The sequence below is a fragment of the Chiloscyllium plagiosum genome, chromosome 21 (genome assembly GCF_004010195.1).
Source record: "Chiloscyllium plagiosum isolate BGI_BamShark_2017 chromosome 21, ASM401019v2, whole genome shotgun sequence".
NCBI classification, from domain to species: Eukaryota; Metazoa; Chordata; class Chondrichthyes; order Orectolobiformes; family Hemiscylliidae; genus Chiloscyllium; species Chiloscyllium plagiosum.
This window is the reverse complement of record NC_057730.1, coordinates 16,116,324-16,218,067: the sequence shown is the minus strand read 5'-3', so window position 1 is coordinate 16,218,067 and position 101,744 is coordinate 16,116,324. Positions and strand designations below refer to the sequence as shown.

Here is a 101,744-nt window from a genome sequence, read left to right as displayed (position 1 = left end):
CACACACACACACACACACACACACTGGTCTGGGTACATGTCAAGTGCCATCTCAGGGTAATCCAGGAAAATCTACCCAGTGTGGTGGTCCCAGCTATAGGAGTCAATTCCTCACATTAACAGGTTCATATTCATCAGTTGCAATAAACCAAAACAAACTGAGCAACAGCAGAGGGAGATGGTTTGGATCTGAAAGCCCTATTGACGAACTAGTACAGGCACGGTTGTTTCCATCTTGTACAATTCTCTGCTTCATTTTCAGTGTTGTTCCCACTGATGAGAGCTGATTTGGGAAAAGCCTCACAAGACAATTCCAATTTTTCTAATTATTTTAGTCAGGCTGCCAGAATTGCTGCGACCATTCTCTCCAACTACCTTCTGGGAATTTTTATCTTCATTTTGCAAGTGGCTCAAATCCCACTTTCGAGAAGCATAGGGAGCAGTTCAAAAGCTGGAATCCAGAATTAGAAGCCGCCATCTGTAAAATGATGCTAAAGGTTGTCGAATTTTCATGTAAGTCTAACTAATGTCCTCCAAGGAAGGAAGTCCACCATCGTCACTAATTTCCATGTGACTCCAATCCCACACTGATCTGGAGAGACTGGATTGGTCAGGCCTATGTTTACCTGAGCTTAACAGAATATTCACAGAATCCTATTAAATCTTAACTGGACTAGACAGGGTAAACACAGGAGGGAGGTTCCTGATGACCGAGGAGTCCATACCCAGGGGTCACAGTATACACCAGCAAGATGTGCCATTATGTTGCAGCTGGACAGTACATTGGTGAGGCCAGTTTTGGAATATTGCATGCAATTCTGGTCTCCTTCCTATGGAAGGATGCTGCAAAACTTGAATGGGTCCAGAAAGGACTTGCAAGGGTGATGCCAGGGTTGGAGGGTTTGAGCATTGGGAGAGGCTTGATAGGGTGAGGCTATTTTCCCCGGAGCATCATAGGCTGAGGGGTGACCTTATAGAGGTTTATAAGATCATGAGGGGCATAGATAGGGTAAAGAGACAAGGTCTTTTCCCTGGGGTGGGGTGGGGAGTGCAGAACTAGAGGGCATAAGATTAGGATGAGAGGGGAAGGATAACTAAGGGACAACTTTTTCATGCAGAGGGTGGTGCGTGTATGGAATAAGCTGCCAGAGGAAGTGATGGAGGCTAGCACAATTACAGCATTTAAAAGGCATACGAATAGGAAGGGTTTAGAGGGATATGGGCCAAGTGCTGGCAAATGGGACTAGGTTAGATTAGGATATCTGGTTGGCATAGACAAGTTGGACCGAAGGGTCTGTTTCCGTGCTGTATATCTCTCTGACTTTATTTGGACTGAGATGAGAATTGTCATCACCTAAAGAGTGCAGAGCCAGTGGAATTCTCTGCCACAGAAAGCAGTTGAGGCCAAACTGTTTTCAAGAAGGTGATAGAATTCATTCTTAGGGCGAGAGGAGAAAGTTGGAACAGGGGACTGAGTTGGACAATCAGCCGTGATCACATTGAATGGTGGAGTAGGCTCGTAGGGCTGAATGGCCTACTCCTGCTCCTATTTCTATGTTTCAATGGTTGAGCGTTAACGTCCCCTGGAATGGATGGTGAGCCACTCTGTTGGGTTGAATCATTACAAGTGGACACAGCAGGAAGGCTTCATTATGAAGGTACAGCATGACCTTGTCAGGATAATGCAGGACGAAAGAGAAATGTCAAGGTAACACCTACACCCACAGAATGTATTAAAAAAGCATGGCTCATGAAGCCATTTTTCACCTTTACGAATTGCATGTCTCTCACTGATGCTTAATAGTTTTACTCCATAATACATGCATTGTGGCTAATCTTAGCTGCTGGCTCACTCTCAACTGAAGCAGCAATAGTCTGTGATATTTTTGACAAAAGTGTTACATCTTAAACTGGAATTGGATTTATGAGTGAGTGTGTGTGTGTATGTGACAGACTATGCTCCAGCACTTGTTGAATTACTTAGAAAGAAGCTGAGTAATGTTCAAATTGCAGGCCTAAAATTATTCTCAAAATGAACAAGCCCTGATTTTATTACCTTTCATTTTAATTGGTTACATTTTTCTCTCATGACTGGATCATTTAGTAAGTTTGTCAGGATCCCTGTATGCTGCTCTTGAATTCAGTCATTTTCCAATTCATGTTTGAGGAGACTTTCAACGAAAAAGTACTTTTCCTACACTGTAGAATCCCATTGAATCTACACAGACCCTCTGAAGAACAGCCCACTCAGACTCATCCCCTACCCTCTCAGCCTGCATTTCCCATGGCTAACCCACCTAGCCTGCACATCCCTGAACACTATGGGCAAGTTAGCATGGCCAATCCATCCTGACCTGCACATCTTTGGGCTGTGGGAGGAAACCAGAGCACCTGGAGGAAACTCACACAGACACGGGGAGAATGTGCAAACTTTACACACAGTCCCCTGAGAGTGGAATCAAACCTGGGTCCCTGGCACTGTGAGGCAGCAGTGCTAACAACCGAGCCACGGTGCCACCATTAAAAATATAAATAGATATTCTTTCAATCCTGTTTTTTACAACATGAGGATAGGAACAACCCATCATTTCATTCTCTGAGTTACAAATGCTGACATGATTCCTCCTATTGGTGTGCATCACTCAATCTTCATTCATTGGATATTCATTCCTTTGACTCTGGCTTGGAGCATGAGGAGGTTTGTGTGAAGAACAGATTTACTTTCTTCAGGGACACAGGGCGATGGTTGGGGATACATGAGGGAACGGAGGGAGGGTAATCCTCCATACGATGACATGGCCGAAGAAGTGGAGGCTAAGTGGCAAGGCACATATAGCAAGTAATTCAGTCACGGGAAGTCAATGTGAATTCAGGTCACAGTGAACTAATTAAAGGAGATAAGTCTTTTTTTTAATGGGACCCTTGTTATATGCAGGGCCCATTATCTCAAGCCTGTGTTTATAAGTGAGATTGCATTAGTTCAGAGATGGTGCTGTTTGTGTTGGTTTCACTCCAGCAATATTGTGCGTAAAGCCATCGAATCACAGGGTCATAGAGATCTCAAGCACAGAGAAAGGCCTTTTAGTTCATTGTGTCTGTGTGGCTCAAAAACGACGACTTAATCATTCTAATCCCTCTTTCCAGCATTTGGCTGACAGCCTTCTATGCTTTGGCATCGCAAGTCCTGTCTAAGTATTCTTCAATGTTATCAGGGTTTCTGCCTCACCCACACTTACAGGCAGCCCATCCCAGATTCCCACTATCCTCTGGCTAAAAATGTTTATCCTCACATCTCCTCTACACCTCTTTCCCCTTACCTTAAACCTATCTCGCCTGGTCATTGATCCGTCCATCATAGGGAATAGTTTCTTCCTATCTACCCTACTTATGCTCCTCATAATTTTATTCATCACAATCACGTTCCCTCTCAATCTCCGCTACTCTAAGGAAAATAACCCCAGTCTATCCAATCTCTCTTCATAACTGAAACTCTCCAGCCCAGGCAGCATTCTAGGAAATCTCCTTTGCACCCTTTCCCATTATTATCGCTTCCCTCCTATAATGTGGATTCCAGAACTGCACATGATACTCCAACAGTGGCCTAACCAATGGCTATATGCATCTTTGTCAATCTGCTCCAAAATGAACGAACAGAGTAAAATCAACCAAATAATTAAAATCCTGCCTTTACATTATTTTAAAGGGCTGAGTTTGTAGTGTGGGAATGGGGAAGCAAACTTACATAATGCGAGGTTTGGAATCTATCTTAATCTGCCTATAGTCTACCTTATAGCTCTGTTATAATAGAAAAGTGGGGACCCATGTTAAGACACAGCTTGGAGCATTCAGCAAGCTAGGCATGGAGTGGGGGAGTGTTAGGGGATAAGGTTTTCAAAGGACAGATGGGAGGAGTGGAAGGCAGTTCAGGGGCTTGAATGTTGAGGAGGAACTGGGTCAATGGGCTGTTGGGGTTGGGGTGGGGAGCAGAAGTGGGGTGGAGGGGAGATGCAGGTGGAAGAGATCTGGCAAACTATGAAGGCAGGCAGCTCCCACCTGTTCTGGCAGGCCGAGGAATGATCCATAATGCCGTTTTGTGCCAAGATAGGGTTTTGGGAATGAGGTTGGGAAGGGGTTTCGGTGAGAGGGGAAAAGAACAGAGCAGAGGGCACTGCAGCTTGATTAGGAGGAACTGGAGGAGTTTTGCTGTCTGATTAATGGGTATCTAGATAAGTGGAAGGAGACGTGATGGACTAACTCCAAGGAAGCAAAGCATATTAGGGAATCTTGGGGAACTGGGAACGAAACTGGGAGACAAAGTCATTAGTCCTCAGAATGAGAGCCAGGTTGAGACAGAGGGAAAGCAGTATTTCTATAAAGAAGGTAAACAGCTGCCATTTAATGAGTGTAAGTGAAGTTGGAAGGGGAGATGAGAAGGAGATAGCACGAGTATGCATACACATGGCATCAGTGAGGCTGAAAATATATTGCATTTTCTGCAGTTTGTGCAGTCTGTAACTAGAATGAGATTGGCTCAGTTGGCATCATTAAGCTATAACGGCACGGTGGCACAGTGGTTAGCACTGCTGCCTCGCAGCGCCAGAGACCCGGGTTCAATTCCCGCCTCAGGCGACTGACTGTGTGGAGTTTGCACGTTCTCCCCGTGTCTGCGTGGGTTTCCTCCGGGCACTCCGGTTTCCTCCCAAAATCCAAAGATGTGCATGTCAGGTGAATTGGCTATGCTAAATTGCCCGTAGTGTTAGGTAAGGGGCAAATGTAGGGGTATGGGTGGGTTGCGCTTCGGCGGGTCGCGCTTCGGCAGGTCGGTGTGGACTTGTTAGGCCGAAGGGCCTGTTTCCACACTGTAATGTAATCTAATAACGTTCTCCAGGGCTTATGTACAACAATCAAGGTTAGCAATTGCATGGAGTACTGTGGCAGTGTTGCACATTGAGGTAAGGTGTCATCTTCCATGTGAGACATTGAATCAAGGTCCCACCTACTTGGATGGGTCAAAAAGATCTCATGGCCCTATTTCAAACCCTACCCACCCAACAAAGGACCCATTCACTCCTACTCTATTTTCCAACTACTACCACTGACTTGTGGAACAACCCCAGTCAGAACCAACACTGGCACTTGCCACTTGTAAACTTGGACATTGGAACTTTTCTTAATGTACTTTAGGAAGAGTATCCATGAGAACAAAGAACAGGCACTGGCCAATTTTTTAGTTTATTGTATAAATGATGCTGTTCGAGCAATGGGACAGCTTTAAAAGATCTAGTCAAAAATTAAAATACATTTTTAATATCTATAATTTGCTCTACTCTGCAGTCATGAATGAGGTCAGGTACCTCTGTAATGTATAACCGTTAATACTGGAAGCTGTATAGTTATGAATACCAACTTTTTCAACTGGCTGAGATATATTATCAAAAATTCTGATTGTTGAATAAATTTCATGTGAAGTTAGCCTCAGAAAAATGTTTACATTGTTAATGAATAGTAACAAAGTCAATCATTTTCAAATTGGAAAGATGGTTAATTCACATAAATGCCTAGTTATTTAAATGACAATTTGGGATGTGTTTTGCAGCACTTGATGGCATCACGAAGAGTTTATGGAATAAATCAGAATCCAGAAACACTGGGTGTTTTTCTTTTTCAACAATGTATACTAGTTTCTTAAAAAAACTACCTTGTATAGTGTTGGTTCATCAATTGGACCTTAGCAAAGAGTTTAGTAAAATCATAAACAATTGTATAGCAGAGGATGTGATTTGCAATATTTTACAATATTCTCAAATGCAGAATGTATATGACTGAGATCTTAATGCAATATTATCTAAATTTTAAACTCGAACAAACTCCATAGCTGGACTTGCGTTTAGCTGCTCTCAATGTCGTCCAGCATTTACAATCAATTCAGCTGACCTTCACCAGATATAACTATGACAACTAGACCTATCTACCCACATGGACAGAGTACATTAACTAGAATTTCTGTCCCCTCTGATTTTGACCAATAAAAGACGTGTGGTGATACGATGGCAAAATTAACTTAAGCTTCATTGGTAATATACTTCCTGTCGGCGTGTCTGGTGTAAGTACGAGGTGTTCAGTGGTTGCAATTCAACGGGTATGGACAAAAAAAAAAAAACTTTGCTTCAACTCTCCTTCAACATTGTAAGATCATAAGACATAGGAACAGAAATAACCCATCAAGCCTGTTCTTCCATTCACTGAGATCATGGCTGATCTGATTAATCCCCAACTCCACTTTCCTGTTTTTCCCCACAATTTTTGATTGCCTTACTGATTAAAAATCCATCTCAGCCTTCAATGCACTGAATGACCCTGCCTGTACAGCCCTCTGTGATAAAGAATACACAGATTCACTATGATCTGAGAGAAGAAATTACCCATTTCTGTCTTAAATGTGTGACCCCTTAATCTGAAATCGTTCCCTCTGGTCAGAGACTCACCCACAAGGGGAAACAACCCTTGACTGCTACACTGACTCACATTTTCCTATGTTAGACTAATATGAACAAAAGAAGACTGAAAATTCACTTTCAGTGGTGAATAAGGTGGTGAATAGCTGTCAAGAAGGAAGTGGTAATGGTGCAGTGTCTTTTCTGGGTTCACAGGAAGATGTTTGATACCAATGTGACTGCTGCTTGTAGCTGAGTAGCTATCTGATACTTGCTGTTCAGGGTCACAAGTGAAAAGGCAAGTTTTAAGTAACAGAGACAGGGCAATGCTGAAGGGGCATTGAGATATCCCCCTGCAGGGATTTTTCTATCTTGTTTCATCGTTTAACACATATGGAAATGTAACTGTACAAATGGAGGTCCAGTGTGTGCACCTGCCACAGACTCAGTCTCGTACCTAGCTGCAGCTGGAACACAATGTGAGGTCATGTGAGAGTTGAGTTTTACCCAGAGCAGAATCAGCAAAGCACAACCGACAAACCCTGGGGGAGTTTGCGCACGTGAAACCACAGTAAGTGCAAAGGGAGGCAGTGCTCGAAGGAACTAAACTCAGTATCAAGGGTAAGTATTGAGGTAAGATTCTAAGATAAATAAATAAAACAATTACAGAGGAATCTTGATTAACCGGCATTCGATTATCTGAATATTGGATTATCTGGCAAGATCGCAAGGTCCCGATTCTCAGCTAAACTATGTTAATCGGCGTTTGATTATCCGGAATTCGATTAACCGAACCAAATACTCCCCCGCCCATGTCCTTTGGATAATTGAGATTCCTCTGTAAAATACATTTTGTAAGGTTGAAGATTGCAGGTAAATAAAAAGTTTTATTCACTCTATATTTGAGTTTTTAACCAGAAAGGAAAGAGGGTGGGATAATTGATGAATAGCTAGTGAGGTCTTGTATGGAAGAGGCCATTTGTCCCATCCAGTCTGCACCCAACTGTCCAAAGAGGGTTCCACCCTACCAGGCTGAACCAATGGCTGGCAGTCAGATAAGGGGCCAAATAGTCTCCTTCTGTGTTACTTTTGGATTTTAAGGAAGAGCAGGCCATTGCCCTTGAGCCTGATAGTTACACACAATTCCAACCGTCCTGTCATTGATCTCAGCACGGCCTTCGGGAAACTAGAACCACATGGATTTCTGAGTTAGAATAACAATCTGAAATGGACATGATCCCAACTGTGTTCCAAGCCAGACTACGGAGGTAAAACATGAAAGAGGTACAATTAAAAAAAGGAAGCCAACATCCGTAATTCATGTGCACTGACACATCTTTACTGAGAATTTATTGTACACCAGCACAAGGTTACTGATCATCACAATAACAGAACATTGTTCTTTAAGAACAAGTAAACAAAGATGTAAATACAATAGATTCACTTTTAAATTTTTTATACTTTTTTTCCATACACTCATTTTGTACATTATTTTAACACAGTATAAACATCACTGTTACTGTACCATACTTTATGACTGTGATCTTCAGTGAAGAGGGATTTACCACAAAGTGCACTGGTCTGCCTCATTGGAATCTCTTTCAGGTTTTAATTATTTACCTCTTTCTCATGAATGAAACAACCCATTTGGTTACATTTCTTCTTAAACAAAAAGACTAAGTTATGTTTTCTTACACTGAATTCCCAGTCGGAATATTCATTGTGGAGTTTCAATGGACTTTCAATTGATTGGGTAGTGCAACACCAAAATTGCGACTTCAGCTTAATCATTTCGAAATGGAAACCCCTATTTCTGAGGAAACAATTAAAATTAAGAAGAAAATACAAGAGTGGTCCAATACAAGTCAAACCACAAAGTTGTTTGTGACAATATGACCATTTTGTATATCATCGCTACGGTGCAGGGACATAAAACAAAAGATGACAAAGGTTTTACCTGTCCATAGGCAATCACGTATATAAAATATCGACAAATGCATGAGTTTGGCAACTAGTCATTTGTGGCCTTCATCAGCCAGCTACACAAGTAACAGAAAGTTCAGAAAATGCAATACAAAAACACACTGCACCTATAAAAGCACAACTCTACAAGCAAGAGGTCATCAAGGGTTTTAAAAACAAAAGTTTTGGAATTAACTAATAAATACTTGCTCACCCATCTCGCCAAAGACAAGACTCTATCCTTGAGATAACAGACAGTGGAATTTGACCAACAAGAATCAATTCACTATAACAAATGCTTTCATGTCAATGTTCACTCAAAGACAATTCTTGGTGCACTTTTTTTTGGCACTATGGTAAACTGCATACAGAAACTTAATGGCCAACTGATGAAACTTTAAGTAGCTATCAAGAACTTTCACTTATAGAGCACTTAAATGTTCAGAGGTGCTTTGCAGAGTAGAACAGGGGAAAAAAGCATTGGGCTGTAAGAGTAAAGAAATGGAAGTGACTCAAGGCATCCAGGAGCTCAATTTTGAGAGGTGTCATCCTAAAGTGACAAACTGGAGGATTTTAGAGAGCGTTTCAAAGTTTAGACAGCTGTCACTGACACTGCAGCAGGGGAAAGGTGAAAGTGCACAGAATGTCAGAACTGAAAATAGCAATGGAAGACGTTACAGGGACACAGTGAAATTAGATTGTCAGGCAGATATTTGAAAACAAGAAATTTGAATTCAATGCATATGCGGACGGTGGGGAGGGGGGAAGCTCAATTCACCTTCACAGTGAATCAACTTAACAGTGACTCAGTGAATCTCCCCGAACATGATCCAATCATGTTCATTCTCAAGCAAACCAACTTCAGGATGCCAAATGGCGTGTCAGTTGTTGCTGCTGGAGTGCACTAGGAAATGATGGTGTAAGTGAGTTACATCGGTACCACTGCTGCATCATAATTTCCTGGGACATTTGCAATAACCTACATGCAAAATAGCGAGAATGGCCTTGTCGTGTTATTGCTGGATTGTTAATCCAGGTAACGTTCCAGGCACCCGTGTTCAAATCCTGGCATGGTGGAACTTGAATTCAATAAAAACAAATCTGGAATTAAAGAGTCTAATGATGACCATGAATCCATTGTTGATTGTTGGAAAAACCCATCTGGTTCACTAATGCCCTTTGAAACTGCCATCCTTACCTGGTCTGGGCCTATATGTGACTCTATACCCACAGCAATGTGGTTGACTTTTAAATGCCCTCTAGACAACCAGGGATGGACAATGAATGCTGGATTGGCCAGTAAAGTCCTCACCCTTTTATGATTTTTTTAAAAAGTGACTATTGTAAGGTCCAGTCCCAGTTAAATCAGTGGTGACTGCACTTTTTCTGGCATTGTAACCACTTGAGATGAAAGAAAATTGTGCAGATGAATGCATTCAAATACCTAATTTCAAAGTAATTGATTCAAGTTAATCATAATCCCTGTTCTTCCATGATTTTTGAAAAGAATTCTTAGCTAAAACCCAGTTGGGTTGCCACAGGGATAACCTGAGAAGCACTGATGGTACACAGGAGGAAAAGGGATAAGATGAACTGTCACATATAGATATTTCTGTCCTGTTCAGCTAATATTCCTCTGGAGCAGGTGGGAGCTGAATCCGGAACACCTGGCTCAGAGGTAGGGGACACTACCACTGCATCACAAGAGCCCTTTAAGCTCTGACATATAGGCAAGAGTACTGCAGCTCATCCTGCTCCGCACACAAACATAACTTCATTATTAAAAAAAAACAAACATGGTCTTGACATCAATGGTCTGCAGCACTCCCTTTGTGGAACCTGGTCAAGGCATAGAAGGGATTGTGAAACTTGCTCTGCTCAGATTCTGACCATTTTTGAGAGCAGTCCTTCAAATGGAATGAAGGCCCTTATCTGCTTATGGTGAGGAACTCTAGTTGACATGGCTGTCTGACTATAATCCCATCCAGTGTGGCATTGGAAGTACAGATGGGCTTCAGATGTCACTGAAATATGGGACATAATTCCACACTTTGGACCACTTTTGCCCTCCCATCCCCGAAAAGGGTGAGAGATGCCTAAGTTTGCCACAGTCTGTTTAAAGAGAGACTCTTATTTTGGTCGTTGCTAGTTTCAATGTCTAGATAAGTAAGTTAAAACAAAACTGTGACTTAGAATCGTACTGAAAACTATAGCTGAGTGCCTCCTTGACGTCATTTTCTGTAAGTGATTAAGTGCTCAGATTTAAGATTCAGACATCTGTGAGTCAGATCATGCCCAATATTTAATTCATGCAGATGAGGTAAGTCATTGACTGCTTTCCTTCTGAGGTCCCCGAATTGTCATTACACTCTCTGTAGTATCTCTAAATCAAATTCCAGGGGATTTCAGAATTAAGCTCATAGTAGGATTACTGTGACAACAAACACCATAATTGACAGTCTCATCGACAAACAGCGATATCTACCCAATCAGCTGCTTGTCACATGTGTGAACAAAATAGACCCAAAAGTAAAATCCCACACATATTTGTGCGAGATAATGAAATTAAAGGATAACTACTGTGGCATGATAATAACTACTATTCATCTGAAATCTCACTGTGATGTTAATATGCTACTTTGTTTAAAATAAAACCTTCCAAATTGTTACTGGCACTTTCCAGCTGCAGTCTAAAAATAGTCTCAGAGAGAAGTAGGTTCTATATTGGTTTCTTTGCAAACTTTCCCCCACTTCACAGTCGCTAACATTCTATTTCAATAATCATACTATTTTTGGAGACACCTGTCTCAGAACTCAAAAAATGAATTGCAGTTTCAAGTAACTGCTCTTAGATTCCCTACAGTGTGGAAACAGGCCCTTCAGCCCAACAAGTCCACACCGATCCTCCGAAGAGTAACCCACCCAGACTCATTCCCCTCCATTTACCCCTGACTAATGCACCTAACCTACACATCCCTGAACACTGTGGGCAATTTAGCATGGCCAATCCACCTAGACTGCACATCTTTGGACTGTGGGAGGAAATCAGAGCACCCGTAGGAAACCCACACATACGGTCACCCGAGGTTGGGATCGAACCTGGGCCCCTGGCACGGTGAGGCAGCAGTGTTAACCACTGAGCCACCATGCCTGGTTACTTCAGTCAGGCAGAACTGTGCTCCCACTGAAACGTAAATGGGATTACAGCTAAAGTGTTACATCTTTTCAAATGGGCAACATTAGGAGAGCGGAAGATAGAGATGGAAGGTTTAGCACAGTGGAAGCAGCAACTAGAAACCATGGGTTGATCATTTATTGCAAACTCAATCCACAACATTGCTTTTGTAAAAGATTTTGTCTCTAGGACTTGCCACGTAGGCGCATAGATTCAGATTGGGTCAGGAAACCTGATTGCACAATTACAATAAGGTATAAACACAGTTAAAATATATTCATGTTGAAATTGATAAATATGTGGAATACCTTATCCAGGATGAAAACGGAAGCAAAGGGCAGTAGAAGGCACTGGACAAACATTTCGCATATAACTTTATTCACTCTATTTCCAAGAGTATGGAAATCTGATCTTTGGGAAGGAGAGAAAACTCTCTTCCCTATCCCTTAATCCAAACAAGTGACTAATATGAAAGGGTAAGTCTTAAAGAATTTTTATGCTATTTATGGATTTGGTATGTGTAATGCAAGGCTCTACAAATTCATTTGAATATAGTTGAAGTCAGGTTGAAATCTCCTAGAATATTGCCTAAGATTGCTTTTTAAAAAGAAATTCCCTGTACTTTATTTGCCTTCAGGTCTTGTATTACAGGTGGTGCATTGACTTGCTGTTTCTGATGGGTAGGAGCCATTATGATGAATGTATCAACAACCACAGAAGCCAATGCAGGCAAACCCTGTCCTTAATAATATTTCTGGAAAAAGAATCAAGTTTTAACCACGAGTCATGATTTTCATTACCCTTTACAAAACATTTATACGATCAAAGACTGTTTACTAAGTCTGGCTTTGCTAAAAAAAGGAAAATAAATTGTTTATCAACAAAACAAAGTAGCTGTTTGGCAGTAAAGGAGGCAGGGATTCTGACAGGTACTCTGCAAGCTGGCTAAAAAGGGCTAGGACTGGAAAGCTCCGAGTACAGCTCAGGTTGACAAAGGAACTGGGTGCTTTCTGACAAGTGGACAAGCTATGAATTAGGGTGCGATTGGGTCCATTGAAAAAGAACTGTGGAAATTTACACCATCAGGAATGCTATGTTCTAAAAAAAAAAGGTGGTTTGTAGAAATGTGCCTTACAGCTGATAATCATGCTTGTGACATTCTAAAGTGAAACCTGGTGTATAGTTTCCCTAACCTTTTCTATGTGAGGTACAAAATGCTGTGTAACTGAGAAGCAAATAGTGTTGCATTATTGCAGGGAGTGGGGATGATGCAATTGCTTATGGTTATGCTAAAACATATCTTGTCATATCAGCTGGAGTAAAATTTACCTTCTTATTTAAAGTATAATTTGCCGATGAATTCAAGTGTAATTTGCGTCAGTTCTGAATCATGAACATGTAAAAGCTACAAATGAGTGAAATCTTGTTGTTAATTTCCAGCAGGAATTGCTGGAAAAGCTCAGCAGGTCTGACAGCGTCTGTGGAGAAAAACCAGAGTTAACGTTTCGGACCGAGTGACCTCTTTCTGATTTACAGCATCCGCAGTTCGTTATTTGAGAATTTCTTCAGTTTGGGGTCGGCTGTCATTTGGTCAATTTCTACATTTTGGTTTATGGCTCCCTCACCACAGGGATCATCACAAAATCAAAATTGCACTTTGTTGTTGTTGTTATTGTTGTTGTTCTGGCGTTATTTTGTTATACAAAGCTTTCATGCTGGTGAAAAGGCGCAAGTTCAATTTGTAAGTCGAGACTTACCTGACTGGCAGTATATACACACACATCCCAAAAGGATGACTTGTACATAATTACATTCGGATGTTCCTAGTCAGAAGGGTTCAAGCACATGATGCCATGACTTCTGAATAATTTGGGCGCAGTCGAGGAGGTCTTTAAGACCCTGTCCCTTGGTATGCAGTGAGTTTAACCCTCTGGTTATCCACAAGTTACTCTAAATTTGCTTATGCCCAATTCCATAAAGTAACCTACAATAAGAATGAGATTACTATACAAAAGACACATAATAAACCCTAGATTATACAGCGAGGGGCACTAAGCTTTACTAAAGTCACAACCAATACCACTTTTGAGTAATATGATGTTCATTCGTATCATCAGACATCTGCATTCACGGGTATAAAAGAGTATTTGAAAATATTCCCAATGGTATCGACTGAAACGCTCAGCTGACCTTTTTCAAAGTTCTTCTATTCGTGTTTATATGTTTGTCACCAATGCAATTAAATGGAAGCAGGAACACATTAAATTCACATCCCCACTTAGCTCTGAAGATTAACAAGTTAAAGCTGTATACAGTTACACACAACTAGATAATCTGGTACATGATGTGGAACAGTTAATCATGAGCTCACAGGTACGTCAAATAAATTGAGGAAGGTTTCTAAGAACACTAAATAGATGCTTTGATGTTGGAAGAGGGTGCCTTTCCAACTTGCATACTACAGTTAACACAGGAATGACAATACCACTAATATAGTGAGTACACTGCACTATTAGCTAAAAGAAAGGTTACCTTACACCAGTTTAGCACATGAAAAGCCTAATGATCTTTAACAGCACTTTAGCACTCTTGCAGCTAACCAACCAGTGAACAACACTGCACCACAGATAAAATATCTGTACTCCAGCATCCCTTTTTCATTGGCCCACATAGCTTTCAGTTTAAGTATTATATCTCCAATGCACCTTAATAAAATCCTTCAAGACTATTGAAACATTTTATTTAATCTATGAGAAAATCGCCCACAATCTCTGGCCAAAGAAGTTGAGCTCTCGTCACACACCTTGAACAAAGAGCTTGGAGGAGACACAGAGGCAATGAGATCACATCAGATCAGATGTTTGATAGGCTGGATTAGAAAACTATCTAGGCCAATGTAAGGGACACTGTGCTTTTAAACTTCAAGCAGGACCTTCAGCCTTTAATATGGGGGCATCTGGTATCCCGAGGAGACAGTATCCAGGTTTTCAGCAAAGGGTGGGCTCTGAAAGGTGTCCGCATTCTCAGTTCCGGTGCTGTACGGAGGATGGCCAGTGTCCAACTGATCTTGGGAGAAGAGGGATGAGTCAGCCCCCAGGCGGTACCTCTGCCATGCCTTCAGGGTTAGGCCAGCCTTTAATGAGATTAATTAAAATAAAGACTAAGAAATGCTTGTTAGTGCCCTATAACTAGGACTCAGTAGGTGTAACATTGTAGCATCATGTAGTTAATAAGAAGGGGATGATCCTGTTAGTCAAATCAAGTTGCAGTACATTGTTATTCCACAGGGACTGATTATGTGGAGATTATAGTGTTTGCTAATTCCTTCATGGTTTTGTTTTGGTGCTTTGCATCTGCAAGTAACAATTGTTTGGAAAAATGAATTTGCAATCACAGGCAACAAAGTATAGCCATCACACGACATCAATGCAACAATCCTAATGAAGTTTGCATGACTTTTTAAGCTAAAGTGCAAGAGTTGACCACTTACTTTCATCAACTGTCCTGAAATTTGGTTTCTACACACTGGAAATTGTTGACTATTAACTATTATATTTACATTTCAATTTCATTGATTTATTATTGTGTCAGTGCTTGGCCAACTTTGATTGAAGACATTGATTGCACAATCTAGGGGTGCATGACATGGAACTCAAGATAATTGGATAAGATGTTAAGTATCAATGTCTTAAAGGAAAAGTCAATCAGATCATTGTAATTTCTTTTTACAGACACTAAGTTGAAGGTTAGGTCATTGGTGCACTGAAAATAAATCAATGAGGAGATGGATTGAATAACGCAAAACACAAGGGGATTTTAGTTCTGTTCATGTGTGGAAACTCTTATCATACCTTCTATCTGACCAAGACAAACCATTAATACCACATTCAAATGTCAAATTTACATAAATATGCTTTATGAGCTCAAAAATTGAATTTTCAAATGATCACAATTTTTAAATCATGTTGATATGAAAAGCAATTCAATTGTACAGCAGTGAAATTGTCACAGGAATTCATTTTTAAATATTGCTTATTTTTCAGAGAAAACAATATCAGAATAAGACATTTATTGGGATGCTTGTCATTCTATCAAATCTAGAAGTCACATGACACCTGGTTATAGTCTAACAGGTTTATTTAAAATCACAAGCTTTGTCAGGTGACCAGACCAAGGAGCAGCACTCCAAAAGCTTGTGATTTCAAATAAACCTGTTGGCGTCATGTGATTTCTGACTTTGTCCACCCCAGTCCAACACCAGCACCTCCACAGCATAGCTGGAAAACATAGGGCAGATCAATACTAATGGGGGAAAGGACATGGAGAAATTACTAGATTAAAATAATATACATATGATTTTGTGTCCACAACTAAGCCACCCTGTCCAGTTGACCCTGAATTCTCCTCATCAAACCCTGCAAACTTGTGCCAGAGTTGGGAAAGGTGTTGAGCAGCACTCTGACAAAGATGTTCTCTCCAAATCGTGTCTTTCAGCCTGTCATCCTCAATGTGGCCAATACAATCCTTGGGTATGTCACGCTCAAGGACAGACCCTCCAAAAGTGGGAGCGCATTGAGGAGACAGTGATTCCTGGAGTTCACAACACGGACTCTGGACATCATAAAGTTTCACAGCATCAGGTTGAACATGGATGAAGAATGCTCCTGCTGATTACCATCCACTTTCCCTGCCCTTGGCCAGTTAGGACTGAGGTGAGGAGGAATTGCTTCACTTATCAACCAGTGCCTGAACTTTGAGACGGTCTTGCTGCATCTGAACATGCTTCAGTATCTGAGGAGTCATGAATGGTGCTGAACATCAAACAAAAACATCTGTAAACATACCCAGTTCTGACTGTATATAGACAACATTCAGGCCTGGGTTGATAAATGGTAAATAAATGTTTTTATCATACAAGTACCAAACGATGACCATCTTCAACGAGTGACAGTTTGAACACCTTCTCTTGATATTTAACACCAAATCTCCCACAATCAACATCCTAAGGTTTATTATTGACTAGAAAATGAACTGGATCAGCCATATATATATATATATATATATATAAAAATAATGACAAGAGCTGTTCAGAGGCTGAAAACTCTCTGGTAAGTAACTCACCTCCTGACTCCTCAAAAACTGTCCACTACGTGTGAGGCACACTTCAGGAGTGTGATGAGATAATTGGAGAAAGTGAGGCCTGCAGGTGCTGGAGATCAGAGTTGAGAGTGTGGTGCTGGAAAAGCACAGTAGGTCAGGCAGCATCTGAGGAGCAGGAGAATCGATGTTTCAGGCATAAGCCCTTCATCAGGAATCCTGATCAGGTTCCATTCCTGATGAAGGGCTTATGCCCGGAACATAGATTCTCCTGATCCTAGGATGCTGCCTGACCTGCTGTGTTTTTCCAGCACTACACTCTCAACTGTGACGAGATATTGTCCACTTTCCGAGTGAGTACTCGGATAACCAATTTCTTGATTGGCAGTCTATTGGTGATATTATGCATTCACCCCCTCCACTGCTGGTAACACTGTGGCTGCAGTGTGTAATATAAACAAGATGTGCTGGAGCTGACTGTCAGAGCACATATGATGGCATCTCCCAAGCCTGTGACCTCTATCACTTGGAAACACAAGGGCAGCAACCGCATTAAAACAGCACCAACCCCTTGCAGCGGTTCTGATTGGGAAATATGTGACCATTCATTCACTGTTGCTGGGTCATAATCTGGAACTTCAGCCCAACACTGTACAGACTGCAAGAGTTCAAGAGGATTGGCCAGCATCACTTTGTCAATGTAACTAGTGATGGGCAATGCTGGCTTAGCCAGTGACAAACATACCCTGTGGACAACAGTTTCTGATAAAAAGCTGCCAAACCTAAACTAAGCCATTCCAGTTTCATGCTTAAACTATTTAAAAGAAACTGATGAAGATTTGAAACCAATCGGGGAAATGACATGTAGAAATTACTAGATTAAAAACATACAATTCTGTGTCCCTGACAAAGAGACCCTGTCCGAATTCCCCTGGCCAAACTTGTTTCAAAATTGGGGGCATAGTGGCACAGTGGTTAGCACTGCTGTCTCACAGTGCCAGAGGCCCGGGTTCAATTCCCACCTCAGGCAACTGTCTGTGTGGAGTTTGCACATTCTCCCTGTGTCTGCGTGGGTTTCCTCCGAGTGCTCCGGTTTCCTCCCACAGTCCAAAGATGTGCAGGTTAAGTGAATTGGCCATGCTAAATTACCCGTAGTGTTAGGTGAAGGGGTAAATGTAGGGGAATGGGTCTGGGTGGATTGCTTTTCAGAGGGTCGGTGTGGACTCGTTGGGCCGAAGGGCCTGTTTCCACACTGTAAGAAATCTAATCTAATCAAATCATATCAGGCGGACAGGTTGAGCTTTGGCAAAGTGCTAAAAATAAAAATGATTATTCAATTATTTCCGATTCCAGCATAAGGTAATAAGCTCATCCCAAATGGATAATTTATAGCACTTGAATCTTTATTACATGTGATTTAATTACAATCATCCATTGTGAATGACATTCATAGAATCCCTGCAGTGTGGAAACAGGGCATTTGGCCCAAAGGGTCCACACCGACCCTCCAAAGAGTATCCCACCCAGGACCATTCCCCTACTCTTTTGCATTTTCCCCTGACTAATGCAACTAACCCACACATCCTTGTGACACCATGGGCAACTTCCCAGGGTGGGAAAAGCCTGCACATCTTTGGATTGTGGGAGGAAACCCGTGCAGACATGGGGAGAATGTACAAACTCCACACAGACAGTCGCCCGAGACTGGAACCAAACCCAGGTCCCCAGCACTGTGAGGCAGTAGTGCTAACCACTGAGCCACCATGCTCCCAATTCTTCCAATATTGTGGGAGTTATTAACACAGAACTATGAAAATAAAGACAAGCCCCTTGTTTTCTTTTCCTTCTCACAGGTAAATTCCAAAATCATTTAGAGGAAGTCTGATGTGGCTAAGTTGGTGTTTCAGCTCACAAGAAATGAGGTCAGCCCAATTGTAGAATGTGTTAAAAAACAAGCTTTCGAGACAATTAAAATTAAGCGTCTGGGTTAGGCAGGATATCAGGCACTGAGCAGCTCATTACCTGGTCTCATTAGAGCACTGAATGAAGTAAGTTGTTATTAATATTTTAAAGATTATTATCTCATGTGTTAATGCCATTAAAATGATCTGCTGTAAGGGACAGAGAGTCATCAGTTTTGTAAAGATGGGTCTACACTTGTGCAGATGGTGGTACAAGCCTTTCAACATCTTCCACAAATCCTACATTTTTAAATTTGTCGAAGGCAAAGAGAGTCAGGTAACCCTGAAAATGAAATGTAATGCAATAATAGGTATCAATTCCAAATAACAGAAACATATAGATATTACGCACGCTCATGCATTTGTTGTGACTCTATTTTGATCTTAAGTTCCAACTTTTTTTTAACTTCTCAAAATGCGCATAAATTGCAGATTCTGTAAAATGACTCTGCGTTGAAGAAAAATGACATGAAATAAGCCAGCTGTTTAAGGGCTGAATCTTATTTGATTCTTTTTTTTTTGTACAACAAGACCACAAACCCCAGGAACCCCATCCAGGAGAAAGATATAAATAGAAAGCAGGAGACAACAGCTTCACTTCACTTGGAGGTTGCCACTGATGATGTTACCTAGCTAGGTAATGAAATGTTTGGATATCAAACCTACAGCTCAGCGAGCAAACCTACACCCTAAACTGTAAAATGTGGGATGAGAAGTAGGCCATTCAGCCCATTCATTCCGCACCATCACTCAATGAGATCATAGCTGATCTGGTAATCTTCAATTTCACTTGCCTGCTTTTCCCCTACAATCCTTGATTCCTTCCCAATTAAAAATCCGTCCAACTCAGCCTTAGATATACTAATGAACCAGTCTTGACAGCTGTCTGGAGGAAAGAATGCCCAGATTCATTACCCTCTGGGAGAAGAAGTTCCTCCTCACCCCTGTCCTAACTTGGTGACCCCCTTGCTCTGAGATTCTATCCTCTGGTCCTAGATTCTCACACAAGGTCAAACAACCTCTCTGCATCTACCCCTTTACGTTCTCGAAGAATCACAAATGTTTTAATGAGGTTGGCGCTCATTCTTCAAAACCAATTCAGGCACAAATACTCAATCATTCAAAAGAAAAGACCTCCATAACCCAGGATCAATCAACTGAACCTTCTGTGGATTGTGTACAAATGGCAATAAATCTTTCCTGAGATAAGGGGACCAAAACGGTTTATAGTTTCCCAGCTGAGGCCTGATTAGTGACTTGCTCAGCTTTAGCAAGACTTCCCTATTTTTAGGCTCCATTCCCTTTGAAATAAAGGCCAACATTCCATTTGCTTATCCTACCAGCTGGAGGCTAATTTTTAATGAATCATGCAGAAGGACCCCAAAATCCCTCAAGGTTACAGCTTTGTGTACTCTTTCTTCATTTAAATAATGTTCAACTCCTCTATTCTTCCTGCCAAAATGCAAAACCTTATATTTTCCCACGTTATACTAATGATAGTTTTAGGATAAGGGGTAACAGACTTAAAATTGAGATGAAGAGAAATTACTTTTCTCAAAGGGTAATTCACTATCCCAAAATGCATTGGGTGCTGGGCCATGGAGTGAATGACAGAGGCAGGCAGATATTTAATTAGCAACGTGTCAAAGGTGGTACAGTGGGGTTGAGGCCAAGATGGGATTGGCCATGATCATATAGAATGTCAGAGCAGGCTGAAGGGGTTGAATTGCCAACTCCTGCTCCCAGTTCTTCTTGATAGCGCTGTTAAGGCGACATATGGTGTGTTAGGTTTCATTTGTAGAGGGACTGAGTTCCGGAGCCGCAATATCATGCTGCAACTATACAAAATGCTAGAGCGGCCACACTTGGAATATTGTGTATAGTCCTGGTTGCCATATTGCGGGAAGGATGTGGAAGCATTGGAAAAAGTGCAGAGGAGATTTACCAGGATGTTGCCTGGTCTGGAGGGAATGTCTTATGAGGAAAAGCTGAGGGACTTGCGTCTGTTCTCATTGGAAAGAAGAAGGCTAAGGGGGGATTTGATAGAGACATACAAGATGATCAGAGGATTAGATAGGGTAGACAGTAAAAGTCTTTTTCCTAGGATGATGACGTCAGCTTGTACAAGGGGACATAACTACAAATCGAGGGGTGATAGATTTAAGACAGATGTCAGAGGTAGGTTCTTTACACAAAGAGTGGTAAGGGTGTGGAATGCCCTACCTACTAATGTAGTCAACTCAGCTACATTAGGGAGATTTAAGCAATCCTTAGATAAGCACATGGATGATTTTGGGACAGTGTAGGGGGACGAGCTGAGAATAGTTCACAGGTCAGCGCAACATCGAGGGCCAAAGGGCTTGTTCTGTGCTGTATTGTTCCATGTTCTTTACCATACAGAGTGTCGTACTATCCAACTCTCAGTCGCTTTTCCTGTGAGCACTTCAAAACCAACGTTTAACAAATTTTGAGAGACGACTGCAGAACTTAAGGGGCATAAAAGTCAGAGTACAATAAGGAACGAGCATGTGGATTCCCTGCCACGTTTTGACAGGATAGGCAGGAGCACAGTTTTACCTTCAGATGGTGAGTGGACTCAGAATACACGGGACCGGGAATACTTGGCAGGACTTACCCAGGACAAAATGGAAAAGAAGGAGAAGGCGATGGCAGCTCGGGCAGCGTCAGCACCTTGGTTAAGGGGAAGGTCTTCCAAAGAAGTGATCTGCCATTGGTTTTCCAAAAAACAGAAGCCTACAAACCACAAGAACGTCCACAGTCCTGAAATAGAATTTAAAGAAGAGAAAGATTAATGAGGAACTGAATAATTTGCATGAGCACTTTTGGCTTTTGCTGTTGGCACAGTTTGATGGGTGTTGGGCCTGCCTTGCCGAGTGCCGCCACAGAAGTGTTATTGACTGATGTGCAGTCACAGGGCATACATGTCAGTGTCACTGCAGCTCAGTGCTGTCATTTCCATCTCTGTGAGAGAAGCTTGCGGACTCCAGTCCTGATTCAAGATAAAACATATTATAATCTATCCCTTATGTATTAATCAGTAGAGCAAGGGGAGACAGTGATGCAGTGGTATTGTCAATCACCTGACTGGTCTGGTTTAAACATGACTACCGAACCACAGCAGTGTGGTCATCTCCAAACTGCCCTCAGAAATGGGCAAACTCAGTTTAAAGGCAATCAAATGTTGCCCTTGGCAACAATGCCCTCCTCCCACGAAAGAATAAATAAAAGCTGCTGCATTCCTTTTCGTACCAGACTCTCTCAGCAAGCTATTCATTAATTTGTCCAATGCTCAGTTTCTGCTTATTCCATTCATAATCTGTCAAATATTTTTCTTAATGAGCAAGTACCTTTCTCTGATATCCAAAACCACACTCCCAAACTCTCCTCAATCTGGTTCTTTTTGTCTCAGAATTAGGATCGGTAGTGGTTCTATTGGTGAGTTTTGAGAAGATTTGTAGCTCAGGTTGAGGTTCTGGATGTAAGTTTGCTCACTGGAAGGTTCGTTTTCAGACATTTCGCCACCATACTAAGTAACGTCTTCAGTGAGCTTCCAAATGAAGCACTGGTGGTGTAGCCCACTTTCAATTTATATGCTTGAGTTTCCTAGGATTGGTGATGTCATTTCCTGTGGTGATGTCAATTCCTATGGCAATGTCATTTCCTGTTCTTTTTCTCAGTGGGTGGTAAATGGGATCCAAGTCAATGTGTTTGTTGATAGAGTTCCAGTTGGAATGCCATGCTTCTAGGAATTGGCGTGCGTGTCTCTTTTTGGCTTGTCCTAGGATGGATGTGTTTTCCCAGTCGAAGTGGTGTCCTTCCTCATCCATACGTAAGGATACTAGTGAGAGTGGGTCACGTCGTTTTGTGGCTAGTTGATGTTTATGTATCCTGGTAGCTAGTGTTCTGCCTGTTTGTCCAATGTCCTACATTGGTCTATGATTATGGTGATTGCTTTCTGGAGTCAGTGGATGGAAGGCTGGACTGTGTGATGGGGATTTCTAAAGTTCCTAAAAATTGACAAACTGCGATCATCTTAAGCATTTGTCAAAATGTGAAAAGCAAATCTTTTCCCCATTAGGGATCACCACTGCACGCTTAAAATCCAGGAATTACTTGCCAATATTTATAGCAGTGATACATTCATGAGGCGTTCTTGTGTCGAACCTGACTGACTAAATACAGTACAAGTATGTTGTTAGAACAAGGACAAAGACAAACTGTAATTATAAGCCTACTCACAGATACATGTTTTAGAATAAACAGTGAATTATTTTAACAACAGTTATGCTCAAAATAAAAACAACAAGCTCATGTTAAACGGTGGCATGATTGGATCTTAACTGCCTACACTAACAGAATGGTTATTGTCATAGAAGTGAGAGTTTTATATTGCATAGATTGAAATGTGGCTATGTATGGAACAAACGTTTTTTATCAGCTCTTAGGAAGCAAGATTTCTACTCCACATACATAGAGTCATACAGCACAGAAACAAACACGACAAACATAATTCCAAACCAAATGTGTCCCAACTGCCTGCTCCTGACCCAGATCTCTCCAAACCATCGAATGAAGGAGCAGCGCTCCGAAAGCTAATGCTTCCAATTAAACCTGTTGGACTATAACCTGGTGTTGTGCAATGTTTAACTTTGTACACCCCAGTCCAACACTGGCATCTCTAAATCATTTCCTATTCACGTACTTCACAATATTTAAAAAAAACATTTGGTAATTGTGGCCAAATCCACCACTTCCCCAGGAATTTCATTCCACATGCGAATCACCATCTGTGCAAATAAATGTCTTCTTTAAATCTCTCCCCTTAAAAATGTCAGAGTCCTGAAATCCTCCATGCTAGGGAAAAGACAACTACCATTAACACTAGGATTTTGCAGGGTTGACTGGGTAATTACCATGGGTCGGGAGTCACATGTAGGCCAGACCCGGTAGGACTCGCTGAAGAACGTCCCTCATCCACACACACACCATGAAACAGGATCACAGCTTAAGAGAAGCAAGGAATTCAAAACTTGGCTGAGGCAGTTATTTTGGGGCAAGATTAACATAATAATCGTAGAATAAAACCAGATGGTATGCCAATGTCCTCAAAGAAAGAAATCTGCCATCCTTAGCTGATCTGGTCTACATGTGACTCCAGATCCACAATAATTGTCCAATCAACACTGCAAAATCCTCTTCATTAACATCTGGGAAATGGTGTCAAAATCAGGAGACCTGTTCAGATGAATCGAGCAACTACCTGACAGAGCTACACTCACCAAATCCTACCTTACAATGTTCCCGACACCTCCATTACCATTCTTGGATGTATTGTTGATGCGAGGTGCCCGTGTTGATCTGGGTGGACAAAGTTAAAAACAAAATCGCACAACACCAGGTTTATTTAGAAGTACTAGCTTTCAGAGCACTGCTCCTTCATCAGCTAACTGTGGAGCAGCAGTTCTGGGATTTACATATTAATGAACTGAAACCTGCAACCCATTCTGAAAGATGAATGACTTAACAGCAATCTCAGTTTGTTCAATATATCATTTCAATTGCTTGACACTGTGATGTTTTGTTTTCAATTCTGTGTCTTATGATCCTGCCCCCACTAGTTACCTGAAGGAGCAGAGCTCTGAAAGCTAGTACTTCCAAATAAACCTGTTGGACTATAACTCTGTGCTGTGAGATTTTTAACTGAATATTTCCAGTTCCACTTGCAAGACAGACCTGCCAGAGGTGATGGAACTGACCAGAGGCAACGACCCTGTGAGTCCTCAATTTTGATTCCACAAAAGATGAATTCTTATGGTAACAGGTCAGCCTTGCATATGTTTATGATCCAGCCTCATCCCTGCTCCGTAGGGAAGAGGACAGATTCACTACATTCTGAAAAAAGAAATTCCTCTTCATCTGATAAATAGACAAAGTCTTTTCCCTGGGGTGGGGGAGTCCAGAACTAGAGGGCATAGGTTTAGGGTGAGAAGGGAAAGAGACCTAAGACCTTTTTCACGCAGAGGGTGGTACGTGTTTGGAATAATCTGCGAGAGGAAGTGGTGGAGGCTGATACAATTCCAACATTTAAAAGGCATCTGGATGGATATATAAATAGGAAGGAGTTGGAGCGATATGGACCAGGTGCTGGCAGGTGGGACCAGTTTGGGTTGGGATATCCGGTCTGCATGGACGAGTTGGACTGAAGGGTCTGTTTCCGTGCTGTACATCTCAATGATTCTGTGACTCTGCCTTAGATGAGCCACCCCTTACTTTGAAATTATGCCCTCTGGTCATAGACTTTACCACAAGGAGAATCTATTTTTTCACATCTATACTTAAGAATCTTAAATATTTCAATAAGGTGACCTCTCACTCTTATAAACTCCAGTGAGTCCAGGTCCAAATGCCTTAACATCTCCTCTTGAGAAAATCCTTCCATATCTTGAATCGTTCTTCTCTAGACTGCCTCCAATGCCGGTATATCCCCCCCACTTCCAAACTGTTCAGAGTATTCTAGGTGTGTTCTGCCGAGTGCCTTTTATAGTTTAGGCAAGGCTTGACAGTGTTTTTAATACTCCAGTTCCTTTTAAAATAAAAGGTCAATACTCCATTTGCATTGCCCATTACCAACTGAACTTGAATATTAGCTATTTGTGATTCATGAACAAGGATTCCCAAGTTCCTCAGTACTACAGCTTTCTGCAGGCTTCCTCCAGAAATTCTCGAATCACTGTTCAGGGATGTTAGTTATTGCACACCTCTAGAGCAGGTGCAACTTGAGCCTAAATCTTCTGACCTGACATTAGCACTGCAACACAAGAGCCCCATGCAGTCTTTCTCCAGCCAAACCATCTTCAGCTACTCCACCTATCAGCTTCCTTTCATCCTCAGGTCAGAAGTGGGGATATTTGCCATTGGTTGCACCAATGTTCAGCACTATTCGAGGCTACTTCTAGAGCAGTCCTTGCTTGCATGCAGAAAGGCAAGATCCAGACTGAGGCTGATAAGTGACAAGTAAATGTGCACCATACAAGTGCCAGGCAATGACCAACTCGAACAAGAGAGAATCTAACCATCTCCTCTTGATCTTCAATGGCACCACCATTGCTGTATCTTCCCATTATCAACATCCTGGTAACATAACTGGATAAATCATGTAAATATAAGAACAAAAGCAAATCTACTGTGAGGAAATCACATTCAACTTCAAAGTCTGTCCATCATTGAGCAGGCATTAGTCAGGACTGAATATTCTCTACTGGGTGCATTAACACTCTAGAAGCTCAACAATATCCAGGAGAAAGCACCAACTTGATCAGCACTCCATTGAAGATCTTCAGCATTCACTCTCTCCATCACCGTTAAACACTGGCTGCAGTGCCTAACAAGGTACACAGCAAGTAACTCAACACAGCTCCTTAGGAGGCACCTTCCAATCACATGACTTTCAGCACCTCGAAGGCCAAGGGCAGCAGATACATGGGAGCACCACCACTGGCAAGGTCCCCTGCAAGACATTCACCATCTTGACTTGGAAATATATCACTGTCCCTTCACTGTCATTGAGCCAAAATCCCGGAACTCCCTTGCAAAGGGTATTGTGGGTGTACCCATACCACATGGACTGAGACGACTTGAGAAACAGGCACCGGCATCTCAAGGACAAGTACTGGTGGGCAATACATACAGCCTTTCCAGCAAAGTTCAAAATTATGAATGAATTTTTAAATAGTGAATGAGTTATCATAACTATTTTGACTGGTTATGGGCAAATGAAACATCTTACTCCATTTGTTCCAGTTACATTCACCACATATAAAGAGGTTCAGCACTGTGACGGTTCTGATCATTGAAGAACAATCTAGAAGCCCAGATGAATATTTCAGTAAGACACACATTCAAATCCTCCCCTTTAAGTCTGCACTGGTCAAAAACAGCCCTCTATTTTAGTCCAATTTTCCAGCACTTGGCCCATAACCACGTATACCCTGGCATTGCAAGGACACATTTAAATGTCATTTCTGCCTCTACCACCCTTACAGGCAGTGAGTTCCAGATTCCCATCACTCCCTGGGTGAAAATGCTTTTCCTCACATCCCCTCTATACCTTCTTCCTCTTACCCTAAATCTCATCCCCTGGTCATCAATCTCTCCATCAAGGGGAAATGTTTCTTTTTCCACCCTGTCTATGCCCCACATCTCAATCATAGCCCCACCCCTCAGTTTTCTCCGCTCTAAGGAAAACAACCCGTCTCTCCAATTCCGCTTCATCATAGAAACTCTCCAGCCAGGCAACAGCCTGGTAAATCTCCTCTGCTTCCTGAAGGCCGCAAGACCAGGAAGGGATGCAGCAGACATTCAGAAACTAGCATTTCGAGGAGATTAATATTGACTCATTACAGTAAGGTGGAAGCTTTGTGGCACAGTTGGTAATGTCCCTGCCTCTCAGGCAGAAGTTCAGGATTCAAAGTTCACTCTCTGACTTGATGGCCAAGAAAGGGGTGTTAATAATGTAGCCAAAAAGGTCAGATATCAACTTGTGAATCCTTACTATGCACATCAATGGTAAGAGATCCAGGTCCACCGTATCAAACCATGACAGAACATTGTCAAGAATAACTGTGGAAAAACACCCTTTCATGGCATGGTACATGAAGAGAGAGTAATCTGGAAATGTTGCAATCCAGGGTATTGGAACAACAGGGGCTCTAAGAAACCGTGGGGGATTATGAAGAAACAATTGCAGTGATGTAATCTTCTATCAAAGTACTGTTATGGTCTGCCTGCGGTGAGGAAATATTCTTGTTTATTTGGTTTCCAGTCCTGTAGAATCCTGCTGTCTGAAGCTCCCCTTGCTGTTGAACATTTTGCCACTGGTCTCAGTATCAGTTGGAGCTTAGAGTAGAGCGGCAGTCTATGTGGGTTGAGTGGGAGACGTCACAGCCAGGAAATGTCAGGAGCAGCTGAGCACACAGTAGTGCCTAACTCTATCGACCTCACTGTGGCTCAGACACCTTTTGGTCTCAATGTGAACATGTAACATTTCCTGTGATTACCTGCAGTGAGAGACTTCCAGAGCTCACTCATCTCCCTGGAAAGGGGAGGAAAGGCTCTGATCAGATTGTAAAGACATTGCTGCGCAGAGGGATTAGTGTAGATAGCGAGTACGCAGCACTTACTAACATAAATCATAACACGACCATCAAAGTCTAAGTTCAATTTGTGCCACCATTAGCACAAATTCCCATGCCAACCCCAAGCAGCATACCCAAAAGAGGAACTGTGCCCATCTGCCTCCTTTAAAAAGGAGAAAATAGTATAAAAAAAATCCTTGAGCAGACTTGGACCTCAGACAAGTCCTATTCACATAGTCTGGCTAGAATCATAGCGTCATACAGCATGGAGACAGACGCTTCAGCCCAACTCATCCAAGTTTCACAAACTAAGCTAGTCCCACTTGCCTGTGTTTGGCCCATACCCCTTTAAACCTTTCCTGTTCTTGAATCTATCCAAATGTCTTTTGACTGTTGTAACTGTACCTGCATCTGCCACTTCCTCTGGCAGTTCATTCCACATATCAACTAGCCTCTGCGTGAAAAAGTTTCCCTCATATCCCTTTTAAATCTTTCTCCTCTCACCTTAAAAATATGCCCCTTAGTTTTGAACTCGCCTATCCTAGGGAATTTATCTTTGCTATTGACCTTATCTATACCCCTCATGATTTTATAAACCTCTACCAGGTCACCCCTCAACATCCTATCCTCCAGAGAAAAAAGTTCCAGCCTATCCAGCCTCGTTTATAACCCAAACCCTCCAGACCCAGCAACATCTTGGTAAATCCTTTCTGAACCCTTTTCAATGTAATAATATCCTTCCTATAGCAGGCAAACAGAACCGTACACAGTACTCCAGAAGAGGTCTTGCCAACGTCCTGTACAACCGCAACATGATGTCACAACAGAGGTCTGAGCAATGAAGACAAGTGTGCTAAACACCTTCTTAACCACCCTGTCTACCAGTCACTCAACTTTCAAAGAACCACGTACCTGAATCCCTCGGTCTCTTTTCGACAACATTACCCAGTGCTCTATCATTAATTGTATAAGTCCTGCCCTTGTTTATTTTACCAAACTACAGTACCTTACATTTATCCAAATTAAACTCCATCTGCAACACTTCAGCCCATTCACCCAATTGATTAAAATCTCTTTGTAATCTTCTATAACTTTCTTCATGGTCAACTACACCACCAATTTTGGTGTAATCGGCAAACTTACTAACACAATGCCTCCAAAATTCTCTTCCAAATAGTTTATATAAATGACAAAGAACAGTGAACCCAGCACCGATCTCTGCAGAACACCGCTGGTCACAGGGCACCAAGCTGAAAACCAATCCTCCACCACCACCCTCTGTCCCCTACCATGATTCCAGCTTTGTGTCCAATTGGCAAGCTCTCCTTGAATCTCATGAGATCTAACTTTATTAATTAGTCTATCATGTGGAACCTTGCCAAAGACTCAACTAAATTCTGTGTACAGAATGCCTACTGTTCTGCCCTCATCAATCTTTTTGGTTATGTCTTCAGAAAGCTCAATCAAATTTTTTAGACATGATTTCCCATGCACAAAGCCATGCTGACGAACCTGTTCAAATGCACGTAAAGCCTATCTCTCAGAATCCCCTCCAACAACTTATGAAGTGGTGGAGGCTGGTACAAGTGCAACATTTAAATGGCATCTGGATGGGTATATGAATAGGAAGGGTTTGGAGGGGTATGGGCCGGGTGCTGGCAAGCGGGACGAGATTAGGTTGGGATATCTAGTCAGCATAAATGAGTTGGACCGAAGGGTCTGATTCCATGCTGCACATCTCTATGACTCTAAATACCGAGGAAAGACATTTGTTTAGTATTGCTCCCATCTTCTGAGGTTCAATACGTTGACAACCTCACTGATCCTTAAAGAACCCTGTTCTCTCCCTGATTGCTCTTTTGCTGTTAATGGACTTGTAGAATCTCTTTGGACTATCCTTAGCCTTGGCAGATAAGGTTCTCTCATTCTCAGTGTCTTTGGTTTTGAGTCTTACAGGAGCTCAGGAGAGGAAAATGGAAGGTTCTTGCTCAAGGACAGGACTTATTGGAAACTGTCAGTGTGATCTTGTTACTGTGCAGTCTTCAGATCAAGACATAATATAGATTAGATTAATTGAGAACAATCCAAGCTCCTGACAGTCAGAATCATTCAGCACTCTGAGCATATGAACTCGGAGCAGGGATTAGCAATTCAGCCCCCGGAGTCCACACCGCCATTTAATACGATTATGGCCGATCTCATCTCAGCCTCAACTCCACTTTCCTTCCCTCCATAACCCTTCAACCCATTACGAGTTAAAACTGCGACTCTCTCCACCTTAAATTTACCAATGTCCCAGCATCCACTGCACTCCGGAATAGTGAATGCCACAGATTGACAACACTGTGAGAGAAGTAATGTCTCTTCATCTCTGTTTTAAATCTTCAACCCCCTATCCTAAAACCAGAACCTCGCATTCTAGACTGCTCCACTACAAAGAAACACCGTCTCTATGTCTACTCCGTCAGTCCCCTTTCATGTCTATGTATGTCCATATGATCTCCTCTCAGCCCTCTAAACAGTTCTATGCCAAGTGTTGCAGGTCAAAATGATTTGAGACTTCAGAAAGCAGGAATAGGCAGCTGGATTGAGAATGTATCAGTGTTCATTGGCTAACATTAACAGAAACTCTTAGCATATTTGTTAAGCATTGACGTTCTGCTAATTCCATTCTTTTTCAGCATAATTCAGGGGTGGTGTGGTGGCTCAGTGGCTAGCACTGCTGCCTCATAGCATCAGGAACCCGGGTTCGATTCCCTCAGCTGACTGTCTATGTGGAGTTTGCACATTCTCCCCGTGTCTGCGTGGGTTTCCTCCAGGTGCTCCGGTTTCCTTCCACAATCCAAAGATGTGCAGGTTAGCTGAATTGGCTATTCTAAAGTGCCCATAGTGCTCAGGGATGTGTTGGTTAGGTGCAGGGGTAAATGGAGAATAGGGCAGGGGAATGGGTCTGGGTGGGATACTCTTTGGAGAGTCGGTGTGGACTTGTTGGGCTGAAGGGCCTGTTTCCACACTGCAGGGATTCTATAATTCTAATTCATAGTGATCTATTGAAGGAATCAGCTTCCTAATTTAAATTGGTGGAGTCTTATAGCCTGATGGGTGGGGGGGGGGGGGGGGGGGGGTAATTGTGTAGGTGACCCAATGCCTGATGGAAAGTCACAAACCCAAACTTACTCTCCATGGCTGCGTTGTTATTTTAATGGCCATTAGGCTGGCAAAATCTGGCGAAGGCAATGTGAGACCATATTTGGAAGAGAGGGGTGCAGGAAACATGCAAGAACATCTGTTGGGCACAGGGTGTACTCCCGTACAACGCCCCACCCCCAAACCCCTCTGGCCTCCCCACAGCTTGAAACAAGGCCACCAGGATAACAGCAATCCAATTTTACAGGCACGCAATCTTCCCAAGGCTTTTAACCGAACAAAATGACCCCACTGGAGAGTGGTAAACCACCCTGAGGCACATAGGGAGATGATGTTAAATGGCAAAAAGGCTTGGTTACAGAGCTGGGCTTGAAGGAGTGTCTTAAAGAGGGAAAGAAGATGAGAAAATGAGACAGAGAGGTGTAGGGAGGGCATTTCAGAGCTTGATACACAGGCTGAAGCACCATCAATTTAAACTGGCACAGTTGGCTGGTAAACAGGCATAATAACTGATTTAAACAACTGAGAGTTCCTAGTGTGATGTTGAGATCTTAAAACCCTCTGTCTATATATTGCAATGGATTTGCTGTGTGTGGCAAATATATTGTGATGAACGATGAACGTAGTTTGCTCAGTTGCATGTAGCAACATAAGAACAAGAAGCAACAGAGGCCACTTGGCCCTTTAAGACTGTACTGTCAGTCATTCAATAAGGTCATGATTATAGTTTCTATTCTACATTCCTGATTATCCCCGATAATCTTTCATTCTCTTGGTAATCAAGAATCTATTTAGCTCTGCCTCAAAGATATTCAAAGATTCTGCATCCAAAGCATTTGAGGAAGAAAATTCCAAAGACTCTCACTCCTCAAAATTTAAATGTTTCCTCATCTCTGCTTCAAATGGGTACCCCTTATTTTTAAACTATGACCCCCTAGGCCTAGATTCTCCCAGAAGAGGAAACATCCTTTCCACATGCACCGGGTCAAGTCCCCTCAGGATATTATATAGTTCAATTAAATCACCACTGAGTCTTGTAAACTCCAGAAGATACAGGCCTAGCCTTTCCTCACAAGGCAACCAGCTTACTCCAGGTATTAATTAGGCAAATCTTCTCTGAAGTGCAGCAATCATGATAAACGCAATGAGGATGTCCCCAATGACCAGGGACTAGGGGGTCACAGTCGAAGGATACAGGATGGGCTCTTTAGGACCGAGATGAGGAGAAATTTCTTCACCTAGAGTGTGGTGGGTCTGTGGAATTCACTGCCACAGAAAGCAGTTGAGACCAAAACATCGAATGTTTTCAAGAAGCAATTAGATATAGTTCTTAGGATTAGGAGGTATAGGGAGAAAGGCACGGGTAAGAGCATATGGAGTTGGGTGATCAGCCAGGATCATACTGAATGGTGGTGCAGCCAAAGGGCTGAAAGTCCTATTCCTGTTTCCTCTCTTCTATGTTTCTATCAAAATGGCATGAGCCGACTAGAGTTTTGATTGGGATGGGGTGGGGGATTACACCCCAGATTTTTATCTCAGATATTGACCGCATTCCTGACATTTCAAACAGTTTCTCGCTTTTGTTTACCATTCCCACCTCTGCAGCTTTTATTGGGAATTATGAGTTACCTCAATTAGGACCAAGAAAATCTGGAGATTCCCCAGACAGCTGGCTTTGACACCAATGTCGTTTAAAGCCAGAAAGGGACTGGTTCAGTCAAGCTCTGAAAGCTCTGGCGCTGATTCAGCTGGGAAGCAGTGCAGTGGCTACAAGTTTTGGCCAAGCCCAATAGAATAGGACAGGTCACAGTCCGTTACCCCATGAAGGGAGCTCCAAACTTTTCTAGCATTGTACTGAACTTTTATGACTATTTGATCAGACTCTATTCCATCTGAAACTCTTTTCACCACTTCGAATTGCTGCTAGAACAATGAATGGCTTATTAATTATCATACTTTTATTACACTGTAATTTGTACACCACCTTGCCGACTGTCCTGATGTCAGGAATTATTGTGCTGTCTTGTCTGTTTTGCACTTTATGCCACCCTGCGTATGATTGTGGAGTTTGTGCTGTCCATGTAGCACATCAGTCATAGAGTCATAGTCATAGTCATAGTCATAGAGACGTACAGCATGGAAACAGACCCTTCGGTCCAACACGTCCATGCCGACCAGATATGCCAACCCAATCTAGTCCCACCTGCCAGCACCTGGCCCATATCCCTCCAAATCCTGCCTATTCATATACACATCCAAATGCCTTTTAAATGTTGCAATTGTACCAGCCTCCACCACTTCCTCTGGCAGCACATTCCATGCACGTACCACCCTCTGCGTGAAAATGTTGCCCCTTAGGTCCCTTTTATATCTTTCCCCTCTCACCCTAAACCTATGCCCTCTAGTTCTGGACTCTCCGACCCCAGGGAAAAGACTTTGTCTATTTACCCTATCCAGGCGCCTCACAATTTTGTAAACCTCTATAAGGTCACCCCCTCAGCCTCTGCTACTCCAGGGAAAACAGACCCAGCCTGTTCAGCCTCTCCCTTTAGCTCAAATCCTCCAACCTTGGCAACATCCTTGTAAATCTTTTCTGAACCCTTTCAAGTTTCACAACATCTTTCCAATAGGAAGGAGACCAGAATTGCACGCAATATTCCAACAGTGGCCTAACCAATATCCTGTACAGCCGCAACATGACCTCCCAACTCCTGTACTCAATACGAAAGCATACCAAATGCCTTCTTCACTATCCTATCTACCTGCAATTCCACTTTCAAGGAGCCATGCAATCCAAGGTCTTTTTGTTCAGCAACACTCTCTAGGACTTTACCATTAAGTGTATAAGTCCTGCTAAGATTTGCTTTCCCAAATTAAACTCCATCTGCCACTTCTCAGCCCATTGGCCCATCTGGTCAAGATCCTGTTGAAATCTGTGGTAACCTTCTTTGCTGTCCACTACCCCTCCAATTTTGGTGTCATCTGCAAACTTACTAACTGTACCTCTTATGCTCAGATCCAAATCATTTAAGTAAATGACAAAAAGTAGAGGACCCAGCACTGATCCTTGTTGCACTCCACTGGTCACAGGCCTCCAGTCTGAAAAACAACCCTCCACCACCACCCTCTGTCTTCTACCTTTGAGCCAGTTTGAGATCTATTTTGCTAACCAGTCTCCCATGGGGAACCTTGTCAAATGCCTTACTGAAGTGCATACAGATCACATCTACCGCTTTGCCCTCATCAATCCTCTTTGTTACTTCTCCAAAAAACTCAATTAAGTTTGAGAGACACGATTTCCCATGCACAAAGCCATGTTGACTATCCCCAATCAGTCCTTGCCTTTCCAAATACATGTACATTCTGTCCCTCAGGATTCCCTCCAACAACTTGCCCACCACCGACGTCAGGCTCATTGGTCTATAGTTCCCTGGCTTGTCCTTACCACCCTTCTTAAACAGTACCACCACATTAGCCAAACTCCAGTCTTCCGGCACCTCACCTGTGACTATCGATGATACAAATATCTCAGCAAGAGGCCCAGCAATCACTTCTCCAGCTTCTCACATAGTTCTAGGGTCCTGAGGATTTATCCACCTTTATGCATTTCAAGACATCCAGCACTTCCACCTATGTAATATGGACATTTTGCAAGGTGACACCTATATCTTCAGTCTATATCTTCCATATCCTTTTCCACAGTAAATACTGATGCAAAATACTCATTTAATATCTCCCTCATTTTCTGCGGCTCCACACAAAGGCCATCTTGCTGATCTTTGAGGGGCCCTATTCTCTCCCTAGTTACCCTTTTGTCCTTAATGTGTTTGTAAAAACCCTTTGGATTCTCCTTAATTCTATTTGCCAAAGCTATCTCATGTCTCCTTTTTGCCCTCCTGATTTCCCTCTTAAGTATACTCCTACTTCCTTTATATTCTAAGGATTCATTCGATCTATCCTGTCTATACCTTACATATGCTTCCTTCTTTTTCTTAACCAAACCCTCAATTTCTTTAGTCATCCTGCATTCCCTATACCTATCAGCCTTTCCTTTCATCCTAATAGGAATATACTTTCTCTGGATTCTCATTATCTCATTTCTGAAGGCTTCCCATTTTCCAGCCATCCCTTTACCTGCGAACATCTGCCCCCAATCAGCTTTTGAAAGTTCTTGCCTAATACAGTCAAAAAATTTCTTGCCTTTCTCCAATTTAGAACTTCTGCTTTTAGATCTGGTCTAACCTTTTCCATCACTATTTTAAATCTATTAGAATTATGGTCACTGGCACCAAAGTGCTCCCCCATTGACACCTCAGTCACCTGCCCTGCCTTATTTCCCAATAGTAGGTCAAATCTTGCACCTTCTCTAGTAGGTACATCCACATACTGAATCAGAAAGTTGTCTTGTACACATTTAACAACTTCCTCTTCATCTAAACCCTTAACACTATGGCAATCCCAGTCTATGTTTGGAAAGTTAAAATCCCTTATCACAACCACCCCATTATTCTTACAGACAGCTGAGATCTCCTTACAAGTTTGTTTCTCAATTTCCCTCTGACTATTAGGGGGTCTATAATACAATCCCAATAAGGTGATCATCCTTTTATTATTTCTCAGTTCCACCCAAATAACTTCCCTGGATGTATTTCCGGGAATATCCTCTCTCAGCACAGGCGTAATGCTATCCCTTATCAAAAACACCACTCCCCCTCCTGTCTTGCCTCCCTTTCTATCCTTCCTGTAGCATTTGTATCCTGGAACATTAAGCTGCCAATCCTTGAGCCATGTTTCTGTTATTGCTATGATATCCCAGTCCCATGTTCCCCCTGAGTTCATCTGCCTTCCCTGTTAGACCCCTTGCATTGAAATAAATGCAGTTTAATTTATTAGTCCTACCTTGTCCCTACCTGCCCTGACTGTTTGAATCACTTCTGTTCTCAACTGTACCAGTCTCTTTCCTCACTATCTCCCTGGGTTCACCCCCCACCTTACTAGGTTTAAATCCTCCCGAGCAGCTCTAGCAAATCTCCCTGCCGGTATAGGAGTCCCCTTCCAATTTAGGTGCAATCCGTCCTTCTTGTACAGATCACTTCTACCACAAAAGAGATTCCAATGATCCAAAAATGTGACTCCTTCTCCCATACACCAGCTCCTCATTCATTTGCTGTATCTTCCTATTCCTGCCCTCACTAGCTCATAGCACCGGGAGTAATCCGGATACTACTCCTCTTGAGGACCTCCTTTTAAATTCCTCCCTAACTGTCTGTAATCTCCTTTCAGAATCTCAACCCCTTTTCCCTCCTCTATCATTGGTTCCAAAGTGGACAATGACCTCTTGCTGGCCCCTCTCTCCCATGAGAACATTCTGCACCCACTCTGAGACATCCTTGATCCTGGCACCAGGGAAGCAACACACCATTCTGATTTTTCACTGCTGGCCACAGAAACATCTGTCTGTACCTCAGACTAGAGAACCCCCTAACACAATTGACCTCTTGGAACCCGACGTACCCCTCGTTGCATGAGAGCCAGTCTCAATACTAGAAACTTGGTTATTTGTGCTATGTTCCCCTGAGAATCCATCACCCCCTACATTTTCCAAAACAGCATACCTGTTTGAAATGGGTATATCCACAAAAGACTCCAGCACTAGCTGCCTAACTCTCTTACCTTTCCTGGAGTTAACCCATCTATGTGACTGTATCTGAGACTTGCCCCCCCTTCCTCCTGGAGGAATGTTGTCTTGTTTTTAACTGTATCAGTTGTATATGGTAGAAATGACAAATAAAGCACCTCTTGACTTGACACTTGGAAGCCAGAGTCCAGAAGGTCAAAAGACAGGTTGCAGTCTGGATTATTAGGCCCCTGTTGGGTTAGAATTAGATATAAATGAATGATAAGCACAAGTCACTTGTTAGACCTCAGCTGGAGTGTAGTGTACAAATGCGGGCACCATACTACAGGAGAGCTTTTTTAATGGATTTTTTTATAGAATCCCTACAGTGTGGAAACAGGCTCTTCGGCCCCACAAGTCCACACTGACCCTTCCAAAGAGTAACCCACTCAGACCCATTCCCCTACATTTTACCTCTGACTAACGCACCTCAGCTGAACACTATAGGGCAATTTAGCTTGGCCAATCCACCCGAACCCCTGCACATCTTCAGACTGTGGGAGGAAACCTGCGCAGACACGGGGAGAAGATGCAAACTCCACACAGACAGTTGCCCGAGGCTGGAATCAAACCCGGGTCCCTGGCGCTGTGAGGCAGCAGTCCTAACCACTGAGCCACTGCGCCGCCCCTGAATTGTGCTGCCCCAAGTCACTTGTAAACCTCACCTCAGCTGGAGTGTTGTATACAATTGCGGGCACCATATTATAGGAGAGATGCGAATGTATTGGAGAAAGTGCAGAGGTGCTGTACAAGAATACTCCCAGCAATGAGAAACCTCGATGATGTGGATAGATTCAAGCAGTTGGGGCTGTTCTCCGTGGAGAGCGGAAGACTGACAGGTGATCTGATCGAGGTTTTCAATACCAATGAGCAGGCTGGGCAGAAAGGGAGAAACAAATGCTGCTCACAAAAGGAAAAAGAACACGAGGGCATTGAGTTAAAGTGATGTGCAATTGAAGCAAGGGTGTCATGAGAAAATACTTTTTCACACAGCGAGTAGTTGGATGGAGATGGTATGCGCAGGGTTACGGGAGGGAAAGGCAGTAGATCGACACTAGGGAACAGACCTTGAGCAGATACAATGGGCTGAATGGCCTCCTTCTATGTTGTAACAATTCCGTGATTCTGTGAACCTTAACACAGGGTGGGCTGCAAGCCATCCCTCTGAAGGTTCTGCAGTCAGGTCAATCTCTTAAGGAGGCCTCCTGGTGCCCTGTACATGGGACTCCCTTACCTCTCAGCTTGGAGGTGGTGTATCTCCATTGTGAAGGGCAGTCCCTCTCACTTACCCTCCATTGCACACGACTGCCCCTTTCCAACTGGAAGAGCTCTCAATGCTAACCACTGAGCCATCATGCCACCGTTGTCATTGAAAAGGTAAAGATTCTGGAGGGCTAGACAGGGTAGACACTGAGGGATGATGTCCACCCAGCAGATGGTAGACCTGCCCTCTGGGGGAAAATCACAAGGGGTTTCCCCACCCAGGACACTTGTCTCACCTTCCAACGCCCTCAGGGAAGATCAGGCCCCGTGTTTCCACAAGGGGCCTGAAGGTGGCTGTTGGGTCACAGCCAGTGAAAGGGATTGGGGTGGGGTATGTATCCAGGAAGCTTAACTCAGAGAAGCAGGCCCTGACAACCTGGCTACAGTACCAGCGGAAGGTCACGGCTCGCAAGCTTGTGGTCAAGGTTGGTGACTGTATCTCTGTGTGAAATCACTGCACCACCAACCAGTACCATGTCCCACTCATTGCTCAATGTACCACACACTCTTCCCTGAATGATCAGGACTTAGTCCAACAATGAAGTGCTCTACCTCTGCACACTTAGCAATGCTGTTAGCCTCACATCCACATGGCAGAGTTTCCACATCCTTCCAGATATTCAACAGGCACATCCTCCAAACTTCCTGCGACACTCCCAGACATTCCTTCTCTCACTCTCTCACTCTCTCTCAGCATTACACAACCTCAGATAACAGCATCAAATCAGTGGAGGGTAATCATAACTGAGCTCAAGCCAGGACAGTTTCCTCTTTGTCTTGGGACCAGCACTACCTGGGACTGTTACATGTGACACCCACTGAGACATTCAGCAAAGAAAAAGCAGAAACTCCAGGGACTAAAATCCAACAAATTCCCATGAGCTGACTGCTTATGCTCTCGGGATATAAAGTGATAGTTGCAGAGACAGGGGCATCACAGGCGTTGATTCTGCAAAATGATGGGAGGCTGAATCAATTGAGTTTGTTCTCTAGAACTTTGAGGACAAAGATGTGATCTCACAGAATCTCTACAGTGTGGAAGCAGGCCATTCAGCCCATTGAGTCCACACCAACCCTCTGAAGAGCATCCCACCCAGACCCACCCTCCCTATCCGAACAACTCCACATTTCCTACGACTAATCCACCTAACCTACACATCCCTGAATACTATGGGCAATTTAGCATGGCCAATCCACCCTAACCTGCACATCTTTGGACTGTGGAAGAAAACCAGGGCATCCAGAGGAAACCCACTCAGACACAGGGACAACATGCAAACTCAACACAGACAGTCGCCAGTGGATGGAATTGAACCCTGGGTCCCCAGTACTGTGAGGCAGCAGTGCTAACCACTGAGCCACTGTGCCACCATTCTCATTGAAACAGGCACAATTCTGGAGGGCTAGACAGGATAGACACCGAGGGGTGATGTCCACAGACATGTCAGCAGTCAAAGTTGTACATTAGTCACAGGAAAGTGGGTCTGGGTGGGTTACTCTTCAGAGGGTCGGTGTGGACTGGTTGGGCCGAAGGGCCTGTTTGCACACTGTAGGGAATCTAATCTAATCTAATCTTTTATTATCAATGCACTTCCACCTCCTGGTACCTTCTTGTTTGCCCTAAACATTGAATATCCTCGAACATTCAGTTCCCAGTTCTGGTCACCGTGCAGCCATTTTTCTGTAATGGCAATTGGATCATAGTCATGTATCTCCAGTTGTGCCTTTAGATCATCTACCTTGTGAATGCTGCATGCATATAGCTAGAGTGCCTATATTGTAGAATTCCTATGGTGTAAAGACAGACCATTCGGCCCAAGTTGTCCTCACTAACCCATTCCTCTACCCTGTAACTCTTGCATTTCCTATAGGTAACCCACCTAGCCTGCACATCCCTGAACACTGTGGGCAATTTAGTCTAGCCAATTCACCAAACCTGCACATTGTTGTCTTTTTGACGACATTTCGCTTTTGAAGTGTAATAGACGCTCGGCTTTGTTTCACCTGTCATCCAGTCTCCTTAGCAGCTTTTTGACTTCCTGCTACTAACTTTACCTCCGTCCAGTTTGGGTCACCCCTCAGGTTCCCATGGTCCATGTCTAAGTAATTTAGTTCCAGCTCATCAGCATTTAAACAAATCTCAGTGAGGATCCCAGTCCCATGAAGGTGTAACCCCTCCAGCATATACTGCCCCAGAACCAGTCCCAAATTCTTTACAAATCCAATGCCCTTCCTCCGACGTCACTTTTCCAGCCATGTATCCAATTGATCGATCCTCCTGCTCTTATGCTCACTTGTACGTTGCACTGGGTGTAACTCTGAGATCATTGCGCTTGATCTCCTGCTTTTTGATTTGCTTCCTAAATCCCTGAAAAGTACCTGCAGGACCTCACCCCTCTTCCTACTGATGTGGTTGGCACCTTGGTGGGGTCCACAATATCTGGCTGATTCTCCCTTGACAGCTATGGCTCTTCCATGACATCCTTGACCCTGGCACCAGGGAGGCAACATGCTGCCCTGGAATCATATTTATTGCCACAGAAACATTCATCTGATCCTCTGGTTCTGTAATTCCTGTCCAGAAAGCCAAAACTGTATCAAGGAAAAAAAAAAACGAGAGACAGGGAAAGGATATAAAAAAATGGCACGCTTCATCGCTGAAGTTATTAAACAATAAATATTCCCTTGCCGACACCCAGATGGGCTTGCAGATGCTGAGCTAAGCTGTAGGGGGCAGCTCAGTGCTTCATCTGTGACATCAAAGAAGAACCTACTCCCAGTGGAAATAACGTACAGAGTGTCTACGGAGAAGACAGCAAAATCGAGGGGCAGACACAGCTCTGTGACAGAGAGAAAGTGAGGTCTGCAGATGCTGGAGATCAGAGTCGTGAGTGTGTTGCTGGAAAAGCACAGCAGGTCAGGCAGCATCTGAGGAGCAGGAGAATCGACGTTTCGGGCCGGAGCCCTTCATCAGCTCTGTGACAAACCAATCCAATCTGGACGTTTTGCTGAAAGGAATCTATTCCTGTTACTTTTCTGGTCGCCATCTTGGCAGGCAGAGGGCTTGAGAGGCAAAGAGTAGGGGGGCAAGCAGGAATTGTGGAATGGAAGTCACAATCAGATCAGCCATGATCTTGTTGGATGGCAAAGCAGGCTCGCAGAGTTAAAGAATCTCCTTGTGCTGTTATTTCTCGTCGTCTATCAGAGTTACAGCTAGATGAGCCTTCTTGTTCCACTGCCTTCACTTCTCACACCTCAAGAACAGAACTGATTCATTCCACTGGTGCATTAGGGTTTCCAGTTAAAGCCAGATGGGAGTAATGATCAGAGCAGGGACTTTCCATTTTATAGCTGTCTGCTTCTCAATTAAAGAAATGCGTTAAAGTACAGTTTCCTTCTAGGGAAGTGAAACTTCATCAGATCCCGGGATAGAAACTGGCTTGCATTTTAGGTGGAAAATAGGTTAATATTATGTTAATAGGAGACAGCTAGGGTCCAGACCAAAGGTGCCACTGATCAACTCAGTTCGTTTACATACAAACATCCAAAGTGGGTGGAAGAGACCATTCGGTTAACTCAGTTGGCTGAACAGCGGATTTGTGATACAGAGTAATACTAACAGCTTGGGTTCAATCCCTGCACTGACTGAGACCACTGTGAAGGGCCCCATCTTCTCAACCTCATGTGGACACCCTCAAGTTAAACTCACCACCGATTCTCTCTCTCTAATAAGAGAACAACCCAATGGTACTCTGAGACTACGGTATCTCTACATTTACTGCAGATCTATTTGCCTCAAATCACACAGGAGGCCAACTGCTCCCACATTCTGCAGCTGCAATGCATCACAGGTTTTCCTTTCTTTTAAGAGCTAATAAATTTACTGATGATATTTTAATTCACATCTCAATCCTGCCTGCGCATATATTATTATTTCAATTAATGTCACAGACTCGTAGGGTCATAGAGTCCTCCAGCACAGAGACAGACCCTTTGGCCCAAACTGGTCCATGCCGATCAAAATGTTTGTCCACGCCAACCCCACTTCCCTGTATTTGGTTCATATCCTTCTAATCCTTCCCTATCCATGAATTTGCCTAAATGCCAGTTAAATGTTGTCAATGTACCCACTTCAACCACTTCCGCTGGCAGCTCAATCCATATGTGTACCACCCTCTGTGTAAAAAAGTTGCCCCTCAGGTTCCCTTTTATTCTTTCCCCTCTAAACTTAAACTGATGCCCTCTAGTCCTCGATTCCCCAACCCTGGGAAAAAGACTGAGTGTATTCACTCTATCCATGCCTCTCATGATCTCATACACTTCTAAGATTCCCCCTCAGTCTGCTACGCGCTAAAGAGAAAAGTCCGAGCTTGTCCAACCTCTCCCTTTGACTCAGACCATTGAGTCCTGGCAACATCCTTGTAAATTTCTTCTGCACTCTTTCCTGTTTAATAACATCCTTCCTCTAGCAAAGTGACCAAAACTGAACACAATACTCCAAGTGCAGCCTCACCAAATCCTGTATAACTGCAAGATAACTTCCCAACTTCTATACTCAGTGCCCTAACTGAAGAAGGCCAATGTACCAAAAGCCTTCAATGTTTTATTTACTCTGAATCCAATGCCCAAGTTCAAATAAATAGACATGCTCAAAAGTCAATCAGCAATCACCTCGCTGAGACTTCACACCTGAGGTATCTTTTCTGAATGTGGATTCTGAGTGGCTCCTGGCTGCATCATCTACTGCTCACCTACTGAAGAATGGCAGCCTCTACACCAAACATTGAACCAATATTTTTGGACCAACAGTTCTTTAATGTAGAGCCAAGAGGCGTAGCTCAGCTCCACCAGGGCCAACAGTGTTCCTGCCATTGTTCCTGTGGCCCCACTTCTGATGTTCTCACTCCTTCCCCAACTTCCACAGAACTTACTGGAGAACTGCTACCCCTACCAACACCTCCAATAATGCACTTCTCAGGAAGATAATTGTAATTAGTTGTCAGATTGATAAATTATAGGGGAAAATTATTTCTACCTTAATCTGTTTTGGGGACGATAGTAGCATCTTTACACCAAAATCTAAAATGCAATTAGATGCAAATAATAAGCATGGCAACTGAAACTGAAAAAGATGAATATTAACTTCTCCTTTTAACACATTAACCTAATACATAATAAAGCACAGAAACAGACCTCAAGTCTGTGCCAGTACTTGCATTGCACATGGGTCTCCCCCTGCTCTAGCTATTTCTTTTGATTCTAAACTCTCTTGTCAGGTTCACTTATTCCACACCATGCCATTATTGTGGCAACAAAGAGCTACCCTTAAGCAAATTTCTCTCCCTATTGGCAAATGTATGGTAGCTACTCAGCGTGTAACCCAAAGTCAGACACGTCAATCTGGGAAAGTCTCAAATCACAGACTACTCAACTTCACAGCTCCATCTTTAGAGAGTTACAATGTCAGCTCTATAACTTTTGTATGAGTAAAAGATGAGTCATGTGCCAGGCTTCATTATTTTCAGTACCCGTGGGGTTGTTAGAGTAAATGTCAAAAGATATTCCAATATCGATTTAGCCTATATCTGGAAAGTGCAAAGCAGTTAAACCTCAGTTCGAATGCTTTCCAAGCTGAATTATATTCAAATGCTGTTTACACTTTAATAAAATAAACGCGGTTTCAAAGATACACAATAATTTTAATATTCAAGTAACTGCTTTCAATTCACTCCTTTATGTTAGCAATCAAAATAGAGCCTTTCAAATGGCCTACACCTTTGTTATTCACCCTTATTCATTATTCTTTACATAGCTGGTGTTAATTAACAATTTTCTGTGCAACAATGAAGTTGCGAGTTCTTTGCAAATGCCATTTACAGCAGCCTGTAAAATGCAACCTTGAACCTTTCCCGTAAGTGTGCATAATCAACATGCAATCCAATTCGGAAGGCCATGATACCACTCAAGTGAGTGGGGCAGCTCTCTCTGTGTGTCGGTCATGGTAAGGCAACATCGGCACTACATTTACTGCTGGAAGAATCGGATTCAGCCAGGAGCAGATTATGGGAAGCAGCCAAGCTGGTAATTGTCTGAGGGCAAAACAGAGGGCTTTCACAATCTCTCTTTCTATCCAAATTGGCGTGTGTTGGGATGGGGCAGCACAGTGGTTAGCACTGCTGCCGTACAGCACCAGGGACCCAGGTTCAGTGGGTAGCACTGCTGCCGTACAGCACCCGGGACCCAGGTTCAGTGGTTAGCACTGCTGCCGTACAGCACCAGGGACCCAGGTTCAGTGGTTAGCACTGCTGCCATACAGCACCAGGGACCCAGCCTTGGGCAACTGTCTGTATGGAGTTTGCACATTCTTCCCAGTATCTGCGTAGGTTTCCCCCGGGTGCTCCAGTTTCCTCCCACAATCCAAAGATGTGCAGGTTAGGATGAATTGGCAATGCTGAATTGCCTATAGTGTTTAGGGATACGTGGGTTGGGTGCATTAGTCAGGGGTAAATGTATAGTAATAGAGGAATGGGGTCTGGATGGGATACTCTTCGGAGGGTCAGTGTGGGCTTGCTGCATCAAAAGGCCTGTTTCCATACTTTAGGGATTGTAAGTTTCTTAACTGTACACATTCTGATCATTCCTCAGTAACTCACCCAAGTGCTCACACACTTCAGATATAAACCTTTACAATAAGCATGCTCACACTGTTAGATCATGGAAGCCCTCTCATCCCACCCCCTTTAGTGCACAACATGCCCCGACCCACATTTCCAGCAGGAACCTCTACAAATAAAGCTGGGATGGAAACAGGGGTGCAAGTTGCACTCCTCATCAACGATCTGTCACTCCGCTATGATCACGACCCACGGCTGGATTCAAACCTGGCTTCTTCCTGGTCTGCACATCACAGAGTTTCGTTTAAAGTGTAAAACATTTCTTGCTAATGTCTGGCCCCAGTCCTAACTGCCCAACAATGTGGGTGGCTTCGTTGCTATAGGTACTTCCCTTTTTAACAGCAGAAATATGACCAGCATTTCCTGAGAGATAGAGGGATGATTGAATACTTGAAAAGACCAGGTTTATTACTATACAGCAAATTGTTTCTGGGGAAGAGTCACTCAACATGAAACGTTAACTCTGATTTCCCTCTACAGATCTCGCCAGACCTTCCGAGTAATTTGTGTCTTTGGTTCTGATTAACAGTATCTGCAGTTCTTACACTTTTTATTTTAATAACTACATTACATATTTCCTGCTGATCACCAACATCACATTGAAAATTCAAGTATTATTGCAGGGAGTATCAATCTCAGGCCAATAGTAGAAACACAGCAAGTGGCTGCTATGTTTTTTTGTGGACGTCCATCGATGTCCTGTTTTAACTCTGATAGAATCTTTAAGAAAAGGTGAAATGGTGACACCAAATGATGGCAAGAGGTGGAATAAAAAGCACTGGACAGGCCAGAGCAAAGACCTGAAGACAACAAACCAATGTAGAGTACTGGAGCTTGAAATTTGTATTTTATTGCCCATGCAAAATTGAACTTGATGTGCGTAAGAGTCAGTATTTTTTTGTAATCCCAATTTACGTAAGGACTACTTCTCTCAATAAACGTTAAAAATAAATGTTTTATTGCTCAGATCTCATGTTATGAGCTAGAGATTACAAAGATACGCAATAACTTTTCTCCAATAAAGGTGGATAAGTTACATTGGAAAAGTGACCGTGTCAGATCTGGTATTGAATCATGGGGTTTTGCTTGACGCAAAAGTATATTTCTTTCTTATGACCTATTAGCTCACAATGAGAGTCAGCACAGGACCATAACCTGTTGAGGTGTTTAGACCAAAACCTGTCCATTTCCATATCTCTGTGGCAGAATTAAGAATGAACACTGTTTCATTTGTGTTCTAAACAAAAAAAAAACAAAGATCTATGGATGTTAGAGATTCTCAAACAAAACCAGAAACTGCTGGAGAAATATGGCCGATCTGGCTGCACAGAAAGCAGAGATAACGTTTCAAAATTCGGGTTCTGAAAATAGGTTGGAGGAAGGGTCATTAAACCTGAAATATTAACTTTGCCTTCTCTCCACAGAGGGTGCCAGACCTGCTGCGTTTCTCCAGTAATTTCTAATTTTATTTCAATTATTTTTTTGTTTATTTGGATTACTTTATAGAGAAATCAGAGGCCCTTACAATGATGGTATAACCAAGGAAAGTAAGAGTAATAATATGCACAGAAAATCTTTTTGTGATATTGAATACCTAACGTTTACAATTCTATTTTTAAAAGGGAAGAGTAGACGATGAGTCAGTTCATTTAAAAAGCACTGAGTGTTCTGTGCCTGGCATCTTTCCAGTCTCGCAATTATTGTAAAAGTAGTCTTTGCTTTCACAATGTATGTTAATGTACAAAGAATTGCTTTTGAATAGTCAGAAAAACTCCCCTCTATTCTCATCCACTCTGCCTTAAACACCAACTACAGAGGAGAGCTTCCATTCGTATCAAACTGTCTGCACCTTCATTAATTTCTGGATTAGTGGTGCTGGAAGAGCACAGCAATTCAGGCAGCATCCGAGGACAGGCAAAATGCCTGAATTGCTGTGCTCTTCCAGCACCACTAATCCAGAATCTGGTTTCCAGCATCTGCAGTCATTGTTTTTACCCCTTTTGCACCTACATTAAGTTGATTCAAGTGATGACAACAAATGCAGACAGCTGCAAGATATAAACCAAAGAGTCTGCGGTAGCACAAGCAGAGGATATGGACGGAATCGGAATAATGGAATAGCAAGGTTTAGTAGCAACTGGATAACGAATCTCGGACAATGCTTGGAATCAGAAGCGTCTGAGAAGAGAAAACAAAGTCAACGTCGAGTTCTGAAGTAGGGCCACTGGACTGGAAATGTTAACTCTGTTTTTCTCTCCACACCTGGTGGGTTTCTCCAGCAAATTCTGCTCCTGTTTGTTTCAGGACTCCAACATCCACAGTTCTTTTTTATTTATACAAGGTGTTCGACTGTTGAAAGGGAAGTAACATTCACATTGCCACTTGCTAAATAGGAGTTTTAATCATATTTACTTACAAAATTTAAAAAAAACATTCCTCTCGTTCTCTCCTGGCTGGAAGAAAATCTCCAGGAATTTTTTTAAAAATACGCCTTTCATCCCCACACTCGCCCAATGATTACATTTGTATTTTAAGGTAGCTATTATTCTATAACAGCACCGTTAAAAGTGTTCAGGTGCATTTACCCAAGATCGTGCTGGTGATCCTGACTAGTTTCTCATTGTGTGTCCATCCAAAATTGGCCCATCATGGAATGGCTTGCCTCTCTGGAACAAGGGAGGAAGTACAACCCCCTCCCTGAAACATCACAAAGCCTCTCAGTCCCAGTAAGTCCCATATTTACATCATCTCTCGGCTGTGATGCTGGCATGTCATTCAGCTTCCACCATTGAGTGACCTGATCCCAGTGACCCGAAATCCGACCGCTGCCCATTCTGAGCTTGCTGGAGACAGAGATATTTTGGTTCAGCTCCTCTCCATCTCTTTATGACCCTGAGCATCGTTATTGTCTCTGACATGACAAGCTAGGGATTCAGACAGAGGAACAGATCATCATTTATTCCAATCTAAACTCCAGTGCTGGCACATCATCTGCAGATGCTTCAGGCCACTGTGCATTAAATAGCACAACTCTTCTGATATTAGGCCAATTACCTTACCAAAAATGCTTAGCAGTCATGACATTTATGACTTGCCTATTTGGAAGAAAAATGCGTAGGCAGTGGTAGATGCGTTGAATCCTAATGAGGAGACCACAAATCTTCGTCTCAGCTACATTTTCTCCTGTTGTTGTGTATTTTATACACCCCACAGCCAAAGCATCAAGGAAAACATAACTGTGCTTCATCATTTCAGAGATGGAGAATGACAGAACATGGTCCAAAACATCTCAAAAAACAGGATAAAGTACTTACTGGATACCAAGCTATAGACAGCAATGATAAAACCTCTGTTTATTAAGGAAGATAAGTTACGGTTATTATTTATTACTATGGATCACCTCAAAAGTTTCGTAATTGTTCTCCAAACTTAATGGCAATAATCATGAACCCTGGATGGGGTAGATAAGATCTGCAGACTAACTTTACTAAGAGTCAACTTCCTACCGATCCTTGGCTGTCAACAGATTATGTGGTGGGCCTGTTAGAGCAAGTGACATGCATGGCAATGGGTTATTTCGCCAGCATGGGTTTGGAGTCACACGTAGGAAGGAGTGGTGTATTTGCTGAGCTGAAGGACAAGAGCAAACCAGTTGGATTCTCATGACAGTCTGACAACTTATTCTCCTGATCTACTAATTTCACTGAATTCAGTTTCACAATTTGACACAGTGAGATTTGAACTCTCAACCTCAGAACTAAGAGTCCAGCGCTCTCTTCCCCGTGTGGCTTTTATGATGACTTTATAAACAAGCTAACTGTTTGACTGGCTGCCAGAAATGCTTCTAATTTAAATCATTTTGGGGGAGGATTTCTGCTGTTCACATCGATAGGAAATAAATGCTTGCACAATGAAGGACAAATTGCACGCCAAAGGTATGGAACTGGATTTAAAAGGAACTGCTTATGAATTGGTTGTGAAGCTGAAAGAACTAAAATCTTTCCCTTTTCTGTCCTCTGAGCATGCTTACCTGAAAATCCGAGGTCTCCAAGTACAACGTGCTTCCTGTCCTTTACGCTGCTGATTTGTGGGAAGTAGAGATCGAGGGTGAGGAACAGGATGCAGGCGAAAAACGCTAAGATGCCGATTGTAATGCCATAGTTGCAGGCGTTGCTGTTTTTATTGAAAACACAGTAAAGAATTTCATTGCCTTTATTGATGTAGCCTTCGTTCACAATAGAAGCAAACACTACGATGGAGAAAACCTGAGGAAGAAGGAACAAAAACTAATGAGTGTGAAGAAGGACAACTTTACGTTCCAATATCAGTAGCAATGAAACAGGCTATCAGTGCCAATCAGGGAAGCCTGACAGGTCTCCCCAGAAGTGTGACTGGAGAATTGTAAAGATCAATAAATGCTCATTGCCAGTGATCGGTATCTGATGTACACCAGCCTTACTTTCAAAAGGAAGCTCTCAGTTAAATGTGTCATGTTGCAAGCAGAACTGCAGGTCATTTATCCCTCAGACACCATCAATATCTAACAGGCTCGTAACCTGACTTTGGCCTCAGTTCCATGGGATCTATCCAACCTACTACAGGTGATATAAAATATCTGCACACAGAAACACTAAATGTGACTTTTAAACATGTGTTTATGGTCGATCCATAGGCATCATTGACAATGCCCAAGTGCCCATGCATCATTGCCTTTAGGAAGCTGGTGAGGAGCCACCTTTGCCAACTGTTGCACTCCATGTGGAATAGGCAGGACTCAGCGCAATTCGGAAGGTAGCTCCAGGAGTTTGGTGTGCGCAAGAGTCTGAACCTTGGAGAGTTGCTACAGTGGAGAAAGTGAGGACTGCAGATGCTGGAGATCAGAGCTGAAAATGTGTTGCTGGAAAAGCGCAGCAGGTCAGGCAGCATCCAAGGAACAGGAGAATCGACGTTTCGGGCATAAGCCCTTCTTCAGGAATGAGGAAAGTGTGCCCAGCAGGCTAAGATAAAAGGTCCCAATATAGAGGAGGCCGCCTACTTGCGGAATGGTTCAGAGAACATCTCTGGGACACCCGGACCAACCAACCCCACCACCCCGTGGCTCAACACTTCAACTCCCCCTCCCACTCCACCAAGGACATGCGGGTCCTTGGACTCCTTCATCACCAGACCATGGCAACACGACGGTTGGTGGAAGAGCGCCTCATCTTCTGCCTGGGAACCCTCCAACCACAAGGGATGAACTCAGATTTCTCCAGTTTCCATTCTCCTGTTCCTTGGATGCTGCCTGACCTGCTGCGCTTTTCCAGCAACACATTTTCAGAGTTGCTACAGTGCATCTGATAGACGGTAAACATTGTTATAGCTGCACACTACAGTGGGGGGAGTGAATACCAAAGGCGGTGAATGGGGTGCCAATCAAGCAAGCTGGTCTGTCCCGGACGGTGTTAGAGTTTGAGTCTTGTTAGAGTTGCACACATCCAGGCAGGTCTTGAGGAGGACTGGGTGCTCTTTAAATAGCATCATGCTGCTTGATGCCTGCTCCCTGCCTTCAACCAGACTTACAGCTAATAACAGATACTGCAAACCGGCTGGCAGCACAGATATTGTAGCTGTACTGACGTTACCTGGCACAGACATGTTTCTCCTTGGTATTCTTCCTCAGTTTCTAAACGAATACCTCAAACACCAGTGATAGAGGATACATCATCGCCTAACAACCTTCTTCACTCATGTGCTTGTTAACATGTACATCTATTCCTGGGGGAGTGGAGGTTGAAGGGGTGGGACGTACCTTTAGTGAGTTTTTGATGATGGAACATTAGGCACATCAATGTCATGTGACTGAGTGGGAACACTGCAGAGGTAGGAAGCAGTTGCACAAACCTGTTGCCTGCACTACCTTAGGATTCAGACTGTCCACCCTGTTCAAACAGAGTCAGCACCCATAGCAGCAATACACAGCATTCTGGAAAGCCTGTTGGCAAAGTCCATTCAAAGGCCCATCTGAATATTTCGATAGAATGGTTTCACAGAACTGCAATTTGCAGGGGATCTGTCATCTCCAAGGCCACATTAAGACCACAGTCAATCCACCTAATTTACACACTGCGGCAATTGATGATAAGTGAGAAACTGGGCAAGAGTGGACTGCAGTGTAAGATGTGAGTGAATCTCTAAGACCTCTCTGACATAAGGTGCTGTAGGGTCACTACACTAGTAAATGTTCCCACCGAAACTGAGCAATTAACTCCGTGCTGTCCGATGTGACCAAACTGCCAGGACGGAACAAAGTTTGACCTCAACAAACATTCACCCTTGGGTCACTGTCTGTGTGGAGTTTGCACATTCTCCCCGTTTCTGCATGGGTTTCCTCCCACAGTCCAAAGACGTGCAGGTTGGTTGGGCTGGCCCATGCTAAATTGCCCATCGTGTCCAGGGATGTGCAGGCTAGCTGGGTTAGTCATAGGGAATATGCAAGATTACAGGAATAGGGAAAGGGGGTAGGGTCTGGGTGGGATGCTGTTAAGAGGGTCGGTGTGGACTTGATGGCCTGCTTTCACACTGGAGGAATTCTATTTATAACACACCGAATCTCCGTGAACATGAAGCTCCTAAATTGTCCAAAAAACCCATCCGGTTCACTAATGTCCTTCAGGGAAATAATCTGCCGTCCTTACCCAGTCTGGCCCACATGTCTCTCCAGCCAATATGGTGGGTTTTTGATGACGCTCTGAAACAGCTCAGCAGGATGCTCAGTTTTAGCACACTCCAGTGTACCCACACCAGGAAATGGCTCAAGAAAACAGTTCACCATCAATTTTGCAAGAAGCAATTAGGGATGGGCAATAAATGCTCACATCCCATGGAATACTATATAAAGGTAACTACTTTCATTTCCCTGCAACACATTTTGTAAGCTGCCCCTAGAAAAGCAACAGATCTTTGCCCTATCGCAAGTGCAGCACGGGTTCTAATCTGAGAGAGGTAAAGACATTTGATGGTGATGATAGATTAAAACTCAAAAATAAATAAATCATTAAACAAACAAACATTAAGAACTCTCCACCTGATGCTTGAGATTGATTTGTTGGAGGGGAAAGATATTTATAATGTGAATTTCTGCCTTGATGACACTATTAAAGAGCAGCAGTTTTTTTTTGGGAGGGAAGCACTTAAAGTAAGCTAGATCCATTTTCCAGGCAACTCACTGATCACATCCAGGGACAAGAAACCCGTACAAGGTCCCTCATTCCCAGTATTAACTCAGTCTTTTAATTTGTAGAGAGGTTTGCCTTCTCAAGTTGCCGGACCTGTTTGGTGGCTCATTGTGAAGTTAATAAACCAACAGCTAGACCACACTGCCTTCTCTCCCACACAATGCTAAAGGACGGATTGCGCATCAGTAAGGGAAGGGGTGAAGCTCACTTAGGAAGTCGGTGTCATATGGTTGGTAAGTGTGTACATCTAAAAGGTTGAGTTAAAATTTCCCACAATTTGCAGAACCTTATCTGACTCATACTCACATTGACACAGAGAAGCTATAAGTCCAGTAAACCATGCAATCCTTCACATTTTATAAACAAGAAGAAAGAAATAGCCATTAAAATAATCAAGCAATTTTCCCAGAAAATAGCGATACTTTGAAAATCACAACTTTAGAGTGTTAATTGCTATTTCCAAAAGATAGTTAACTTTCTCTAAGCTCCTGCTCTTTAGCTTGTAATTATAAATTGCTCTGTGTATCACTTATATCCAGACTAATGCACCCTAATGAAAAAAAAGACTAAGATTCCGGAGATATCTATAATTTCAATGGCACTTGCATAACCATTTGCAAATGGTGCATGATGTTTAAAAAAATAAGTCTCTTTCCCACCATATTTAAAAGAAATGGGGCAGGGCTTTCCCCTCCGTGGATGTGGACTGAAGAGGAAATAATGAGGTAAATTGACCTTGGAGAGAAACTTACCCACTTCTCACCCCCTCAGCAATTACGTACAGTCATATAGTTGTATAGCACGGAATCAGACCCTTCGGTCCACCTCATCCATGCAAACCAGGAATACTAAACTGAATTAGTCCTATTTGCCTGTGTTTGGCCCATATCCCTCTAAGTTGAAACTTTATTGCTGGAACAGCACAGCAGGTCGGGCAGCATCCAGGGAACAGGAGATTCGACGTTTCGGGCACAGGCCCTTCTTCAGGAATGAGCAGAGAGTGTTCAGCAGGAGAAGATAAAAGGTAGGGAGGAGGGACTTGGAGGAGGGGCGTTGGAAATGTGATAGGTGGAAAGAGGTCAAGGTGAGGGTGATAGGTCGGAGTAGGATGGAGGCGGAGAGGTCAAGAAGAAGACTGCAGGCCAGTTGGTTGGGTTGGTTCGTCCGGGTGGCCCAGAGGTGCTCTCTGAATCGCTCCGCTAGTAGGCGGCCTGTCTCCCCAATATAGAGGAGGCCACACCGGCTGCAGCGGATGCAGTAGATGATGTGGGTGGAGGTGCAGGTGAATCTGTGGCGGATATGGGAGTTTCCTTTTGGGCCTTGGAGAGGAGTGAGGGGGGAGGTGTGGGCGCAAGTGTTGCACCTCCTGCGGTTGCAAGGGAAGGTGCCGGGAGTGGAGGTTGGGTCGGTGGGGGGTGTGGATCTGACAAGGGAGTCGCGGAGGGAGTGGTCTCTACGGACAGCTGATAGGGGAGGGGAGGGAAATATATCCTTGGTGCTGGGTCTGTTTGGAGGTGGCGGAAGTGACGGCGGATGATGCGCTGTACATGGAGATTGGTGGGGTGGTAGGTGAGGACCAGTGGGGTTCTGTCCTGGTGGCGGTTGGAGGGGCGGGGCTCAAGGGCGGGGGAGCGGGAAGTGGAGGAGATGCGGTGGAGGGCACCGTCGACCACGTCGGGGGGGGAGTTGCGGTCCTTGGAGAAGGAGGCCATCTGTGTTGTACGTATTTTGAACTGGTCCTCCTGGGAGCAGATGCGGCGGAGACGAAGGAATTGGGAGAATGGGATGGCGTTTTTACAGGGGGCAGGATGGGAGGAGGTGTAGTCTAGGTAGCTGTGGGAGTCGGTTGGTTTGTAGTAGATGTCCGTGTTGATTCGGTCGCCTGAGATAGAGACAGAAAGGTCTAGGAAGGGGAGGGAGGAGTCCGAGACTGTCCGGGTGAATTTGAGGTCGGGGTGGAAGGTGTTAGTGTAGTGGATGAACTGTTCAACCTCCTCGTGGGAGCACGAGGTAGCGCCGATACAGTCATCAATGTAGCGAAGGAAAAGATGGGGGGTGGGGCCAGTATAGTTGTGGAAGATGGATTGTTCCACATACCCTACGAAGAGGCAGGCATTGCTGCGGCCCATGCGGGTGCCCATGGCTACTCCTTTTGTTTGGAGAAAGTGGGAGGATTGGAAAGAAAAGTTGTTCAGGGTGAGGACCAGTTCGGTCAGTCGAAGGAGGGTGTCGGTGGAAGGAACCTATCCATATGTCTTCTAAGTGTTGTAATTATATGAATCTCTAACTCATTCCATATAGTAATCACCCTCTATGTGAAAACGTTGCCCCTTTGGTCCCTTTTAAATCTTTCCCCTCTCACCTTAAATCTATAGCCTCTAGCTTTGAACTCTCCTATTCTGGAGAAAATATCTTAGCTATTCACCTTATCTATGCCTCCCATGATTTTATAAACTTCGAAAAACATCACCTCTCAGCCTCCTATGCTCCAGGGAAATAAAATCCCAACCTGTCCAGCCTTTCTCTATAGCTCAAAGCCTCCTGTCTCGGTAACATCCTTGTAAATCTTTTCTGAACCCTTTCAAGGTTAACAACATCCTTCCTATAACAGGGAGATCAGATTTGTACGCAATACAGCAAATGTAGTCTTACGAGTGTCTTGTACAGCCGTAACATGACACCCCAACTCCTGCACTCAATGCTTTTACCAATGAATGCATGGAGGCTCACTGGTCAGCACTGCTGCCTCACAGTGCCAGAGACTCAGGTTCAATCCCACCCTCAGGCAACCATCTATGTGGAATTTACACATCCTCCCTGTATCTATGTGGGTTTCCCCCGGGTGCTCTGGTTTCCTCCCACAGTCCAAACATGTGCAGGTCAGGGGGATTGGCTATGCTAAGTTGCCCATAGTGTCCAGGGATGTGCAGGCTATATGGATTAGCCATGGGGAAATATAGGGTTACGAGGAAAAGGGTAGGGGGATAGTCTGGGTGGAATGCCCTTCAAATGGTCAGAGTGGACTTGTTGGGCCAAATGGCCTGTTGCCATACTGTATGGATTCTATGCAACTTCAACATGCACTATCCACAGTTTAGTGTACGGAGACTACATATTGACCAAAGGATGGAGATCAGTTAGGCCGCTCAAAATGATGGATTTGTGAAGAAAGGGACAATAAATGAGGCATGCTGGGAAATTGAGGCAAGCCTTGGCCAAAAGTGACATTGCTCAAAGACTATGGAATAAATAAGCTGCAGAATTCACTCAGGCTGCAACTACAGACAGACAGTATGCAACTGATCCAGCAACTGCGGACAATACATACTCCACGAATTGAAATTCAATAGAATCGATCTGAACGCCATCCCCAGGACAATCGTAAACATTGAGTTGTTTACCAGACACAGAGGTGGCTCACACCCTTATTTGGAAAGGGCTACCTGACCTGCGTGCGCTTAATGACCCCAGGAATGGATGCTCAAAGACCACCCTGCTATTGACATGTCAACACTTGGTTGGGTCAGTTCAATCAGGGTGATCGAACCCTGATTGATTTATTGGTGAACATCGAAGACCCTCCCAAAAGGGTGCAAAGACTTCGAAGTCTAAGAATCGCTGCTAAACCACCCTCAGTAGCGGTAACTCGAGACCAACTATTGTGTAGAGAAGATACCTCTGACATCATCACATGGATCAAGGTCAAGATCTAGTGTGGTGTATATGATCATCCACAGTTAAGTTAAAGCACAAGGTAGTGATTAAATTTATTGCATAAATTGTTGGATCAGTGTATTTTGTTATTATAATATTAATTGTCAAAAATCACAGTGGGTGGGTTATAGTCCCACAGGTTTATTTGAAACCGCATGCGTTCAGAGCTGCCTGAGGAAGCAGCGGGGGCTCTGAAAGTTTGCAATTTCAAACTAACCTGTTAGACCATAAACCCGATGTTATGTGATTTTTGACTTTGTCCACCCCAGTCCAACACCGGCATCTCCACATCAACATTGGGTTAAATAAATAAATATTATCATTTATTACTATTAAGAGCTGACTCGCAGTTTCTTTGCTAGATATAAGAGTTAAAGCACACTGTGGGGCAGGCTCATCACTGTGCTGATCCAAGGCCCTGGATGGTTCAATCAAACTCCTTGGATAATCCCAGGCCTGAAATATATGGACATGTATCAATAAAACAGGGATGACACAAGACCAATTCCAAAGCTGCTTTCTGAGACCTCTGCCTGAATTGTGCTCCAATGTTGTAGCAATTGAGACTTGAGAGATTTCACGCAGACCAGCAAGATCTGAGAACGTGCGTTTACCTAAGGATGGGAGAAGGAAAAATCACAAGCAAACCAGGGGCTTGGTACAAGGATTCTATAAAAATCAGAGGCAAGTTTCTGCCTGATTTGTTTTTGTGTAACAACTATTTTTCCTACAAGTTCCCTGCTAACCGGCCATGATGTCTTCCCATGGGGTTGAATCCAATTGGGATGAATTGGGTGGCATGGTGCCTCACGGCGACAGGGACCCGGATTCTATCCTCAGGTGACCGTCTGTGTGGAGTTTGCACATTTTCCCATGGGCTTCATCTGGGAAAGATGTGCAGGTTCGAATGGACTGGCCCTGCCAAATTGCCCCATGGTGTCCAGGGTTGTACAGACTAGGTGGGTTAGCCATAGGAAATGTGGGGTTGCAGGGATTGGGTGGGTATGGGGTCTTGGTGGGATGGTCTTTGGAGATCCAGCGCAGTCTTGAAAGGCTGAATAGCCTCTTTCTGCACTGTAGGGATCCCAAACCTGGTGCCTGTACTCCTTAGGATTCAGACTGACCACCCTGTTCAAACAGTCAGCACCCATTGCAGCAATATACAGCATCCTGGAAAGTGGTGGGGCAATTGCATGATACTCATAACAATAACTGATCTTACATAATAGCAAAATAAGCAAAAGGGATAGTCAAAGCTTAAAACCTTGACCACTGAGAATTGACATTACTGTATAATGCTTTAATAGTGAAAACACTAAATCCCTTGGCTCCGCAATCCTACCAAATAATTATACTTTCCCTGGTCATTTCCAAGCGTATGATCAGATTCATAGAGATCTACGCGGACAAAGGCCTTTCAGTCCATTCCATTCATGCTGGTTAGAAACCACCAAAATTAACTCAATTGCTTTCAATCCCTCCATTTGTTTGCAATAACGTGACTCTCAGTTTTTTTTCTTGAGGTTAAGTGCAGGAAGAGGAAAACGTGAACGCATTGTGAAAGTAAAACAAAAAAAATCATTAAAATTCCAAACATAAATCTGCAGGAATAAACTGCCTTCTTCCACAGGTTGGTTCAGTGGCTCAGTCTACAAAGGTTTTATCAGAAATTTCTGCCATCTTTGTCAGCTCATTGTAAAAATCAAATACTTACAGGACAACAACATTGACAGATGAGCCACAATTTAATGAGAAAACAAAACTGAATAAAGCTTTCATTTCTGCTCCTGACTGTTTATCCTATACAATAGAACTGGGAGCAGGAGGAAGCCATTCAGCCCCTCGCCCCTGCTCCATCATTTCATACAATCATGGCTGATCTCGTCTCGGTCGCAATCCCATTTTCCTGCCTGTGTCCACAACCCTTCAACCCATTACTGTTTAAAAATCTATATCTCCTCCTCAAACTTACTCAGTGTCCCCAAATCCACCATAGCCTGGAATTGTCAATTCTATGCATTCGCCACCCTTTGAGAGAAGTAATTTCTGCTCATATCTGTTTTAAATCTGCCACTTCTTTATCTAAAATCCTCGTTCTTCATTGCCCCACAAGGGGAAACATCCTCTCTACGTATACTTTGTCAACACCTCCTTACATCCCTCAATTACATCTGCTTTCATCTTTCTAAACTCTCGCGAGTACAGGCCTGACCTGCTAATCTCTCCTCGTAAAACAAGTCTTTCACCTCTACAATTAATTGAGTGAACCTTCACTAAACTGCCTCCAAAGTAATTGCATCTCTCCTCAACAAGGGGATTTGCAGCAACATTTCCTACTTTCAAGACCATAAGACAGAGGGGCAGAAATTAGGCCATTCAGCCCATTGAGTCTGCTCCGTATTCAATCACGGCTAATAAGTTTCTCAACCCAATTCCACAGCTTTCTCCCTTGTAACCTTTGATCCCATTTACAATTAAGAACCGATCTATCTCCATCTTAAATATACTCAGTGATCTGGCCTCCACAGGCTTATGTGACAGTGAATTCCATGGATTCACCACTCTCTAGCTGAAGAAGTTTCTCTTTATGTCCGATCCTCCCTTCACTCTAAGACTGTACCCTTGGGTCCTAGTGTCTCCTAGTAACAGAAACACCTTCCAACATCTACTCTGTCCAGGCCATTCAGTATTCTGGGGTTAGTTTCAATTAGATCCCCCCTCATCCTTCTAACCTCCATTGAGTGTAGACCCAGAGTCCTCAAACGTTCCTCATATGTTAAGCTTTTCATTCCTCGGACCATTCTCGTGAATCTCCTCCGAACACACTCTATGGCCAGTACATCCTTCCTGGGATATGGGGCCCATAACTGCACAATACTCTAAATATGGAGAAAGTGAGGACTGCAGATGCTGGAGATCAGAGCTGAAAATGTGTTGCTGGAAAAGCGCAGGTCAGGCAGGATCCAAGGAGCAGGAGAATCGACGTTTCGGGCATGAGCCCTTCTTCGGGCTCATGCCTGAAATGTCGATTCTCCTGCTCCTTGGATCCTGCCTGACCTGCTGCGCTTTTCCAGCAACACATTTTCAGCAATACTCTAAATATGGCCTGACCAGAGCCTTATAAAGCCTCAGATCTACATCCTTGCTTTTATATTCAAGTTCTCTCAAAATAAATGCTACCATTGCATTTGCTTCCTGGCTACTGACTCAACCTGCAAGTTTACCTTGAGAGAGTCCTGAACTAGAACTCTTAAGTCTCTTTGCACATCAGACTCCTGAATTTTCTCCTGAATTTTGTCCCCATTTAGAAATAGCCCATGCCTCTAATCTTCCTACCAAAGTGCATGACCCCATACTTTCCCACATTGTACTCCATCTGCCCACTTTCCCAACCTGTCCAAATCCTTCTACAGCCTCCCCACCTCCTCAATACTACCTGTCCCTCTACCTATCTTTGTTTCATCTGCAAATGTAGTCAGAATGCCCTAAGTTCCTTCATCTAGACCAGTAATATATAAAGTGAAAAGTTCTGGTCCCAACACTAAGCCTTACGGAATACCACTTGCCATCCTGAGAAGGACCCTTTTATCCCCACTCTCTGCTTTCTGCCAGAAGCCAAGCTTCTATCCATACTAGCACCTTGCTTCTAACACCATGGGCCCTTATCTTACTCAGTAGCCTCTTGTGCAGCACCTTGTCATCTATTGACTCTGCTTGATCTAATCTGCTCATTACTTCCTCAAAGAATTCTAGCAGATTTGTCAGGCAGGACCTCCCCTTGATGAAACCATGCTGACTTTGCCCTATTTTACCATATACATCAAAGTATTCAGAAATCTCATCCTTCACAATGGATTCCAGGATCTTACCCATCACTGAGGTTAGGCTAATCAGTCTGTAATTTTTCATCTTTTTCCTTACTCCCCTTTTAAACAGGGGTGTCACGTTAGCAATTTTCCAGTCCTCTGGGACCCTCCCTGATTCTAGTGATTCCTAAAAGATCACCACTAATGCCTCCGCTATCTCTTCAGCAGTGGGGTGTAGTCCATCTGGTCCAGGTTATTTATCCATTATCAGGCCTTCCACTGTGAAGACTGACATGAAGTAATTACTCAGTTCCACAGTTATTTTCTTATTCCCCACTACTATCTCTCCGATATTTTCCAGCAGCCCCACGTCAATTTTTGCCTCGCTTTTCCTCTTTATATATCTAAAGAAACTTTTACAGTCTGCCTTTATATTACTGGCTAGCATATTTAATTTTTCCCTCCTTATTTATTTCTTTGTTGCCCTCTGTTGATCTTAAAAGCTTCCCAATCCTCTGGTTTCCCACTGTTCATTGCCACCTTATTTGCTTTCTCTTTTGCGTTTATGCTGTTCCTGACTTCCCTGGTCAGCCAGGGTTGCCTCATCCTCCCTGTGCCATGCTTCCTTTTCCTCGCAATGAATCTCTGTTGTCTCTCCTGAATTACTCCCAGAAACTCCTGTCATTGCTGTTCCAACTGTCTTTGCCACTGGGGTCCTATCCCAGTCAATTCTGGCCAGCTCCTCCCTCAATGTCTCTGTAGTTGTCTTTACTCAGCTGTAGTACCGTTACCTTTGATTCTATCTTCTCTCTCTCAAATTGCAGAGTAAATTTGATCATGTTATGATCACTGCTTCCTAAGGGTTCCTTTACTTTAAGCTCCCTTATCAAGTCTGCCTTCTTGCACAACATTAAATCCATTATTGCTTGCTTCCTAGTGGGCTCCACCACAGGCTGCTCCAAAAAGCCATCTCGTAGACACTCCACTAATTCCTTTTATTGAAATCCACTACCAACCTGATTTTCCCAGTCCACCTGCCTTTTGAAATACCCCCATGATCACTGTAACTTTGCCTTTCCTGTACATCTTTTTAATCTCCTGGCGTATCTCGTGTCCCAGCTCCTGACTGCTGTTTGGAGGCCTGTACATGACTCCAACTCTGGTTATTTTACCTTTGCGGTTCCTCAATTCTACCCACAAAGACTCTACATCATCTGACCCTGCTTCGTTTCTTACTATTGATTTAACTTCATTTCTTACTAATAAGGCAACACCACCCCCTCTCTCCACCTGCCTTTACGATAGGATATTCAGCTCCCAGTCCTGATCCCCTTGCAGCCATGTCTCTGTGATGCCCACCATGTCATACCTACCAATTTCAATCTGCACCATAAGCTCATTTACCTCATTCCTTATACTGTGTGCATTCAGATATAACACCTTCAGTCCTGTATTAACCATCCCTCTTCCCACTGTCATTCGCTTGTCCGGTGTACTTGAAGTTTGATTGCTAACACTTTCGATAGGCTTTGTCCTTTTTTGTCTGCGCTGGAGATTTTAATAACCTCGCCTGAGTTCTGCACTCTTACCTCCTCTTTTAATTCAGGTTTTCTAATTTCCCCTATAACTGAAACCACTCCCTTCTATTTAGTTTAAAGCCCTAGTTGTGTGATTCACTAGGACTCTGGTCCCAGCAAAGTTCAGATAAAGACCGTTCCCATCAGAACAGGTCCTTTCTTCCCCAAAATTTGTGCCAATGTCCCATGAATCCGAACCCTTTTCTCCCACACCAATCTTTGAGCCACACACTTACCTGCTTAATCTTATTGACTCTCTGCCAATTAGCTCCTGGCTCAGGTAGTAATCCAGAGATTATTACTTTTGTGGTTTTGCTTTCTAATTTAGCTCCTAGCTGTTCATACTCCCTTAGCAGGACCTCTGTCCTAGTTTTATCAACTATGTCACTTGTGCCTAGGTGGACCATGACCACTGGACCTTTGCCCTCCCACTCCAAATTGAGATGTCCCGAACCCTAGCACCAGGCAGGCAATACAGCCTTTGGGACTCTCGATCCTGGTCACAGGGAACAATATTTATGCCTTTTTGCAAGGTTTGTAGCTCAGGTTTATGCCTTTAACTCGACTATCCTCAATCACAGCAACATTTCTCTCCTCTTCCACCACTTGAACGGCTCCCTGCACCACGGTGCTGTGGTCAGTCAGTTCATCCTCCCTCCCCAACTCTTCCCCCTCCCTGACCTGTCACAATGTTTGAAGCACAAACCCCAGCTCATTGACTCTGAACCGGAATTCTTCCAATAACTGACATTTACAACCGACATGGTCACTGGAACCACAATGGGGTCCACCAGCTCCCACATCATGCAGAAGCAACACATCAACTGACCCTTCATCCTTATTTTATTTAATTAGTTTTGAATTTGCTTTTTTAAATTGCTTTTGTGTCTGCTTATGCAAGTTCTAACCAATAAATTAACAAGATTCAACTTAGCACAGATTCAAATTTAGCAGGCTCCTTATTAGTCAATCGAATCACAATCCTCCTGTGATGTCACCTTTCAGATTCACACCAGATTCAGAAACACACCTTCCCAGAATGCTCTCTGCCCGCTTCTCTCCTGAAGTAAAGGTCTCGAGTCCACGCGGTAAGTTTTTATACCATTTACCTTCCCAGAATGCTCTCTGCCCGGTTCCTCTCCCGAAGTGATTTTATACCCCTGTCCATTAGCAACAAACTTCAAAATTCCATTTGCCGTCCTTATTACCTGTAGCACCTGTATACTGTGATGGAGGCTGGTACAATTACAACATTTAAAAGGCATCTGGACGGGTACATGAATAGGAATGATTTAGAGGGATATGGGCCAAATGTTGGCAAATGGGACCAGAGTAATTTAGAATATCTATTCAGCATGGACGAGTTGGACTCTAAGTTCCAAGTTATTTTATAACCAATACAGCATTCTTGAAATATAGGCTGGGAGTGGATGTAGGTTTGCTTGCTGAGCTGGAAGGTTCATTTGAAAACAAGCAAACTGCATCCAGAACCTCAATGCTACAAATCTTCTCAAAACCCGCTAATAGGCTGGGAGTTTTCAAAGTCAACAGTGAACCCGCTGATGGGTTCCCACTTTAGCAGGCAGTGGGTCCTTAGAATATGCATTTGAGTGACAACTCTGTTAGTAATGATGGGCTTTTGCCCATCCTGATGAAGGGCTCTTGCCTGAAACTTCGATTCCCCTGCCCCGCGGATGCTGCCTGACCTGCTGTCCTTTTCCAGCACCTCACTCTCGACTCTGATCTCCAGCATCTGCAGTCCTCACTTTGGTCTAGTAAGGATGGCAGCCCATCTTCAACAGCACCAAACAGAAGGCTAACTGTTCAGCAGCACCGCAGATGGGAATGACAGGGTGAGGGTGCTGCTTTCGAAGGGCACCCTCAGAGTAAGGGGACTGAGGACAGTCAGGTGATCTTCAACAAAGTTGGGGTGGGATGGTTCTCATCGAAGGCAGGAAGTGCCACTGCCATAGAGCTGCCAATGCCATTGTGGGACCTCCGGAAAGATGGGCACCTACCCCCCAACCCACAAGGAAGCTGCACCAGTGATCCCAAAGTGGTAATGGGCACCTTCCCTCACTACTGGTGGGCCAGAAGTGGACAGAGGACTTTAACTGGGCTCTTAAGTGGTTTGTTAGGGCTTTGGGCACAGAAGACAATCTGCCAACACTGGCCAAACAATTTGGCATTGAGAAGGCTCTGGACATAACGGGAAGGTACATGTATCACCACATCAAGTTGGCGGGGCAGAGTAGGCAGCGTTTCGGCTACTGCACCCGGGCTTCTCTTCCTCATCTGCTTTCTCTGTCCTTTTTCCTTTACTACCCCCCCCCCCACCCCCACCCATCCTCGTTTCTCAATTTTCACTTAAACTCATCTTCTAAAGAGAGCGCTTTGATAGGAAGGTCGGCTTTGATGGGGTCTGATACGTCTTCAGACGCAGTGTGGTTATAGAGGGACGCAGTGTGGTTATAGAGTCAGCTGGCCTGTGTAACCCAGATCAGGACTCTAGCAGCGGAGAAGAAAAAGATGAACTCTCTTTAAGTTATTTTTATTTATTTATTATTTTATTTTAAGTTAAAGAGAATGGTGCCGATGCATGGCGATAGTATAAACTGTTCAGTGTATTTTATATTGAATACACCAGACAATAAAAGATTCCATTCACTCTTGCCAGGGACAACTCACTCATCATTTTCCCCTCCTCACCAGCTCACCCGCTATCAGGACCAAGGGGAAATTCCACTTAATATTTCTGCTGTGGGGTAGAAATGATGAGAGTGCTGTAATACACTGAAAGCAAGGTGGGTAAATTTCTACATGGTTTCTATCTCATTGAGGGGCAGAAAAAGCAGGATGTAAATGAGTCACAGGTGCTAGTAAGGCAAGAAATCAAGTGACATTTGAAACCGTATTTCTTGTGAGTCACACGTTAATGGTGTTTAAACAAACTTGTCTAGAGCTCGCCAAAAGCCAAGAATTGACTACTCTCATGTGTGTAATAGGTACTTCAGCTGATCGATTGACTCTGCTGTAAAACTGTACTCGTCGCAAGAGAATTCTTCGGGTTATTTCTTCCTGTAGTCGAGTTCCAAAGCTTAAAATAATCAACTTACTGGGAGGTTGACATGACAGACGAGCAGCAGAGTAGACGAAGGAGGGTACTTGATTATCGAGCAGTCAGGGAATCAGGGGTTACAGGGAAAATGCAGGAAAGTGGGCATGTCGGATCAGCCACGAGCCTGGTGAATGGTGGTTCAGGCTTGAAGGGCCAAATGGCCTACTCCTGTTCCTATTTCTTATGGCCTTACGATTGAGGTGTACAAAGTTTATAAAGGGTGCAGACAGGGTAGTCAGAAGGAACTTTTCCCCTTGACAAAGGGATCAATGACCAGGTGGTATAGGTTTATGGAAAGGGGGAGGATGTTTAAAGGAAACATGAGGGAAAACATTTTCACCCAAAGGGTAGTGGGAATCTGGGACTCACTGCCTGCGAGGGTGCTAGAAGCAGAACCCTCAGAACATCTAATCGGCATTTAGATGAGCACTTGGGTTGCCGAGGCTATGGGCCAAGTGCTGGAAAATGGGATTAGAGTAGTTAGAGGGTTGTTTATGACTGGCACAGACTCAATGAACTAAAGGGTTTACATAAGAAGAGCCAGCGAAATGTTGCCTCCTCAAATCAGAGTATTCACCACATGTGTTTATATGTCATGTGTATAGAAAGCCCTATTTCATACACCTGGTTTCAGTGCAATGGCTTCAGACTGTCAGCAGCTGCAAACTTCACTAATCTCAGGAGCATGAGCTCTCCTTATCAATGATAAGGTGCATACCTATGCAAGTGAAACCTTCGGCACATAGCGAGGGTCAGTTTAGAAATGAGGAGGAGAACATCTGCCAACCAATCTGAAAGTCTTTTGAGCGACAGTCGTGTGCGCTCTGCTTCACACCCACATTGTGTATCAGCATCACATCAGCCATTTCTCTTCAAAAGTTTCAAATGACAGGACTGAGGTGCTCAGCAAACTGACAGCCCAGCACTACACTGAGGCAGTCACAGCTTAACCTTACATCAGACTGGATTAGACTTATTATTGTGACGTGTATACAAGCACAGTGAAAAATGATGCTTAATATCTCCACCCTCCAACACCATGTTCAAGCACAGAATATAATGCAAGATTTTAACGCAATAGAGTTCATCTTCATGTTTTCTGTAAAGGTGGCCTCTCCGATAACTTGTTATGGGCTCTAGGTTCTCTGGAATGGGTTCAATTACAAGGTCCCCTCCTGTGATTGCTGTACCTGAGCTGGAGCCATGGGCCTGGCTTCAGGCTCCTCCATGCCAATGTTAAAGCCATGGGCCTGGGACTAACCTTTGCGCTGTAGCCCACCAGCACAAAGCAGTCGGCAGGCCTTGCCATGGTCAAGTCACCGCTGCTGCTCATCGGCCAACACAGATGCGACTTCAGGCAGCCGGGCCTAGCTGCCAACCCGGACCCTGAGCCCAGCCTGCAGGGAGTCAGTGGGCCTGCTCCTTACTGGCCAGAATATCCCAGGCTGGGGTACAGCCAAGGCCACCTTGTTGTGTGTTGCCATTGCTGCTGTGATGTATCTGAGCACACAACAAGTATGTCGGACACTTGCTCTTGACAAACCTGTGTCTGGAGTGTGTTCACATCGTGTTCAAAGGAAGCACTACAAGAACAATACGACGACTTCCCTTTGATATTACAGCGAATCCTGAGAGACGCTTCTTTAATTTATTTGAACTTCACTTGTTAGCAAATGACATTGTATCCTGCACACATTATAAAAATGAATGCACGTTTTGGATACAATGCAATAGTGAAAGGCACTGGAGTACCCAAAGGTGAGAACGTTGGCTGTCAGACATCAGATTGACCTGATATCTACTAACATATTAGACAATTTTTTAAAAAATTGCTGAACAAGATTCAGTAGAAGTTCCTGGAATATCTGCAGAGGCACAATATAGGATCTTTGTTTCCATAGTAACTGTTAGAAAGATAGGGATGCAATGTCAATAGTAGGTGGGAACGACATAATATAATCTAATACCATACAGCTGCAGAATGCCAAGATTGAACACTGTAATCAAGTCCAATCAGAAATGTGCTCACCTCTTAACTCATCAGGACAGGATATTCGCCCTCCCCCAAAGAGGGAGATACCAGCTCATATATGGGACAGACGGAGTGGAATGAATTTGAGCAGCGTAATGATAATGACAGAGGTGAAACCATTGCTGAATCTTAAACAAAACATAATGACAATTTCGTCAGCTACGTTTTATCTCCAGGAAGAGAGGCTGAAACATATCAGCTGCCTTTGTTACACATTCCAACCGTCTGCAAATTTTGTAGCCAGTGGACAATATGTAAAGGATTCCTGGTGCTCCGGAATCTTCTTTTAAACTGAACAGTCAACATGGAAGTACAGCATTGCAGTGTGACAATGCCCTGTGCTGACCTTCAAATACCTGTGCGCTTCAGAATACACAGAACCACATTGCAACAGAATACCTCTTTCAGTAAGTGTATGCATATAGGTGAAGGGAGCTAAGCACATAGTAGACACATTGTTATGGATATTATGAAAGTAGCAGCCACACACAACGGAACAAGAGCTGTATTCAAGTTAAGACATACTGTGAGTCTGCATACATCAAAATATTCAAATCAGCAGACCCTGGCATGACACTAATATGAATAGCACTAAAAGACTGGATTGGTTACAACTATATTCAATACAGCCTAGAAGAATGGAGGTAGAAGTCTCATAGAGACTTATAAAATTCTAATAGGACTAAACAGGGTAAACACAACGAGGATGCTCCTGATGACCGGGGAGTCCAGAACCAAGAATCACAGTCTGACGACACAGGGTAGGCCATCTCAGCCCAGCGAGGGTCCAGCAGTTCGTGCTCACCATGGGGATGCAGACAGCTACCCCAGAGACAGGACAGTCAAATGGACAATGGTAACCCCATAAACTGGGATTAAAAAAGGTTCATTTGCTATAGTATAACAGGGCACCCACGCAGTAGGTGGGTTTTGCTGAAGCCACAGCTAAATAACAAGAGACTGGATGGTTAATAAAGGGAACTGTAAATAGGATAACTGTAAATTCGAGTAATTCAATCTGTTCTTTGTAATGTTTAAGACATGCAATGTATATATCTATGAATGACATGACAAATTGTACAAGTACCAAAGATTTATTTCTATGAATAAAGTATATTTTGAAATTTAAAAAAAAATCTCAGACTGAGATGAGGAGAAATGTTTTCGTCCAGAGAGTGGAATTCGCTGCCACAGTTGAGGTCAAAACTGTTGAGTGTTTTCAAGGAGTTAGACTTTGTCCTTGGGGATAAAGGGATCGAAGGGTATGGGGTGAAAGTGGGAACAGCAGACAGAGTTGGATATCGGCACAGGATCACGTTGAATAGTGCAACAGACTTGATGGACTGAATGGCCTACTCCCACTCCAACTTTCTGTGGTTGTGTTGCCACAGCCTCATTCTGCCAACGGGCTTGAGACAATTACATGGGGAATCAGAGGTAAAAGTGCTTTTTTTCTGCACTGTTGTCAGGAATTTCACCAAATAACTTTAAACACACCACAACAAGCTGCACAGGATCATCCAAAATAGACTAACATGCATGTTTTGACACATGAGAATGCCCCAGTGCTCCATAATGACCCAAGAGGCCAATGTACATCGAACCTGTAACACTAACCTATAATTACTAACCTACTGCACATGTTGCTGCATTCTTCAGAATAAATGAAGCCTTATTTTAGTGGTTTTTAAAAGGACAATAAAAGCAGATTACAGTTTGTAGTCGAATTTTATTCTGCTACTGTAATAGCATTTATGTCTTGAAATAGTCAATCTTACACCAATATATGTCAAAAGTTGAAATCAAAGTATTAGAGACACCTTTTACTAGTTAATTTAATTTAACTGTTCCGGATACCCAATATTACTAGTTAGTTCCAATCATTTGACTTAGTCACAAGGAAACAAAAAAAGAACTAAATTTAAACCTTGGTTTCAACTATTCTTTATCAGCTTTGTTTTCCAACTTAACTTGTTCTTGTGTTTGTTCACAAATGTTAACTCAGTTCTCATCCCTCTTCGAAACTGCTATGGAATCTATGGGGTAGACAGGGTGACATAGTGGCTCAGTGGTTAGCACTGCTGCCTCACCATGACAGATACGTGGGTTTGATCCCAGCCTCAGATGACTGTTTGTGTGGAGTTTGCACGTTCTCCCTGTGTCTGCATGGAAGTCCCCTGGGTGCTCCACTCTCCTCCCACAGTCCAAAGATGTGTAGATTAGGTGGATTGGCCATGCTAAATTGTGCAGGCTAGGTGGATTGACCATGGGAAATGCATAGTTATATGCTGTATCTGGGTGGGATGCTTTTCAGACAGTCAGTGTGGACTTGATGGGCTGAATGGCTTGCTTCCACACTGTCGGGATGATGTGCATTCTGTTTTTATTGTCCTTTTAAAAACCACTAACATTAGGCCTTATTTATTTTGGAGAACATAGCAATGTGTGCGGCAGGTTAGTGTTACAGATTAGATGTACATTGGTCTCTTGGGTCATTATGGAGCATTAGGGAATTCTCACATGACAAAACATTCACATTAATCTATCTTTCACAAGTGGCCCTTAATTCAAGATTTTTCATGGATTCAAATTCCACCAGGGCAAGAATTGAACACAAGTCCCCAGAACATTACCTGGGTCTCTGGACTAACAGAAAGTGAGGACTTCAGATGCTGGAGAGTCAAGGGATCAAAAGGGTGGCGGTGGAAAAGCACAGCCGGTCAGACAGCATCCAAGGAGCAGGAGAGTTGACGTTTTGGGCACAAGCCCTTCATAAGGAATGTGGCGGGGGGGACAGAGATAAATAGGAGGTTGGGAGGAGGGGTGGGCCGGGAGGGGGGAGTTAGTTGGGAAGGTGATAGGTACATGCAGGTGGGTGGGGATGATGGTGATTGGTCAGTGGGGAGCTGGAAAGGAAGATGGACGGGTAGGATGGGTCAAGAGGATGATACCAGGTTGGAGGGCTGCATCTGGGATGAGGTGGGGGAGGGGAGATTTGCAAACTAATGAAGTCGACATTGATGCCATGTGGTTGGAGGGTCCCATGGCGGAAGATGAGGCGTTCTTCCTCCAGGCCTCGGGTGACTTTGATTTGGCGGTGGAGGTGGCCCAGGACTTGCATGTCCTTGGGGGAATGGGAAGGGGAGTTGAAGTGATCGGGCATAGGGCAGTAGGGGTTGTTGGATGCATGCATCCCAGAGATATTCCCTGAAATGCTCTGCGAGTTGACGTTCTGTCTCTCCGATGTAGAGGAGACCACATCAAGAGCAACAATCCAGCGATAATATCGCTAGGCCATCACCTTCCTTAGAATTGCTGAACAGAATTTCCTGTATTAGTCTCCTGGCTGGGAAAGCTTAATGCAGGCTCTCTCTCCTTGTTGAAAGTATAGAAAAAGGGACATATTCTCAGAGGAGAAAGCAAGCCATTTAAGACTGAGACAAGAAGGAATTTCTTCAGACAGTGGATGAACCTTTTGAACTCCCTGCCTCAGAGCACTGTGAAGGCTCAGTCACTGAAGATAATCAAGGCTGAGATTGCTAGATTTCTACCTATTAGAAACATCAAGGGATAGAGAGATAGTGCAGGAAAAGGATGTTGAAACAGTGGGAGATGTTCAAGGAGGAAATATCGAAAGTAGGGTGCTAATATGTTCTCGTAAAGACCAAGACCAGAGAACCCTGAATGTCAAAAGGTATAAAGAATAAGGGTTAAGGAAAAAAAAAGAACAATGCTTCTAGTTACAACCAAGAATCCTGACAGGAATATAAATATGCAGGAAGGAATTTAAAAAAGAAAATAGGAAAAGAGAGCATATGAGAAAACATTGGTGGATAGAATAAACAAAATCCCAAAGCGTTTTAAAAAAATACATAAAGTGCGAAAGAATAATGAGGGAGAGAGTTGGGAGCCATTGAAGTAATCATGTGTGGATTCAGAGATGCAGGCACAGTCGATAATGAATATCTTGCATTGGTCTTCACAATAGAAAATGACAATACAGGAATAGATATCCAGGAGGACTGTGAAATAGTAGAACCTAACAGTGAGAAAGAGTATGGAGGTCCTAGAGGGTTTCACATTCTTCGAAGTCGATAAATCCACAGGCTGGATGAGATGAGTCACCAGCTATAGATGAAGCATTGGACGAGATATTAGGGGTCCTGGCAGTAAATTTCAAACCTCCTCTGACTACAGGTGAGGTAACCAAAGGAGTGCCGGATGATAATGATGTCCCTTTTTCAAAAATGGGAGGAAGGGATAGAACAGGAAATTGTGTGTCAGTCAGTCTAACCTCGGTGATGGGGAAGTTATTAGGATGAATTCTGAGTGACAATGTATATCAGCAAGGATTAATCAGCATGGATTTGTTAAGGGAAAGTCATGTTTTTTTGAGGAGGTAATCGAGGTGTGTTGATGAGGGCAATGCATTTGATGTTGTTTACATGGACTTTAGCAAGGCTTCTGAAAAAGTCCCTCATGGAAGAATAGTCAAGAAAGTAAGAGTCTATGGGATCCAAGGGAAAGTGTACATTGGATCCAAAATTGGGGGAAGAGACAGGAAGCAGAGAGTGATGCTAGAGGGATGTGCCTGGAAGTCTATTTCCAATGGAGTTCCACAGGATTTGGTGCTGAGCCCTTGCAGCTTTTGACGTACATTCATGTCCTGGACTCAAATGTAGGGGGCATGATGCAGAATTGTTAAGGTGACAATTATTGAGGAACATAGCTGTAAACTGTAGGATATGAATGGACTGGTCAGAGCTGTGGCAAATAGAAGTCAATGTGGAAAAGTGTGAGGTAATGTATCTGGGGGAGGCTGACAAGGCAATGGATTACACTCTGAAGGGTAGCACCCTGGGAAATACTAAAGAGCAGAGAGACCAAGCTGTGCAAATCCACAGATCCCTTAAGATAGCAGGGCAAGGTGGTTAAGGTGGCATATGGGTTCCTTGCCTTCATTAGCCCAGATCCAGAAGCCAAGAACAGGGAGGTTAGTTGGAACTGGTTAAAAAGCTGGTTGAACAACAATTGGAGTACTACATGCAGTTCTGGTCACCACCTTATAAGAAAGGTGATGTTACCCCCAGAAGGGGATGGGGGAATTAACAGGAATGTTTCACCCAAAGGGTTGGAGTCTGAAATGGTGATAATGTCAAAACTCTTTTAACAATTAGTAGTAGTTAGACTCACTTGCATTGCCATAGCCTCCAGGGTTAAGGGATTAGAGGAATCTGATCAATGCTGGCCGGCCTGGACATGATGGTATGAATGGTTTTCTTCTGTGCTGTACATGCTTATGACTCTGATTAGCCATCATTTTATTGAATGGTACAGACTGATCTCTCAGTTTGTCCTACTCTTGCTCATTTTCTTAACTCCTTATCCTTTCCTTTTGACCATCAAAATGAGATTACACATTTGGTGAACAGATCATACTATGCGGAATTCTCCCAAACTGAGTGACATGGTAATGGTAAGTCAGTTGGGAAAATATGGTGCGATTGGGAACTTGAGATTCCCAATGTAGAGAGAAAAGTCGAACGTTCCACCCAAGGTTTTAATGCTGAGATAGGAATTTCGTTATTGAGTGATATTTGGATGCATTTACATTGTTGAATACCTATTCCCACTTCATTTAGATGCAGTTTGCTAATTTCCCTCATGGCAGAGGGAAACTAGACACCAACAATTCCTGACATAAAAATGAGAGCAGGTTCCTGGTGACTCCAGTTCACCACTTCCTCCTCAACGCCTCCTTCTTGAACACTGGGCACCAACATGATGGCTCATTGGTTATCACTACTGCATCACAGTGCCAGGGACCCAGGTTCGATTCCAGCCTCAGGGAACTGTCTATGTGGAGTTTGCACATTCTCCCTGTGTCTGCGTGAGTTTCCTCGGAGTTTGCTCCGGTTTCCCACAGTCCAAAGATGTGCAGGTTAGGTGAATTGGCCATGCTAAATTGCCCATAGTGTTCAGGGATGTGTAGGTTAGGTGCATTAATCAGGGGTAAACATAGGGTAGGGGAATGGGTCTGAGAGGGTTACTCTTCAGAGGGTTGGTGTGGACTAGTTGGGCCGAGCAGCCTGTTCCCACACTGTAGGGATTCTATAACATCTCAGGGCACACTCCATGGACAACCACGACCTGCCAAAGACTTTTGGCATCTAACACACTCCAGTCTCACCACATCCACCTCCAACTCATGAAGAATAGTTATCCACTTTAATGCTGCACTTTGGCGTGTACCCACCCTGTTCATTGTGATTGTGCTGCAGGGATGCTTTGCCCACTGGCACTTTCGCGGGCATCGAAATTGGGTGCACCTCAAGGCTCTCAGCTTGCTCTTTCAGCACCGTTTCACTTTCCACTTCCTTGAATGCCAGGCCTTGTATTTTTGCCCCTCAGCCTCACAGTATTTCTCTCTTACCATTTAGTGCAGGCACAAAGCTGGCTGCTGGTCACATTTCTCAGTGATGATCAATCAAGTTGCTGTCCGGCTCAGCGTGGCACCTACACCACACGCCATTCGCAGCAAAAACACTGTGTGGTTCAACCAGATTATCCCTAGGGGGAGCAGTCTTCAGTCAAGTCAAGGGAGACAGACTTCAGTCAGGGGATGGTCCCCCACAGACAGTCAAGGGTCAACTCCAATCTCTGCACAAGAACTTTGACACAGTCAGGGACAGTCACATTTGGGGTTCTGTGTCAGTACAGACCAGGGAGTGGGCCACACTGAGTCCGCCAGGTCCAGAGTAAACACACCAGGGGTTCACAGTAAATTAGTCTGGCTGCTACACCGAGATTAGTCAGAGCAGTGTGTCCAGGTTGATTAGACGGGGTGGGCCACTGTCATTCCTGGGAGTTCTGTTTACTGAAAGTCCATGCAGTTTATCAGAGGCCACCACAGAGTCATAGAGATGTACAGCACAAGAAACAGACCCTTTGGTCCAACTTGTCCATGCTGACCAGATATCCTAAATTAATCTAGTCTCACTTGCCAGCATTTGGCCCATATCCTTCTAAACTCTTCCTATTCACATATCCATCCAGTTGCCTTTTAAATGTTGTAATTGTCCCACCATTTCCTCTGGTGGCTCATTCCATACATGCACCACCCTCTGAAAAAGTTGCCTCTTAGATCACTTTTAAATCTTTTCCCTCTCACCTTAAATCTATGCCCTCTAATTCTGGACTCCCCCATCCCAGTGAAAGGACCTTGTTTTTTCACCTTATCCATTACCCTCATGATTTTAAAAGCCTCAAAAGATCACCCCTCACCCTCCAATGTTCCAGGGAAAATAGCCCCAGCCTGTTCAGCCTCTCCCTATAGCTCAAACCCTGGCAACATCCTTGTAAATCTTTTTCTGAACCATTTCAAGTTTAACAACTGAAAATTCAACCAACTGCTCTTGTATGCAAGTTCAGAATTCTTCACTCAACTTCTCAAAACCACCGTCTTCTTTGTGTTTGTCTCTATTTGTAAAACAGAAACATATTTCTGCCACACACCGTATACTGCCACAGACAACATACTCTTACCTCACATATTTGTGGCCCCAACTTAAAAATAGGAACCTGCCAAAGTGTTTCCCACTTTCCTCTTAAATGATGAATAAATTATGAGCTTCTTTAAAAAGGAACTGGCCAAATGGCTGCCAGGGAACAGAACTGCATTGAGATGAACAAATACGTCTGACATACAATAATGCTTGGACAGGGGCAACCGTTATCTGGAACAAGAGATTAGGAGCGGAACTGGAGAGATGAGAGGACAGATTAATATTTGATGTATTATAGAGTCATCCAGCACAGAAACAGGTCCTTAGGCCCAACTCATCCATGCTGACCAGGTTTCCTAAACTGAACTTGGACCATTTGTCTGCATTTCACTCTGAACCCTTCCTATTCATGTACCTATCCACAAGTGTTTTAAATGTTGTACTTGTACTAGCCTTCACGACTTCCTCTGGCAACTCATTCCGTACACACAACATCCTCTGCATGAAAACAATGCCCCTTCGGTCCCTTTTAAATCTTTCCCCTCTCCCCCTAAACCTATGCCCTTTAGTTCTTGACTCCCTCACCCCAGGGAAAAGACCTTGTCTACTCACCCTATCCATGCCCCTCATGATTTTATAAACCTCTATAAGGCCACCTGTCAGCCTCCCATGCTTCAGGGAAAGCAAGTCCCAGTCTATCCAGCCTCAACTTAGAACTCAAACCCTCCAGTTTCAGCTTGCCACTCTTGAGAGATCGAGCCGGTCGGCCAAATTTCCTCGGAAGGCTGATTGGAGTATTATCCTTGTGAGCAGCATGGGAGGATTTTCCTGTTACTAGCACTGGGAATATTGGATTGGCTGGGCATGATAACCAAATAAAATCTTAAGTGGAGAGGAGCTTGGTGCCCATTAGAATCCACAAATGGTTTTGGAATAATTGAAATGGACAAAAAACTGGGCACATGCCTACCTTTCTATTGTAATTTCCCTCTATTCAGTACAGCTGATTACTCCATTTGCTAGAAAATCTCCCACTATTCTTATTGGTTTCTCATAACGTCATCCTCATTTTTCTTTTACATCGCTGTTGGCCTACTTCTGATCCAAAAAGATGCCCTAATTGGCCACCAAGCTGAAGGATTTGGTAATAAATTGCAAGCAATCATGAAGTCGCAATGAAAAGGAATGTTTATCTTATAATAGTTCTTGACTTTCAGTCTGTCTGAAGTACACATTACATCATGTCCAACTAACATTAGAAATGTGCCTTCCAAATAAATTAGAAGTATAGTTACAGCCCTTACAAACATAGATATGAGCCTACGAAAAGGACTTAGAAAGAAATCAAACCTATCAAACCTAGGCATTACACAACCAATAACCCCACTGACGTAGCCCTAATCACAGAAACCCTATCCACCTTACCACAGCCCAATTGGGGAATTTTTTGTTAAAACTCCCAAGGCAAACAGCTACATTTCCAAGAGACTATGACTCCACACGGTCAGATGTTACACCCTTTAACTGGAATGTCAAATTCCCCTTTCAAGGCCTATCATGAATTAATAACCATTTGATTCCAGAGGGACTTTCTGTGATCAGGATTATCAACTGGTGTCTGACCAAATTTCTTGTTTGTGCATTTTGTATAAAAGGTCTCTGGTCTTACTGTCTCAGTCCACCTAACTCATTTGAAACATGTCCAATTCCCTCATCATGTTAACGACCTACACTGCATCCACTGTAAATGTGAGTGGCATCAAAATTACGGCATAAATCAGAAAGTCTGCATCTCAGGCTTAATAGGAATCTGGCACAAATACCAGTTACATTTCCCAGCCTGGGGCACAAGCTTCTTTTCTGGCCTTGTGTTAAGGAGTCTTTGACTTAGAGAACTATGTCATAGTGTCCTAAGCAAAGGCAGGGGGTTGGGGGGGGGGGGGGGGGGGGGGAATGGATTATTTACTAATCATTTCAAATTAAGCCACAGTTTTTTTGCGGATCACATTGTCATGGATTTTCTTGAAGAGCTATGCCTTTCGGAGTCTATCCTCATAACTAAAAATGAAAAGCCCTGGTCATTGTGTGAGCATTGCAATGGAGACCATTAGGGTCTTTGTGGAGATTACTGGGTCTCCTGCATGTTAACAGAAGCCAATTTATCACAGACTTGTAAACAATGTCACAGGATCACCAGACTGTCTTCCTTCCCATGTGATCTCTGACATTCTCGTGGTGGATGGATTACTCTCTCAGTTCCAGACATTAACCCTTTCAGAGCCTTTTACTACAAGGCACAATGGGTTCGGGGTAAAATCATTCCATGCATCTGAAAATGGTCCAAGTAACAATATTAAAAATTTCAAAGGTCAATTTCATGTAATGTTTTAATTGCAAAGATTATGAACAGTTTTTAAAATCTTAGCTCTCGTTCAAAACTATTTTGACAAGAATGAAATCGTTATGTCTTGTTTGTACCCAGGGAGCTCTCTCTTCATAACAAACGGAATACATGAGAGTTCAAAAAGGCCTCATTTGATTATGTATATCATTCCATGTTTGACAAGCTTGTCCTTTCTAAGAGACTTGTGTGGATGTCAACAAGAGTTCAAGGATAAATAGACTTTGTGATTGGCTCAGGCACAGATATGGCACCTTGTCATACACCTTCTGAATGAGGATATTGGTTGTGAAATTCCAATGAGCATCCTGTCCATGAACGGAGTACTGTCCATCTACGAGAATTTGACTGGGCCCAAAACCATGTTTAAATAAAAATCTCAATCCAAGACCCAGACACACCTTCCAGGTGAAACTGCAATTTATCTGCACTTCACTATCTGGTCTACTGTATTTGCTATCCACAATGTGGTTTCCTCGACATCGGGGAGACAAAATGCAGACTGGGCAACTGCTTTGTGGAACACTACATTCTGTCCGCAAAAACGAGCCCGAACTTCCAGTTGCCTGTCATAATACACCACCGCGTTCCCTGGCCAACACCTTGGTCTCAGGCTTGCTGCAGTGCTCCAGCGAAGCTCAGCACAAGCTGGAAGAACAGCACCCCATTTACCGCTTGGGGACCCTGCAGTCTTGAGGACTCAATATCAAGTTTAGCAATTATAGGACTTGAGGCACTTCCTCTGATGTCTGTATGCAAACCCCCACAGACCCTGCCATTGACATCTGCTGCTTCCAGCACAGCCAATCCACATTCAACCAGCCTGACAGACTAGGTGGCAAGCACTCTCTGTCTCTGGATGCCATTACCACACACGTGCGCACATGCACACATCCCCCCTCCCACCAATGTCCTAGCTGTTATCAAATCTGAAGAGGGGCCACTTCACCTGAAATGTTAGCTCTGCTTCTCTTTCCATAGATGCTGCCAGACCTGCTGAGTTATTCAAGCAATTGCTGTTCTTCGGATTTCGGATTTTCAGCATCTGCAGCCCTTTGTTGTACGACACAAATAAAAAGTGTTGGCTCCACACTTGATATCTGTCTGTTTTCCCAGATCATTCAAATTTACGGTCACCTGCACTGCAATAAACAGCACAACTGGTAGAGTTAGGGTTTAATGAATATGTAGATTTGACTCTGAGATCAGCTGTATTATAACTGTGAACTCAGGAGTGATATGCTAGTACTCTGCTAGAAGGTTGGAATCTGTATAGCAAAGTAGCTCTGTAGCATTACTATCCTGTAGTGTTTGTTAATAACCCTATTTAAACATCACCTTGAAGGTTGGCCTGTGTTTGGCTAAAGAGCGGAAGAAACCATACTTGAATCCATTTAAGGTGCATTTTTCACCTCTGGTAAGAATGACACTGAAACAGGGCTGCAATTTTACTGTAAAATGCACTGATACAAAGCAGTCAGAACTATTAAAAGCAAGGCAATTTATTAGCAACAGGATGTTGACAAATAAGCTATACATTCTTTTCTGAACATTGTCCACATTATCGTCAAGTATGTTTCATTATTCTGGCTTAGTTGACTTTGAAGCAACATTATATCAAAGAGAAAACTATTCCCTTAAACTCCAGCTGCAAAAGAATTTTCTTTCTTTGCACATGATAATCCCTTTGCCTGTGCCTTTTACAATAATGTGCTTAACTATTTGCACTGACTACCTCTCATTTTGTGTTGCTTTCTGAAGTTTATGCTAAAATGTTATTAAGACTGCCTGGACTTTTTTTCCTCAGTAGCAGCAGACAGTGAACCCTAAAAGAAAATTGGTCATGATGTTTAGGAGCTTGCATTGTCAGGTCTGACCTAATTGCTCTGATAACATACACAGCATAATGTTAGAACTCCAAGTGGATGTTGCAATCACACAAAAAAGATGTTTTGATCAAATTGCTTCAGTTGTGGGGAGGTGGGGGGGGGGGGGGGAAAGAGTGGGAAATGCACATGTCACTAAAGTCTGTCATTTACATCACTGAACGACACTCACCTTATTTTTAAACATTGGCATCACCAGATCCCAGAAGTGCATAAACACATCTATTGCAACATAAGCCCTCTCCACAGGCACCACAACAACACTTATAAACAGATAATTCAGAACAGGAACCTGCTGCAGCTAAGCTTACTCAACAATTCCCTGAGCAGGTGATTGATTCTTCAACTACGTATGAATGAACCCCAGCCAATCACTGGTATGAACACACACACACCATCAGGTTCAAGAATAGCTTCTTCTTTGCCGTTATTAAACTGCTGAATGGACCTCACTAACTTCAAATAATGTTGATCTTGCTTTGTGCACCTCGTGTGCAGCTGTAACCTCACACTGTCTAAGCACCCGATGTCCTTGTTTGCTATCACCTGACTGTATTACTACTAGACACATGTCATTACAATAAATCAAATCAGAACCTTGTAAATCTGATGGACACCTGTTTGCTACCATATCTGCACCGTTATACCTCAAAAGACCAAGTCAGTCAATCACTAAAAGTAGAAACCCACTGAAAGGGGAGGGGTCATTCAACCTAACATGGCTGTGCTAGGTCTTTGAAACAACCATCATACGTAGACCCATTCTCCCAGGTTTATCTAAAACAATAGCTTCTTGATCCTTAAGGGTCAGATGTGGTCAAGGATGGTCACATCATGGGTATAATGGAGTTGGATTGGTAGGGCTTCTGGTGATCAGGTCAGGAACTTGGAGGAGGAAGTGGGTGGGGAGTCTGCTGGGAAGCTAAGTCAGCTATTCAACAAGATGCTGAACTACTTAAATATTTTAATATAGGTAGATCTCACGTATCTGATCCAAGTCTCCACCCTCAGTTCAAGTTGTGGACGCTCATGGAGTTTTCCAGGGAACAGGGAACCAGCTCATCAGAAACTTAAACCTCCCAGGTAATTCCGAAGTATATCCATCATCAGCAATTCCTGCCAATGGTCCTGACTATGCATTGAGTTATAGAGTTGTACAGAAGCAGACCATTTGGTCCAACTTGTCCATGCCGACCAGATATCCAAAATTAATCCAGTCCCATTTGCCAGCATTTGGCCCAAATCCTTCTAAATCCTCCCTACCCATGTACCGATACAGATGTTGTAATGTTGTAATTATACCAGCCTCCACCACTATGGCAGCTCATTTCATACACGCATCACCCTCTGCGTGAAAAAATTGCCCCTTGTGGCCTTAAATCTTTCCTCTCTCACCTTAAACATATGCCCTCTAGATTTGGACTCTCTACTCTGTGCAAAATATTTTGTCTATTCACCATATCATGCTTCTCATGACTTTATAAACTTCTATAAAGGTTACTCCTCAGCCTCCAATGCTCCAGGGAAAGTAGTCACAGCCTATTCAGCCTCTCCCTGTAGCTTAAACCCTCCAACCCTGGCAACAACCTTGTGAATGTCTTTTGCACCTCTTCAACATATCTTCTATAACTGGGAGACCAGCATTGAATGCAGTATTCCAAAAGTGGTCCAACCAATGTCCTGTACAGCTGCAACATGACCTCCCAACTCCTACACTCAATGCACTGACTAATCCAACATACATCCCATCTCTGACAATCTGCAGGCCAGATGATTTGGGCCAGCACTGAAATTTTCTGTTCCTATTAAATCCCTAAGAAATGCAAACATCAATTGGTGGAATAAGCAAGTTCAGAATAATTAGCTGGGAATTGTAGTATTTTTGGTTTACAACTTCTTCGCTGAGAGTGAACTCTACCAGAGAGAGAGGATGAAGTAAACAGTACAATGGGTTACCAGCCAAGCGAATGGGAGCAAAGGGATTAGCTGCTGGTGATGATGGGGGATTTGGATGAGAAAAGAAAGGAAGAGTCTTGAATGAGCATAAATTCCAGTATGGGTTGGTTGGATTGAATGGCCTGTTTTGTGCGTTGTATTGAGATAGTTTTGACACAGTGAGAGAATCCAGTCAATCTGAAAGAGGTACTGAAAGTGTAAAGATACTGCATAAGATTACAAGCCTTAAAGAATCTTCATCAGATTGAAATTAGCGATAATTATGAATGTGAAATAATAAAGTTTTCTGCACAGACATCTGTGAACAATTCTGATTGCTCAATCTCTGAACTAAGTGAGTGACAGCTCTCAGCAGTCAATGCTGTGAATGTTCTGACTCAAAGTTCCCCACTTAATCATCAAGCATGTTTTATTATCCTGCATTTAGCAGACTTTGAAGCAACATTACATCAAACAGTACACTTTTATTTATAAAATTCTAGCTGAAAAACAGTTTTCTTTCTTTACATATGATATTCCCATTTCCTGTGTGCCTCTCACAATAAGGTGCTTAACTATTTGCAGTGACTACCCCTCATTTTGTGTTGCTTACTGACACTAAAATGTTATTAAAGACTGCCTGGACTTTTCTTTATCAATAGCAGCAGACAGTGAACCCTGCAAATGATGTTTAGGTTGCGATGTTTAGGAGGTTGCATCATCAAGTCTGACCCAATTTCTCTGCATACTCATGTAAACTACAATCTGTAGAAGGTCTATATAAATTCAGGGCTTATAGTACATCCACTTTTGTTCGATACAACCATAGGTACGCCCAATTGTAGCTTGTGGTCGTTAACCAACATCACATTTTATTTGCACCCTTATGGAAAAAAGAATTGATTTAATGCTTCCGAAAGACTGTAAAAGTAGATTAAGCCTTGGCCGAGTCATTTTGCTCCATTACAGTGTCCACTAATGGCTACCTGTTCATTCCACGTATGTCCAATTAGTGAATTACAAAAGAATGCAATAGGAAATTGCGATGTTCAAGTGCAATTCTTCTTGTTATTTGAGAACAACAAAATAGAATTTACAAACAGTCCGACAGAAAGCATTGCAAGCATCACATCGGATAGTCATTTCATTCAGGTAGTGGGTAAAGGCAGCAGCAGAGTAAAAGACAATTAAATTTTGGCAGGATAGGCAGAAAATTCACCACAATCATCCATTATGATCCTAAATACCTGTACATTAAATTAAAATGCTATTTGAAGGCTTCATTTCTAATTATTTTAAGGTGTTATCTTTTGAAGGCTTGTGGAAAAGTTAATGAATTTCAAATTCTGGGGAGTTACCTAGATTTTAGTTTAAAAAGAAGAAGGACACATTCAGACATTTTATTTTAAGAAATGATACATCATGACATCAACCGTTTGCTTGCACTTACTTCTTAGAAACCATCTGACTGCATTTTATGGTTAGTTGGTTGGTTTGTATAATGTTCTGCTTAGTTTTCATTCAGAGGAGAAAGAGAAGCTGCTGAGGAAAAGCTACCCCAGGTTTTCTCTCCAGTTTTCTGGAACACCCTCGTTGGGAATCGTTTGTGAAGCCTGACTGTCCTCTTGTAGAGCTGGGGGAAGGTTTCTCGATAATGTGTTTTCTGAACGAGCCGTATTTGCCAAGAGCTCAGAGACAACTGTGTGTGCCTGGTAACCCATCTTTTGTGCGCCAGAAGACCGGACTAATAGCCACCTGAACATTTCAGACTCTATCATGTTCTTTTTCCTCAAGAACTAACACTATTCTTTTTCGTTCCAGCTCAAGTGATCTCTGTAAAGAGAAACCACTTCCTCTATCCTTTTCCTGATGTGTGTACAGGTGTTGGTGTGTTTCGGAGTACTTAGCAGGGCGAACATTTATACTTTCATATTACAAACTGCGAATTTAGATAGTTTGCTGTTCTTGCTGAACACTTTTTTTCTTTTACCAAATCAATAAGTTTGTGTTTATTAAAGAAACCCTGGTTGAGGGATCTTTTTCAATCTCAGTCTAATATAAAGCAAGCATTCAGTTTGCCCATAAAACAAATTGGATTTTCTTTGTGACCTATGGAAGAGTCAACTAGAAGGAGACAATGCATTCTTCCCATTTTGGTTGTAACAATGGGATTGGGCAGATTGTCCAAGGGCTGAATGTATTTACCTCACTCTGATTTTTTCGGCTCTAATCGTGCCAACAATCCTGAGCTCAGGCAACATTCACTACGCTCCTGGGGATTTTGTATTAATTAATCTAATATTGCTACACAGATTATATAGCAACTTAGTACAGAAGGAAATGACTTTCATTCAAATAATAACACCTTTCACAGTCTTAGGACACAGGCTAGCACAGCAGCCACTCTGAACACAGCCAAGTCCTTCAAACAACAATGAGATACCTTGCCATTTCATCTGTGCTTGAAATATTGGCCGAGGGAAACTTCTTTGCTTTTCTTCAAATAACCCGAACCCTCACATGTGCACTGAAATGTCAGAATTGATTGCAGTGGCCCAGTTTCTGTGGCATAGCTTGACATTCCTTCTGACTTTCTGGCTCAGAGGTTATTCCATCATTTGTATAGCAATTTTAGAGTACATTAATGACTGAAAGTTCCAGAACCCTCCGTGACCTATCCAAAATTAATACTTTACTGTATGGCCAGCATTATTTTCACTGCTGTAAATAAAACTAACTGCAGTACCTGGTATTTATACTTGATGAATAGAAAACAGCTTGTCAAAACTAATAATTTTCATGATCTAAAGTAAGTAGCAATATTATCAGAAAGGATAGAGGGGCACTCAAGAATGTGGAAAATAAAAGTCATAAATATGACACCAAAGCTGAGGTTATATAAAGATAGACTTGCTGTAGCTGTTTTACTCAAAAAAGGGAAGATTGAAGGGTGAACTGACAGAGGTCTTAAAGATTAAGAAAATGATTGATACTGTGTGCGAGGTCAAGACTAGGAGTTATTAAGACAAGATAATTATTTATAAATCTAACAGGGAATTTAGAGGATATATCCTTGCACAGAAAATGGCAAGAACATGGGGTGAATATAATAACAGGCATTAGAAAAACAGATTAGGGCAAAGTAATTTGAAGGATATTTATGGGTAGTTGAGATAGAGTGGGAGAATTCACGTGATGCATAAACACCAGTTTGGCTCCATTAGGGCAAGTAATTTGTGTTGTATGGTCTACACAATTCTATCCAACACTCAACAATCTTGTGATACAGTAGGTAGTGTTCTTGACTCTGAGCTAGAAGCTCTGGCTTTGAATCCCCCTCCAGGGCCCGATGGCCAATAATGTTACTTTCACAATGCACCCAAACAGCTTCAGTAGCAACTTGTAAATCCTTCCATTATTGACCAACAGCAGACTGACAAGAGTGAAAGAGATTCCTGGTCCGCCCTGTGACAGTAATTAATTGGACCCTCTATCATCATTATCCATAGTTCCAAAGGACAACCTTCTTTGTACAAATACATTGCTACAGCAACTTGGATTCCTTGGAAGGCTGGAGTGTAGCTAAAAGCTTGGGGTTTGATTCCTGTTCTGGCTGGGGTGGACATATGACCTGCTTCCTTGCCCTACCTATGATTCAGGTCATGGCACAGTGGGTCTGATCAGTCTGAATTTACTGAACTGAACAAGAAGAATCCTTTCAGAGCCTATTTACTAATGCAACTAGCATTTTAAAACTTAATTTTACTTGGTTTTTAATGAGGTTACCAGAGAAACAATATTCTTCATCACTGCATTTGTGTGTGAATATCAGATGGACTAAATATTGTTAACTGGTAGATTAGCACAATAAAACAGAATTCAAATTTCAAAGAGCTCTAATCAGAAATTTGAATTCAATTTTTTTTTTAAACAAAGTTCACAAATGTAATTTCTAGCAGTAGGTTATTAATTCCCAAAAAATACCATATGGGAAGAGGAACCAAGAAGAATACAAGGGCTTGATATACTGATGAATTTGAGTGTCCCATCAAAAGATCCAAAATGAAGATAATAAAATATTTTTCCAGTATCTACAATCTATGCCCCATAGAAAGCATTCTATCTGGATGCATGGTGGCTTAGTACGGCAACTGCTCTGCCCAGGACTGTAAGAAACTACAGAGAGTTGTGAACATCACCCAGTCCATCCCGCAGGCCAACCTCCCATCCATTAACTCCATCTACACTTCTCACTGCCTCATAAAGGCAGCCAACATCAAAGACCCCTCCCATCCCAATTATAATCTCTTCCAATCTCTTCTGTTGAGCAGAAGAAACAAAAGTTTAAACACACTCACCAACAAATTCAAAAACAGCTTCTTCCCCAGTGTTATTGGACTTCTGAAGGGATCACTCAAACTTTAAATTTAATGCTGATCTCGCTCTCTGCAGCTGTAACATTGTATTTTTCACTCTGTTCTGTTACCCTACTGCACTTTGTATGGTATGATCTGCCTGTACTGCACACAAAACAAAACTTTTCACTGCACCTAGGTACATGTGACAATAATAAATAAAATAAAATCTTCGCCTTATTTACTGTTTTCCACAACAGACTCTTCTGAAAGCTCATCTGAGTGAAGTGAGAAGAAGTTGGGATTTGTTTTATTCCTTCTTTCCACTAGATTGCAAGCTGGTTCACCGAAAGTGCACTCAATACAAAATGATCCAAACTCACCCATGCTCTGGGGTCAGTTCATTACAATGGCACTGACATCCCACAGCTCAGGAAGAAGCTAGCACCCAAGTAGAAGGAACTTGTAGGAAACCTGGTAAATGCAAAGGCTGACTCTTACCTGTGGCACTGGACTGAGCTGCCAGTAAGCCAAAAGTCTGAATCACGAGGGCGTCATTACCACAGTTCTCCCTGTCCCACAGCAAAGCTCTCTCTCTCTCTCTGTCTCTCTCTCTCGTGTGCTGCTTTATAGCAAAATTCTCAGAAATAGATGGTTAGCACAAAGGTGGCAAAATTCCAGCTAATGACAATTTTCCTTCTGTTTTGTAATCAGGAATAAAGCATGTCTACACACAAAATAAGCAACAAGAGTAGGCTGCTTGGCATTTTGAGCCTGCTCCACTGTCCAATAAGGTCATGGCTGATCTGATTTTAACCTCAGTTCTACTTCCTGCTTATCCCTGATAAACCTTCGCCTTTTGGCCATCAAGAATCGGTTTACCTCTGCCTTAAAAATATTTAAAGATTCTGCATCCGCTGCCTTTTGTGGAAGGGAATTCCAAAGACTCTCAACCGTCAGAGAAAAAAAATGTTTTCCCATCACTGTTTTAGATAGGTCCCTCCTTACGTTTAATCTACGATCCTTAGTCCTAGATTCTCCCAGAAAAGGAAACATCCTTCCAACATCCACCAGGTCAAGTGCCATCATGGTCTTATTTGTTTCAATTCAATCACCTCTATACTTCGGAGAATGCAGGCCTATCTTGTTAGCTAGGTAACCTGCTTGTTGCAGACTGGTAACCCTTCTCTCAACTCCTTTTAACATCCTTCCATGAGTATGGTAACCAGTCCTGAACTCAAGACACAAAACAAAGAAACTAAATCTTCCGCTAATTTCCTCAAGTTCCAATCTGTTGTGATATCCTTAACTAATTGTAACTTCAGGTTCCCCTAACAAAAACAGAAGTGGCTCAGCAAGTCTGGCAGTATCGGTGGAGGGAGAAAGCTGAGTTATTGTTTCAAGCATTCTGCGTTCTCAGTGGATTCAAAACATTCCTGCTGAACTTCTCAGACAATTCCTATTTTTGTTTCAGACTTACAATGTCTGCAGTTCTTTGTTTTATTCTAGGTTCATCTATTATGTAAGCGATCTCTTAACATCCAGTTTTAAATCCTCTTTCATCATACATTAAAAACATCTTTCCAACTAATGAGAATGGTCTGCGCTGATAGTTCCTTATAGAGAACTGAGACAGATAGCTCAACTAGATATTGTTTGTTCCACTATTTAGAGGCATAAGAGTGAGGCTTCTGGCAAATTTAACAACAGATAATTCACCCTTGAGGTTACTGGAAGTGGGTGTGCAGACTTTAATTAATTCAATGGGGAAGGGAGCAATTTGCTTCTGCCTAATGTATGCACAGAATCTGTGATTCTCCATTCCACTTTCCCTATAATAATGTAAAGATAGTAATTAAAGTGATTATTTAATTCATTGAACTAATGAACAACACTAGTCACAGGGCATCTTACACAAGGGCTCGAGGTGAAAGAACGTTTTCTCTCTGGTGCGTCGGTCTGGAAGTAGAGGGACACTGTTTTAAAATGAGTACACATGCTTTTAGGACAGAGATGAAGATTGCTGATGTCAGAAGGTCACACAGCTTTGGGACTCTTCCTCAGAAGGTGGTCATGACAAGTTTGAATATGAATAGCCATTCATATTTTTAAAACTTTCTACGCACCAAAGCTTCTCTAACATTATTGACTAGTGCGTGCTAAACATGTAAACTGCATAGAGCTAGTTGCATAAAGAAGATTTGATCATGTAGTGGTTTGTGCTTTGCATCATCTAAGGAGGTAAATGAATTAGATTAGATTACAGTGTGGAAACAGGCCCTTCGGCCCAACAAGTCCACACCGACCCGCCAAAGCGTAACCCACCCATACCCTTACATGTACCCCTTACCTAACACTTCGGGCAATTTAGCATGGCCAATTCACCCAACCTGCACATCTTTGGACTGTGGGAGGAAACCGGAGCACCCGGAGGAAACCCACGCAGACACGGGGAGAACGTGCAAACTCCACACAGTCAGTCGCCTGAGGCGGGAATTGAACCCGGGTCTACTGGCGCTGTGAGGCAGCAGTGCTAACCACTGTGGGGTAGGGTCCGTACCTCTGAGGTAGAAGCTCCAGGTTCAAGTCCTTTTGTTTACAACCTAGGTAAAATGGTCGAGTCTAAACTGGTAAATCCTTTTAGCATTAGCCAGTGGAGGCAGTCACAGCAAAAGAGGTTCCTGACAGGCTATGAGACAGAAGGGAAGTTGGGGATTCTACCATCACTGTTTACAGACTACAATATGTACATTGCCACAACAATTCAGGCTGCCTTTAGTGAAGTCTAACATGCCATGGCTAGCAGGGACCAATGAGATTCCTAAACCAGGACAGGAAATCAGACATGTTCCTACCCAGAGAGTCAGCTAAAAACTGTCATCTAATAGTAGGTCCAAGCTGGGAGGGAACCTCAAGTGAGAACAGGAAAGCAGTTTTTCATGTGAAACTACACAAGTGCTCCCATCCTTTCCTGAATATTCAGGCCCCTATTTTAGTACTTTCCACCTCACTTCAATTGCTTATTATTCCTGCAATGGCCCACGACCATGCAATTTGTCATATTTCTCAAGATTTCTCTCTACCACAATACTTATTTCCTCCTTGGGGTCTCAACCTTCAGATCTTCCAAATGCCATTTCACTCCAAATACAGGGTACCACTTCCTGATGCTACCTGTCTCTGGTATCACTCCCTGATACTCCATGGTATCAGGCCTTTATGGTTTCATGTCCTGATCCCCAGCTTCACTTTGCACAGATCAGAATCATTGAGACCTGGAATTGACCATCTGATTGATTGCAAAGTGTCATAATTTACCTCAGGTCCACGGATCCAGGGGATATTTAACTAGCTATGACAGGGATAGCTACTACAGAACAATCGTGGATTTAGAACTATTTAAAGTTGTGGGTCAATTGAGAACCAATACATGTATTCTACAACTGTTTGGCAAGTAAGTTTTCAAGATAGTTCTGAAATTTTACACTCATTACCACAGGAAATGGCACAGAAATATTTAATAAAGAAATAAACTGCATTTTCATTGGGCCTTTCACAAACTCAAGACATGCCAAAGCACATGACAGCCAATGATGTACTATCAATCTGTTGCTAAAGGTGGCTGTTAATTTTAACACTTCAAACTGACTTCAGAAAAATAATCAATTTTAGATGATGCTGGTAGAGGGTCACAATCCTGGAACTCCCTCCCTAACAGCATTGTGGGTCTACCTACAGGACATAGACTGCGGCAGTTCAAGGCGGCAGCTCACCACCGCTTTTGCATGGGCAACTAGAGATGGATAATAAATGCTGGTCCAGCCAGCGATGCCCATGTCCCATGAGTGAATGAAAAGAAAAGGAATAAGTATTAGCCATGATGCTGGAAGAACTTCACTGCCCTCCTCTTAATCCTGCCACTGGATCCACTACTTGAGACATTAAGAGATCTCATCAGTATGTCCAACAGTGCAGTACTCCTTAGTGTTGATTGATTGATTGATTGATCATTGTCACATGTACTGAGATACAGTGAAAAGTGTTGTTTTGCATGCTCTGCAGGCAGATCATGTCATACAAAGTGCATCAGGGTAGGAGAACAGAGTGCAGAACACAGTGGTAACAGATACAGAAAAGGTGCAGAGCGGGCAAAACAGCATTAACATTTAAAAGTCTGATAATAGCGGGGAAGAACCTGTTCTTGAATCTGTTCAGATGCGTACTCAAACTTTAAGATCTTCTTCCCGCAGAAGAGGATGGGAGAGAGTATAACAGGGGTGGGAGTGGTCTTTGATTATGTTGGTTGCTTTCCCAAAGCAATGGGAAGTAGTATTGGAGTCAATGATTGGGGGCCGGTTTGCATGATGTGCTGGGTGATATGTGTGATAACTTGTCAGCGTAAGTTGTATTCACTAGTTCTGGAGTATGGCTTGAATCTACAGCCATTTCAAAAGCAAGGATGACATAATATCTCGTATTGAGTCAATCACTACCTCGTTACAAATATGATAAGGGTGCCAGAGAAATATAGTTGAGTGTCCCAGAATAGTGGGACATGAGGCAATGGGCTAGCCTCATTTCAAAGCTCATACCCAACCTCAATAAGAGTTGTTCTTTGCAAAGGGGAAATACATAGCACACATTATCCTGTGACTTTCTAGTTCCGCTTATTATAATATGTTGCGCTTTGTGTGACTTCAGAGCAGGAGAATGCTGTCTGGCTCAGGGTCACATAACAAGAGAGCAGGATTAAAACAAGATTAAACAAAACAGGAACTAAGGCATAAATTGTTCATCTTTGTTCACTTGGAGTATAAACAAAACTAAATTAAGCATTCAAATAAAGTTTAAACAATTACAGGAATCAGAATTACATGAAATTAAACTAACAACATATGATAACATGTTCAAAAAAATTTGGCAATGAAAAACTAAATAACCGAAAAACAAATTGAAAAAGAGATGGTAGGGAAGGATGGAATGGAAAAAGAAGTGAGAGATGTCAAGCACAAAATATGGGACTGACAGTGATGCTCTATTGGGAGTCTTTCACATCATGTTTTCAAACTATAAATAACTCGCCAGGTGAATATTCCCAACATTAGTACCAATGAATTTTAAGCAAAATAAAAAGGTCTGCTTATCAAACATTTTCCCGTCGTTTCATGCATAACACGAGTCAGCAATTTGTATTTTGGTTCACATTTGTTTGGATTCTACACCACCAGCACATGACTACCTCTCCACACACACACCCCACACCCCCACCCCACTTACAATCTGCAACATTGCTCTTATTTATACTAATTCTAGTTCAATTCACTGAACAATGTAATGGTAAAAGGTGAATATTTTCAATGTAAAATGCTTAACCTCTTGCATCTCCGACAGATTTCTGTACCTGAGTGGTTACCGTTACAGTGTAAGGCTGCCATAGAAGATCTGAATTTGCAATGACACTTAGTTGCCATCATCCTGTCAATCCTGGCAACACAACATGTACTCGCACAGCAGAATAGTGAGTGATAAACTGTCTGTTCCTGGATGCTGTTCAAAAGCAGAAATCATTATTCAGGTGGCACTATTAAGAAAGATGAGCCCAAAATGTAATCCCAGACTGAGAATACATTGATCTCTATGGTCCCTCCAAAACAAAAACAACCCTTTCCAACAATGCTGGCTAAACCCATCAATTGTTACAAATTGTTTAGTGGAGGTAATGGCTAAGTGGTATTATCACTAAACTATTAATCCAGAAACCCAGATAATGTCCTGGGAACCTAGCTTTGAATCCTACCACAGCAGATGGTGGAATTTAAATTCAGTATGAAAAGTCTAATGATGACCACAAATCTATTGTTGATTGTCAGGAAAACTGTACATCTGGTTCACTAATGCCCTTTAGGGAAGGAAACTGCTATCCTTGCCTGGTTAGAGACAAAAAAAAACTGCAGATGCTAGAATCCAAAGCAGATAAGCAGGAGGCTGGAAGAACATAGCAAACCAGGCAGCATCAGGTGCAGAAGTCAACATTGAATTTTCCTCCTCTGATACTGCCCAGCATGCTTACCTGATCTGGCCTACATATGACTCCAGACTCTCAGAAATGTGGTTGACTCTCAACTGCCCTCTGGGCAATAAATGCTGGCCTTGCCGGTGTCATCCTCATCCCATGAATTAATAACGAAAAACTCTCCAAAAGCTGTGAATTTACATTTCATGACAAAACTAGCACTCACTTGTAGAAGCTAAAGCATGTACAGAAGCAGTGGGTAATAAACAGAAATTGAGTAATTCACATTATATTTTGGCTTTGCCTCATGCTGCAGATATGGTGTGAGATACTGTGCTAGGTATTCACCACGAAATAGGAAGGATTCATAACTGATAGCAACAGGCACAAGTGGCAGTGACAGCAACAAACCCCAATCTACAATGTTTTGTTGGCTTTTTTGGTTATAATTAGTCAAATGCAAGCACAGAACCTGAAACAGTACAGTCAATGGAATCTATTTCCTATTCCATTACTTGTTCAACCCACACTTCACCCATTCCTCCTACGCTCTGCTTATCAGAAACCAGTTGCTTTCTGGTTCAGTTAAGTAAAATTTCCTGCATAGCTTTAAAATATGAATGAAAGCCTGGATTTACGTTCAGATGTTGATCAGAATGAATTGATTTCAGAGAAGTGTGTGAATGGTTGCACATTTCTATGATGACTGCAGCTTAGATATTGTGGGAGTGGGTACAGGACATGGGTGTATCCATTTCTGACAGTACAACCAATTCTGTTCAGGATACAACGCTCACTCTAACCTGGCCCCACTGACATTAGTTCATAATTAACAGCCACAAATTATAACTTTGTATCAACCGATAAGGACACAATGGGGAAACGATGCACAGAATCTTGTTCAGGAATGTACTGGGCACAACACTCCCACTCATGAAAAACTGAAACAATAAATTAGTAACACATGGAGTTTCAGTAGTATCTCATAGGCTATCTCTTTCTTGAAACACTTCCCACTTACATGAATAAACAAAATAATTGGGCTTCTGGAAAAAACAGAAGTGTGGATATGATTAAAACTTATAATGTCTAGCACAAAATGGAGAATGAATCAATGAGCACCATTAAAAATGAGATTTTATTTTAAAATCAACCTGTCCTGACAGGTTAATACACACCTCTGGGGCAGGTAGGACTTGAACACAGACCTTCCAGGCCAGACTACCGCTGCGCCACAATGCCCTCAAATTATTTTTAATCAACCCAAGTGGGTATTCTGTGACCCAGCTATGGCACAAGTGAGAGTTGAACCTGGTCCAGACAGGGGGCAGCACTTAGAATCCTTAAAGTGTGGAAACAGGCCATTTCCCCCACAAATCCACACTGACCCTCCAAATAGTATCCCAACCAGACCCATTCCCCTACCCAATTACTTGGACACATTAAGAGCCAGATTCAAATCCCTGCTGCCTGAACTGCTGTGCTCTTCCAGCACCACTAATCCAGATTCAAATCCCACCTGCCCCAAAGTACTAATGTCTTCGAACAGGTTGACTAGAAAATATGTAAAAGCTCCTATGATTAAGAAGCACCCAAAGAGAGTTGCTGTGAAACAAAGTTCAGACATGGACATGGCTGTGAAGATGCTGACCAGTTATGTTCACTGTTTATGACATGGGTGGCATGGTGGCTTAATGGTTAGCACTGCTGCGTCATAGCACCAGGGACCTGGATTCGATTCCACCCCTGGGTGACTGCCTGTGTGGAGTTTGCACATCCTCCCTATGACTGCATGGGGTTTCCACTGGGTGCTCTGGTTTCCTCCCACAGTCCAAAGGGGAAGGATTTAAAGGGTTAGCGAGTTTTGAAAAGATTTGTAGCTCAGGCTGAGGTTCTGGATATAGGTTTGCTCACTGAGCTGGAAGGTTCATTTTCAGAAAGCAAACCTTCCAACTCAGTGAGCAAACCTACATCCAGGGTTTAGAGAGATATGCTGGCAAATGGGACTAGATTAATTTAGGATATTGTCATGGACAATATGGTGCACTTCAGTGCTGTGTGACTCTGTGCAGTTTAGGGTGGATTGGCCATGCTAAATTGTCCATAATATCCAGGGATATAAGGGCTAGTTGGGTTAGCCATGGGAAATGCAGGGCTACAAGGATGGAGGGGAATGCCCTTTGGAGGGTCAGTGTGGGCTGAATGGCCTGCTTCCACACTGTAGCGATTCCAGGATACGGTCTGAACCATAAGATAGCAATCTCACAGCATGCTGACTGGAAGCTGCCAATCTGTTTTAAATTGAGGGGTTGGCGACTTTCTGTACTGACTTATAAATAAGGACTTGCTGGTTATTGCAGAGGTATCAGTAATGTGCTTTGGTCTGGGGGAATACCAAAGGAGAAAGGGGAATTCACACATGCACAAAGAGGACTATGAAATGCCAACGTACCCAACAACAATGAGTACAAGCGGCTGGCAGAAATTGTTTCCCCTTTTACTTTATAGAGAAAAAAAAATTAACTAACTCTGGTAAACCCAAAACTCCCCCGAGACCCTGACCAAGAGATATCGGGAAGTGAAATTGGATTTTTCCCAGCTCTGTGGAATTAAGAATAAACATCAGTACAAACGTTGCATTTTGTTTTAATTACAGCATAATATAGAATAAACAACTAGCCAACACGTTATAATTTACAGACTTAAGACTGACAAATTTCCAGCAAGAAACTGTAAATGCCAATAAACTGTGGGATTAATCCCGGAGACAAATGGAAACTGCAAGAATTTTTTTTAAAAATCTAGCACTGTGTACATTTGAACAATGCATGAACGGTACAGCAATATGTTTCTAGCTGAGCGGATGTACGTTTTCAATAACAATTGTCTCGATATCTCGCATCTTTTTGCTGTTACCTGAACGACAGACGAGGAGGTTAAATTGTATCTTGAAGGCTGGTGTTTTTTTTGAGTGGATCTAATCACAGTACCTGGCTTCTCATCCACACCAGACAGACAGGTGATGCCTGCAATTCTCATGCTCTACATATTGCACTGACATTTATTTCAAATAAAAGCAATACATATTTGTTTTAAATAAAAAAACAGCAACAGGATTTGCATTTCTTAAAGCGCCCTGCCTTACCCAGCTGAGGATGCGGATGATGGTTTGGGGTTGCTTGAGGAACGAGATGGGATCCAGAGCAGAGCCAGCCTTGCCAGCTCCATACGCGCCTCCTTCCATCTTGAGCTCTTCTCTCTGTCTGTGTTAGTCTGTTCTCTCGGGACCGCGCGGCAGCAGCGCGTCCTCGACCGCACTCCCAACGCGCGTGCACGGCCGCCGAGCGCGTCACCGCGGCAAGCAGCTGAGGGAGACTCGAGCACCGACACTCTTCCCCCCGGTGGGAGATGGTTGAAGGGGTTTGACTTGTGTTTTATCAACAGCAAAGAGTGAAATAGTATGTTTTCTCTTTTTAAAAATATTTCTTTGAAACACACTCTTGAGTGCCAAGATGAGTGAGATTTCTTTTCTTGGCTGCTGCTGGCGGTGAAATGTATGTGTGTCAAACCTTCCAGACCTGCCAAATTGGCTGACTGAAGATATGGAAGTTAAAATTAGACGGGTAACAAGGAGGCTTGTGATAGTTGTGGAGGGGTATGACAGATTATAGAATGTAAAACAAACAAAGGGAGCACAATATGAGGCCATTAGCAGCTGACATAAAATAGAAGCCAGAAGTATTTTATAAGCAGATAAATAATTAAAAAGGTCGTTAAAGGAAGGGTTGAGCTAAACAAGTGAACAAAGAAAGATTTTCTTTATTCCTTCCTGATATGTTGATATTACTGGTTGGACTAGAATTTATTGCCTATCCCTAATTGCCCTGATGGAGAGCTGCTTCCTTGTAGTGCTGTGGTTCATATAGTGCAGGCATGCCCACATTGCCATGAGGAAGGAGTTCCTGGATTTTGTTCCAACAACAGTAAGGAATGACAATAAGACAATAAGGGCTTGGATAGAGAGGAATTTGTTAAGTGTGTACAAGAAATTTTCTGATTCAATATGTGGATGTACCTACAAGAGAAGGTGCAAAACCTGACCTACTCTTGGGAAATAAGGCAGGGCAGGTGACTGAGGTGTCAGTGGGAGAGCACTTCGGGGCCAGTGACCATAATTCTATTAAAATAGTGATGGAAAATGATAGACCGGATCTAAAAGTTCAAAATTGGAGGAAGGCCAATTTTGACACTGTTAGGCAAGAACTTTCAACAGTTGACTGGGGACAGATGTTTGCAGGTAATGGGAAGCCTTCAAATATGAGGTAATGAGAGTCCAGAGACAATATGTTCCTGTTAAGGTGAAAGGCAAGGCTGGTAGGTGCATGAAATGACTAGAGAAATTGAGGTTTTGGTCAAGAATAAGAAGGAAGTACATGTCAGGTATAGTTAGCAGGGTTCCAGTGAATCCCAAGAACAGTATAAAGGCAGTAGGATTATACCTAACAGGGAAATCAGGAGGGCAAAAAGGGGACATGAGAAAGCTTTGGCAAATAGGGTTAATGAGAATCCAAAGGGATTTTATAAATACATTAAGGACAAAAGAGTAACAAAGAGGAGAATAGGGCCCCTTAAAGATTAGCAAGGCCATCTATCTGTGGAACTGCAGGAGATGGGGAAGATACTAAACAAGTATTTTGCATCAGTGTTTACTGTGGAGAAGGATATGGAAGATAGACAATGTGGGGAAATAAATTGTGACATCTTGAAAAATACCCATATTAAAGAAGGGAAGGTGCTGGATGTCTTAAAATGCATAAAGGTGGATAAATCATCAGGACTTTCTAGGTGTATCCTAGAACTCTATGGGAAGCTCAGGAAGTGAATGCTGGGCCCTTTGCTGAGATATTTGCTTCATCAATAGCTACAGGAGAGATGCTGGTAGATTGGAGATTGGCTAATGTGGTGCCACCATTTAAGAAAGGTGGTAAGGAAAAGCCAGGGAACTATAGACAGCTGAGTCTGATATCAGTGGCGGGCAAGTTGTTGGAAGAAATCCTGAGGGACAGAATTTAAAAGTATTTGGAAAGGCAAGGACTGATTGGGGATAGTCAACATGGCTTTGTGCAAGGGAAATTGTCTCACTAACTTGATTTTTTTGATGAGGGATTGATGAAGGCAAACAGGTGGGTGTGACCTATGTGGACTTCAGTAAGGCATTCAACAAGGTTCTTCACAGTAGACTTGTTAACAAGGTTAGAGCACATGGAATACAGGTAGAACTAACTATTTGGATACAGAACTGACTCAAAGTAGAAGACTGAGGGTGGTGGTCGAAGGTTGGTTTTCAGACTGGAGGTCTGTGACTAGTGGTGTGCGACAAGGATCGGTGCATGGGTCCACTGCTTTTCGTCATTTATATAAATGATTTGGATGTGAACATGGGAGGTATGGTTAGTAAATTTGCAGATTACACCAAAATTGGATTGTAGTAGACAGCGAAGAATGTTACCTCAATGGGACTTTGATCACATGGGCCAATGAGTGGCAGATGGAGTTTAATTTAGATAAATGAGAGTTGCTACAGTTTGGAAAGGCAAATCAGGGTAGGACTTATACACTTTATGCTAAGGTCCTGGGGTATGTGGCTGAACAGAGACCTTGGAGTGCAGGTTCATAATTCCTTGAAAGTGGAGTCTCAGATAGACAGGAGAGTGAAGAAACCATTCAGGGTCGAGAGTGTGGTGCTGGAAAAGCACAGCAGGTCAGGCAGCATCCAAGGAGCAGGAGAATCAATGTTTCGAGCATAAGCCCTTCGTCAAGAAGAAGGCATTGGGTATGCTTGCCTTTATTGGTCAGTGCATTCAGTATAGGAGTTTGGAGGTGGCTATACAGGATGTTAATTAGGCCACTTTTGGAATACTGCACTTAATTCTGATCTTAGTGCTATAGGAAGGATTCTGTGAAACTTGGAAGGGTTCAGAAAAGATTTACAAGGGTGTTGCCAGAGTTGGAGGGTTTGAGCTACAGGGAGAGGCTGAATAGGCTGGAGCTATTTTCCCGGGAGCATCGGAGGTTGAGGGATAACCTTGTAGAGGTTGATAAAATCACAAAGGGCATGGATAAGATGAATAGCCTGGGTGGAAGGAGTCCAAAACTAGAGGGCATTGGTTTAAGGTAAGAGGGGAAATATTTGAGAGGGAACTAAGGGGCAACGTTTTCATGCAGAGGGTAGTGTGTGTATGGAATGAGCTGTGAAAGTGGTGGAGGCTGGTACAATTACAGAATTGGATGGGTATATGAATAAGAAGGGTTTAGAAAGATATGGGCCATGTGCTGGCAAATGGGACAAGATTAATTTACGGTATCTGGTCGACATGAATGAATTGGATCGAAAGCTCTATGACTCTATTTGTCCAAGTCAGGGTGGTGTGTGGCTTGGAGGAGAATTTGCAAGTGATTGTGTATCTTCTATCTTTGTCCTTTTAGATAGCAGATGCTGTCTCAGGAGCCTTGGCAAATTTCAGTAGTGTAGTTTGTAGATGGTACCACACTGCTGCTAGTGCTGAAGAGATGAACATTGAAGGTGGGTGGAGTGCCAATCAAGTGTCTAAAAAGGTTTCAAGTTTCTCGAGGGTTGTAAGAGCCACAGTCATGTAGGCAAGTGGAAAGTGTTCCATCGCACTCCTGACTTGTATCTTGTAGATGATGAATATGCTTCAGGAGACAGGAGTGAATTATACGCTGCAAAATTCCCATTCCGAAGGCCATTCATATTGTTTCTTCAGAATGTTCATTGATTGTCATGTCTTTGGTGTTGAAGTTAGTAAATGGCCACCAACCAGTAAATTCAATCATTACCTTGATCAAAGGTCTGAGGTGGGTATTCAGAACTCCTTGAAAATGTAATCACTGAGAATAGATGGTGGCAAGTCAGCCTAATGTTCCAGATTTTCTCATACAAAATCAACCTCTGCAGTTCATGGAGAGCAGGGATGGATGTGTTTGTGCAAGATTTGTTTTGCATTCAATCTTGATAAATGGGGATTTTATATTCCAAATTGTAACAAACAAGTTTTGAAGACTTCCTTAAACTTCCAGGTTTAAGGACCTCCACGTTGTGGAGAGAAAGAGAGTGGGTAACCAAAAGAGAAAGAGCAGGAATGCAGTGCGGTCATCTCCCTCCAAAATAGGTATACCATTTTGGATACTACCAGGAGAGATGGCTCACTGGGGAAGATGGCTCACCAGGGAAAGGCAGCAGTAGCCGGGTTCATGGCAACATGGCTGGCTCTACTGTACAGAAGGGTGGGAGAAAGAGTGGAAGGGCTATCGTCGTAGAGGATTGTATGGTTGAAAAGAAGACCCTTGAATGGTATGTTATCTCCCAGGTGCATGGATCAGGGATGTCTCAGATCGGCTGCAGGACATTCTGAAGGGGGAGTGTGAACAGCCAATTGTCGTGACGCAAATAGGCACCCAAGATACAGGTAAAAAATGGGATGAGGTCCTACAAGCAGAATTTAGGGAGTGAGGAAACAAGTTAAAAAGTAGGATCTCAAAGGTAGTAACCTCAGGCTTGCTACCAGTGCCATATGCTAATCAGACTAGAAATGAAAGAATAGGCAGGATGGATGCATGGCTTGAGAGATGGTGCAGGAGGGAGTGGTTCAGATGTTTGGGACATTGGGACCAGTTCTGGGGAAGGTGGGACTATTATAAATTGAATGGTCTACACCTGGGCCAGACTGCAACCAATGTCCTTGAAGGTGCTTTTGTTAACGCTGTTGGGAAGGGTTTCAACTAATGTGGCAGGGGATGGGAACCAAATGAGATTAGTGGACAGTAAGGAGGTAGTAACTAAAACCTGTAAGGAAGTCAGCGTGACTAAGGGTAGGAGTAGGCAAGGAGCAGATGATGAAAGCAAAGGGACAGGTGGTCTGAGGTGCATTTGTTTTAATGCAACAAGTGTAGAGGGTATAGAGAAAGTGAGGACTGCAGATGCTGGAGTACCAGAGTTGAAAAATGTGGTGCTGGAAAAACACAGCAGGCCAGGCAGCATCCGAGGAGCAGGAGAATGTGTAGAGGGTATGCCAGGTGAATTTAGGGCTTGGATTAGCACCTGGGAGTATGATGTCATTGCTAATACTGAGACTTAGTTGACAGAAGGGCAAGATTGGCAACTAAATATTCCTGAAGAAGGGCTTATGCCCGAAACGTCGAGTCTCCTGTTCCCTGGATGCTGCCTGACCTGCTGCACTTTTCCAGGAACACATTTTCAACTAAATATTCCAGGATATCGTTGCTTCAGGCAGGATCGAGAGGGAGGTAAAAGAGGTTGAGTTGCATTACTGGTCAAAGAGGATATCACAGCTGTGCTGAAGGAGGGAACTATGGAGCACTTGAGCAATGAGGCAATTTGGGCAGAGCTTAGAAATAGGAAGGGTGCGGTAACAATGTTGAGGCTGTGCTATCGGCCTCCCAACAGTGAGCATGAGATAAAGGTACAGATATGTAAACAGATTATGGAACAATGTTGGAGCAACAGGGTGGTACTGATGGGAAATTTTAATTTTCCCAACATTGACTGGATTCACTTAGTGTTAGAGGTCTAGATGGACAGGTACTTGTAAGAAGCATTCAGGAGGGTTTTTCTAAAGCAGTATGTAAATAGTCCAACTCGGGAAGGGGCCATACTAGACCAGGTGTTGTGGAATGAGCCCTGCCAGGTGGCTGAAGTTTCAGTAGGGGATTACTTTGGGAATATTGATCACAATTCCATATGTTTTAGAATACTCATTGACAAACAAGACAGAAGTCCTAAAGGAACAATGCTAAATTGGGGAAGGCCAACCATAGCAAAACTTGGCAGGAGCTGGGGATTATAGATTGGGAGCAGCTGTTTGAAGGTAAATCCACATTTGATATGTGGGAGGTGTTTAAAGAGACATTGATTAGAGTGTGGGACAGGCATGTCCCTGTGAAAATGATGGATAGAAATGGGATGATTAGGGAACCATGGATTTCAGGTGAAATTGTGAGAAGAGCTAAGAGAAAAATGGAAGCATCCATAATGTCAAGGAGGCTGAAGACAGACGAAGCTTTGGAAGAATTTCAGGAAAGTCGGACCAATCTGAAACGAGGAATTAAAAGGGCTGAAAAGGGCCAAGAAATATCTTTAGCAAACAGGGTTAAGGAAAATCCCAAAGCCTTTTATTTGTATATAAAGAGCAAGAGGGTAACTAGAGAAAGGGTTGGCCCACTCAAGGACAAAGGAGGGAAGTTATGTGTGGAGTCAGAGAAAATAGGTGAGATTCTTAATGAGTGTTTTGTGTCGGTGTTCACTGAGGAGTAGGACGTGACAGATGTTGAGGTTAGTCAGAGATGTTTGATTATTCTGGCTCAAGTTGGCATAAGGAGGGAGAAAGTCTTGGGTATTCTAAAAGGCATTAAGCTGGACAATCCCCAGGTCTGGATTGGATCTATCCCAAGTTACTGAGGGAAGTGAGAGAGAAAATAGCTGGGGCCTTAACTGATATCTTTGCAGCATCCTTGATCATGGGTGAGATCCCAGAGGACTGGAGAATTGCTGATGATGTCCCTTTGTTTAAGTAGGGTAGAAAGGATAATCCAGGTAATTATAGACCAGTGAGCCAGAGATCAGTAGTAGGGAGATAGTGAGGACTACAGATACTGGAGATCAGAGTCGAGAGTGTAGTGCTGGAAAAGCACTGCAGGTCAGGTGCATCTGAGGAACAGGAGAATCAATGTTTTAGGGAAGCTGCTGGAGAAGTTACTGAGGGATAGGATCTATTTACATTCGAAAGAAAATGGGCTTATCAGTGATTGGCAACAAGGTTTTATGCAGAGAAGGTCATGTCTTACCAACTTAATAGAATTCTTTGAGGAAGTGACAAAGTTGACTGATGAGGGAAGGGCTGTAGATGTCATAATCATGGACTTCACTAAGGCGTTTGATAAGGTACCCCATGGTGGGCTGATGGAGAAAGTGAAGTCACATAGAGTCCAGGGTGTACGAGCTAGATATATATAGAACTGGCTGGACAACAGGAGACAGAGTGGTAGTGGAAGGGAGTTTCTCAAGTGGAGAACTGTGACCAGTGGTGTTCCACAGGAATTTGTGCTGGGACCACTGTTGTTTTATGATAAATATAAATGATTTGGAGGTGGTCTGATTAGCAAGTTTGAAGATGACAAAGATTGGTGGAGTAGCAGATAATGGAAGGAACTGTCAGAGAATGCAGCAGAACATAGATATATTGGAGAGTTGGGTGGAGAAATGGCAGATGGAGTTCTGAGGAACATTGGTGTACAGAGAGATCTGGGTGTTCAGGTCCATTGTTTCCTGAAGGTGGAAACGTAGGTCGATAGAGTGATCAAGGCGGCATATGGCATGCTTTTCTTCATCAGACGAGGTATTGAGTACAAGAGTTGGCAGGTTGTGTTATAGTTGTATCGGACTTTGGTTCGGCCACATTTGGTACACTGCGTACAGTTCTGGTTGCCACACTACCAAAAGGATGTGGATGCTTTGGAGAGGGTGCAGAGGAGGTCATCGGGATGTTGCCTGGTATGGAGGGTGCTAGCTATGAAGAGAGGTTGAGTAGATTAGGATTATTTTCATTAGATAGATGGAGGTTGAGGGAGGACCTGATTGAGGTCTACAAAATCATGAATGGTATAGACAGGGTGGATAGCAAGAAGCGTTTTCCCAGAGTGGGGTCTCAATCCGTCGGGGTCACGAGTTCAAGGTGAGAGGGAAACATTTAAAGGAGATATGTGTGGGAAGTTCTTTATGCAGAGAATGATGGGTGGGTGGAATGCATTGCCAATGGATGGGGTAGAGGCAGGCACAACAGTGTCATTTAAAATGAATCTAGACATGTAAATGAATGGGCAGGGAGCAGAGAGATAGAGATCCTTGGAAAATAGGTGACAGGTTTAGATAGAGGATCTGGATCACCACAGGCTTAGAGGGCAAAAGGGCTTGTTCCTGTGCTGCAATGTTCTTTGTTCTCACTCATTAAGATGCTTTATTTCCTCAGCATTATACAGCATTATCTCGGTGCTTTTTTGCAACGAGTGGTTCAGATTTGGAATGCACTTCCCGATAGATTGGTGCAAGCAAATTCAACAGTGGCTTTGAAAAAGGAAGATCGTAATTACTCAGAAAGGGGAAGAAACTTCTGAGATAAGATCAAAGAGTGATGAGTGGAACTAACTGATTGACTGTTAGAAAAAAAAACAGAACAGACTTGATGGACTGAACTAAGCTATGATTCTATAATTGTATCTAAAAAAATGATCATTTCTTTCATTATTCTAAAGATACTGTACTTAGAAGTAGCTTTACAAACATGTTACCTGGTTAATTAATTAGTCAAGCTTTCGTAACATGAAAATGTTACTTGAGGTTGGAGTCCCAAGGTTTGTTTCTGAGGGAAGATTCTGACCCAAGATTAGCTGTGATCTACTGCAACAAAGTTTTGTAAGATCGAAACGCTAATTGTCAAGCATTTGTAACTTAAAGAAATTTGAAATGTTACACAGAAAAACTGATATCAACTAATGAAAGCTCCAGCTCCAACTTGCTTGCTGCATAAAAATAAATTGCCCTCAGGT

At 43.0% G+C, this 101,744-nt stretch overlaps 1 protein-coding gene across 1 annotated transcript; it reads right to left on the bottom strand.

The window, feature by feature from the left end:
* Positions 1-11,475: 11,475 nt before the first annotated feature.
* Positions 11,476-93,445, bottom strand: syngr3a (synaptogyrin 3a). Its single transcript, XM_043711328.1, has 4 exons — positions 93,250-93,445; positions 48,576-48,810; positions 21,265-21,410; positions 11,476-14,704 (listed from the first exon to the last, which is right to left on the bottom strand). Exons 1-4 carry the CDS (start codon positions 93,346-93,348, stop codon positions 14,513-14,515), a joined length of 672 nt encoding a protein of 223 aa, XP_043567263.1. The 5' UTR covers positions 93,349-93,445; the 3' UTR covers positions 11,476-14,512.
* Positions 93,446-101,744: the final 8,299 nt, after the last annotated feature.

What these genes read in the sequence shown, in the direction of transcription:
- syngr3a (XM_043711328.1), bottom strand. Translation starts at nt 93,348, where the DNA reads ATGGAAGGAGGCGCGTATGGAGCTGGCAAGGCTGGCTCTGCTCTGGAT. An exon ending in TGGAGACCTCGGATTTTCAG is followed by an intron (nt 21,411 to 48,575) that starts GTAAGCATGCTC and finishes ATTCTATTTCAG; the next exon opens with GACTGTGGACGTTCTTGTGG. An exon ending in TCTTTTCCATTTTGTCCTGG is followed by an intron (nt 14,705 to 21,264) that starts GTAAGTCCTGCC and finishes ATCTCATTAAAG; the next exon opens with GCTGGCCTAACCCTGAAGGC.